At 43.2% G+C, this 144,179-nt stretch overlaps 1 protein-coding gene across 4 annotated transcripts; it reads right to left on the bottom strand.

Annotated features, from left to right (window-relative positions):
• Positions 1 to 77,425: 77,425 nt before the first annotated feature.
• On the bottom strand, positions 77,426 to 132,342 carry P4HA2 (prolyl 4-hydroxylase subunit alpha 2). Of its 4 annotated transcripts, none has more exons than XM_005297896.4 (16): positions 132,114 to 132,342; positions 131,818 to 131,874; positions 117,961 to 118,060; positions 115,468 to 115,564; positions 112,740 to 112,891; positions 110,568 to 110,705; positions 106,676 to 106,915; positions 102,989 to 103,188; positions 100,104 to 100,280; positions 93,400 to 93,470; positions 89,178 to 89,277; positions 87,241 to 87,294; positions 84,939 to 85,004; positions 80,722 to 80,790; positions 79,723 to 79,819; positions 77,426 to 78,342 (listed from the first exon to the last, which is right to left on the bottom strand). In XM_005297896.4, the coding sequence occupies exons 3-16, from the start codon at positions 118,040 to 118,042 to the stop codon at positions 78,272 to 78,274; spliced, it is 1,614 nt and encodes a 537-aa protein (XP_005297953.1). In that variant the 5' UTR covers positions 118,043 to 118,060; positions 131,818 to 131,874; positions 132,114 to 132,342; the 3' UTR covers positions 77,426 to 78,271. The 4 variants fall into 4 exon arrangements, 3 of the variants coding, with proteins under 3 accessions (XP_005297953.1, XP_005297954.1, XP_065411060.1); XM_005297897.4 differs by lacking the exon at positions 84,939 to 85,004 and adding an exon at positions 85,074 to 85,133 and having other exon boundaries at positions 132,114 to 132,252; XR_010589893.1 differs by having other exon boundaries at positions 77,816 to 78,342; positions 84,939 to 85,133; positions 132,114 to 132,252.
• Positions 132,343 to 144,179: the final 11,837 nt, after the last annotated feature.

Below are 144,179 nucleotides of genomic sequence, written 5' to 3'. Positions count from 1 at the left end.
CCAAAACCCAGGACCATTTGCTGCCATGCTTTGTGCTGCAATAATTCCAGACTACTTGCCTCTGGCTTAGCGTAGTAAAGTGTCCTACCATGGAGGACGAAATAAGGCAGCCCTCCCCAGAAACCTTCTGCAAGGGTTTCAGAGTACCTCCAGGAGAGCTTCATGGAGATGTCCTCGGAGGATTCCCGCTCCATCCCCAGACACGTTAACAGAATTTTCCATTAGCTGTACTGGCCGCAAATGCATCCCAATTGCTCAGGGAAAATTAAATATTAAACACAATTGCTTTTAACCCCTGTAGTGTCATTACAAATGTGCATTCACCAGAGGTGCCATCTCCGCCTTCAGGGTCTGGGAACAATAGGCCCTGGGATGGTATTGGCTCCAGGGTGAGGAAAAGGTCCTGGCTGCTGGGGAGAAAGGATTCTCTGCTTGCCTGCTGCGCATTCTCCTCCTCTTCCTCATCCACAAAATCCTCATCTGTGTTGCATAAGGCTGCCACCTTGAAGGTGTCCACAGAGACTGTTTGGGTACTGGTAGGGTCCCCCCCTAGAATGGCATGCAGCTGATCATAGAAGCGGCTTGTCTGGGGCTCTGTCCCAGAGCGACCATTTGCCTCCTTTGTCAGGTTTGCCTGAGCTCCTTGACTTTCACACGGCACTGCTGTGTGTCCCTGGTGTAGCCTCTATCCACCATGACCTGTGCGATTTTGGCATATATGTCAGCATTTCTTCTGCTGGATCCGAGTTTTGCCTGCACAGATTCTTCTCCCCACACTGCAATCAGATCTAGTGTCTCCCATTCACTCCATGCTGGAGCTCGTTTGCGATTCTGGAACTGCATGGTCACCAGTTCTGCTGAGCTCGCCACGCTGACCAAACAGGAATGAAATCCAAAAGTTCCCGGTGCTTTTCCTGTGTACCTGGCTAGTATATCAGTTTAAAGTGCTGTTCAGAACAGTCACATTGGAACACTCTGGGATAGCTCCTAGAGGCCAATACCATAGAATTGCACAGCACTGCGTCTACACTACCCCAAATTAGACCCAGGAAGGTCGATTTTAGCACTACTCCCCTCGTCGGGGAGGAGTACGGTGGTCGATTTTAAGGGCCCTTTAGGTCGGCAGAACGGGGTTGGTTGTGAAGACGCATTCATTATAAAATCGACCTAATGCGGCTAAATTTGACCTAACCTCGTAGTGTAGACCAGGCCTGGGACTCAGAGTGGCCCAAACGGGAGGTTAGGACTGGCTGGGCAATGAGACTGGCACTGGGATGAGAAACCTGAAGAGTAGAGACAGAGACTGGCTAGCCAAGAAGAATGGGACTGGGATGACCTTGAGGGTGGGGAAAAACAGGCAGAAAGGTCTGTGACTATGAGAGAACACTCCCCTCCAGATCCTGGAATGGAACCTCAAATTTCTGAGTCTCGCCATTCCTCTGCTGGCAGCAAATATCTGTGAAACCCACTAGAAAAGTGTGTGTCTCATCACCCTCTCATGCTGGTCTAGAGTGGATAACAACCTATTATTGCTATAAATGACTCTGTTCGCTCATGTGGCAGAAGTCTACATGATGGATCTAAAAGTTCCAGTCCCACCAATGAACCATGTCAAGATGATACCCCATGATAGAATTCGTTTTTTGAGTTTGCTTTTCTTTAAAACCTATGAAATTACACACACACAAACTATGTTAAAAGATTATTAAGACTGCAAAGTCAAGCACTCAAAAGATAGGAAATGCCAGAATTAAGACACAGCTGTGATTCATCCCAAGAGCAGGACCATCCTGTGTACTGAATGAGGCATGGGTAATGTGCAAAAATTAGCATGTGATCATGTAATTAAACACTGCATCAAATTGCCAAATTAAGGCAACTTTTTGAATGCTTGACTTTGCAACCTTAATAATGTTCTTTTACCATAGTGCTTTTGTATGTAATTATTAAATAGAATAGAGTCAGTGGTCTTCAGTTACAGTATTTGTTATCCAGACAACAAAAACCAGCATTTAAACAGGCCCATAAACAGAATACAGGCTACCATCAGGTTCGCTTCTCTAATTTAATAGGATGGTTTTAGTTACAGAATGTAACACAGAATACTGCACAATGTTGAACAGTTACTCTCTTACTAGGACAAAATCATCACCTGTAGCTTTATGGGAGTAGCTTTCTGCTCCTGGGGTTAGAAAGTTCAGTACGTGTGACACATAGTTATGTGAAAATGCAAACATACCTATTTAAGTCTAAATTTCCACTCTCTTTGTCTTTCCTAAACATAGATAGGCGTTTGCCTACAAAAATGCAGAAGCAACCAACTTTTCCTTAATTTTGGCTCATGACATGATGATAATGATTTCCCCTGTAGGCAGTGCAGTTCCCCCCCACCCCCCATCCTCCTCTCCATGGCACTAACTCATAACACCCATGAGCCCAATTTAAAAATCTAGACATGCCAATAAAGTAATGTCCATGATACAGCTGATGCACCTGGCAGCCATCACGGATTAATTGCAATCACACAGTTAAACTCTGTTTTATGTTTGTTTGTTTGTTTGTTTGTTCAGGTATCTTGATTCTGGTGGAGCCATTGTATATGATTGTTTTTATGCCTGAATATTTCTACATTCCCCAAAACATACTTAGCGAGTGGATCTGGCCGATAGACTTTGCTGATTTACACCTGCTGAGAAGCAGGCCCATTGGTTTATTTTAGCTGCGCTAATGTCTATCATATAGATTATGCCTCTTTAGTAGTCTCAAGGTACCTCAGATGCAACTCATGCCATAAAGATATGTATGAACATAATCCCTCACCCACATGTAATCTTTCCTTATTGTACGTGATTCATTGTTTCTTGAAGGCAAAATGCATGCAGAGCTCTTAGAATATCACCTACAAATATCTGGACTTAAAACAATTATTTTGTGACTGGATTTAAAACAATTATCAGGAAAGGGGGCACTGTTTATGGAGTCATTGTGTAGTATAAATAATTCCTGGGAAAAGCCTGATAACGTAATAACGTAATAACACAGAAAACATAGTATTCATTGGCATTGATCCTAGCTCATTACTGGAAACTTTCCAATAGATGGAAACAAGGCGGAATGGTAGAATGTAGAGGATGGATGGAGGAATACATATTAAAACTGTAATTCTTCAACATCTTGATTTCCAAGTAGAAATCCCCCTTTTTTCTCCCTCCACAATTTTTTTTAAGACCTCTGAGCAGACAATTATAGCTGTACCTAAAATATACATGTCCCTGTGTGGGCTATCGCTCTACAAAGGAAGATGAGAAAGGGACCATTATACAGGTCAGATATTTGGGGGGAGGGAGGGAAGGTGTACAATAGAGTAACAGAATATATCTCAGAGATAACACTGAATGAACCTTACAAGTGGGGAAGTTTGAACACATAGGGTAAAACAGGAGCCAAACTGGAGGTCAAATTTAGGTATCTAAATAGGGATTTAGGAGCCTAAGTGGCCCGATTTTCCAAAGTAGTGGCCACACAGCAGTATTGGTGGAACAACAGTCACATCAGGACATGAACCCTAATCAGGAGATGTAACGGGCTGTGCATACAATCAGCCTGGGAAACAGCCTGTTACACAGATATTGGAGGGTAAAGGCGGAGAACGGGGAAGGAGACTGTTACAGTGGCACTTGTCTGCTATAGCTATTGAATCATATCACGGTATTAATTACAAGGGCTTCTCAGGCATCCTGTTTCCCCCTATACCTCCCACAGTGTCCGGTGGCTCCAGTCTCAGTTCATCAGCTGGGCTGCTATGACTTGCTCCGGAGTTGGGAATTCCTTGCTGATATGGGTTGGGGAAATACTGAGGGCTATAAGCAAGCATCCCAGTACATACCTTTCTTGGCACAGGGAACTGCCTATAACATGGCCCACATGTTCCGGCACTTCAAACAACATTCGCACTAGACTTCGGACAAAGGACTCACTCCCCCTAAGCCAGAGAACGGGCAATTTTATTCAGTGACCAGCAATCTCTTGCCTTACCTCACTATTCACAGATTGACAGTGGTTAGTCTCCTTTAGGTCTCTTTCTCTTCCTGTTCTTCCCTTACATTCTCTTTAGCTTCCCTAATCCATGATGAGCTTTTTCTGGAGCAGCCACAGCCATCCCTGATTCCAGCTTTTCACAGGCCTCAATTAGGTTCTTGTATTATTAACCATGGTAATTAATAACATGCTCACCACAGTTTCCAATCATTCTACAACACTTCCAGAACAAGAACCTTTGCCCAGCACCCCTTTAAAGCCCTCCTCCCACTGCTTAAAGGAAAAGGAGAAAGTACATGGAGAATGGGGGACATTTCTGTATTATTTTTATGAAAATTATGTGTGACTCGGTTTACCCATTCCCTTTTGTATTGCTACCTTCTTGGTTTCAAGGAGATAACATCTTTGGAGAGACAGACCAAGGGAAGAGGGGAATGAACTGGGTGGGGGTCACATAGACATGTCTGATTTGGTACGAACGAACTATCAAGAATAATTGAATAAAATTACGTTGGAGATACAATGGAGACCAACGAGTGGACCATTAATGTTTTAACAGCTGCTGGCCAAGAGGACTTTTTGGAATATGGACGGGCAATTACCTGTCTGACCATCACCCCTCCCCTGGGTGCTACATGTGAAAACAGCATGGCTGGGACTTGAAACACAGGACACAGTTGTTAAGGGACTTGTATACAAAACTTAGTCTCCCAGCGGGAGAGGGGATTCCAATCCAGAACAGCTGGGCAGGGCCAGGGAGCCATGCTGCAGGCATGCAGCCTGCCTTTCAGGTCAGCGCAAAGAGGGCCCCTCCTAACCAAACCAAGGGAAGCTGATAGGTTAGGTGAGAGTTATGCATTTAGGCCAGTGTTTCCCGAACTTGTTCCGCCGCTTGTTTAGGGAAAGCCCCTGGCGGGCTGGGCCGGTTTGTTCACCTGCCGCGCCCGCAGGTCCGGCCGATCATGGCTCCCACTGGCCGCGGTTCACTGCTCCAGGCCAATGGGAGCTGCTGGAAGTGGCGGCCAGTACGTCCCTCAGCCTGCGCCACTTCCAGCAGCTCCCACTGGCCTGGAGCAGCGAACCACGGCCAGTGGGAGCCGCGATCGGTCCGACCTATGGACGTGGCAGGTAAACAAACCGGCCTGGCCAGCCAGGGGCTTTCCCTACACAAGTGGCATCCCACATTTGGGAAACACTGATTTAGGCTTTTTCTTTACCATTTTAATCCAATGACCCTGAACACTGTATTCCTGTTGACTATTAAATAATGTCCTGTTTTGAAAAGGCTGACTTGTGTCACTGCAAATATTTGCTGCTTGCATAATTCCCAAGAAGGTAAGTCTACAACACGGGTCGAGGCTCATTTGGACCTGCTGAAGGAGCCCTGGTGAGAAACAGAGGTGCTAAACGACCTTGACAAATGGGAGAATTGGTCTGAAAATCAACAAAATGAAGTTCAGTTCAGATAAGCACAAAGTACTTCATTTAAGAGGAAAAATCAAATGCACAACTATGAAATGGGGAATAACTGGGTGGGTGGTAGGACTGCTGAAAAAGATCTGGGGTTATAAAGGATCACAAATTAAATATGAGTCAACAATGTGATGCAGTTGTGAAGGAGGCTGGTGTCATTCTGATGTGTATTAGCAGGAGTGTCATAGGGTCCCATTCTATTCAGCACTAGTGAGGCCTGTTGGAGTTCTTGTCCAGTTCTGGGCACCACACCTTGGGAATGGTGGGTGGATGGGTTGAAGAGGGTCCAAAGGAGAGCAATGAAGGTAATGGAAAGTTTAGAAAACCTGACCCTGAGGAAATGTTAAAAGAACTGGGTATGTTTAGCCTTGAAAACAGAAGACTGCGGGCAAAGCTGATAAGTCTTCAAATATGTTAAGGGCTGTTATAAGGAGGACTATGATAAAATTATTCTCCATGTTCACTGAAGGTAGGACAGCAAGTGAGATTTAGGTTAGATATGAGGAAAATCTTTCTAACTATAAGGATAGGTAAGCTCTGGAATAAGCTTCCAAGGGAGGTCGTAGAATTCCCATTATTGGAGGTTTTTAAGAACAGACTGGACAAATCCTTGTCAGGGATGGTCTATCTTTACTTGGTCATGCTTCAATGCAGGGGGCTGGACTTGATAACTTCTTGAGGTTCCTTCCAGCCCTACGTTTGTAAGATTCTAGGAATGCAGCGACCCAGTCTTGGAGTAGCAGAATTGCATAGATCCTCCTTGGGCAAAGTGGAGGTCCAGAGCCCGCCACTAATGGTACACTCCTGGGAAAACTTCTGAAGGGTTGGAGGCATAGCAGGCCTGGCAATATCTTGATACAATGACAGAATAAATGAGAGATGCTACAAATTCTGCAACAGAAAATCTCAGGATTATTCTTTTAACGTGCCAAATTTAAAAAGAGACACTGGGCATATAGGTGCCCTGCATGTATACTGCAAAGGGTACTTTGATGGCTTACATACTGTGTCTTGTGATGGAGCATGTGAGGGACACATCATAGGCCAGAACCAGTCTGCCCTGATTTCAGCCCACCAGCCCTACAAATAATGAAGACACATTTTCAAGCAACAACTGGTTGCCTAAGAAGCCAGATGCTGCTCTCACTGGATCTAATATAGATTCTACTTAGGTCTTGTGGGTCCTTCCAGGGGTTGAGAATTCCTCTTCAGGTTGTCTGGGGTGAGGGAAAGCCATTGCTCTTGCTGACTGACTGAGCTGATCAGAGCTCATGGACCACATCCTTCAACAGCTATTTGAGAGGAATATATGTTAAGCGGTCTGTTTGCTCTCCAAAGGAAGAGAGCAGTAACTAGTCCAAAAGGCGCTTGTGAGAAGACAGAGCAGTGAGCCCTGAAACAGCAGAGTTACACTAATTTGATCTTGGGGACTGTTCAGACTGTACACTCTGCAGCTCATGACTTGGTTGATTTGGAATTGTCACATGAGCCACAACAAACACTAAAAAAAACGGAAAGCACAGAGAAACACTGTTTACTAAACTTTGATATTTGGGGAGTGTCTGTTCAGTTGCACTTCCACGGGATCAATGACATCAGCAACATCTCAAAGAACCTATGTCAGCTTATGTATTTGTATAGTACCATGCACAACGGGGCTCTGATCCTGAATGAGGTCTTTGAGTGCTACTGCAATACAAATAGTAATGAAAACCTGAGACGTTTAAGAAGCCCAAGTTACTTTGAATCTTAAGGATGTAGTTTTCAAAGTTTTATTTTTCTCATGAAAGGCTGACCTCATTTGCTTTTTATTTTCTACTACTTTAAATAAATGTACAATCATGTAATTGTAATATTGACAAGTGCCATAAAAAGCAGTCTCAGCATAGTTGTCCAATAAAACATGACAAAGACAAGTGGGGATCGGGGGAAGAAAAGCATTAGAAATTCTTACTTAAACTGCATTTTGGCATATGTGCGGCTATCACATAGTAAGTAATCTGATTACCATTAAGCCCGCAAAACAGTTGTGTTCAAAAGGAGGAAAATACTTATTCTTATCAGGTAGTGCTATCCAAAATAACGTCATCAGGAGATATACTATCATCTTCATTTAAAAGCGAGCTCACCGTGTCCTAATAATGCTAAGAAGATCTGGTCTAATCTTGAAAAAAATATTACAAAACAATCTTAGGATCTTGAATAAGTTTTAGTTTTGCCAGGAATCATGTGAGAGCCTGGAACCTTAATGACAAGGATTCAGTATCAATGATTTGCTACTGCAATTTTGAGTGGATTTGCTAATATAAGAGGAGAAATATATTTTAAAATTGTATGTTACTCTTCCTACTCCATATAGTAGTCATGCTAGAATACCCAGACCCATGGCAGTATCAGAGTCAGTATGACTCTTCTAGATGAGCCAGACGATGATATAATTGGGGAACATTTTATAAACGCATTCTTAAAGTATTCTAAAAACAGTCCATAAGGGTGGGGGGGTAAATGTGGTAATGGAATTAAATAAACAGGAAATGATCTCAATTTATTCCTCCCCTTCCAAAGATTCTGTGATACCTTGTATACTTATAAGGGTTGGTTTTATAAGCTTTTCGTTTACTTCATTATGTACAGAAGCATTAGCTCTCACCAGTTAAGGCTCTTTGTCCCAGAGCGAACATTTCTGATGAGAGCAGATCCAATTTTTGTATCTTTAGAGATTGTAGAGGGTTGAAACTCAGCAGCTAGAATTATTTCTGGTGTCGCTTTTGAAATGGCTCCTGTTGCTATTCGTTTACGATTACGTCTCTGACCTAAATGGAGGGGCTCCAAAGCAGTAATGGCCACGAGACACGTAGCCTCCTCATTGCACCACTAATCCCTGGTAGTGCTGTGTTAAAATCACCGTCTTGGCGTTCTGCCCTGTGGTTTGGTTTGGTTTAAAGGAAGGATAATCAAGGAAGGGAGAGCAAATAAGTCTTTTACATGCACAAAAATGCAATCTGAAGGTTACAATTCTAAGGAGTTAAAGGAGAAAAAAAATCACCCAAACTGGAGAAAGGTGTGGAGGGCTGAGCTCGCCATCTGCCCCCAACCACCAAAAAAATAATGGAAAAGACACAATTGGTAATGTCATCAATAAAGCTAAGCAACAGCAGCAGATAAAAGAGGCCAATTCTCCATTGCCCAAGTGCGCCTTTATGCTGCTATGGTGGGGGAGAGGGGGCCATGAAGGCAGCTGAAGAATATCCTTAATATATGGGTTTCGCCAGATGCCAGAGGGCTAGCTCGGCTATATGCCTTGTAGCCCGACGGCAGAGACATAGGGTTTGGCCGGAGTGCTGCTGAACTCCAGTTATTCTTTAACATTGTGACTGACCCTGGGGGTTGTTGCAGGTGTGTATAAATTAGCACTTCCTTGAGTGGGCTCTAACTTGCGCTGGGAGCCAGGTAGGCCATGTAATGTCCCTCGTTTATGGGGAGGCAGAAAGATGGCACAAAATCCACCATAGTCCCATCCTTCCCTTCCCTCCGCTCCTGTGCTGTGCGGTACTGAGTTTAGATCATCACGGCCAAAAAAGTTTAGCCATCCACTTCTTTGAAATTGCTTCCAAACTCTCTAAGGAGGAGAGCAAGCAACAGCGTCATGATATTGAAGAGAGACAGCTGCCAGTTACACTTACTGAAGAAGATGACATTGCACCTGGGTGTGGCCAGCTGGAGGAAGCCTCAAACCAGAAACAGCAGGCAGTGTTCAAATTTGGATTAATACAATAGCATTCAGCTAAATAGGGGTATTCCTGAAAAGTTCTCTCTTACTATGTGACTTCCTTTCTGATCTTTGCCTTTTATTACTCACCTGTTGGAACTTTTTTGTTTTCTGGACAGCATCGCTATATTTATTTTGAATGCAGGGATTTTGCAAGTTCAACACTTTCGGGGTGCAAAGTAGGGAAAATTGATGCTCAGTTCTGGTTACCCAGGATTACGTTGGCACATTCAACGTGCAGAAAGAGTGCAGCAGCCACCCTGAAAATTCCAGTTACAAGATCTCCAAGCTGGCTGCCTGGGGCTGTCATCAATTTGTGTCTCAGCTGCTCAGTGAGAGGGTAATAAATCAGGGCATAACTTAAATGTTACATATAGACTGTACAGATGTTCCCAGGCCATAACTGCCACTGCAGGCTTCTGACAGGCAATAATTCAGGGCAAAGGAACACAAGATGCCACTGACATGGTGTGCCAGAGAGCACCCAAAGCATTCAGGGAGATTGAGTGAGACAAACACATTGAGCTGAAAATACCAGAGCCCAAAAAACCCTTTTAGCTGCAAATGTTTTAAGGAATTCTGGTCATAGTTGTAACTGTTTGTATGAGACACTATTAAAATTGTCTGTTGCAAATTTTTCCTGTTTGCCAATTAATTGTGATCAGACATGGTCTTTTATAAATCTATTGATCAGCCATCATTATTGAGGAAACAATTTTATGCAAATTTCAGCCTGTGGGTTGCTAGTATAATCCACACACCTCCGGGGTGTGGTGTTCTGTCCCAGCTAGTGGCACCAAGACCACTGAGAGAGAGAAATTAAAAATAAAATAAACATGAATCTGCTCTACAGCCTTAGCTAAGAGCCAGTTGGCTTGAGGCTCATGCAATAAACTTCAGAGGTCCCAGGTTCGATCCTGCCTGACGACGACAGGGGTCTGTTGGTGTTACATTAGCATGTTTCACATTAATTGTTCAAGATGTGTGATTGGCCAGCTACATCACGTTGTTTTTTCAGCTCTCTGAGTGTTGACTGAAACTTTTTAAATGTAGAAGAATAATGAAATAGCAAATACCCATCTCAAATGAAGAGAAGAAGTATTTGCATGTGAACACATTTACTCACACAAGGGGAAATTATACCCTGCAGAGATGAGCAGCACAAAGCTTCTCTACACATTACATCCTCCAAAGAGGGCTGATGTAGACTTAACGGAGGGAAGAGAAGGATGGGACTATGGTGGGTTTTGTGCCATCTTTCTGCCTCCCCATAAACAAGGGACATTACATGGCCTACCTGGCTCCCAGCTCAAGTTAGAGCCCACTCAAGGAAGTGCTAATTTATACACAACCGCAACAACCCCCAGGGTCAGTCACAATGTTAAAGAATAACTGGAGTTCAGCAGCACTCTGGCCAAACCCTATGTCTCTGCTGTCGGGGCTACAAGGCATATAGCCGAGCTAGCCCTCTGGCATCTGGCGAAACCCATATATTAAGGATATTCTTCAGCTGCCTTCATGGCCCCCTCTTCCCCATCATAGCAGCATAAAGGTGCACTTGGGCAATGGAGAATTGGCCTCTTTTATCTGCTGATGACATTACCAATTGTGTCTTTTCCATTATTTTTTTTGGTGGTTGGGGGCAGATGGCTAGCTCAGCCCTCCACACCTTTCTCCCGTGTAGGTGATTTTTTTCTCCTTTAAATCCTTAGAATTGTAACCTTCAGATTGCATTTTTATGCATGAAAAAGACTTATTTGCTCTCCCTTGCTTGATTATCCTTCCTTTAAAACAAACAAACAAAACCAAACCAAAGGGCAGAACACCAAGAAGGTGATTTTAACACAGCACTACCAGGGATTAGTGGTGCAATGAGCAGGCTACGTGTTTCATGGCCATTACTGCTTTGAAGCCACTCCAGGTAGCCTACCAGAGACGTAATCGTAAATAAACAACAGGGGCCACTTCAGAAGTGACACCAGAAATAATAACCCCCATGTAGAACAGCAGTTCCCTTGACTGCCATGCGTACAAAATCCTGTTCTCATGAATACCAAACAAGTGATTGCAAAATTGCTTGTATTGAACAGCTGTTCAGAATTCCAATGAATGGGTCAAATTCACAGCTGTTGTAAATTAGCCTAGTTCCACTGATACCAAGGGAGCCCTATAAATTTACACCAGCTCTGGATTTAGCTCAATTTTTCTGAACACTGTTTTGCAATATTTGACTAGCTCTATAAACTTCATCCCCAAATACTTTACAATAGAAATGGCAGAGAGAGAAAGAACAGTCGGCAGAGTGAAGCTACGTGTTGGATTTTAACAAAAGATGGAGAGTCAAGGAAAAGAAAAGGTACAAAGAGGTTGTTCCAAATAAGAGAAGCTCCCTCCCCACCCCAGCCAGTCAAAGGGGCGAGATCGTGTGACAAGACCAAGAAGAGGCTGGATCTCGTTGCCTTCTATGCAGGGCCGGCTCCAGGGTTTTGGCCGCCCCAAGCAGCCAAAAAAAAAAAAAAAAAAAAGAGCCACGATCGCGATCTGCGGCGGCAATTCAGTGGGAGGTCCTTTGTTCCCAGCGGGAGTGAGGGACCGTCCGCCGAATTGCCGCCGAATACCTGGACGTGCCGCCCCTCTCCGGAGCGGCCGCCCCAAGCACCTGCCTGCCAGGCTGGTGCCTGGAGCCGGCCCTGCTTCTATGGTGTACAAAGACATTGAGTGAGTTGATGGAAGTTTTTTAGAACAAGAGGCCTCACTTACATGGGTGTAGTCCCCACTGCTGAGGCATTGACAGTCATAGGGAATAAACAGAAACGTGTGCTGAGCCATACACTAAATTGAGTCAGCTGAAAGGAACTGGACAGCTGACCATGTTTTCTTTGACACTCCTGCTGCCAGGTTGTGCAGCCTTTTTTTATAAGAGTTCAATGAGAGAAACTTCTAAGGCCAGAAACCAACCAATCCCCCTTCAATTTCTCCCACTGTTAATGATGCACAGAGCACCATAAACTACGGTGTGCCAGGATACGGATTTGGCCCAGGATGGGCATTCCAGTCTATATCTTTATCGGGTCCCTGGAGAGGAATTCCTATTGAGTGAATGGGCAGACTTTTCTTATTTTCCACGGTATTTGGGCTGTGGGAAAGCAGCAGCAGCAGCAGCACTTGTGAGTGATCCTACGCACAGGCCTTGCTATTCTGGGAACTCCCAAAAATCTCAGGGAGGAGGAATAGAGATAGACACAAAAACAGGTGGTTCAGGAGGGGAGCATGTACAAAGTGGGTTATTTCTTCGTTACATGCTCTCTAGCTGTGACAGGAAGCATATGCTTCTGACTCAGGACCTAAATATTTATATTTGAGTAACTAGAATTCAAATAAATACAGCCAACAGGAAGGGGAATTTCAGTAAAAAAAGATTAAGAAGTCCTCTTGTGCCAAGTGACTGTTCCACAATGCAGATCCCAATCCTTTTACGCGGTTTTCCCCACTTCATTATTAGCCTGACAACCACGTCCAAAAGGCCCCTTGCCAAAGGAGACCCTGTCCAGATAGGTGACCCTGAACTAATTATTGGAGCCAGAGTATGAAATAGGCAGGGAATGTCCCTGACCTGGGTGGAGAATGTTACACTTTCCTAACAGATGAGTTGATTTCAGCACACTGGACAGCTGGGATGATTTTGGTCCAATTTAAAAAACTTTTTATTATAAAAATCAGACTTAAATGTCGCATAGACCTTGCACTGGCTCTCTACACAGGCATGAATTTTACCCTATGAGAATTTAAAAAGTATTGTGACAGCATATATCGGTGACAGATATTTCTAAAATATTTTTAAAAATTCATTATACCTGGCTCTTGATCTTTACACGGATACTGTATATTAGTACTGTAAATATCTGTTACAGTGACACCGTTTTCAACTCTGCAATGATTGTGGGACTTTAGGTACCTGCAATATCATTACAGCTATATAGTTAAAATAGGAGATACCGGAGTAGTAATATTAAATTAGGCATTATAACAATTCAGTACAGTTTTCTTTTCAAAATCATTGCAAAAGTTCCCCCAGAGGCGGATTTACAGTGAAACACAGGGTGCCCTGGCATGGGGTCCCCCAGTACCAGGGGCCCCAGGCCCGGGCAGCTGCGGGGACAGCTCCTGAGACTCCTGTTGCAGGCTCCGCCCCCACTGGCAGCCAAGCTCCCCCCTCATCACCATGCCATGCGCTCAGTGTGCCATGCGCTCAGGGGAAGAGGCAGAGAGGGGGAAGAGGTGGGGGCGAAGCCTTGGGGAAGGGGGTGGAATCGTGGGAGGGCAGAGCCCCTGCACTCCTCCTACACACATCCCCAGCCCTGACTCCTGCACCCCCCACACACATCCCCAGCCCTCCCCCACACCCTATGCCCTGACTCCTGCACCCCACCCCCCATCCCCACCCACTTCCCCACCCCCATCCTAAGCACCAAATGGGAGCTCCTACACACACACCCCATTCCCACCTGCACCCCTCGCACCAAATGGGAACTGCCCCAGGGAAGCGCTCCACACCCCAACATCCTGCCCCAACCCTGAGCTCCCTCCTGTATCCTAACTCCTGGCCAGACCCTGCATCCCAACCCCCAGCCCGCTTCTGCACCCTAACTTCCTCCCAGACCCTGCACCCCCAGCCCTGAGCCCCCTCCTGCATCCTAATTCCTGGCCAGACCCTGTACCCCAACTCCCAGCCTGCTCCTGCACCCTAACTTCCTCCCAGACCCTGCATGCCCAGCCCTGAGCCCCCTCGTGCACCCTAAGTCCTAGCCAGACCCCAGACCCCAACATTTTTTTACATTTTTTTTAAAGCGCTTTTATCCAAAGTGCTTTACAATAGTTAGCTAACGGTACAAACAATATTTGGGAAGATTAAGTGGTCCGCCAAGACCCTCAGCGATTTTCAAGTGGTCTGTGGAAAAATAAGTTAGACTACAAAAACAATCAAGGTACCTCACTTTATTATCATTTACTTACTAATACTTATAGGAGGAGGAGGAAGAAAAAAAAAGAATGAAAAACGAGGGTTGGGGGGAGGGGAGATAAAGAATGTTCTTTTTCTTGGCTGAGTCCATAGGAGGGGACCCAAAAATGAAGTTAGGGGCCCCACTAACTCTAACTCCACCACTGAGTTTCCCATTGCAGGGCATCATGAAGATGTCCTCTGTGTAAACTGAGGCTAAAACTTTACATGAGGTGTGTAAACCACTTTAAAGTCCCACTGCAGCCCTATTTTGAGCAGTGCAAAGGCCTTGTGTGGGCCCTCCGCACAACACTGAATTTCTCCCAGTGTGTGTATAGCCCTAGCATTTCTCAATGACAACCACTGTTTTACTGAATCTTCCTTGCAGGAGATCTAATCTAATGCTATAGAGCGGGGCATGTGAAATAAAGCCCATCATCTGCATGACAGAGGAAGGATAAAAAGTTGAAAGATAAATTGCATTATTTTTTTCCAGTTAATTCCCAATGGTTAGGTTCTTGCTTGGTTGTTAATTTGAATTCCATATCAGACACTTAAAATTGTACTCAGCTTTATAATTAAATATAGTGATTAGAATATTTTTCATATTGCATTAAAAGTGGCTGGATTCCAGGTGGGAGTTGCTTCCTTAGACTGCATTTGTTTAATAAAGCTAGTATTAACATATTTCCAATCTGACTGGAAAATAAAATTAATTTTTTTCCTCCTCAGATTTTCCATATTCATTAGTCACTGAGGAGAACATAAGTAAACTTGAATAGATCTTTTGGATAATGATGCATAGCGAACATCCATCTGCAACTGAAATCATCCTACAGAGGTGTATAATTAGGGTGACCAGATGTCCCTTTTTAAAGGGACAGTCCCATTTTCTGGGACTTTTTCTTATATAGGTGCCTATTATCCCCACCCCCACCCTCACCCCCTGTCCCGTTTTTTCACAGTTGCTATCTGGTCACCCCATGTATAATCAATCCAAATCCTCTCCAACTTTCAACTGGAGTTGAAAGTAAGTGCAGGTATAAAGTGAGTGGCCACATGGGAAACTCCAGCTTGCCATTTTTTAATTGTCCTGGTGCAATTAGATCAATTTACAAAAAAAGAAAGGTCAACGATGACCATGTGTGAGAGATGAAAAACAGTGGTCAGAATAGTTTCATTGTTGCATGTTTATTCACAAATGAGTCACTATTTTTAAAGGCTACCCTGTCAGCACACACATTAAAAAAAACAGATTACGTGATCTTATCTCTCTCTTCTTTTTCCGCAGTGGTTGCAATCTAAGAATGTACCAGTATGTCATCAGTAGCTGTAAAAGGAAAATTCACCCAACCAAACCAGGTGGTGTCCTAAATTTTTGGCTTTGGTTTTTCCAGCTGTGAAACTCCCCACTGCCCACACTTCCTCCCCCTGCCTCCATACTACTCCAGTTCCAATGCTCACCACACCAAGGATTTGAACTTCTTTAGCCAACCCCAAGATTACAGAACAATTTGGACGTGCTCACCAATTTGAGATCATCCATGGTTCTTAAATGTCCATTGGCAAATGCAAAAAAAGATTCTTCCAAGTAAATTAAACACATAATTACATTGATAGTACATACTGTTATCCAAGTGATACATTCAAGTAGGATTAACAAAACTTTTTTTTCAATTTTATTTTTATCTTGATTTTACCTTCATCTTTAAGAACGGTAAATTCCAGTAGGAGATCATCTTCTTCATCAATTATTGGAAAAACTGATATTATGGATCTATATAGATATTTTGGCACCATAAAAAAGAGATGCCCAGGGACCTGACTAGGTATATTCTATGCTGTTTAGGTTCTTAAGTTAAAAAGAGAAGAAAATGTAAGAGGCACATACTTACAAAAAGCAAATAATAAATGAATACGTTCCTGATTTCAGGTACATGCCACATTGACTGGAAAGACATTTATCTGAGAAGTAGATATTTTGTTACTTGCTATTTATAAATAGACCATCTGAGATGTGGTTGGGTGTTGTATATACTGTTGTGATTTTTTACCCTCTACATACAAAACATTTACTGTATTGACTGATATGCTTTCACTGTCTCAAATAAATGATGCTCAGCTTGAAATTTTAGGTATCGCCCCCTACAAATACAATATTATTTATGTTAAATGCTAATGTTTCTCTCAAAACAGCCACAAACGAATAATGCACCGTGGATCAAATTCATAAGCTTTCATGGGCTACAGCCCACTTCTTGCATCCGAAGAAGTGGGCTGTAGCCCACGAAAGCTTATGCTCTAATAAATTTGTTAGTCTCTAAGGTGCCACAAGTACTCCTGTTCTTTTTGCGGATACAGACTAACACGGCTGCTACTCTGAAACCTCTCTTTAAGTGGTCTCAGTGTCACTAGATGGGACAGAACACCACACCCAAGAGGTGTGTAGGTTACACCAACACAGAGCTTGCTCACCTCCTGCATTTGGGCTCAGGATTCAGGTACGTCCTGCACAGCAGCCCAGGAAGAGAAGGAGAGAGGGGGAACTTGCCTCCCCTTCAACTGCACAGGGTCACCTTACAATCTGGCCCTCAGTATCCTCACAAGGAGATAGAGATTGTTCTGACTTCCAGGGGGAGTTCTGCTTACAATTCACTGTTAAAATAGACCGTTCTAAGAACAGCCAGACTAGACTAAATTGAAGCAGGTCCTGTACAGCAGAAACTGATCGACTAAACGATTTCAACCTTTTAAAAGGCAATTCCACCCTTAGCCGGCCCTTCAGATGAACAACATCCACAGCAGCTGTAAAGGTCTAAGAACCTGTCACGGTCACCATTTTCCTGAGTGGTATCGGAGGTCCTGTTTGTCATAAGACACTGTACAAGATGTTACAGTTTTAGTACATGGGGAAAACATTGATTTAACAGCCCTTTGTCATGGATTGTGTTGCGTTCAACACCCGCTCTTCGGTGTATTTCCACCAATGGGGCAATTATTCTTTTAAAAGGCTGATTTCTCTATTTTTATTGCTCCGTGAGTGGACACGCTTCTGGATCTGTCTTTTCTAACATTCTCAGTTTAAATGTTTTTAATTGTATTGTCCACTGTTTTGGTGATTATACCATGTTGATCACATTGTAATTGGTAATTAGTGGCTACAGTGTAGTTCAAGGAGAAACGTGCTCCTGCAATGACAGTCTGTTGAAAATATGAGGAATTGGAGACATTTAATACTGGCCACTGTCCAAGGCAAAAATCCAGTTGCAATTGCTATTTGCCTGTAACTAAGGTACACCTTCTCAACTGGACTATGATACTGCAGTCTGTAGGGGATATTGTGCCACCCTTCCGCAATAGATGGCTCTCTCTTGAGTCCATGCACCCTCAAGATAGTCAGTTAATGGTGGAAGTCGCTCAAGAACATGGTTGTTATTGGTCAATACTTGTGCCTCTAATGAGTGCCAGGAGTGGCTTGGCAGTGAGGGCCCATGAAAGGCAGTACTAGATGGAAGCCAACCTCTCAGAATTGCTATTTGCATGCAAGTAATAATAACATTGCAGTATTTGTGGCATTCCCGAAGCCAAGGACAGGCTTAATTAGGTAGAAGTATTAATTAGGAAAAAAGGTAAAATTGTAAAGATTCCAGTAGTATATGCTATGACCCTAGTTTTCTTTTCCTTGGATCTTTGTACCTTTTCTTTACCTGCTATCTCAGTTAATATTTAAAAACAAAATAAAAAATGGTTGGTTAACGGATATATAATAACAATAGGGTAAACTATATCCTTCAAAACCTATAGATGTCTTGATTTAAAAAAAAAATCTGTAGATTCAAAGTCAGATAAACAGCTAGGAGATTCCATTCTTCAGGTAATTCCTTCCCCCTCCCCTTTTCTGTTTGTGGTTAGATATTAATCATTTCCTTTAGCATCATGTATATAAGAGTACTAACAACACATCCATGTACAGTTTAAGAAGCTGAAGCACAGAACTCTCTCCACAATGCTGCCTTTATTTTGGGTTTTGCTTAGTTTTGGATCATTCTGCAGCTCAGCACCAACAACAACAACTCATCTAAGAGGACTGATTATGGAAACTCTGCAAAACGTGCACACAATTAAGGAGTCAGAGGTAACTTAGTTCTAGTGTTGTTGTTGTTGTTTAAGTCAGTTTCATTTGTCTAACTTTTATTGTAACTTTATATTTGCAGTAGCTAACTTCAGTTTTATCTGTCAGTTTCAGGCTCTTTTAGAAACACCAAACAACATAAAGGTAAGAAATTGACATTTATTTTTGGTTATAGTACCAGATTTTATGTTTGCATTATGTTTTCAAATACAGTTAAGATGTTTTTGTGATGGAGATGCTTTATGATTTAAGGGCCTGATCCTGCCACCCTTACCCACATTGATCCTTAGGCCCCTATTGTGCAAAAACTCATCCAAGTGCTTAACTTTATGCACTGTGAGAAGGTCCATTGACTTAAATGGGAGTACTCACAGTACACAGAGCTAACTACACACATACGTCTTTGCAAAATCAGGACCTCACTCTGTAAGTACTCCTATTAATTCCAATAAAACTTCTTGTAGAGTAGAGTACTATAAAAAAAAGTGGCAAAACTGGACTGCAAGGGTGAAATCATAAGGGGCCAATTTCATTTCACACCCCATTCATTTCAATGGACCAAATTCTTCTCTGTTAAACAGGTTTAGTTATTCAATTACCCCAGTGTAGCCAAAGGTGATACTAAAGGGAGCAGAGCTGAGTGGGGGAGCTTGCATAGAGCTTTCCCCAGGCCAATATTATTTTTTCTATTTTATGGGGGAAGATTATTAAAATCAGAAAAGAGATGTAGGCACCGAACTCGCACTGAAAGTCAATAGGAGTTGAACACCTCACTCCCCTTTATGCCATTGAAAAGCTCTCCTTGTAAGTACAAAATTCACATAAAATAAACTCCCATGCTACAAAGCTACTCCAACAAGTACAATTCTGAGCTGACTTCAGTGGAGTTCTGCTAGCAGACAATATGGTCGAAGACATTCCTAACAGAGGAACAAATTCTGCCTTCATCTCCCCTTGAAGACAATCAGGCCCAAATTAAAAAAAATATATATAAAAATAAATGGCCTGTGATTTTGGATGCATCCATCCTTTTGGGGTGCCCATCTTTACACATGTAGATCCCAATGGTCAGAGGTGCTCAGCACCTACAATTTCAGTTCAAGGCCATGGGAACTGTGTGTGCTCAGTACCTTTGAAAAACAGACCATTAAGTTTCTAATTGGGCACCCAATAATTGAGGGACCCAAAATTATGGGTCACTTTTGAAAATGTTGGCCTTAATTACTGTGGTATATCAGGCATTTGCATTCCAGTGATGTATCGTGAGCCACTGATAGATTTACAAAGAGCCATTTTGAAGACAAATATGTTGAAAATAATGATTATTTTTCCAGGAGAATGGATGCATACTTAAACATTTGAATACATTTATTGAATCAGTGAACTCAAGCAACTCTAGTGAAAAAAAGAAGTTACTCATCAACTTGCAATCTATCCAGACACATGTAGAAATGCTAAAGCCCAATCTGAAAGTAAGTTTTGTTGGCTTATTTATTTTATTTTTTGCTACTATGTGTTGGTTATTTGAAGTCAGAGAAATACCCGAATATACATGAAAACGTGTGCACACTAAAAGCAGAATGGATGGATGGAATAACCTACCGTTAATTTGTAGTTTTAGTTTATTCGCATCACTTCTGCAAAATACCTGGTTCGTTAAGGGCCAGATCATGCCAGTTAGCCATGGTCTATAGCAGGGGTCCTCAAAATGGGGGTCAGGACCCCTCGGGGGTCACGAGGTTATTACGTGGTGGGTTGCGAGCTGTCAGCCTCCACGCCAAACCCCGCTTTGCCTCCTGCATTAATAATGATGTTAAATATATTTTTAAAAGTGTTTTTAATTTATAAGGGGGGGGGGGTCGCACTCAGAGGATTGCTATGTGAAAGGGGTTACCAGTACAAAAGCTTGAGAATCACTGGTCTATAGTAAGGTGCAGTGCAGAGATGCACTGTCTTAGGAGGAACACTAGGGGACAGATTTCCTCCCAGAGATCCCTGTTGAGCAGAGGCTACATGATTCACGTGTGGGGTTCAGCGGACCTCCTGCTCAGGTCTCTACAACTCTTCTGAGGCATCATGAACATGAAAGGAATAAAGAGATACATCCCCCCCCACACACACTCCGCTAAACTCAGGGACTAGAATGCGGTTTAGTTCAACAAGCTGTGTATGTAGGAGACAAAAAGCTCCTTATGCTTTCTTCCCCCAACACGCACCTTCCTAAAGGCCAGCTGGAATCAGACTCTTAATCAAAGATGCAAAGATTCTTGTGGTCTTAAAGCCAAGAGGTATAGAAATATGTCAAATGAACAGATCTAGACAGACACTGGGACGGACTCCAATCTCAGCCAGGCTAGCGGAAAGCCAAGTTACTTTACTGACATCAGTGGAGTTACTCTGGGTTTACACTGGTGTAGCAGAACAGTTCAGCCTGTGATTGTTTACTGCCCCCTGTGGGATTTATATCGTCATAACTGTGTTGACCTATACAAGTGTTTAATACAGTGGATATTTTTAGTATTTTGTAAACACTGAGACCAAATAATATTGAGTAAAGGATGATTTGCAGCTTTTGTGCCTAGTAAATAATTCAAATGTTATTTTTAAAGGAACCTCACACAGCTTGTGAGCTTGCAAAGGAGCATTTTGAAGACTTCAAAAAGAAATTCAAAAATATTTTACAGTTCATAAATGAAAAATTTTCAAGTTTATATTAAAAGGAAGAATTCTGAAAAGAAAAAAAGATGAAACACCAAAGTTTCGGCCTATCAGAAGACTTGATCATATTATGTTTTTATTCTTTGATAAATATGACTACAGAAACTTGTATTTATATAAAATAATGTAACTAGCTGAAATGTTTTAAACTTGTTTAGAAAACATCCAGCTGATTTGAAACCTAATTGCTGAAGTAGGGTTGTAGTTTTGCTGTTCTTATGAACCATAAGAAGTGTTTTAATTTATTTATTCTATTTATTTATTTAGTAAATTATTTACAAATATTTAATTTTATGATCAAAATGTATTTACATATTTATTTTAGTAGATGAAAATACTGATTTCCTAAGTACTGATGAGTTAATATTGGCCACTTTGTTTATACCTTATTTATTTTATAAATGTCTATCTGTGCCTGTTATTGAGACTTATGGGTGCTTTGTATCCATAATAAAACTGTCAATTACAAAGTTAAAAGAATTGATAACTAACCACTCCAGGCTCTATTACTACTAGAGGTTAAGCAAAACTTGACCAAGCAGACCCATTTTATATTAGCTCTGATGTTGCCAAACTCTGGTTAAGGCAGATGTAGGGCCAGAAACATGGGTACTCCACTGAGAATCTCTGTATATCTGTCTTTCCCTAATCTGAAATGAATTATTGATAAGATACTTAGAAAAGATTAGATTGAGGCAGGATCCCAAGTATGTAACTGTTACTTTAAAAATTGTGTTAATTACTGCGAAATATATAGAATAGTTCTATATTTTTATGAGTCACACCTTGAGTTTTAAAAGTAAAAATTTAGTAAAATTCAAATAAAATGTAAACAAATGTTAGCCATTGGTACTATTAATGATTTATTTGTATAGAAGCAACGAGTGAATATCTGTAGACTGTTTTTCCATGACAAAGGTTTGTGAAACTTTTTTACAAAACTAATGAAATCTACCCAAAATGAAATCAATCTTCTTACACAAATATATAACTTTGTCATTGTCGTTTTTTCTGGAAGAAATGCTAGGGTGATTTTAAGAACACTCCCGTTTTGAAATTAAGTTAATAGACTGATTTAAGTGGGATCACCTAATTGTAAGGATTTGGCTATTTCAGAAGATTATATATTCAGAAATAAGTTTATTGAACAAATATCAATTGATGATACTCAATAGGGGTGAAATTCATCCTGACTAAAGAACCACCACAAGACCTACATATCACTTAAATCTTCACAATAGGGCTTAGGTGGGATTTCAGTGGGGTACCAGCCTTTGTGCTGGCCCTCTGCATAGGAGTTAATTTCAACCTAGAAGACCATACATACTGCAGAGCGACAGGAGACCATTGGTCCATCTATCCTTTTCCAACTAGTTTTATGTTCTGATTCTGGCAATGCCATTTGTCTACTGAAGAAGGCAAATATGTGCCTCCATAATTGCATCGAGTGAGTTAGATTTACTTTTTAACCACTGCAATTTATGAGGTGAGGCTCTGGAGTTTTAGGATTTTTCAAGTAATACCAAATTCAGGCAGAAATTTACTTCACTAGGATGAACTCCGATTTGGGTCAGGATGTGAGGCTGTAATGCTTCCCCGGTCACCCTTTGTCTATCGCTGTAGCAAACCCCTTTGCCCCAAACACCGTACATGGATTGTTAGGGATACTGGATCCAGCCCCTCTTCTGATCTGTTCTCCTATGATACCTGCAATGCAAATGGAGTCTCCTTGCCAGGTTGCACGGTCTGAATCTTGTCCTATATAGGTTTTATTGTTTGTTTTTAAGATATTTATTACTGAGCAAGGTGGACACTGAGGGGTTGTGTGTGTTTTCCCCTTCCCCATTACTCTATGGGGAGACTGTAGGTTAGTATGGCAGACTTCATTTCAAGCATTGGACAGACTGATTAGAATAAATGTTGCAAAACAGTTTTAACCCCCTAATTACAAATGCCCTAAAAATCTAAAATCTCCCCGGGAGATGAGACATACTTTTGCACTTACACAAATCTTTGCTCTGTTAATGCTCCAGATGCTAAATGCTCACTCCCCCCCCAGGACTGCAGAGGGGTAACTTAATCCTGATCTAGGATGAACTGCTATACATTTCCTGCAGACGTGACACTTTTTGGGTTGCAACTGGTATGTTTTTGGTGATACTTCTCTATCACCATCATGCAGCAGCTCTGACTTGCTAGTTGCTACAGACTGGGGCAACGATTCTGCAAGCCATGTTGTATATTAGCAACTTCAGTATCAAGCACAATGCAGTCTTTGCTAACAATCTCAGGCCCCGAGGGGCCTTATAAATTGGACTATATTCTACAGCCACCTGTTCTAAGCCTCCAGAAGAAGCAGCAGCCACCTCTTCAGTGACTTTTATTAGAGTTTCACTGTAAGGTCATAGTCTCAATCAAAGATCAAATCCATTTTTCTGTAGTACCCTTTCAGTACAAGAATCAGCCTTGCCATTTAATATTTTTACTTTGCTTTTGTCTCCAGTGCACCAAGCACCCTTCTGGACTCTGGTAAAACACAACTTCACCAAAATATTCCCCACACCCACTCATTCCCATTCACTAAAGTAATGAATATCTGTTGCCACAAATCTGCAGCTACCGAGGACGTCATGGTAATCATTGTGCTGCGAGTCGTGACCTCTTGAAGTCCCAAGGCAATAGCAAAGCTAGAACTCAGGGTTTCCAAATACACAGCCCTCCAGCACTTGAGGGAAAATAGACTGTTCTTTAACTGTTGGCAGTACTGGGCTTAAAAAAACAATTGTACAGCTTTCATTCTAACCAGAAGAGGGTAGTACTACACACGGTGCCTTTTTTAAATATAGTGTAAAGAATTGGCTAGAGAGATTTGTGCTCTCCAAATTCTTATTTATATCTCTCACTCACAGTCCCACCTTGTTTTACAGACAGAGGCTGATATATGTGGCAATGTTCTGAAGTTTGGCATGCATCTTTTTACTTAAAACTGGAAAACAAGATACTGTGTGAAATTAGCACTTGGTACTCTCTAGGTGGCACTCCTTTACTACTGAATACCATGGATATAATTTACTCTGGAGTGATGCACTAAGTATAGCTAGTCAAAACAAGGGAAGAGAATGTAAGAGTTCCTTCCATCCCCACGTTTTCCATCCAAGTTTTCTGACCAACTCTTATTAATAGGTTAATGAAGTTGAACAGAGACTTCAACACACAGCTACTTTTAAAATGTTAATTCCAGTCTCTCTCTCTCTTTTGGCTTTGGAGCACTTTGCATTTTTGTTCTCTTATTCAGTCTTCTCAGAGCTCCCTGTGTCAACACCAAAAAGCCTGCCTCTGTTTCAAAATGCCATTACACAAAACATCTACAATCTTACACCAAACACAAACCAAGGATTCGGCAAGACACTAAAGTTGGCTTTTGCCTCCTGTTTGTGAAACTGGACTTCTGACATCACAATATGTCTAAAGTAGCCGAACAGAACCTCCCACACTACCACTATAAACCTGGATGTGAACAGAATGAGTTACCACATACACAGCGATGTAGTACCTATTTCCAGTTCTTGAAGCACTGCTAAAGAAAGCATCCAGTGCTAAGTCTATGAAGCTGCCTTCTGAAGTTTCAGAGTATTGATAATATTTTGCTACTTCTCCAGTGCCCTCAAAACACTTGACATACATTAATGAATTAAGCCTTGTGCATCTACCATGAGGTACCTAAGTATTAAAGCTGGAAAAAGTATTTGGATCCAGATAATATTCATTGTGAAATGATCCACATTCCCATAAGTTTATTTCTTGTGTGCAAGTATTGACCTAGCAGTTTATATAAATAAGTCTCAGCCTACCTGCTGTTTGCAAACTTCTCTATCCATTATTATGGTGTGGATGGGACAAAAGTCACATGGCAATGTTCCTGTTCCCTGACTGGAGGACAAACGTTTAAAAAAACCACCAACAACAAAAACAAAAAGCCAATACTCTGGTGTTGGGGGGGAGGAGCAACGGGAGGAGGGGGGGAACGCTGAAGCTCCTTGTGAAGTGGGGGGGTGAAGGATAGGATGGGGACCTGGGGGGGTGGGATGGAAATCAGCCTGCTCCAGGCTGGGAAGGAGCATCTCAGTAGTTCCTACTGCCATTCCTATGGCAGTTCCTATGGCGCCCCCTCAGTGGCTGGCACCCTACCCAGGTGCCAGTGGCCCATGTCTTACACCACCACAGTGGCTGGCACATGTGCACATTGGTGAATCAGCAGCCTGCCCTTCCTTTCTGCCCTCTGCATAAGTCAGAGCTCATACCAAACCTGGAAAGAAGGCGAGGAGTAGGTGGGGAATAATTAACACAACAGCACCTTACGGCATATTATACCCAATGTTGACTTTTAGTGATTTCCCTTGATAGTTAGACATGATTCTTACATTTGACCCAGAGTTCCCGGAAATTTTGCTTGTTTTGTTCTATAAATTAATGGCAACATTCACTGCTACTCATTTTGTAGTAGATCCTACTTACGTTCCTCATATGAGTAGCCCTATTTAAGTCCATTGGAATATTCACTAGAATAACAGGAGAAGAAGCTGGCCCTTAAGGTATTATTGCTGGATGTCTTGTAGTTAACATCGTAGGTCCTGATCCTGCAAATACTTACACAGTAATGCAACTTTATTCACATCTGTTCCCTTTGAGATCATGAGCATGTTTGCACATGTGTAGGGGTTTGTAGGATCACATTCTTACATAGGACTTCACAAACAATTACACACTCAAGTCTACAGTTCAGGCTTGTCACGTTGTCATGAAGTTTACTAGGCCAGGGATAAAGTCTATATTCCCCACACTAACTACACTAGTCTACAATTTTTGAGAAGTCGTCTGCTTCAGAGATAAAGTGTGCTATTTATTATGTATTTTGATGTGCTGAATTCAAATATGACTAAAACAACTGATTGTTTCTAAGATATTTAAGTTTTTACATTTTATGTCTATATATATTGTGTAGATAGTAGAGTTTTAATCATAAATTGTAAACCTAGGTCCTTTCATGTGTTTATGGTTGCTTTACATGATAATATTTCACCTGTCCTGTTTATGTAACATTAAAAATCAGCAAAAGGGTTATATAAATAAAATTTATTATGAAACAAAAGGCAAAAAACTATTATGTACATAGTTTAGTCCTATTCAGTGTCTACTCGGCGCTTCTTGGCTTGTCTCTTGTATTCATTAAATGGAGCATCTCTTGTCACTGTCCAGCAATAGTCTGCAAGCATTGATGGGCTCCATTTGCCCTGATAGCGTTTCTCCATTGTTGCAATGTCCTGGTGAAATCGCTCGTCGTGCTCGTCACTCACTGCTCCGCAGTTCGGTGGAAAAAAGTCTAGATGAGAGTGCAAAAAATGTATCTTTAGTGACATGTTGCAACCAAGGCTTTTGTATGCCTTGAGGAGGTTTTCCACCAACAACCTGTAGTTGTCTGCCTTGTTGTTTCCGAGAAAATTTATTGCCACTAACTGGAAGGCTTTCCAAGCCATCTTTTCCTTGCCACGCAGTGCATGGTCAAATGCATCATCTCGAAGAAGTTCACGAATCTGAGGACCAACAAAGACACCTTCCTTTATCTTAGCTTCACTTAACCTTGAAATTTTCCACAGAGGTACTTGAAAGCTGCTTGTGTTTTGTCAATGGCCTTGACAAAGTTCTTCATCAGACCCAGCTTGATGTGTAAGGGTGGTAACAAAATCTTCCTTGATTCAACAAGTGGGGGATGCTGAACACTTTTCCTCCCAGGCTCCAATGACTGTCGGAGTGGCCAATCTTTCTTGATGTAGTGGGAATCTCTTGCAGGACTATCCCATTCGCAGAGAAAACAGCAGTACTTTGTGTATCCAGTCTGCAGACCAAGCAAGAGAGCAACAACCTTCAAATCGCCACAAAGCTGCCACTGATGTTGGTCATAGTTTATGCACCTCAAAAGTTGTTGTTTCATGTTGTCATAGGTTTCCTTCATATGGACTGCATGACCAACTGGAATTGATGGCAAAACATTGCCATTATGCAGAAAAACAGCTTTAAGACTCGTCTTCGATGAATCAATGAACAGTCTCCACTCATCTGGATCGTGAACAATGTTGAGGGCTGCCATCACACCATCGATGTTGTTGCAGGCTACAAGATCACCTTCCATGAAGAAGAATGGGACAAGATCCTTTTGACGATCACGGAACATGGAAACCCTAACATCACCTGCCAGGAGATTCCACTGCTGTAGTCTGGAGCCCAACAGCTCTTGGGTAGTTCCAAATCCCTGACAAGGTCATTCAGTTCACCTTGTGTTATGAGGTGTGGTTCAGAGGAGGAGGATGGGAGAAAATGTGGGTCCTGTGACATTGATGATTCAGGACCAGAAGTTTCATCCTCTTCCTCGTCTGACTCAAGTGAGAATGATTCTGGTGCATCAGGAACCGGCAGTCCTTCTCCGTGGGGTACTGGGCGTATAGCTGATAGAATGTTTGGATAATGCACAGTCCACTTTTTCTTCTTTGACACACCTTTCCCAACTGGAGGCACCATGCAGAAGTAACAATTGCTGGTATGATCTGTTGGCTCTCTCCAAATCATTGGCACTGCAAAAGGCATAGTTTTCCTTTTCCTGTTCAACCACTGGCGAAGATTTGTTGCACAAGTGTTGCAGCATATGTGTGGGGCCCACCTCTTGTCCTGATCTCCAATTTTGCAGCCAAAGTAAAGGTGATAGGCTTTCTTAACCATAGTGGTTCTACTGCGCTTTTGTGATGCAAAAGTCACTTCACCACAAACATAGCAGAAGTTATCTGCACTGTTCACACAAGTACAAGGCATCTCTGCTCACTTTGGCTAAACAGAAATGTGTCCCTTTGCAAAATCAAACACTAGCAAATAAGAGAGCAAGGCACTGTATGATTTCTAGAGCTGATATAGGGCAATTTGTTCAGCAGAGTGATGTAAGCTTCGTTATGATTGCATCATCCATGACTTCTAGGAATAACATGATGCAATTCATATCATGTATGACGCAATACCAGCTTCAGATTGCTTCATTCATGGTTTTGCCTAAAAAGCAAGTACTGTCCAAACCCAGTCATAGATTTATTCATAGATCCAGTCAAAGATGTATTTTAGTCATTTCTGGTTTAAATTGAGACCCCTTCCCTTTATAACTCATTTATCCTCCGCCATTCCCAAGTCAAGGGTCGTATATACTGACCCAATAACATATCTTGAAAACTAGAGCCAATCAACAATTTTAAGCATCGTTTTCGTTCTCAGTGACCCAGAATTAGTAAAGTTTGACTACATTTATTTCAGAAGCATTTTGGCTGTAGAGCAGTGTTATTTATGATAAAGAAAAAACCATGAGATTTTACGCACCTGTCACAAGAAAGTGACTTGCCCCAAAGAATTTAACCAATACAAATCTTCAAGGGTTGTCTACATAACAAAAAGTTTAATCGTGTATCCAAAAAACCCAAACAAACCACTTTTACCACATAAGGGAAATCTACTAATTAAAATACGACAGGCCAGATCTTCAGCTGGTACACACTGATGTGGTTCCATTTAAGTCAAGTGAAGCTATGTTGATTTACACCAGCCGAGGATCTTGCCCCATGTGATTGGGATATGTTTACTGGGATATGCATTTGTCCATCATTAGTGCTTGTGTAGAAAAAACATCTAATTAAAAGTTAGAAATGGATATGTATTTTTTAAATTAAAGTATTTAAATTTAAAATACTAACAGACATAATATTAACAACAAGCACATTTAAAATCAGATAAGCAGCTAATTATGCTGCTTAGGTTGTAGTTTACTTCCTATTTCAAAGATATGCGAGTCAGATTAGATAGTAATCGTAGCCTGATTTCCTATATAAGCAAGCTCAATAGCTATATATAAAGAGAGATGAGCTTGAACACAAAATAAGTTATAGTACATTACAAAAAATTCCAAGCCTACAGAGGCTGCATTTAAAATGTACAAATACATGCTCCTGATATTTCTTAATCTTGGGATACACAGTCATTTTGTTCCTCTGAAGATAACAACATCTCACACGCCACACAATGTCTCTGCAGTAGTGAAGGAAATTGTTAGTTTACTTAATGAGACCCATGAGAATACCACGGTAAGTCAATTTCAGTTTTTTTTTCTGAACAATTTCTTTTTGTGATAATTTTAAACTTGAAACTGACTGATTTCTTTCATTTTTAGGAATTTTTTACTACACCAACAAATATCAGGGTAAGCAGCTGTGGTTTATTACTATAATTATTTTTATAGTGTTTTGGTAAATGTATCCAGGGTTTGCAAGACAAGTGAAAATGCAGGGTTCCCAAAGAGATAACAGTCTAACACACTATTACAGCATTTGAGATAACAGCTAAGGCATGGGAATGGTACATGGGCGTTGTTAGTGAAGAAATCAAAGAATGATTTGGAGAAAGGGGTTTTTACTTAGTAACTTATGACATTTATTTGATGACTCTCTAAAGTACCAATGCAATAGAACATGATATTTTTCTGCAGTTAAGGACGACGTACCATATTTTCTTTCAAATGGATACTGTCACTTTGAATTTTAAGAATTTGACTAAAATCAAAACATTGCAGTTGGTGATGGACATAAATAGTATGCCCTGATTTTTAAAAAAAAAATTAAGTTCTTTTAATACATTTTTATAACGGGTTTTCTGTTCCAAAGTTGATGTGCATACCGTTTTTTTCATCCAGGCAGGAAGTGACTTATGGGAAAACAGTGAAACTGACTATATATAAGGATGGTCTCCAGAGTCCACTCAAATCAATGGAAAGACTTCAGTGGAGCTCAATCAGGCCCAAAACACTGTCAAATGCATAAAATAAACTAAAAATAAATTAATAATAAGGAAAGTGTTTTCACTGCTAAGTCTTTAGGTATAGTTACAAAACACACCTAAATTACTATTGTGCATATGAAAGTTTCAGACAAATGCTGACTTTTCAAAAGTTACAGAAGGACAACTGGGTGGGAGGAAAGGGGGTTACGTTTGTGTTAAAAATAATTTGATTATTGAAATAAGTCAGTCATATCATGTATTGAATCTCAAGAAAAAACTAGGTTGGTGTAAAATGTAATATAAACGTATATGATACAGCTACAGTTAACTTTTCTCTTGTTTATCTCAGTGTCCAACATGTTCACATAAATACGCAAATGAATTTATTCATGAACTGCACAAAATAAAGAAGGACGATAACGTATCGAGAATTGAAGTAGATATGAAACACCTGAAAGAGATTTGCCCATTTCTAGAAGTAGGTTTATTATTATTTATTTTGCTTTACTCTCATGTGTTTTCCCCCCACAGGTATCAATTTACTCATCTCTCTCTCTCTCTCTCTCTCCTTATTGCTGTGTCTATTCAGTAAATACCTTTTAAAAAGGCACTAATCCTTTTTGAAAACACATCGGGCCCAGCCCTGGGAACCTATCATTTCATGTAGTTCCCATTGACTGCAACTGATGGAATGACTGGGACCCTGACATCTTGACTAATGAGAAAGTCAGTGAAAGTTGTGCCTGATTAAGGAATGAGTGAAAATTGATGGCCATGTTGTCCATTCATAAAAAGATCTAAAGGGCAGGAAATCTGTTCAAGGTTCTCTAGCAGAGATTTCTCTCCCATTGTTATGTCAGTGAATTGATCTACATCAGGAGCACAGGTCCTGGGGGGAGGGGAGGGTGGGCAGAAAATCAGTGAGAGCCTAAGGCAAATGGAGGCCCAATGCCCCTGCATCAGCTCTGGTGGCACACCAAACCACTCCAAGGCAGGGCAGTCCCATTGGAGAAACTCCTTCCTAGGTTCCACAACCAGTGGATGCCCCAGGATAGTACCTCCACCTTAAAGGGGCAGTGTATGTGTGTGGTGGAGGGAAATGGAGTTGCCACCTCGTATGCATGCCTGCATCGCCAGAAGTCACTCTACGGCCCCCCTGCCTCTTTTTTCCCCTTCTTCGGGGCTCCTTTAACCCAACAGAGTTAAAAGGAAATTAAAACATTCCCCATCTGGGATCCAATTTATTCAGTTCTCAAGTACACACTGGCCTTCCAGGCCCCAACACCAGTTCAGTGTCTCTCTTCTCTTAGCTGGGGGGTTTCCAGCCCTTTCCCTCAGAACTGGGTCCCAGTTCACTGTCTCTGCAAGAGCCAGACCAGCTACAGCTCCCCAGGCTTCTGTGTCCTGAGCATTTTTCTTCCCACCCTGCAGCTACCTGCTGCTCTTCATAGGGAATCAACTTCTCTCATTGAGGTGGACCTCCTTTAGTAAACAAGGTTGGCTAGCCCTCCAGCCATTAAGGGGCAAGCCCCTGTGTTACAGATCTCCTCAGTTGATTGTCAACCCACACATCTCCCAGGACACTCAGCAAGCTCTTCATATGGCCCAGGAGAAGGCAGTTGAGCCCCCGCTCTATGCAGGAAGGGGTGGGGGGAGAGACTTATGGAAGGTTCCCAGCAAATTGGTCCTTTCACAAAATTACTTCTCAGCTTTTCAACCAACTATAGAGCTGTTAGAAATGTTTCAAATCTCTGTTTTTAATTCAAAATAGAAACCCAAAACCATCTTTGCAATACCTTCCCCTCTCCTATATGCTATATCTTGAGGATTTCAAGATTTGACTGTAGTGCACAGACTCATGCCTATACAGTCCACGAGTGGCATTACTCCACTCAGACTTTTAATGAGCTTGATGGTTTCATTGTAGTCCTTAGGAAAAAAAATAATGACCACAAAGAAATTGCACACCTTGGCGCAACTGGCAAAATGCACTTAAGAGAACTGCAATGCAATTAGTGGGGAGGATACAGACAGTACTCACCAACAGATCTCTTATGCCATTTTGATTGCTTGAAGGGTGATGCGGAGATTAAAAAAAATGCACCTACACTTTTTCTTACTGATTGGTTTTACTGCAATAATGAGGCCTAACTGATCTGGTGCAGAAGCAAACCCAAAAAAGACAACTGAGAGGAGATCTGTGAGACAGAAATTGTCTGCCACACTAATGGCTCTCTTCCAAAAACAATGCTGATAATGTTATACTGGTCCTCTATGGCTGGGTTAATGTCATGGTGTTCCAGAACGGGCCCTAAGGTTCCATGGTCTGTATTCTGTGAGTTAGGGAACATATACTTTGATCTGGTGGCTCACACTCTCATCTGCCAGATATTAATCATCCAGAAGCTGCAGAGGGGATGGGGTACTGTGCATGTTGTCAAGGATGATCAGAACATGGGCTCATATTACTGCTTTGTAGGATTAATGTGGAGCCATTTGCTGAGAGTGTGGGAGGAGGGAGGACAGTTATCCTGGTTTCACATGTGATACGGGTCATTTGGGCCGAGTGATATAGAATATGTAATATGGAGGGAAATTAACTATAAATTTTCTCCTAAAACAAATGTGTTTCCCCCCTTAGAAATCCCCAGTCAATCATTTGTCCTGCGAGTCAGAAGCAAGAAATTTTAATGATTTTAAAAATCATTTAAAGAATTTTGTGCGTTGGATCAACGAGCAAAACATATGCAACAAAATGGACAAAGTAGACAAATGTCTCCAAAATATTACTGTGCTGAAGAACTACTGAAATCATCACTTTGTAAGAAAAGAATCACATTTGTAGTCAGGATATTGCCAGGGAAGAGAAGAAAAAAGAAAAAAAAAAGTTATTTCTAATTGGAGTTCGCACTGAGCATTAAGCATGGAAAGGAAAAGAAGAAAACAGACATTCCATATGTAGCAATCAAAATGTTATAGAAGAAAGGAGATTTGAGGCTCAGTGTGGATGACAAATTACAGTAGTTATTGAGAATGAAATTGAGTTACGTGTAATAAAGATATACATGCCCAACCAAGATATGGTGGCTGTGATGTTTTGCAGATAAGGCGGAAAGAAAATGTAACTTTGGGCTACAGACCTAGGTGGGTGGATGAGGGGGGCCGTAATAAGAAATACGGCCCCAGTTCAGGAAAGCGTTTAAGTGCATTTTGAACTTTAAGCATACAAGTCGTCAACAGGACAATTCAGATGCTTTGCTGAACTGGGGCTGTAGTTATTAACACAGTCAGCAGTTTACTGCTGCTGTGGTTTAGTTTCTCTGCCGCCTGGTCTTGCTGTGAAGTACATTCAACCCCCATGAAGCCAATGAAGGATGAAGTCAGTGGGAGTGGAAGGGGGCTCAGCACCTCACAGGACCAAACACTGGGCGGGTGGGGAGAGTGAGGGGGAGATGGCGGTTATTTCTGTTGTAAAGGAAGGGGGTATTGGGCTGAGTTTCAGGGATGCGGCATGGCACACTGGCATGAGTCTTGGCCTGATCCATTAATCAGGGGATCTGTTATAAATCACACTGCATTGTAACCATTACTTTTAACAGAAACTTTTAAATTAAAATAGTTGACACTTCTGGAAATCAACAGTACAGTAACTCCTCACTTAATGTTGTAGTTATGTTCCCGAAAAATGCGACTTTAAGTGAAACGATGTTAAGCGAATCCAATTTCCCCATAAGAATTAATGTAAATGAGGGGGTTAGGTTCCAGGGAAATTTTTTTCACCATACAAAAGACCTCTCTCTCTCTTATATATATTACACACACAGTATAAGTTTTAAACAAACTATTTAATACTGGTACACAGCGATGATGACTGTGAAGCTTGGTTGAGGTGATGAAGTCAGAGGGTGGGATATTTCCCAGGGAATACCTTACTGCTAAATGATGAACTAGCATTTGGCTGAGCCCTCAAGGGTTAACTCATTGTTAATGTAGCCTCACTCTACAAAGCAGCAGGCATGGAGGAAGGGGAGAGAGCATCAGACAGAGACACATGCCGGGTGTGTGAGAGAGAGAGATGCGCATTTCCCCTTTAAGTAGCTGACCCCAGTCTTAAGTACACTGCCTTGTTAATTAGATCAGCTTACTGAGACGCAGCTGCTCCCTCCGCCCTGAACCCTATCTGAAACCGGTTGTGTGTGCCCCCTGCTCTATGGAAATGGGGTAAGCGGGGTGCAGGAGCAGGGGGGAGGGGGACAACCCAACATTAGGCCTCCACTTCCCTCCTCCCCCTGTACAGCAAGCAGGAGTCTCTGCGAGCAGCTCTAAGGCAGAAGGCAGGAGCAGCACATGGCAGTGGGGGGAGAGACAGCTGAATGCCGGCAATTGGTAGCCTGCTGGGCAGCTGCAGCACAGGGAACTTAGGGAAGCTGATAGGGGCTGTCGGTCCACCCTGGTTCCAAGCCCCCACCAGCTAGCTCCACCGGGCTGCTCTTCCTGCAAGCAGTGGATAAAGCAGGCGGCTGCCAAACGACGTTAGAAGGGAGCACTGCACAACTTTAAACGAGCATGTTCCCTAATTCCTCAGCAACGTAACAACGTAACAACGTTAACCGGGATGACTTTCAGTGAGGAGTTACTGTAACTTGATTCAATAAATCTTCTGGCGTGATCTTGACTACCATCTCTGTTAGTACGATCTTGCAGAAGATTGAGCTAAAGAGTTTTATAATTTTTTATTTAGGTATACAGTCCTTTCCTCACTTGGGGCCAAATCCAGCAAGATGTTGAGGGCCTTTGTCCTTAAGATACTAGGGCTGATCCTCCATGCCTTAAATCTTGTATAGTCACGCCTGTACATAGCAAATGCCAAGTAGATGTCAGACACTACCATTCTGATACAACAGCATTTTACAGCTGCTTCGCAAAGCAATGGGGAACCAGGCCACAGTATACAGTGGAACAGCTTAAAAAAACAAAAACAAAAAAACCACAGATAATTTGGCCATGAACTAGTGGTACAGAATATCTTTGGGCACTGCAACCATTATATTTACACTACGTAATTACAATAGAAAGGTAGCCATGGTAAGGTACCACAGCCTTCACAACTGGTACTGGAGCGTAGGGAGGGAACAGAAGGAGAAGCCTAATGCTGTGGTGGTGCTGCATTGCCTGCCATCCGGTTGCAGCCTCTCCTGTTCCCAATATTTCTTTGGGAGAGTCTCAGTGGCACAGGGATCAGTTGTCAGGTGATTTGGCAGCGATGGACAGAAGCACGTCTCTTCCTGAGCCACTGTAGTGAAGCGTGGTGGTTCATCTTGGTGGGAATAGAATTACTGAGGGGGTCGCTGGGTCTCCCAGTGCCACAGTGGGTTAGGAGATAGGACAAATGCCCTGTCTGATGCATTAGGCATCAATCATCTATGCCAACAGGGAAAATCCTCAGGAACGCCCAAACTCTTAGTACAACATTCAGGTTTTCCTTATTCAGACCCATCTCTTCCACTAGAGAACAGAGCAGCCCTCACGAGCATCGGTGGTGGGTATACTAGGTTGGGGAGGCTAAGCCTCCCTTAACCCAGGTGGTGGCCCCACCCATGCTCTTCCCCAAGGCCGGTGGGGGCTCAGCTTGGGCTGGTCGGGGAGTCAGGTGGGCAAGGGGAGTCGGGGCAGATGGGGCAGGTTGGTTGGTGCTCCTCTGGCTGGGGTGGGGAGGTCTCAGGGTCCAGTGGGTGAGAGGTGGGGCAAGGGCGGGGCTGGGGGACTAGCCTCGAAGTGGGGGTTCACACACTGCCCATGCTCACAATAGTGATTTTGAGTGTAGGAAAGCACTGAAAGAGACATCAGACATAGCAGTGTCTTTGCATGGTTATTATATTCAGGAGGGTCCACAGAGGATTGTCCAACAGAACAGTGGCATCTTCTGTACAACTAAGCAGCATTTGTGGCGCATGAAACCAACAATGGTGCTGGGCCTGACCCCAAAAAAATCTTCACATGAAATATCTAATTTGCTCTTCATAGAGGAGATGTTGGCTGAAGTGGTTCACCAAGCACACTTTGCCTTGAAGAATATTCACATTCTGGAATAAGTGTTATTGCTTTGACTGCTAAGTTTGGGGAAACAAAGGGCCTTCCCAGGTACTGCAGATGCTACGTTAACAGTTAAACTTAACTGGCCAACAATGCTAGCAGCTATATTTAGGGATCGATGAGGTTTCTTCCAAAGACTGATTGCTTGATACCACCTTTTCTATGTGTGTGGATGAAAGTAAAACATCCAGACAACAAAGCCTAGATTATGGCTGGTTTTCCAAAGCTGGGTTTTTGCAGGGGTTTAAGCAGCTGTGACTCCCCATTGTGGGTTTGTCTCCCATACAGAAAACATCTCGAAATACAGAGAAAGATGTGACAGTCTTGTACGGTAAAGCAAAATTTTTGGTTATTTTCAGCATAACGAAGGACTAAGACAAGAATTTAGATCTACTGTCATAAGTCATATTAACTGATCTTCTACACAATTCAGCAATCTAGCAGAAGAATACTAAGTTACAGCTAAGATCTAATCTCACTGCTGTAACCTCTGCTACTTCTAAATATAATTCACTACTCTTGAACTTACTGTATACATGAGAGCCATGAATTTACAGGACAAAAAAAGGTCCCTTGACAGTGATGACAGTAAAGAAAAATATGCAAATACTGTTACACAAAGATCCATCACAGAGATACTAGTCTAGCTCAAACTGTTTCCTTCTATATCTTAAACTATTCGTTATTCAAGCTAACAGCTGTATATCAAAGCATGCTTTTTACAGCTTATTAAAAGGTGATGATGAGGAGGAAGACACACAACATTTATCAAGAATACAAGGAGAGACTGGAAAAGCTACAGCTGCTGACATGCCCAGCAATGTGAAGCAGAATGTTCTAAAACCGTGAAGAAAGCGGACTGTTTACTCAATAAAACTCAGCGACAAAGCCTTAAGGTTGGAGTTCGGGTAATGCAACAGTAGTTAGAAGGTCCAATCCAGGCTTAAGCATATGACTCATGTGGTATGGGATCTCTGGGCAAGCCGTCAATACTCCTTGTGCCGCAGTCAACCCATTTAGAAATCGAGTAAAAGTTATGATCTTATTGAAAATTAGGCACTCAGTCTAAGCAGATGTTTTGTGAAAATACACAGTCTTGCACCACTGCTCCCAAGGAATACTCCCTGCCAACAGGAGGAACAGCCAAGATGATCACTTTCTGCAGCACACTTGTATATGTGAGAATGAAAAAGAAAAAAAAAAGTGCCTACATTTTAAAACTTGCCCTAGACTAACTGGAATTTTAGCATCTGCCCTCTGAATGGTCATTTAGCAAAGATCCAAGCCAGTGAAAGATATTTATATTGCAAATGTTGATATCATCTCAATTGTAGTGACACTGTAGTGGAGTGATATCATCCCTGCTCAGCTGGAGCCTCCTAAGTTTACACTGAGGGTGCGTCTACACTGTGACAAAAGACCTGCGGCATGGCTGCAGCGGGCTCAAGGCAGCTGACTTGGGCTGCGGGGTTAATAAATTGCAGTGTAGAGGTTCAGGCGCAAGGTGGAGTCTGAGCGTCTATACTGAAATGGTACTGCCCTGCAGCCCGAGGTCTGTGACCCAGGCTCTGAGACTCAATGCTGTGGGTTTTTTTTAATCACAATGCAGCTGCACCCAGAGTTCACTGAAGTCCATGGAGCCCAATGCAGGAACAATGGTCTACATGGCTGACTCGGGGGTGAGGGGCAAGGTGGACAATTGTACCAGAGCTCTAAGCTTGGGAGGGGGAAGGGGCACGCAACTGGGGTGAAATTGGAGGGGATGGAGTCCCAGAAAACATGTACCAGACCCCAAATTTCTCTTGATGGGCCTGGCCAGCTGCTCACATGGATGTGAATGAACAAGTGGGGCCTACACATATACAGAGAAATATATTTGCTAGTGTCCTGTAACTGAACTATTCACAGCGCATACAGTAAATGCAGTCAATTAACATCACATTGAGGTCATTTCAGCCATAGCTAAATTTCTGCCTTCTAAAAGGCATTAAAAAAAAACCATCTGCCAGGAAACAAACCACTTTTAGCACAGATACTTTTTCATTGTGGTTTTTTCACTGACAGCCACTGTTTCATGTTAGCAGCCTGTGATTTTATCTTGATCTCAGCGCTGTGCCTTAAACCTTTCAAATGCTTAGGAAGATGAATCATTGAATAGTAAGTTTAGCTTAAAGAGAAGCCAGTCAGAATGAAGAGGATTTTGTTTCCCTCACTGGCAAGTGGAGAGGGCCGTTAGGCACTCAGCTGAAGCTCTCTGCCAAGCATAAGGAACATTAACGAATAGATCATAAAAATAGATCATACTTAGCCTATTCTTTTCACAGATGTTAAAGACCAATCATAAAAATTCGAAAAAGGAATCCTACAAATAGTGGAGACATGGTCAACTTGATAAGGAGGAGTACAAAAGAACAGCACAAGTATGTAAGGACAAAGTCACAAAGTGATAGGGACGTAAAAGACAATAAGAGGTTCTTTAAATACATTAGGAGCAACGGAAAGAAGAAGAGTGTAGGTCCTCTACTTAGCAGGGAAGGAGAGCTAATAACTGATGACATCTAGAAAGCTAAGGTGCTTAATGCCAATTTTACTTCAGTCTTCACTAGAAAGGTTAATAATGACTAGATCTCAACACAACTAATATTTACAACTTGGAGGAAGGAATGGAAGGCAAAAATACAGAAAAAACAGGTTAAAGAATATTTAGATATGTTAGATGAATTCAAGTCAGAGGGGCTTTATGAAATTCATCCTAGGGTGATTAAGGAAGTACCTGAAGCAATCTTGGAGCCTTTAGCAATTATCTTTGAGAACTCCTGGGACAATGGAAGAAGTCCCAGAAAACTGGAAAAGGGCAAACATAGTACTTATCTTTAAAAAGGGGAACGAGAAGGACCCAAGGAATTACAGACCAGTCAGCTTAACTTGGAATATATGGAAAGATACTGGAGCAAATTATTAAACAATTTGTAAATACCTGGAGAATAATAGATTAAAGGAATAGTCAGCATGAATTTGTCAAGAACAAATAATGCCAAACCAACTTACTTTCCTTCTTTGATCAGATTACTGACTTAGTGGATCAGGGCATGGGTGGCGGGTGAACGGCCAGCTCAGGGAGGCTAGCCCCTGGCCAGCCCTGCTGCAGCCCAGCCTCCCTCCCCCCACTGTCAGGTCCTCTCCACCCCCGCCCGAGCTCTGGAGCGCCAGGTGAGTGGTGCAGCCCCCAGCCCCTCCCCCCTCAAGCACAGGATGGGCAGCCCCAGCAGCTGGACAGTGCGGCCCCAGCACTGGAAGCCCCCCCCACCTGAGTGCTGAGTGGTGTGGCCCCAGCCACCCCAAGTCCTGGTCGCAGGCCTGCTGCAGCCACCTTATCCCTAGCCCAGCCCCAGCCCCAGCCTGCTTCCTGGCCGGAAGACGAGCAGCCTACCTGGGCTGGGGCCAAGGGCAAGCAGAAGGGGGCCCAGGGTGGAGTGTGGGCAGGGCCACTCCGGGCTGTTTGGGGAGGCACAGCCTCGCCTAGCCTACGATTTGCACTGCCCACGGATATGGGGGAAGAAATACACATTATATACCGGGGTGGCCAAACTGGGGCTCACGAGCGACATGCGGCTCTTTTACCATTAAAGTGTGATTCGCAAGCCCCCTCTGCCACCCTATTCTCTGCCTACCAGACTGGGGGGCAGGGGGAGCTCGGGACCCAGCAGCAGCTCCAGGCACCAGTGTTCCACGCACGTGCCTGGGGAGGCAAGCCGCAGGGGGCGCCCTGCCGGTCCCTGCGAGGGCAGCAGTCAGGCTGCCTGCGGCGGCATGCCTGCGGGAGGTTCGCCAGTCCCGCAGCTTCGGCGGCAATTCGGCAGCAGGTACGCCGAAGCCGTGGGACCAGCCGACCTCCCGCAGGCAAGCCGCCGAAGGCAGCCTGCCTGCAGTGCTTGGAGCGGCAAAAAAGCTAGAGCCGCCTCTGTTGGGACCTCTGCCTTGCAATGGGGTGGTGGAGTAGGAGTTTCTGTCCAGCGGGGAGGAGGGTCTTGGGGCTTCAGCAGGAGTGGGGCTGAAGCCCGGAGCCCTGGCTCCTGGCAGGTGTGCTCCGGCTCTCAAACTTCTGAAGATTGTCATATGCAGCTAGGAGGGCCAATAAGTTTGGCCACCTCTGTTCCACATGACAGTCTCATAAACAAAGTAGGGAAACATGATGCAGATGAAATTACACATCTATCCCGATATAACGAGACCCGATATAACACGAATTTGGCTATAACACGGTAAAGCAGTGCTCCGGGAGGAGTGGGGGCTGCACACTCTGGCAGATCAAAGCAAGTTCGATATAACGTGGTTTCACCTATAATGCGGTAAGATTTTTTGGCTCCTGAGGACAGCATTGTATCGGGGTAGAGGTGTACTATAAGATCTGGTTGGCAGACCATACTCAAAGAATAGTTATCAGTGGTTTTCTGTCAATTTGGGAGGGCGTCTTATGGGGGTGCCAAAGAGGGTCAATCCTAATTTCATTAATGACTTGGATAATAGAGGATGATTATAAAATTTGCAGACAACACCAAGCTGGGAGTGGCTGCAAGCACTCTGAAGGACAGGTTTAAAATTCAAAGTGGCCTTGACAAATTAGAGAACTGGTCTGATTTTAACAAGATGAAATTCAATAAAGACAAATACTTCACCTAGGAAGGAAAAATCAAATGCACCACTACAAAATGGGGAATAACTGTCTAGGTAGGAGTACTGCTGACAATGATCTGTGGGTTACAATGGACTATAAACTCAACTAGTCATCAATATGATGCAGCTACAAAAAAGGCTAATATGGATCTGGGGTCCCTTCCAGCCCTACATTTCTAGGATTCTATAAGAAGCCTTGTCCAAAATCCTTCATTTCCTTAACTTCAAGTTTGTGGAAACTAGATTCAAGCACCAGATACACATAGTGCTTACCTGAATTGTTACTGAGTTGCATCTTGCCCTTCTATCAGCTATCTGCCCCTATTAATTTGAGACAACATTGACAGGCGTGTCACACTGCAAGTATCAAACTGAAGTATGAATTATGTAATTAATGCAAATTCTCGTAAGATTCATGGTGGACATTATATGGCCAATAAGACACAGGACTGATATAAGTGCTTGTGCATGAAATGGTGTAATTCTGATATTTAACTATGTATTTTGTCTAAGTTTGCTTTATCAAAAGTTTGAAGATTATATTAATTCCCTCTTAAACCTGACAAAGATTAAGTACATCTGGGCTGAAGAAAGGTTCAGGAGTATCTTTCCAAGCAGAAATATACATACATGCATTATCGCTACACTGAGTGACCTACAGAAATTTTAAACCAAGTTTTTAAACTGATTTCAGTTGATATGTTTTCACTTTCCTCCAATCTTGTGGTGGGTGCTGTTATAAAAAGGATCTCTTTTTCTTTTAAGTGTTCTGTATAGATCACAGCAAGCCAAGTTTATGCTAACACACACACCACCCAAAACCTCTATGTACATTAAAAACACTAGGACAGGTATAGAATTGATTATTTGTATTGGGAAAATTACAAGTGCTAGTTTGTAAAGAGGTATTATCAAAGATTATATATAGTCTGGCAGAGAGTGCTTGAACTTTGTATAAATAGCAGCGCCGCGCAATGATGAAGAGTGGCTGTATTTCCATGACCTATTGTGGAATGATTCAAAATGAATGTGTAATAGGAAAACAGAACCCCATCATCAGTCTATGCTAGCAAAATCATCAACCTACTAAAATTAAACAAATGAAAATTCCCAAACATAATCATTTATGTTCATCTTTTCTAGCTGTGAAGTTATTGACCTTAGTCAGAATGGCCCATTTTCCATGTCAGTGGTATTGCTCACGTTTCTTTCTTTAAGCCCACAATGGAAAAAATTCAGAGAGTTAAGCGACACTCAGCCTCCACTCTACTCAACTTGAGCTTGGCTAATATACTGCCTACAGTGCCTACGTGCATTTACACCACATTAATTCCAGGCACCTGCAATAAACAGATGAAAAAAGGATGGGTGAAGCTTTATTCTGATTTTCCTTGTTTGTAAGGATTCATATTAGTTCTTACACATCAATCATTACACAGATTTCTACTTTTAATTATAAATTGGTTATGTTTCTCACAGAATGCCTTTCATATTTCAGAGACTCCCACTGAAATCAGCGACATGAGCTAAGGTCAACAAGTTCAGAGGAAGAACTTGGCCCATGATATTTAATGCTTGCTGCAAACTAGTCGATGCAATTGCAGATATTTACTGTGCGGTAAGAGTGACAATTACATATCCGCAATGATGATAAAATGATGATCAATCAAGGGGAAAGATTTTTTATTGAGACTGCTTAGAACACTGCTTTGTTTGCTTTGCTTACCAGTAATTTAATTCCAGTCTATAGACATTTTGGAGAAAGGAAATCTTTGTTGAACATTACCCATCCCATCCCTTCAAGTAGGTTGTCAGAGCTCACAATACACATGTTCAAGATATCCAAGAGGTCCTCCAGCAACACCAAGAAAGACCAGATTTGACATTTCTGATATTTCTAAAGGTGTAAAAACAGAACTGAAAAAAACAAGTCAAGCAGCCAGCTGCACAGGCCGTCAGAAAATATTTCATCATAAAGCATCAACACTGGACACAATGCCTTTTTTAAATAATAAAAAAAAAGGATTCCTATGCAGGTCACTTTAAAGAAGTTAATTCTGTAAAAGAATGAAAAAAAATGCCCAGATAGTGGTGGATTTAACTTGATAATTGTTTAAGATTATTTATCTTCACAGGGAGTTTTGAGAGATTCTGGACCACAGAATTGGGCTCAAAATACACGCAGTTAGAGAATCTCAGTTTTTGCAGTATTCTAGTTATCTCTTCCCATGACCATAGAGAAGCAAGAGGAAACCCTGCAGAAACTGGGGTTACTATATCTATTCATCTAAGTTTTTAAAGTCTGATATGCAAGTCTGTTCCATCTCTACCTCCAAGAACTGGCCCACTTGCTGAAAACACAAATATCACGTGCTACACTCTGCTAAGATCTTATTCCAATTTGGAGTCTCTAATAACAATCATATTATTAATTGGTAAAGACTTAAATTCATTTAATTATCCAGGGAGAAATACCATTTATATTAAGTTTTTAATCACAGCTCCCTTCATTTTCTCACAAAGAAAAAGCAGGGTATATGTTTTAATCAGTGAATGCATTTTAAAGTTTCTTTTAAGGACACAGTATGAAAACCACCATGCAAAGTAATAAGATGAAATGAGAGAAAAAGACGATTTCCCCTCTTTGAGAGTAATAAATCATTTGAGTTATTACAGAGAATTCTTTCCTGGTATATAGCTGTGGGGTCTTGCCAAAATGCTCAGGGTCCAACTGACTACCATATTTGGCTAGGAAAGGAATTTTTCTTGGTCCCTTCTGGCCTTAAAGTCTGAGTCAATCTGGTAGCAAATCAGCAATCCCTAGAAAAAAAAAACTGTACCCAGTAACGCTTTCTAAAAGGGAAACTGATCCTCGTTCATAAGGGCTTGAGGTTTATTGGATCCCAGTTTAATTTTGGTTAGAGATAAGTCTGAACCAAACCCAATTTCTCAACACCCAACTTTGCAAACAGTGTGACTCTTGACACAGATTTTGAAGTGGTCTCTCTTCGTACAGTGGTCTGAATACCTTTAAAAGCTAGAAAAATTCAGGTCTGGATCCAGCCTCTGCAGCCAAAGCCCAATCCTAGTTCTAGCAACTTCTACAAGTCCTATGATGTGTTCTATCTCAGACAAGCTCACTCAAAGATTACTAAACTGTGGCTTTTTTTGTACTTTTAGTAGGTCCTTGTGACAGGGCCCAGATTTTCTCCCATACAAAACTCCATGACCTCTTCGGTTAGAGTCTCAAGACTGAGTGCTCTTTTAACTGCCACCAAAATTAATAGTCAAAAACACCAACAAAAATCCCCCAAATATCCCCAGCTATTTGCACAAGCATCTTCCTGTGGTCTCTCTGACCTATCTTTGCCATCATCCACCCCCTTTCCCCAGAAAAGCACACCAAATTATATCCCTCCTGTGAGTTAATAGGCGGGGTTACTTGTGAAGCTCACACAGCTTCTTCATAACTGCTGGGCCTGGATATAGCCCTGCAGTAGATACAGGAGTTAACAATTTGCAGCCCAGGTGGGTTCTTCTCCCATAGTCACAATCCCACCAGGACACGTTTACATATAACTGCACAAGCTTCTACATAATGGTCACTCTTGCCTTACTTAAATATTGCCTTTTGCAAAAAAGCACACATTAAACTAGTTAAAAAAAAAATAACTGGAACCATAGAATTCAAACTGGTTTTCATTTTTCAGAATGTTCAGCAGATTCCCTAATTAGATATAGAAACACACCTACCTCTTTACTTTGTTTTCAACCACGAGGTGTTATGGAAAACTACATCTCTTTAGTGACTTAATACTTAAAATAAATAAATAAAAATCCATGCATGCTTGCATGCCAACATGCTCTGTACTGAATGAGGTCTTCAAAAATTATACTTGAGTTCCTTAATTGAGCAGATGTAAGTGAAGTTTGACTGTGTATTAAACAGAAAATAAAACAGGAAAAGTTATGATGAACTGATGTAGACCTTCCTCAGATATAAGTTTCAGATAAAACTGTGGTCGAGAAAGGAAGCAAGAGACAACGAGCAATGTCAACAGTGGTCATCGCTTTGCTTCATCATTTCCTGTGTGGCCGAGCTTTTGTGCTGGGAAGGTTTGGTGAAACACACTGTCATTTCTGCAGGTGAACCTAGTGCTGTTGAAAAGTGAAGCATTGGTCATCTCGGAGAGTGAAGTCCTGGAGTTAGCAAAAGGCCACTGCAAGGTAGTTTTCCCCAGGATGCTCTCACTAGCGTGCCTCCACTTGGAATAGCCATCTCTAGGAGGGAAAGGGAGTTCTGTCACAGTCTCATTCACCACCTCGCCTCTCTGCTCAGGCTGCCAAATAGGTGAACTGGCATTACTTGAGTAGCCAATGGCATGTGAAAGTTGTGCAAAAAAAAAAACCCCATAGTCCTTCAAATGAAAAGGGCTTCTGGTACCTACTAACCTAGCATGGATTCAAACCAGTCACTACAAAGGCTCTGGGCCCAACTGTTAACCATCTGACTCAGACAGTTCCCCAAAATATCTCTTAAATACCAGCTGTTCCCTTTTTGCTGCATTCCAATTAAGAGGTTATACCTCTCTCTTTGCAGAAAATACCCAACACTAGCTACTCCCCATGTGCACCAAACAGCATTCATTTTAAAAGCACAATTAATGGTGCAATTAATGGTGGGTGCAAAACTGTGAGCACAATTATTTGTAGACACCAATTTACACCTTCAGAAATGATAGCAGTGAGTAAGTATTTTTTTTTTAACAAAATCAGGTTCATGACAGCATTGTTGTGTATTACCTATATTCACAAAAAGTGTCTACAGAGGCTAATATTTAAACATAAAAACTGCTTTTAAATTATGTAAAACTCATACAGCAGCAGCACTGCAAGTTGTGAGTCAGTGCTAGCACTATCAATAGATATATTCCATATCCAGGAGTACACACCTCACATCAAACGCAACGTAAAAAGTTCTGTTCAAACAGTCTCACCAGGCTTAGCTGCTCCTTATGGTTACTCCCTCAGGCCTGGTCAGCCCATAGTCTAGATCCTCTCCTCCCCTATATCCAGGTAGAGTAATCAGCCATCTGCCTTTGAATCAGTAGAACTCATTTAACATTGCCCAGCAGGATTAATAACTACTAACAGAATTGGGTGTTTCAGTGAACTACTGCCAGTCTGTTCCAATACATCAAACATAGCCAAGCTTAAGAACTCAAACTCAGCCCTGTAACAAGTCAACAGAAACAGTGGGGGTGCGGTGAGAGAGAGAGACAGGAGTCATCCCTTGAAAAATTCTGAAGATGATGGTACAACTTCCTGAATTTTTAAGACATATCTGCATTTGACTAAGTTGCATCTTGCCATTTTTGTTGTTGAAATGCTAATAAACAGGCACACAAAAACCAGGCCCCTTAACAGACTGCCATATTTCCAATTAGCTGCACCCAGAAATATCCAGCTGTGACGAAGTGGGAATGTTCTTAATGTTTTCTCTGAATACTGTGTGGGTGCCTCAGTTTCCCCTATGCATTTCTTAAGTATCTAGGTGGTGGGATAAGGGTGTGTGATTGTTGCAGAGCCTTAGAGGGCCAGTGTGATGCTGTCTGCATAGAGAATGGCCGACACCCTGTCTCCTGGCAACTGATGGCCTGGGCCCCTTCCCTGCAAAGGTGCCAACTGAAGGTGTTGGAGAACGAAGAGATCAGGTGGCCTCCTGGACCGGGAAAGAGAGAAAGGCCAGAGGAGGGGCTAGAGAGTTTAAGTTCGGAGCTGGCTGGGGAAATGGAGGGAGGCCCAGATGGGGCGCTCTGGCCTTCCTGCCCCAAGATGAACCTGACTCAAGGGTCCTGTTTCTGCACCTACAAGCTCTGTTTTAGACTGCGTTCTAATAAACCTTCTGTTTTACTGGCTGGCTGAGAGTCACATCTGACTGCGGAGTTGGGGTGCAGGGCTCTCTGGCTTCCCCAGGAACCCTGCCTGTGTGGACTCGCTGTGGGAATCGCACGGTGAGAAAAGGGGATGCTGAATGCTCCGAGGTCAGACCCAGGAAGATCGAAGCTGTGTAAGCTTCTTGCCCTCTCCTCACAGAGAGGAGGCTCCCCTAGAGTCCTGACTGTTCCATATGGAGTAGTTCCAGAGCATTGCCCGGTGACTCTGTGACACCAGCCAATGTCCAAAAAGCCAGCAACATTATAACAGACAAAAGAAATACCATAAACCAGAGCATGATATCTTCTCTCATACACAAGACTATGGAGCTCCCATACCTACCTTCTATCGTAAGCAGGTCACTCAAATCCCCGTACACAATCATTTCACCTAACGGTCCCTGCTAGAGAGAATTAGTGTGCATGCACTGTTTGGGTCAGATTTTTGGCCCCAAACAGTTTATAAAAATTTAAAACCTTGATTAAAATACCAACCAAATGTCATACATTCCGTTTCACCGTTGAACTGCACTGGTTTTTCATTGCTCTCCAGCTCCATCCGTGTGTACGTCTCTCTTCAGTTTGTAAGCGCTGCAAGGCAGGTACCTGGTACTGATGCCAGTCTGCAAAGAGTAATAGTAACTTTCTGTCTCTCTTGGCTTCTCTTCTGTCTTTTGTCAGCTTTCACGCCCCATTTCTCTCTTTCTCGCTCTGTCTTTGTGACTCTCACTTTTGTTCAGCATTTGTTTTTCAGTTTGTTTTTCTGCCATGCCACGACCCCTTGCTTCCCAATTCTCTTCCCTACTCTAGACCCGCCCCCCCCCCTTCTTGAATGTCCCACAGACCTCGCTCTCCTCCTAGGATCTCTTTTCCTTCAGCGGTTCACGCCAAGTCCCTCGCCGCTCTCCACTCTCACTGCCTCTAGAGGTAGATTTCTCCTATAGTTCTCTCCTCCACCCCACTTCTGGGTTCTCTCCATTCCCGCTGGAGATCACGCTCTCTCTCCACCCCTCTCTTTGCAGTGGCTCTTCCCTTCCCTATGAGGACCCCTCTCCCTCTTCATACTTGGGTCTCCATCTCGCTGCATTTCCCTTTGTGTGCGGGGCAGGGTGTCTCTTTTGTGCAAGGGAATCTCTTTTGCTGCCCTGCTCCCCATTGGGAATCGCTCCTTCCCTCCACAGAAGTCTCTCTACACCAGATCTCCAGTTTCTTCGTCCTCCCTGGTCCCCCTTTGGTTCCTGCTTTCAAGGTCTGTCGTCCACCCTGAGGATGGGATGCCACATGTTTTCCTCCCTAATCTCCTTTGCTGGGGGGGAGGAAGGGTCTCTGTGTTTCCCTCCCCCAACTTCTCTCTTGCTTGGTGGAGTGTCTTTGGGTTCCCCCCATCCTCTGTTGCTTCGCCACAGCACCGCCCTGCTGTTGGGAGGTCAGGAGTCACTGGCACTGCTCACTGCTGGGAGCTGGGCCAGGCCAGGGGAGTGATAAAGAGTGAAGTGGGAAGCAGCACCTCTGAAGCAAGGCGCCTGCCAAAATACATCCTGTATATGCTGGAACTGAGCACCTTTCTATGCTCTTTTCTTTGGTGGGAGGCAAGGGGGAGAGACACTAACATTTTAAAGATCTCAGCAGGTTCAGGGCTCCAGCCCCCCGGGAGATGTCCAAACTCAGGGCCCTAGGCTTCAGCCACGGGGCCCTGTAGACCCCCAAAACTGGCTCGCAGCCCCCCAGGGATTTGAAAGTATTTACTGGAGCTCTGCTCTGGACAGTTCCAGCTGAATTAAAGCCCTGGCTACAGGGAAGGGGTACAGATTTCCAAAAGGTCTCATTTTGGAGAAGTAATGTATTTCCTACAACCATCTTGCCCAGCAGATAAATTACTGCTTTTCAAAGCCATTTATGATTTTGCTCTATCAGCCCTTTGTCATGTTTGCACATTACAGCTCCCCCTTGTGACGAGATCTTGGATGAACTGGCGCTGTACAGTAAATCAATCATTTAGTTTTCAGCTGGTGTTCTCCTGCCATCTGAGAATATCTAAAATGATTCTTCCTATTGTGTAAGTCCCAGCCTTTATTTCACCATCTCCAAAAATAAAATAATGGCCACTTACGTTAAAATAATGGGCAACGTGGTAGATTTGCCAATAGCCACCACCCTATAACAATGCCTTGTTTATGCTGGAACAGATAGAAAAAAAGCAACCACAAGTCTGTTGCCATAAATCAGTATTTCAGTAACTAGGTTTTTTTAAGCTCATCAGGGCTCTTTCAAGAACTTTGCTCAAAAGATAAATTCTGTATTTTGAGAGAAGTCAGTTTCCAGGAAATAATTGCTTCCCTCCAATTACAGAATTTTTCTTTCGAACTATGCCAGATGCATGAGTGCATATAAAATTTTGGCTCACAGCTAGTCCCGATGTGTGTGATCAGAAAAAACACTTTCCATTGTGTCTTCTAATGATGTTTTTAGTTTGCAGGGGAAAATATCACATATTTCAGTGATACTTTTGCTTCAGATATGTCTTCTGCCAGCATATGAGTCACAATCTTCAGAAAGCTGTATTTTCTTCTTTGCTATAATACTTCAAGTCCATTGAAATCAGCTCTGAGAGCAACTTGGAGATGGGAACTGTTTTAGAGTAACTGGCTGGATAGTTTCCTTTTATTGCGCATGTCCCAGACACGGTAGTTGGTGGCCTGGAACCGAAGCAGAGGAGTTTCTCAAAGGGAATAGAGAATTGACAGCCACAGAATGATGTAGGAGCAGCGAGGGCTCCTGAGGACAGGCAGGGTGGGGGCTTTTGAAACATGATGTCTTGTACCTGCTACTGTAAATTGGCTCTGAGTGCACCTTTGTGACTTCTTCACCTACCTACATTTAGATGTCACTAGCCATGACTGAACAGAGACTCTTAAGCAGAGACTGCACAAATGACAACTATCATTGTCGACAGCATGACTATTCCAGACGTTTGCCAACATGGTTTTAGTCTCTCACTGCTCTTTGGCTTTGCTGGTCCAGGAAAGGTAGAGATGACCTTAAAACAAATGAAGAACCCCGGTTCAAGATTGGTTTTGGGGTGCCCAAGTTGAGACAGTTGGGCCCTGTTTGTCAGAGGTGCTGAGCACCTCCAACACCAATTGAAGTCAAGGGGAGCTCTTGGTGTGCATGCTCAGCACCTCTGAAAATCAGGACTATGACATTTCAAGTTTGCTCCCAGAATTAAGGCCACTTTTGAAAATAGCAACAGAGAGTCCTGTGGCACCTTTAAGACTAACAGATGTGTTGGAGCATAAGCTTTCGTGGGTGAATACCCCACTTCGTCAGACGCATGTAATGGAAATTTCCAGAGGCAGGTATAAATATGCAGGCAAGAATCAGTATGGAGATAACGAGGTTAGTTCAATCAGGGAGGGTGAGGTCCTCTGCTAGCAGTTGAGGTGAACACCAAGGGAGGAGAAACTGCTTCTGTAGTTGGATAGCCATTCACAGTCTTTGTTTAATCCTGATCTGATGGTATCAAATTTACAAATGAACTGAGGTTGAGGTGTTCTCCTACAGGTTTTTGTATATTGCCATTCCTGATATCTGACTTGTGTCCATTTATCCTTTTACGTAGTGACTGTCCAGTTTGGCCAATGTACATGGTTAGGTCCTGTGATGGTGTTGTTGATGTAGATTTGTGGGCAGAGTTGGCATCAAGGTTTGTTGCATGGATTGGTCCCTGATTTAGAGTTGTTATGGTGCGGTGCGTGGTTGCTGGTGAGAATATGTTTAAGGTTGGCGGGTTGTCAGACAGAGACCAACACCTACAAAATCTTCACCAAGCATTCTCAAAACTACAATACCCACACAAGGAAATAAGGAAACAAATCATCAGAGCCAGACGTGTACCCAGAAGCCTCCTGCTACAAGACAAACCCAAGAAAGAAACCAACAGAACTCCACTGGCCATCATCTACAGTCCTCAGCTTAAATCTCTCCAACGCACCATCAGTGATCTACAACCCATCCTGGACAATGATCCCTCGCTTTCACAGACCTTGAGAGGCAGGCCAGTCCTCACCCACAGACAACCTGCCAACCTTAAGCATATCTACACCAGCAACACCATCACAGGACCTAACCAGATCAGCTACAACATCACCGGTTCATTCACCTGCATGTCCACCAATGTCATATATGCCATCATGTGCCAGCACACCTCAACTGCTAGCAGAGGACCTCACCCTCCCTGATTGAACTAACCTCGTTATCTCCATACTGATTCTTGCCTGCATATTTATACCTGCCTCTGGAAATTTCCATTACATGCATCTGACGAAGTGGGGTATTCACCCACGAAAGCTTATGCTCCAACACATCTGTTAGTCTTACAGGTGCCACAGGACTCTTTGTTGCTTTTTACAGATCCAGACTAACACAGTTACCCCTCTGACTTTTGAAAATGTGTCTCAAAGTAACTTTAGTGCTTGATATAGGTGCCAGTGGAAGATGAAATGTTGGACTTAGTCATAAAGCAGGTATGGCCCTGCCAGGCAGGGCCGCCACCATAGCTGAAATTGAAAGTCAGTCTCCATAGTCATTCAATCCATAGCCTCTCTGCTGAGAAGACTCAGCAATTGGCAGTGTACCCATTTTTGGGACACATTTGCTAGCACAGATGTTTGAAAGAGGACTTTGCTTAATACACACTCTTAAAATGTTGTGGTCATTGAAAGCTGTGCAGTATATTTTTTCTCCCCCTTTTCTTTGGTCTGGTTGTTCAGTTGTGTCATTTAACTAAGTTCCTATGCCACTGCCTAGTAATTTATAATATGTCTCTTATTAAAAAGAGTGAGCACTGGCATAATAATAATAATGCAAAATTGCAACACTGAAAACAACCTGAGCTAAGTCTAAAGGAAGCGAACATGATAAGTTATGTGGCAAAAAATTCCTCAAGATTCAGACCAATCTTTGCATATATGTAAAATAGGTCAAAGCATGTGTCTTTTAATGAATCTGAAAAATTCTGATCATGCCATGTTCTAAGCCCTATCTGTTCCAAGTGATCTCTTTGGGGTGTCAGCTTTACACGTTAGTATTTTAGTTTTGCAGGGTACAGTAGGTCATTTTTTTCATTATTATAGCTTCCTTATTTTCACACAGGCAGATTCCTCACCTATTTGGTCTGTTGCAAGATATCCCAGCAACACTTCACTTTTCTTTTGTTTATTTATTTTTTTAACAAAGAGCTGAGCAGTTTCTTCCAGTGCTTATTCTTCTCATAGCATTCTTTGGGTCTGCTTTGCAGAATACTATTGCAGAATGGGCCAAATTCTACTCATTCACATTGGTGTAAATCAGGAATAACTGCATTCATTTCCATGGAGCTACTTTGGATTCATGCTGTGTATTATCACAGGATTTGGCCTAATGGGTCCAAGCTAGGGCCCGCTTTCTGAAGAGCTGATGAATCTGCTCTGTTTTAACTCTTGTTCTTGCATAGGAAACACTTATGAAAGAAAAAGCAATGAAGTTAATGAAACTTCACATAACTAGGGTAACTCACATTTCTATGCGTTTGCAGGATTGGGCCCAAAACTTATTGCAGAATTGCCAGGTGATCAAGAGTAGAAAGAGATTTCTTCTATCTAGGCATGTCAATGTACCTCCCCCCTCCCCCATGTTGCTTGGTTACAATTTTGTCAAGTTCAAAAATCATTCATGCTTCAGTTTGAGCAACCACCATTAAACATCTATATTTTGATGTTCCGAAGTGCTGAGCATTCACAGCTTCAACTGAGATCAATGGGAGCAGTGGTGCTCTACATCTCTGAAAAAATCAAGCCCAAGGTGTGTCAGGCTGGGCATCCCAAAGCAGTCCTTTTTCTGCAGGGAAGCAAAGAAATCTGCGGGGGACATAAATTCTGTGCATGCACAGTGGCGTAGAATTCACCCAGGAGTAAAATACCAGGGACTTTGCTATTGACAGAACAGTTGTTTTGGATGGAAAGCTCCACTGCCTGGTAACTTGTAGAAAGTCTTTAACTTTTTGAACTTAGTGCTGCTGCTTATGAAACTACATCAAACATTCAGTGTAACCACAGACTGAGAAACAAACATTCAGTGGCAGGGCATGGTGGCAAGTGCAGAAAGAGAGACACTCAGGCATGTGTTAGTAAGAGAGACACACAGGCCATAAACTGCTATGAACTAGTAGTTTTCAAGGTGCAATCTAAAAAAAAGGCCTTAACCATCTAGCTCATTTCCTGTTAACCAATGCCAAAAGCCCAGACATTCTATAGCATTTGACCCACATTTCAGAGCAAAATACGGCTCTTATCCCACAAAGGTTTAATTTTGCTCATGCAGGTAGTGCCGTTGAGGTCAGTGGTGCTGCTCATACGTTTAAAATGAAGCACATGCAAGCGTTTGCAGGAGCCGGGCCCAAATGAGGAAAAAAATTATATGAAATTGCCAGAAAAGGAAATCCCATAATTTTAGGAATAATTGTGCCATGCTGCGTGTCCCAGTATAGGGACTTTTTATTTTTTAATTTTGGGGCCTAATTCCTGGCAATTGGCCAGATAGAACCTGATTCTGAAAAATTCTGAGTGCTGTCAATTTCCATTGACTTGAGAGGGGGTTGGCAGAGCTCAACCCCTTGCAGGTTTGGGTCTATATTTCCACACAAGTTAAGTATATTTTTTTAAAAAGGAAGAACACTGAAATTGTTTTTTGCATGCAAAGAATGCATCTTCCAACCTTTGTCTGCTGTATCCCTGGGGATGGGACTCCAAAGAAAGGGATGAAACTGGCCCAAAGGAGGGCACTTAGGAATACCAATACTGTAATGAGAGTCCTAACACCTGAAGTTGTTAAAATAATTTGGCTGTTAAAATAGGAAATAATTTTAGTGCTGAAATAATTTTAGTGCTGAAATATTTAGTGAATCATCAGCCAGTAAAAAGACGGACCTTAAAAACTGACCCTTCATGTTAAGTGCCATATGCACTTTATTTACTAATTTTGTTTATTAAACAGGTAAACAGTGCTGTTGACATAAAAATACACCATCAGATATACAAGACAAGACAGCAGTAGAGCAGAGGGAATGCGACTTTAAAAGGAAACAGTCAAGGTTGTCAGACTCCACCTCTTACAATTATTTCTTAATTTTGTTTGCAGAGTCCGTGTAATTATTTAAGTGGTTTTTTCCCCCTAAACACAAATGTTTAAGTGTTTCTCTTTCTAAAAATAAAAACTGTCAGCACCAGCAGCCTGGAATTCATACAGTAGCAAACCTGTATGCAGCCCTACAGCAATAAACCCATTTGTGCACAAACAATGAAGGGAAGAACAATCTGATAAGGATATTCATTTTAAGGCTTCCAAAGGGTTATGTAAAAGGATGAATTCAAAGGTTATCAAGGGTAGGAAAAAACACTGGCAGCGCTCCTTTAATATCAAGCTGTCAATGCTCACTCCAATTGGCCCAGGCAGTCTCCATTCCCTACGTGTTAAAATTTCAAACGAGCACCTTTGTGCTTTCTCCCACGCTGCCTCACACATTCGGGAGGCGCTGACAGTAAATACCCACAAAGCTACCTCATTATCCATCTTCAAATCGCTGTGTCACAGGGTACACCACTCACCACTTGGATGGCGCCTCCTCCTGGCCGTCCTGGGGAATAGCTCGCCAGGTCAATGTCCCTTTCCACGGTTGCATGCAGTCACTGTCTGCTGGTCTAGAGTATCTCTCTCGCTCCACAAGCCGCTGCTGCCTCTTCATGACTCAGCCCTCCAGTCAGATCACTATCCACGTTGTCCCCTTCTGGGATTGGAAAGTCTCTTCTCACAACCAGGCTCAGGCAGTCTTCCTATTCACTGCCTCATAGTACCCCTCCCTCACTGGTTGGCAAAGGAACCCAGGCCCACCCTCTACTCTAGGCTCTGCGACCCTCTAGCCAGCAGTCAAGTTGTGTTTTCTTGTAGACGTTACTGCCTTTCCCTGAGCCTTGTCCTACCTTCCTGGCAGCCCTGGCAGCCCAAACGCACCTCCCTTGTCCCAGGGAACGACTGTAGACTTTCCTAGCAGCCCTGTCTACTATCAATTTCCTGCCTTTATTATCCCAGCCTAGCGCCTTCCTCCTCAGAGGGGCTCCCTCATTCAAACAGGGGATTGTTTAGCCATTCCCCTCAGCTGTGTCTTGTTGGGTTCATTAGTCCCCTGCATTAACCCCTTCCGGGCAAGCGTGGGGTAAAAACCCCATCACACCCTCCTCAAAACACTTCTGAGCTGTGATGCCTACAAAAAATGTGACAATGGTTATGCTGCTGCTGTGCAGAGAGCACTGCTTGTCATACTGACCAATACTGTCTCATTGTTTCCTTGTAGTCCCTAGTCTCTCTAGAACCTTCTGTTGTCTCACATTTAGATTGTAAGCTCCTTGCATCAGGGACTGTCTTTTTATTCTGTATGTGTACACCTCCTAGTATAATGGGTCCTGATCCATGACTAGTGCTTCTGTACACTACAGTAATACAAATACAGCATCAATTAAAATAAGGTTATGGATTTAGAACTCAATCTTGCAAACAGTTACGACTCATGTGTAAGTTTTTGCAGGATCAGAGCCACCTGGGAGGGACCGTCTCTGCAGATATTTGGGGAATGCAAAACTGTCCGTGAAAAATGGGGCTCTAAAATCGCCACATTAGCCAAGGCCTGGTTCACATTACACAGCCAGAAATCCTTCATCCATATTACAGTCCTGACTTTTCTCAGTGCTGCTTCTAAAAGAAGGCAGAAAAAATACTACAAATTTTAGCTTGTGAGCAACATGAATTGTCTCCTGGGTTGTGAATGTTTTCAAATCGACATATCAGGGAAAACTAATTCCATTTTATAATGTGGTTATAGGTAAATTCCTCAGAGACTGAAACCAAAACAAACCACTTTAAACCAATACTTCTGTTCATTGCTGAGAATCAGCTACTCACTGTTTTCACACACGTTTCTTATGTGTAGAGCAATATGAAAACATTCCCATACTCCACATTGACACGATGCAATACATTGTCCCTTTTGGTGTGGTATGCTGATGTGACACAATGATCCAAAATACAAATCCACCTGGCAAACTGACAATATAGTAATTAGATTCAAGCTCGTGCATTTTAACAGCTGTATGCTGAGTACTACATCAACAGTTAATGAATTAGCAGATTTCACGCCATGTCTGGATGGGACATATTCACAATGATATCTAATGATCAGTGGATTAAGAAATCCAGCATGTGCATTGGTTTAGCATCATCCATGTCTTCACAGCTACAGATCAGTGCAATGCATTGGTCAGATATTTCATGTCGCTTGCGTTAAGTACGTGCAGACTGCTTTGGCCACAAACAGAACTGACAGTGATTGAAATGACAACTTCCAATAGATCACAGAACGCTCAGATCGTATGAGCTGTCTCCGTTAAAGGATAAAAAAGCTCACCATCTGCATCGCCTCTGGATCCATTCAATATTGCTGCTATTCCCAATGTTGAAATTCACCTGAGCTTTTAAAAATGTTTCTCATCTGCCACTTTACACGCTAACACTTATTTCCTATTTCCTGTTAGTAAAACCATGCTGGTTATCTAGCAAATCCAAGTTATCATTTACTCAGAGCAAAACAAACACATGATAAACCACAATGATATATTCTATGTAAAGCTTTTTACTCAGAAGAGCTAAAAGGCTGCTGTTTTTCATCATGAGCAATGCAATTTTAAGCAGGTAATGCTAGGACTACTTTATGAAAATGTATCTACTAGATCAGATAATGTTACAAGTCTTACCTACTCGCACTTCTCAATCAGCAAAAACTGATTATTATCTGCAATGTTTTATTAGGGATATTTTGTCTTTTTTAATTGATTTGCATGGTACACCATACATCCTCTATTTGGAGATGACTCAAAGGGATGGGAAGTTCAGTTCATCGGGGTGCAAATAGTTATTACATGACAATGCATTTTATTAAATATTTAGCCGGTTCAGGCTGTTTGAATATATTAAAGTCTATGCCAATGACAGACCTACTCATTACACATGAGTTAAAGAGATATTAATGCACTATGTAAAACTGGGAGATTTATTAATTCTGAATTTTAGTAATATACCAGATCAAACAAAAATTGTCTCAGTGTCAAATAAATTGTGTGGATACTTTCCCTACCCTGGAACCCTAGTTCACAGGAGCAGTCTCCCTGACTTCAAGGGTATTACTAATTTATTACTTTTTCTTTTCTTCAGATTTAAGTTATCTGCAAGTGTCCATCCCCCGAATTAAAATAGACGGTACTGCTGTGTCTTTGGCCCCAGCAGTTAGTCAGAATTCAGGGCCTTGCAGGGTTGTTTCCATCTGGAGGAGAAATCGATGATGCAGGTCAGGTATATCGTTGGTGTGCCAGTCCTATTTCCCTGACAACTGGAGAAACAATCAACAGCAAAGAGTTCAGAAATCCCCATGTCTGCTACTCCAGCAAGTTCAGTGCCTGAGGAGCCATGGCTCTTTGCTTCCTGTCAGGTTCACACCCATCACAACTCTGTCTCCTAGCTTTCTGCCTCCAGACTCGCAGCCTACAATCAATATCCTAGTGACGTCCCTGTGTTTGCAACCAGGGAAACCACTCAATCCGCACGGCTTAGCTCTGACCTGCCATGTGCCTATTGCCTTGGGCGGTCATCCCCATGTTCTGCAGTTGTTTGTAATACACAAAGGGGCTTGATTGCTCCTTCTGTTGAACCTGAAAGAGTACTTGGGACACCCATTCATTTAACAAGACCCAGGATTGTCTTTGGCTCCATGACTCAGGTACTGGCAGTCATTAGCAACTTTCAGTGTAACAGTACTATGCTATACTATACAGGACTGCCATACATAAGTGAGCATCTACTGAATCCCTGAGACCCTCAGCTCACCCACCACCTTCTCAGAAGCCAGAGGAAACATTTTTGGCATTGCAACATACCAGGGAAGATTAAAACAGTGACGGACCAAAGGAAGAAGCTAGTTCCAAAGGCCACCATCAGGGAGCACACCTTGCCGTCAGCTCCCTCTTGTTTACATCGACCTGGATTCAGCTCAAGCACTTCCATTGACCATGGCTGTGGTAGGAGCACCCAGGGAGAGAAGTGACCTCTCAAGCAGGAGTTCCAGACCATTTAGGGCTTTCAGCCTTCATGTACAGGCCCCAAACCCTGCTGGTATAAATTGGAGGAATGCCATTGACTTCAGTGGAGTTACACCAGTTTATACTCTTTGAGGATCTGGCCCCGGCACGTATGTCAGGATTGCTCTGATGAGTGGAGAATGCAGGGTTAAACAGTATGATTTCATTTAGAGTTTTCATCAGGGTTTTCTCCCCCTTGCAATTCTCTTATTTGCCACCATTTACTGAATCCCAATCATACTGCAAGTCAGCTTTGGAGAGGACAAAATAACTGGCCTCCAAGCAGAACCTCAGTCTACAATTATAGCGTGCAGCCCACAGATGACGACAATGTGAATTGCTGCCCAATGCCCACAGTAGCTTCAGACACTGCATTATTCCAAAATGACTTAGCTCAAACCACCAGTCAGATCCATAACAGAAATCCAGCTCAGTGGGGCTGATGTAGCTGGAGCTAGGTTCTTACGGAGTCACCATTAAAGCTAGTTGAAATTTAACAGGAAAAAATGGGATTTTCTGACTAGCTCTAATTACCACCTAAACCAGAACCCCTCATCATCAAACCAAGAGACCAAGATTTTGAAAAAAACAGGGGTCTAAAGTTAGGCTGCTAAGGACATGTTTAGGCATTTCAGTGCTGGGTACTCAGCACTTGTCCAAGTCAGGCCACTGTGCGCATCAAAAATATCTAAAATGCAGGAAATTGCACCAGCATTTCACAGGTGTCCGGGGATGGGCCATCCCCACAGCAGCTCTTTTGCAGCAGACATACACCTGAGTCCCCTCTGTCCTCAATCCTGTCTCATCATTTGCACCTGTGCCAGGTGTAAAACGTTAGCATATGAGAATGAGAGCATTTTACACCGACTTCGGTGCTCACCTTGCTCAGGGTATGTGATGATCACAAGGTGCAGAGATGCAGGGCTAGGGTGTCTATAAATGCTTTTCCTCTAATGCCATGGAGAGATGGGGATAATTTCATATCCTCTCTTGAGTCTCTGAAGTATTGGTAGGGAATTGCAGGAAACACATGGCATGCCTCCAAGTGTGGAATAGGGTTACCAACCGTTCCTTATTACAAGGGATGTCCCTTATTTTTTCCATCTCTGTACAACAAGGTCAGGAGTTGCTGAATGCTGCAAAAAGCAGCAAGAAATACCCCTGGTGAATGTAGGTGAGTACTGCTTATTATTAATAATGATGACAATAATAATAATAATAATAATAATGGAAGGAGGGCTGGGGTGGGAGTGCTAGGAAAACAGTCCCCTTTTTTAAAAATACAACATTGGCAACCCTAAATAACAGGCAAAGCAGTTCAGAGAACCTGTCCCATCACACTTTCTCTGGCGGATTTAATTCAGGCCACATGGCTGCTCTGCACAGCTATGGAAACAGAGTTGCTATGTTAACAGTCCCATTAATATCTATGTACTGGGAGCCTGCCCTCCAAACCTTACACACACTGAGTAGTGCTTATGTGCCAGAATAGATTGTAACTCTCCACTCTGCCCGGACTGAGGGATGGCATGTAGCTGCTTCATGCCAGTTGCAGTGCAGAGAATGAGTTGTAGAGTCACAATTCTTCCCCTGTTTGTGTGGAGCCATTTATCACACCTTCTTAGACACAGTGCTGTGTCCCATCTGCCCCATCCCATTTGCTCACAGGGAGAACTATCATCCAAGTAGGTTCTACTGTCCCTCTCTCTCTCTGTCCCAGGGCCCGAGTTACAATCTTAGCAGGGCCAAGTAAGACACTAAAGGGGGGCCTATTCCCCTGCATAGCCAAGCAAGGGCTATGCCAATTTAGCCCGCTGTGAGTAGCGCCACTGAATTCACTGGGACGACCCACATGAGTAAGGGCTGCAGAACCGAGCCCCACAGGAGGCCCTAGCGCATTGGAGTCTTCCCTGTACTTTTTAAAACCAGAGTTTGTACATGAGGTTGCCAATAAACAAGGTCACTGCTGGGGTAATGGGATCACTAACAGATTTTCATTGTTTACTTTGGCAACAATAGAAACTCTCTATAAGCCAGAGTCCTATGACATCATTCCCTTTGTCTGCTGATTGGAAACAGCTCACTCCCTTCTAGTCCAGAAACAGAGGAGCATGGGTGGGAAGGAGACATGGGTGGGTTCAACTCAGCTCTGCTTGTCGTGATAAAGCAACATACATTCCAGGCTGTGTTCTGCCTTCTTTTAGAAGCAGCACTGAGAAAAGTCAGGACTGTAATATGGATGAAGGATTTCTGGCTGTGTAATGTGAACCAGGCCCAGGGTGATGTGGCGATTTTAGATCCTCATTCTTCACGGACAGTTTTGCAGATATCTGCAAATATCTGCAGAGACGGTCCCTCCCAGGAACAGGCTGCATTCGGCACCCAAAGCCCTAGATCTGTTCTGCATGACAGAGCTGCCAGGCCCGCCAAAAACAGAGGGCCCAATCCAGCTCTCACTTGCACCTGTTTGACACAAGTGCAACTCCACTGAGCTCAGCCCTGTCTATCCTGATTTACATCAGTGTAACTGCAAGGAGAAGCAGAGCCCTTAGATCACTCCCCTTCCCAAATCTCATATATGTTGATTAATATTTGGTGCATAAACCTAGCCTTAGCAAAATTTCCTCTGTCAAAATAAACATGTAGAAAGGAAAAGCAAACTCAGATAGCAAATTAACCTTGTTTTAGGAGGCAATTGACTCTGGGTCAGTCTGCAATGCATTATAAACCTGGGTCTCTGGGACCCAGGCTTGTGGACTCAGGTTCCCAAGCCCGTGCTTGAGTGTCCAACACGGCACTGTAAACCTGGGTTTACAATTGCGGGACGTGGGCCGCATAGCATGCCAATGCTTCCACACTGCACTTCGCAGACCTTTTGACTTGGGACTGTGGGTTGGGCATTTTTATTCATGACCTGGAAGAAAACATGAACACATCAGTGATAAAGCTGGCAGACAACACAAAAATGGTGGGAGTGATAAATAATGAAGAAGACAGGCCACTGATTCAGAGTGATGTGGACTGCTAGGTAAACTGAGCGTATTCAAACAATATGCATTTTAGTATGGCTAAATGTAAACATCCGGGAACAAAGAACATAGGCCTTACTTACTGAAACAGGCCTTACTTACAGGATGGGGGACTCTATCCTGGGGAGCAGTGACTCAAAAGAGATTTGGGGATCGTGGTGGATAATCAGCTGAACATGAGTTCCCAATGTGACACTGTGGCCAAAAGAACTAATGAAATCATGGGATGCATAAACAAGGGAATCTCGAGTAAGAGTAGAGAGATTATTTTACTCCATATTTGGCACTGCTGGAAATCTGTGTCCAGTTCTGGTGAATTCAAGAAGGATGGTGATAAATTGGAGAGGGTTTCAGAGAGGAGCCACAAGAATGATTGAAGAATTAGAAAACATGCCTTATAATGATGGACTCAAGGCTTAGTCTATTTAGCTTAACAAAAAGAAGGTTCAGCGGTGACTTGAGTATAGTCTATAAGTACCTACTTGGGGAACAAATATTTAATAATGGGCTCTTCAGTCTAGCCAAGAAAGGCATAACATGGTTCTATGGTTGGACGTTGAAGCCAGACAAATTCAGCATGGAAATAAAGCATACATTTTAACAGTGAGAGTAATCAAGCATTGGAACAATTTCCAAGGGTCGTGGTGGATTCTCCGTCACTGACAATTTCTAAACCAAGACTGGATGTTTTTCTAAAAGATCTGCTCTAGGAATTATTTCAGGGAAGTTCTCTGGCCTGTGTGATACGGGAGCTCAGACTGATTGATCACCATGGTCCCTTCTGGCCTTGGAATCTATGAAAACCTGAGCCAGAACCCAGGTATTATGTTTAATGGCGATAATGAAAGCCCTTACATACTTGTGGCTGAGTTGGTAGTGTTTCATTTACTCCCACCCATGTAAGAAATAGGGGAAAGAGAAGGGAATCAAACCAGAAACAAGAAATACTACATTGTATGTTAATTGCACTTTGGAAGATTATTATAATGGCTTCCACTGTCAAACCACCTGAGGTTAAGACATTGTGGCATGTCCTATGGAGGAATCAGCAATGCCACATGTACAGTTGTCCATCTGGAGCACAGGCGTTTGATTCTGTACTTGCCAGCTAGGCAGCGGCTGCTCGATTCAGAAGGGAAATCACGCACAGCTGCCACACAGTCAAAGGAACAAGTAGTCCCACTGGGACTAATTATCATTCCCAATAAGCTAATGCTTGAATCAGAACTACTACGCTCAACTTCTCTTACTCTAAAGTGATGAGTCATTTTGAGATTCTCTACCCTTCTTCACATTTCTTACATGGGCAGGAAGAGAAATGGGTATGGCTGGAAATAGAAAGACCGCAGATGACTCAGCAAGTTACCCCTTAAGCCAGATAGCTGGGAAAGCATTTGCATATTCTTTAGCTCTCCCTAGCTCTGTTTCTCTCAGGTTGGCCCCTTGCACTGGTGGTGGCTGCACTTCAGAGGTGTTCATTTGCAGGAGAGCCATCTGCTGACAAAAGCTGCAGGCATAGAAAAGGTCCAGCTTCTGTCGCTGTGAGTGATGTTACTGTGAGTGTAGTCCCGGAAGGATTCGCAACTATGATGGTGGCCATGGCCATTCACTCTCCTCTGGGATTTTCTCATTTCCTTGACACTTGAGACTGAAGTGGAGCTTTGTTTCCGGCTGACAGCCAGTGAGAATGACGAGGCTCAGACCCAGCCGTGGAATGTTACACACATACATAAAAGGTTAAAAAGAAAGACCCATCTTGTGCTTTTACTGTACACAGGAGTGGAGAGGCCTGCACATAAGTTGGGGAAGTCAGTGGGGCTACTCTTATGAGGAAGGTAAGCCGGACCTGGCTCTTGGCTTGGAGAAGACTTCTCCTGGTTTTCGTTTTTAGGGCTGTCAAGCAATTAAAAGAATTAATTGTGATTAATTGCGCGACTTAAAAAATTAATTGAGATTAAGCGCAGTGTTAAACAATAAGAGCATAACATTTATTTTAATATTTTTGGATGTTTTCTACATTTTCAAATATATTGATTTCAATTATAACACAGAATACGAAGTGTACAGTGCTCACTTTATATATGGGTAAAACAGAGCAGGGGACATACAATTCTCCCCCAAGGAGTTCAGTCACAAATTTAATTAAAGCATTTAACGAGCGTCATCAGCATGGAAGCATGTCCTTTGGAATGGTGGTGGAAGCATGAAGGGGCATATGAAAGTTTAGCATATCTGGCACGTAAATACCTTGCAATGCTGGCTACAAAAGTGCCATGCAAATGCCTGTTCTCACTTTCAGGTGACATTGTAAATAAGAAGAGGGCAGCATTATCTCCTTTAAATATAAACAAACTTGTTTGTCTTAGCGATTGGCTGAACAAGAAGTAGGACTGAGTGGACTTGTAGGCTCTAAATTTTACATTGCACTCAAAAACAAAACAGTTATGTAATAAAATAAAATCTACATTTGTAAGTTGCACTTTCATGACAAAGAGATTGCACTACAGTACTTGTATGAGGTGAAGTGAAAAATACTATTTCTTTTATCATTTTTACAGTGTAAATATTTATAATCAAAAATAATATTCACTGATTTCAATTACAACACAGAATACAATATCTATGAAAATGTAGAAAAACATCCAAAATATGTAATAAATTTCAATTGGTATTCTATTGTTTAACAGTGTGATTAAAACTGCGATTAATCACGATTAATTTTTTTAATCGGGATTATTTTTTTTTAGTTAATTGCATGAGTAAACTGCAATTAATTGACAGCCCTAATTTTTTTCCATTTGCAATAACAATGTACCAAATGCTAATCCAGGTCCTCTAGTTACCTCCTCATTTCGCACTAGCAAAAGGAGCGGGAGTACCATCACCTGAAATGAGGGTTGTCGTTTCAGCACAGCACAGGAACTACAACCCTGCTTGAAAGAAATCCTTGCTACAGATTGAGGAGAAGTTGAATGGTCTAATATTTCCAGTCCACACAGGGGACAAGAAAGAAGACAACAAGCTACACGTATGAGAGTCTGAAATGATCCTTTAATAAAAGACATTCTGTTCGCACTGTGGGATAGACGAAGGAGCGTGTGAAATGCCTGGGATTACAATGAGGGCATGTCCAGGATATCTGTTTTTGATCCATGTTTTGTTTCAGAACATTTGGAAATAATATTTCTTAGCACAAACACTCTGCAGAACAATTGACATTTATTTTCTGGTTTAACAAGCAAATAACTTTAGATGGATAAGTTTTAAAACAGGGTTCTCAACCTTTTTCTTTCTGAGGCCCTTCTCCCCGCCATATTATAAAATTTCCATGGCCCACCTGTGCCACCACCGTTTTTCTGCATATAAAAGCCAGAGACACTGTTAGGGGGTAGCAGGCAGGGCAACTGCCCAGGACCCCACGCCACAGAGGGCCTTGTGAAGCTAAGTTGCTCAGGCTTCGGTTTCAGCCCCAGATGGCGGGCCTCAGGGCCCCGGGCTTCAGCCCCATGTGGTGGGGCTTCAGCTTTCTGCCCTGGGCCCCAGCAAGTCTAATGCCAGCCCTGCTCGGTGGCCCCCTGAAACTTGCTCACGGCCCCTGCACCCTTGATTGAGAACCACTGTTTTAAAAGACATATTATAGTTTGGTTGCGTGAAGAGTCTTAGCCTAGTTTACAGTGGAGTGCTGTAGGGAGAGCTCAGATACTAGGAATTTAAATTCTTCTGTGACTATTCAGGCCTTACAAGCATCAGAGGTATAATTTCTATGGAGCAAAATTACTTAAATGTTTAATTTTCATCCAGCCAGTGCTTGAAATCAAGTGGGTGTCTTCTATTCTTGATTCTCTTTCCTGACCCTAAGGGGAAATTTTAGGTGAACGATGTCAAAGGAACATACTAAATCCAGGACAACTTGTTAAAGCTGGAGAATTCTTGGGAACCAATTTGTGCTGAAGCTCTAGGACAGAGGTAGGCAAACTACGCCCCACGGGCCACATCCGGCCCACAGGACCCTCCTGCCTGGCCCCTGAGCTCTTGGTCCGGGAGGTTAGCCCCTGGCCCCTCCCCTGCTGTTCCCCTCCCCTGCAGCCTCAGCTCACCCCGCCGCCAGCGCAATGCTCTGGGTGGCGGGGCTGTGAGTTCCTGGGGCAGCGCAGCTGCAGAGCAGCTCTGACCAGTCTCTGTGCTGTGCGGTGCATGGCTGTAGCGCCGCCAGTCACCGGTGCTCCAGGCAATGTGGTAAGGGGGCAGGGAGCGGAGGGTGGGGTGGATAGAGGGCAGGGGAGTTCGGGAGGTGGTCACTGGGTGGGGGTGTGGATAGGGGTCGGGGCAGTCAGAGGGCGGGGAACAGGGGGGGTTGAATGGGGGCAGGGATCTGGGGGGCAGTCAGGAAGGAAGTGGGGGTTGGATGGGGCAGCAGGGGGCAGTTAGGGGCGGGGGTTTTGGGGGCAGTCAGGGGACAGGGAAAAGGGGTGGTTGGATGGGGCAGGGATCCGGCGGGGAGGCAGTCAGGAAGGAGGGGGGAGTTGGATGGGGCGGCGGGGGGCAGTTAGGGGCGGGGGTTCAGGGGGCAGTCAGGGGACAGGGAGCGGGGGTGTGTGTGAATGGGGTAGTGGTCCCAGGGGACTGTCAGGGACGAAGGGGGGGGTGGATGGGACAGGAGTTCCGGGGGGTGGGCCATCAAGGGGCGAGAAATGGGGGAGGCGGATAGGGGGTGGGGGCTGGGCCATGCCCACCTCCCCTAACTGGCCCTGCATACAATTTTGGAAACCCGATGTGGCCCTCCGGTCAAAAGTTTGCCTACCCCTGCTCTAGGAACTATTTAAATTACAACAAAACAAAACAAAACAAACCCATGCTTTCTCATGCGACAATAAAGACTTGCTCCGTGACAATTCCATATGCAAAATGGTACCACCTGGGCAGTTTATTAGACTTAGACTTAATCACTTTGTTGAAAGTATTGAACGTGCAGTGTACACAACGGCCCAGATTCTAGTCTCACTCTGCACCAGGTGTAACTCCACTGACTGTGATGCAGTAACTTCGGATTGGTATTGATGTAAGCGAGCTCAGAATCAGACCTAAAGTAGTCAGAATAGAGGTTGTTAGGTATAACATACATTAAGCCAGTTTTAATAAGGCTAAAGCTCAGAGCATTGCACCCCGTTGTAGTCCTATAAGCAGCCCAGAAGGCACGCACAGTTCAAAACCTGTATACAAAGCTTCAAGGCAAGCATCGTATCTTCAGATACTTGGAAGTGTCCAGTGGCGCTCATATAGTCGTCGTCAAAATTCACAAACTCAATGTCCCTTCTGTAGTGAATTTTACTCATTTTCCGTATGCAGCGTGTAAACGCATATTTGGCTGCAGTGCTGAAGGCTTCCCAGCTATAAACATGTTCAAAATGCATGTCAAATTTCGGGTAATCCTACAAATTAAAACAACAAGCATTATGTAATCCAAGAGCTGTCAGCCAGCTATGAGAAGTATAGCTATATAAGAAGTCTATAGCCAATATGCAAGACATATGCTGACTAGTATTTCATATTTATATTACTGTAGCAACCAGAGGCCCCAGTCAAGATTAGGGCCACATTGTGCCAGATGATATATCAAACACAGACAAAGGGCTTGTCTACATTACTGGCTGGATCAACGGGCAGCGATCGATCCAACGGGGGTTAATTTATCGCGTCTAGTCTAGACACGATAAATCGACCGCCGAACGCTCTCCTGTCGACTCCGATACTACACCTGGGCGAGAGGAGCAGGCGGAGTCGACAGGAGAGCGTCAGATGTCGATTTACCACAATGAAGACACCGCGGTAAGTAGATCTAAGTACGTCGCCTTCAGCTATGTTATTCATGTAGCTGAAGTTGCGTAATGTAGATTGATCCCCCCCCCCACCCAGTGTAGACCAGGCCAAAGATATAGTTTCTGCCCTGAAGAGTTTACCATTTCAGAGAGAGAGATCCTGAGCCCCCATTCCATCTAAGGCAATGCAAACGACCTGGAAAGCTGGGGTTCCCTTGCTGTAGGGGAATTCTCGTGGTGTGATGCTGGCATAGCTGGCTCCACATACACCTCTACCCCGATATAAAGTGGTCCTCGGGAGGCAAAAAATCTTACCGCGTTATAGGTGAAATCACATTATATCGAACTTGCTTTGATCCACCGGAGTGCGCAGCCCCACCCCACTGGAACGCGGCTGTACCGCGTTATATCCGCATTCGTGTTATATCGGGGTAGAGGTGTACCTGCTCCTCCTGGTTTAAGGGGGATGGTGGAAGCAGGTTGGGGCACAAGGGGAGCCAGGGAAGGTGGGACCAGAGCACAGCATGTAATTGTCGCTGAGCCTGCTCTAATTTGCGCTGGAGGCTGGTTTGAGTCCCGTAGAACCGTCTTTGCCTGCCCCCCTCCAGCTGAGGATTTAGACCTAAAGACAGAGTGACATGAAGAGATGGGCAGAAAGTCTTAGTCATGTAGTCCAATGCATTGATTTGGGTTACTGCAGATAGTGGGCAGTAAACATATGGTTGATTGTATTCTGAAGATTTACATCTGTTGTACGTGCATAGTGTGTTTTTTCTTGTAGGTTTCCTTCCTCCATCCAAATGGGCAGAATGGTGCATTAAATGTTCAAATGTTTCCTATCTTGTCTTCTTCCCCCGCAAAAGCAACCAAACAGCCAAAATATCTCTTCACAGGCCAGCTGCTGACCAGGGTATGGGCTTTTCAGATCTTTTGAGTTGGAGTAGATTTCACACATGAACACTTGTGGGAAGAGCATGTGCTACCTTGGCTGTTTCCCCAATGAGACTACTTTATTCATGCCAGAAAAACCAGTCACCGTTGGTATCTAGGATAAAGCCCAGGACTTAGTTTCTTAGGACAGTCAACACTAACGTGGCCATCCCACAGTCTGTTCACCTGTAGGTTACAAATTCTGTTCCATAGGAGGAATACAAGCTACCCCTGAGGAAAACGACTGTGGGGTTAAGTGACTAAGGGCTGGTCTACATTGGGGGGGGGGGGTCGATCTAAGTTTTGCAACTTCAGCTACAAGAATAGCATAGCTGAAGTCGACGGATCTTAGATCGAATTAAAATTACTTACTTTGCATTGCGCTGCGGCTCCCCCGTCGACTTTGCTTCCGCCTCTCACCGAGCTGGTGCTCAGCAGCCGATGGGAGAGCGATCGGGGATCGATTTATCGCGTCTACACTACATGCGAGAAATCGATCCCCGATAGATAGATCGCTATCCGCCAATCCTGGGTAGTGTAGATGTACACTAAGGCACCTCTGAAAGTGGCATTTAGAAGCCAACTTAACTTAAGTGCTTTCAAACGTTTTACCTGGCACCTTGGCATGAAAAGAACTGGAGTGGGGGTGAGAGGCAGGCACACACTGAGATTTCATATGCCAAGACAAATATTCATACCAAAAAATATCTGAAAAGGCCCAACTCTCACCATTGTTAGACACCGATTTTACCCAAATCAATGCAGCTGAAGTAGATAACAACTGACAGACCTTTTTTTAATGCTAGGCCTCTCTCCTTGATAGAAAACCACAGTTAAGCATCTGTGACCCAGGAACCTCTTAGTGCCAACTGGCAGGGGGCACAGTGGGGGTCTATAGGGGTTACGGCCATCTCCGGCATCTGACACGTGCATTCCAGTTCAAAGAGTGTCATGTGAAGTCTCAAATAAAAGCTGGTGTCACCCTGGTTATTAGCATTGTGGCGAAAGGCCGGCACGGATGTTGTGTAAAGACTTATGTACATATACCGAAAATGATGAGGTCTGTGTTTAGAGACTGGTCACTTGCAAAGGGGAAATCAGGTTTCCTGTCAGACAAGAAATGTTTATCTAACTAGCTGTTTACATATAAATTAAATATTGTGTAGGCTGAACTGAATGTGTGGATTTCAGACTGAAACTAATAAAGAAAAACAGGAAGGGAGGGAAGAGAATCTTATCTGGAGGTCCCCATCAAAGACTTGCTCTACTGTACTTAGTGGACAAAGGATACGCACCTTCACCCTTCAGGGAGGAAGCAAAAGGACAGTGATTTTGCTTCATGACAAAGGGGTCTCAACCAGGCTTGGCTGGAAAAAATGCTGGAGAGAAATTCGGGTGAGAGAGACTTCTGCAGTCAGGAAGTTAACTTGTTAGTTAAATGTAATCTCTAGAAAGCATGTTAGGATTTTGCTTTATATGTAACCATTTGTTTCCAATACTCTTATTCACTATCACTAGAATCTCTGTTCTTTGATGATATATTTGTAGTGAAAACAAGAATAAGTTTAAGTACTGTGGTGTTCAGCAACGTGCTGGTCCCCAGCCATATCGTACAAGCTGGTGTGTCCTGTTCCTTGGGGAATAGCAGGCCTGGTGATTCTATGAGCGTTCAGTGAGAAAAGGGCTGGACGCTGCAGGGAATGCTGGAGTTGGTGTGTGCCTAGCACTACCTGTACGGAAAGAGCGAGGCCTGCGGAGGCCTGAAAGGCAGTGCTTGTGCTGCCACAGACTGGTGGTTTCTGGGAGCTGATCCACAGCACAGACAAGATTACTTCCTGCTAAGGGCAGGTGGTGGTGAGGTGCCTTACAAGAACCTTCACAGTTATCCCCACAAATTATCTGTGAGGTAACTATCACAGAGCAATTTGACTTACTTGCATGGCCTCTTTTCCATCTATCAAGGTTAGATCTTTCAGCAGCCACATACAATCGATTTTGTACTGGATGCTTGTCTTCTCCTCTACAGTGATCAAATAAGTGATTTTCACATCTTTTTCTCTGGTAACTGGGACAGGAAATAACAACAAATTACATTAAATGTAGAACAAAGAAAAGTACAGGTATTTAATTTAGCGAACATGGGGAATCTGGATTTTTAGGTGATTTCCCCTTTCAACTAGAGGGATGCGTCGGCTGCATAGTGGTTAATGAAATGTGTCTCCACACACTACAGTCAAGCCAGGGTTTAACAAACCAGGTATCTGAACTTGCTTTCCATTACTGGCATGGAAGGAAAGGGTGTGGTTCTTCTTCTGCCTACACACTGTAAGATAAGAGGATGCCTTTCCGGGGTAGAGATAGTCCACATGGCATCAGCATCTATCATGCACAGGAGCTGGCTGTTCAAACACAGTGAGAAAACTTCCTCGCTGATATAATAACAGCTCCTGTGCAATCTGAAAGCATTTTTACAAAGCTCCCCAAAGTCCTTTACGTGCACCCTCTGGCCCTATATGTATGGAGCCAGACAGACACTTGCCCAGCCCAGGGTCAGTGTGGAGTCACACCACCCCATGTTAAGTGCCAGGAAGGATTGGGCTTCCTTCCAGAGCACCCAGGCACTCAAGCAGTGGCATAGCTTGCACATTCCCTTGGAGGATGCAGCATGTACCCTCTGACTAGCTAGTTCTGGCATAGAGTAGAGAAGAGGGGCAGACAATCCCCCCCCCCCACACACACACACACACCTCTTCCTTTGAGTTGCCTAGTAGCCTGGGGTTTCAAGGATGGAGTGGTCCCTATGCTCTGCTGAGTGCAAGGACTACAGTGTGCCTGGCTTCTGCATGAGGTCACCTGAGCAACAGTCAGCCATAATCCTACCCTGTAGGAAACACTTCACCCCTGAAATATAGCCACATCTGGGGCAGGAGGAGACAACCCTATGGGAACCGGTGCACAGCCAGGGACTGCTGGTTACAGGTGAAGGGCAACTCCTACTGTTACAAAGAATGCCATGGGAACACTGAATTACATCCAGAACAGACGTGACTTAGGTCTTTTAAAGTATCAGCTCCATCCTTCCCAACAAAAGTAATGGAACTCAGTTGAATGATGCTACTAACTGTGGCTTCCAGTACCAGCCTTTTGGTGTTCAACCATCTCTCTTCTTCCTGTCCGCCAGCTTCTCATATGCTGGGCTATTGGGATGCTAGAAAACAAGTTCAGCTAAGTGATGAAGTGAAGGTTATGAGAGGAGTAAGGCAGGTCAGTCACCAAAAGACTGACACCATCCACAGTTCTAGTGGATTTTAAGCAATTAAACACATTCAATTAATGCTGCCTGGTATTAACAAAAACAACAACCCGGCCATAAATTGTTGTTTATATCTGCTGTTGGAAACATCAAGCTTATTAAACTGTCACAAGATCATAACCTGCTATATAGTCATGTTAATGCAAACCATACCAAGCCTATTTTTACATGCTTGAGATGTTTGGGTATGAATATGGCGCTTGATCCACCTCCCTTCAGTGGTGTAACTTCCATCATCGTTAACAGGAGCTGGACAGGAGCTGGAAGTATGCAGCAAGAATGACACTCTTCTAAGTGGGGAAAACTGTGACTAACGTGCATAATTGGGCCCTTCCTAATGAATAGATGAGCACTGTTTGTGGATAGAGATAAATACTGTGTACATCACTATAACATCTGTCAATGTGCTGGGACTGTCGGCATCACAGGAAGATCACACTGAATGACAGAGGGAAAAAAGCTATTCAGTTATATCACTGAAACCAGACCCTCCCTGGGACAGGCATAGTCCATAAATGCCTTTGTAGAGCTAGATAAAAGGCAAGTATCCAAGGCTGCCTTAGAGGGAACTGGTTTGCTTTTCTCAGATCCTTTAGTATAATTTTGCTTTTTGCATTTTTATGCATGTTTTTTATATCATCTTGCAGAACATATTGCTGTTTTATATTGATAAAATAAAAACATTTACTTGTGGGATGGAGCTATTCTGCAGGCTTGTAGGGAAAACCTCTCTTTGTTCAAAGTACACAGGCCATAATAAACTGGAAAATGATTTTATACCACGCTACATTTGCAATATGTCACTAGTGCTCACAACAGACAAGTCTGACTTGTATTGTATTAGCATGGATTGGGATTTAGCAACCAGTAATTGGTAACATTAGCCCAATTAGAAATAGGCTGTGCCTCAAATTTATACATCTTTAAAACAATTATTGTGTGATAATTCATGTGCATTACATATCAGTGTGTTTTATTAATCATGAATATAAAATAGCTGAGGAAAGAACATCTTTAGGATTGAATTACTGCTTTAATTTCACCTTTTATGTATTCAAAAAACAACCCACCCCATCCAAAAAGCCCACCCCCTAGCATCAAATACTGCATTTTTCAATTAAAGTCAAAACCTGGCTGACATTGAAGATAGTTGGGAGCTTTAAGTAAATGCACATAGATTTCATTGAATTCTGTTCTGTGTCACTAAACTTTTGGTTTTTTCCCCTCCTCCCATTATCTTCTAGCAAATCTTCACTCTCTTTGGGTAGATGAATACACGAGATACAACCTTTAACACTAACTTTTTTCGTTATCTTCTAAGGGTGGAGTATGTTTGCCTGGAACATTGCCAATAGTGAGGTTATTGAGAACCCTGAAAATAATTAGTTATGTTTGAAAAAACCAGGGAGCAGAATGGTGGATGCAGAGAGCTTTGATATTGTTACTCTAAATCAGGTTTGAGTAGTGGATAGGGAATTAATTTTAAATGCATTTTTAAAAATAAAAAACCACTTTCATAAGAATTGCCATCAGAGTCTTCTCATTATGAAGAATTTATCAGTAGCAATATGGAGAGTCAAAAGGTATTTGCCAACTTAAACATAATGCTTTTCGTATTCACTCCAGAATGAAAATATATTCTTGAAGAGGCGAAGCAAGTAATTGGAATTGTGTGGCTCAGATCCCAAATATTCTCCATGAAGTGTCACCAGGTTTGTGATATCAATTCCATTGCAAAATTATATCATTATTAATCATTGATAGAACACTGCAAATCTCCATAGTGCTTCTACAGAGTAAGAGAGACACAATAGAGAATACTGTCATTTCCAACTAAATGTGCAATGAATTTCAAGGGGAAATGACATCTATTAAAAAGCAGTTAAGTGTCAAATGTATTACTTTAATATTGTTAACAGCTTCTTGTCAAATATTCTTTACATTTCTAGACAAACTTGGCGCTAAAAAAAACCTCTCTTATTTAAACCTGATGTACTAACGTCCCCAAATTACAATAATTATGGTAAATTGAAAATGTAAAAAAAAAAAAAAATCCCATTCAGATTACTAGATAAAAATAGCTGCTCTTATGTGTTACACCCTGTGAAATACAGAAGCATGAGCAGCGTGTTTATGAGACAGAATTCTATCAGGTTAAAATTGTGTGTAAAATTGCGTTACATACCTGTAACGCACAGATAGGATTGCTCCTCTCTCTGCATAGTGGAAGGCATTGATAATTCCAAGACATGCACAAGTTTCTCTCTTTTAGGTCTGAAAACAATGTCCTGGAGGCTCATTTTTAGGCTTGCTGACATAGTTAGTCTATCTTCTATAAAGCCAGGGAGCAGAATGGTGGATGCAATCAGACAAGCTATGCACACATCTCAAAGTGTACTGGACACCCAGGAGTTTGAAACATTGTTTTGCAGAAAAGCCCAGACTCTCCAGACCTAATAGAGCAATACTTTACAAATCAGATTAGCTATAAGAGAATACTGTACACAGTATAATGAAGGGCCATGCCCCGAGGGTTCAAACACTTTCATACACACTCATTCCACCTCTCTCTCTGCAGGAGAGGCTGGAGGCTAGGTGAGCGTATCCGTTATGTATTATACGCATTTACCTGGAAAAACAGGAGCAAGTGAACAGATGTCAGTTTGGTGTGTGAATTACCCATGTGTCTATCACAGCCCTCTTGGTTGAGATGGTGTGACTTGCAGTTTTTGACTAGAATTCTGATCTGGTTTGTTGGAGCCTATATACATACCATGGTGATGGTCATTCTAGAAATATATAGCTACAATAGATAGATTCTTCTCCCACACCCTGAAATTTAAATGAGTTAAAACCTTAGGTTTTGGCCCATCTCTGTTTTATCCAAATCTTTGTGGGTTTGCTATATGCTGCGCACATTGTCATAAAATAAAGCACATAATTTCTTGTGTTTTTGTTGTGCATAAGAGATTTTGCCAACATAGCTACAGCTCATCAGCAGAGTTTTCTGAAGAAACAGCCAGAAACCACAAGAACTCTTAGCAACTCTTGTGGACAAGAGCTGTGAAAGATTACAGAAAAACTACCAAATTGTAGTAAATAGTTCTGTGTAAAGGACACCGCAGATTAAAGGGGATTGCCCTCAGGATCAGATAAACAGGGGTTCTGTTCCTGACTGCTACTGGACTCACTATGTGGGCCTGGGCAAGGCATATAGCCATTCTATGCCTCAGTTTCCATCTATAAAATTGGGACACCACTTACCCAGCTTTAAGAAACATTCCGATTTTCAAATGGAGAGTGTAGCGTATTGCATTTATTACCATAGGTTTTGTGAAAGTGCTTATGATTTCACATTACTTACTGCAGCTGTTTGTAGGAGAAAGAGATTTAGTCACAAATAATTATTCAATGAACAACCCTTCACATCCACATCGTTCACAATGAACGATTCTATTAGTTTATGTAACCTTCCAGCCGTCTCTTCAAGGGTGTAGTTGCCTCTCATGGTGAAATTAAAACTTATGAGTACTTTATAGAATCAGGCCTAAGCATGTGCCAGACTTTAAGCACGTAATTCCATTGAATTCAATGGAAATATTTACATGCTAAAATGGAGGCACGTGCTGAAGCTTATTGCTGAATCAGAGCCCACACTATCCTACCATCGTACCAGGGATGGTGATGTCCATTATACCTGCCATATGAAATCCAATACGCTGTAAATTGCTCTTTCCCTAAGAACACAATCTAGTAGGTGTAGTGCTTCCAGCCCTCAAGAGGATGTTGACAGATAATTGTTTTAAATATTAGTTCATTCAACAGTTACTTTACAAATGTACAATGGAGAAGAAATCAATGTTCATCTTATGATAACATTATGGGTGCAATTAGACATTGCGAGTTAACTGAATTTTCTGTCTCTGAGGTCTGTTCTGAATGTCAATGCCATTACCATTAACCCAATATATTCTTTAAGCAGTAATGTAGGTTTTTACGGTTCACTCTAAGGAGTTCACTTGAAATCACGAATACTCTAAAACATTCACCCTCATACCAGTACTGGCCAGAAGAACTCCCATTGAAGTCAACACCCCGGCACATCTGCACAAGAGTCAGCCACAATCTGCCTCGGTATTTCTTAATTTTTTCCTCAAAACATTTCTTCTCAATACTGCTAAATCTTTTGTGCTATTAACTTCCCATAATTAATCATCTCCTACCTTTTGAAGTCATTGTAAAGCACCTAAATACAGATATTAGGCCCCAATTTCTACTGCCTTATCCTTTGTGTAGTCTTATCCTCTAGCCCTTGCCCCTTTATGAAACCATCGTGATTTGGAAGCACTTTACACTCCCTTCACATGTGTTAAGTGACCAACACAAGATGCAAGGCAGTTGGGAATCGGTTCCTTGTGTGTCTGGTACACAGGGCCGGCTCCAGGTTTTTTGCCGCCCCAAGCAAAAAAATTTTGGCTGCCCCCCGTCCCAGCCCTGGGCTCCTCGCCGCACCCCCCTGCCGCCCCAGTCCTGGGCTCTTCTCCACCACCCGCACCCCCCTGCCTCCCTAGCCCTGGGCTCTCACCCCCTCAACTGCACTCCCCTGCCGCCCCAGCCCTGGTCTCTCCCCCACAAACACACACACACCCTGCTGCCCCAGCTCTGGGTTCCCCCTATTCCCCTACCATTGCCCCCCACACACATCTCCTGCCGCCCCAGCCCTGGGCTCACCCGCCCCCCCACCCACCTGCACCCTCCTTCCGCCACAGCCCTGGGTCACTGGTAACTCGCTCCCAGGGCAGGTCATTCAGCAGGAATTTTAGATGTGCACAGAACACAGACAGGATTGGTTCCCATATGGTTACAGAACTGCAGTAAAGTGGAACAATTTTCAGCTTGTGTGATTGGAGGATATCTGGATGCACATTATAAGGCTGTCCTACATAAATGAGGAAAAGTTGAGGTGCCTTTATTTTTCTTTTGTTCCACTCTTTCTTTCTATGGGGAATTTGCCAATGCAATATCACTGTCTTCCTTTTAAACAAACCAACAAAAAAAAAAGGCAATGGCTGTTGAAAATAGCAATTCCAGTCCTAATAACCACTGGGAAGCATTTCTTGCTTAATTTTATCCTACTTTTTCTACAGCAAGTTACAGTGGATCAGTATACTTGATTTGGGAGAAATGAAGTAACAGCTGCCCAAACGGAGCTTGAGCACTCCTGAAATTTGAGGTGTTCAAATCTGGAAGGCAGGTGCTGGGAGGGGGCAGGGGTGGGGGGCCTGTGGCTCCGCAGGGGAGCACGGCAGCATGTATGCAGTAGCGTGTCTGGCGCTGCGCGAAGCCAGACATGCTGGTCTGAGTGGCACGGTAAGGGGGCTGGGGGGTTGGAGAAGGGGTAGGACGTTCCAGGGGGCGGGGACAGTCAAGGGACAGGGAGCAAGGGGGGTTGGATGGGGCAGAGGTTCGGGGGGGGCAGTCAGGGGACAGGCAGCAGTTGGATAGGCATGAGAGTCCCAGGGGTTTGTGAGGGGACAGATAGGGGGTGGGGTCCTGGGAGGTAGTTGGGGGGGGTCTCAGGAGGGGGCATTTGGGGACATGGACCATTGGGGCTTAGATAGGGGGTGGGGTCCTGGGGGGTAGTTGGGGCAGGGGTCCCGGGAGGGGGCAATCAGGGGACAGAGAGCAGGAAGGGTTGGATGGGTTGAGGTTTCTGTGGGGGGCAATCGGAGGGAGTGGATGGGGGCAGGGTGGGGCTACCCTCCCTCCCAGTGGAGTGTCCTATTTTTTGAATGTTAAAATATGGAATCCCTACTCACAGCGCAGCTCTCCATTCATAGCAGGCTGCAACATGAGGTCTCAACTTCCTCACTCCCTCCCCCTTTCCTGTTGGTAGTGGCCAAGGGAATGCTGGGAAATGTAGTTCTTTCCCTGCTCCAGGGCTGGCTCTATAGGCAGGGAGCTAACCAAGGAACTACAGCTCCCAGGGCCCCCTGTTGGTTCTCAGCTCCCATGCTGGATCCCTGCTGCCCCTGCAAATGGGCTGCCCCAAGCACATGCTTGCTTTGCTGGTGCCTAGAGCCGCCCCTGCTGGTACAGAAGAAAATGATAATAATGACCTGAGCACAAGAACACATGCCCCAATCTATCCAGATGCTTAAGCACGTGCTTAAACTTTGCTAGTGAGTTGTCCCGTGGACTTCAAGCTAAGCATTTGCTTAAGTGCTTTATTAGATCAGGGGCTTCCTGTAGCAAAAAGGCACAGTACTATGCAATGGAAATGTCTACTTTCAGGATGAAAAAGTCACAAAAATTCAAAGGCTTCACACAAAAATAATGAAAATGTTTAAAATCGTAACTAGAGACTGTCATCAATCTACCTATGTATTTTTCAAAGATTTTAGGTCTCCCATATACAATTATTTCCTAAAGATAATGGAAGCATAGGAGTTTATTGTGTTGTACGGTTTTTTGTATTTCTTATTTTAAAAATGAAAGTGACAAGTCTATGTTAACTGGAGTAAGCTCGGGCCCAAATCCGGAGGTTCTTACTCAAGCAACGCATCCGCTGACGTCAATTCAGACAAAGGCAAAATCCAGGCCAAGTCACACCATGATAAGCATGTTGTCAGATTTCAATACAGTTACGCCAATTGACACGATGGGCTCAGTCTGGTTTCACTAGGAGGTGTGGGGGCTCAGCACCTTGTGTGATCGAGTTCTGAAGTTCTAGTCCAAATCTGATCATAAACATTTCTAAATGAAGCAAATGGCCCAGACTCACAGATAAGCTATGATACAGCATTAAACACGAGCTCACAGTAGAGGACATCTTTTTTTTTTTTTTTTTTTTTTTTTTTGAAACAGCATGTATTTGTTAAAACTTGCAATCCATAGAAATACAATAAATTTAACATGTACACAAAACTTTGGTTCAATGAAATATTTAACATCTAAAACATCTGAGGAATGAAAGGCACAAGACCAGGCGCTCAAATGCAGTAAATCACCAAAAGTGCTGTTTGCACTGCTATGACAGAAGAAAGAAACTGGGAGGGTGTGGTGAGAAGGTGAAACTGGGGGAGGGATGGGGAAAATAACAGTTACCAAGTACTGCCAAGTCATTAGAGCCTTTTGCTTCTTTCACTTATAGATGTGACATTCTTTTTAAAAAGTGCCAGAGCTCTTTCATAATAGAAGATGGATCATTTCTTAGAAATGAACTGAAAGAGAAAGAGAAGGAAAGGGACAAAAGGAAGAGCTGGTAGCAGGCTGGATTTCAGTCAACCTCTGTTGATCCACAAGGTCTTAAGAACTCATTCCCTCTTTCGTGGAACCATTTGTTTGAAACTGTGGAACAAAGAGATAAATTAGTTAGAACTGTACATGGAGCCTGCATGTAACCTTCAAAGTTTGGTTTCTAGGGATGAAATTTTGTTTGGATTAACAAAATAAGGTGGTTGAACTGGATGGTTGTGTTCCTCCTTCTCCCACACAAGAGCTAAAGAGACTCAGGGGAGGGGGTGCAAGGTACCTTTCCAATTCCGGGGCCAGTCTTAACTTACAGCAATGGTGGCAACATTCCCCTTTGCATTATTCTGCCAATTTGGGATCACCCCGCAGGGTGGGGTGCTCTGGTAATTCTCCTTCTGCAATGCCCTTTATGCTGGAGTGGGAGAATGGGTGGTGTAGACCTCTGTGCAGCCTGGTGTATTCCCATAAATATTCTCAGCTAATGAATCCACCTTCTATATTCTAGAACAAAGCAGCCGGATAGAGAATTGAGGATGTCGACTTTTGTTCACAGGCTGTGGAGGTGAACATCTGAGGCCCAAAGGTAAAATTCACTTTCCATTGGCCAGATAACGTCAGAATCTATTTACTTCCAGAACCTGTTGTAAAACTGTCTATTTTGAATAGGTGATGATGAAAAAGATATTCCAGTGCAAGGTTAGAATTAGCTGGGGGACACACACATGCCAACTGCTTTACTTAGGGTGATCTGAAAGTAACCAGTTCCTAAGTACACTGCAAAAAAAGCTCTTCTCTTTGGGTTCCATTTGATCTTCTCTTAATTGCGTTATTTCTCGTAAGTGCTCTGGAAGTGTCAGTGCAGTAGAAGTTGTTCAGATACTATTTAGTCAAAACTACATTGTCACTTTCCAGGCCACCAGTTCAGCTAACGAGTCCACCTTCTATATTCCAGGCAGAGTATGTCATCTGGGGATATGACCACAAAGGGACCTCTGTAATTACTTAGGTCCCTATCCTGCAAACACTTATACATGTGTTTAACTTTTAAGCAGGTAAGTAGTCACACCGACCTCAGTGGGACTACTTGCACATTTAAAGTTAAGTCCATCTATATGTTTTTGTAGGATCAGTGCCTTGAACCCCAATCATCCTTGATTTTCACGGCATCTGGATCTAGAGATGTACCATATTGAATCAGCAGCCTTATAAGTGTTCTCAACATGAAAAAAAAGGACATTCACAACATTGACCAGAGAATGCAATAACTGGGTGTCATGTGTGATTTTTATTTGATGCAACACTGGTGGAGTGATGTCTATTTATGACTCAAAATGGCAAAAGTGAAAATGGCAATGCCAAAACTACAGAATCCTTTTTGAAGGAAGTTCAAATAATATTCTCTTTTCACTAATAAATTCCCCTTTCAATCACGTTGCAATTTTTGTTACTAAAGGCAAGTAGAGGACAATGACTTACCCCATTTGCACCCTACTAATACTGGGCAAGCTGCATGCCTTGTTCGATAATCACCCTCGCCACTTCTGAAAAGATTGTACCAAAACACTGCTGTCCCCTGAAAACGGAAGTCTGGATTAAACAAAGTTCAACGCAACTATTCAGAATGTGTATATGTGAGAGTGGGTATGAGAGAGAGAGAGAAAGTAAAAACACCAAGTACCTGGCTCTTAGTAACTTCACGCTTGTGGCTTACTGCTGACAGTATATCAAAATTAAATAATTTAAACTCCAAGCATTCATTTATCTCACCTTTCTCTTTTGAGCTTCACATCTGTTAAATAAAAAGCCTCCCATTCCATCCCTGCCATAGTGCACTCTGGGTTTATGGGACTGTCTATATCTTTATTTAAATTGATCCAAGGTTTCCCTGTTTTATTCCTATGACTGGATGTCAGGAGCTACAACTCTGCATAGGAGAGCCACAGCTGCTGTGCTAATTCACTTGGGCAGCTCAAGTCTTAGCTCAAACGCATGCATATAAATTGTTTGGGACTCTTTTTCAGTCAGAGGGACAGGGACCAGGGAGTCCCGAAAGGAGAAAACCTAAGTACTGCCACGCTAAAGAGGAAGCTCAAGATGACGTTGCTTTTTGTTCTTATTTAAGATAAAGAAAAACCCTAAGGAATGGGCAGATGATGTGTTTAATATCTAGTATGGGTGTACTGTGTCTGGAGCAGGGAGAAATCTTACCTCCATGCAATTCCTTTCCTATTAAAAGCTGCCCTTTGTAGAAATTGTTCAGATTGTGTACAGATTGACATTCTACAGCCACCCAGAACCAGGTTTCATTGCTTTCTATAATGGCAATATGTAGGCCCATAATCTAGTGCAGCCCTAAGTAAGTCACTACTATCACTCGTACCACATAAATGTATGAAAGCAACAATGTTTTCACTAACTTTTGTGTGCATGTGGGGAAAGAGGAGAGGGAGTATACACAAATAAAGCAATTGTTACCTTTTGGGGCCAAATTGCAGCCCCAAAATCTGGGAAAACTGTAGCACCTCCAGCTTCTACATCACTCATCTGGGAAAATAAGTTAACGAAGTCACCATAACACAAACATTTTATGATGCAATGTCAGAGCATGCAAATCACAACCACTGAACCGTTATAAAAGTCCCCAAAGCACCAGTGGTAACACAAAGTTATAACTCATATACTGTATAAACAGACAATTAATGACATGGAAGATGCTGAATTTGAAGTGTGAACAGAACACACAAAACTTGTGTGACAATCAGGGTCCAGACACCCCAAAGGGAGAAGAGGGAGTCTGAACCCCAAAGAATGAGCAGTTGTTGTATACGTTATTGTGTATAAAAATATGCCAATTAAGGCTGATGGGCATTATGAGATATGTATACAGGCTATGGTTATGAATCTATGTATTCATGTATGTACAGTAATATGCTCCTGACTATGGATATGATTTTGTTACAGTAAAATTAAGCAAAATTCACAGAACAGTCTTGGTAGAAAGGACAAAGTCAGCGTATGGTCACGGCAGAGCTGAAGCCAAAGTCTGGGGCTGACAGCCTGAGCCCCACCATCTGGGGCTGAAGCTGAAGCCGAAGCTAAAGCCAAAAGTCATGGAGATGTGTTAAAATCACAGAATCAGTGACCTCCCTGACCAAATCATATCATTGCTCATGACTAGTACTACAATTTCATGTATACCTCCCAAGCTAGTTGTTTACACAAAACTAACTTCAAGTACCCATCCATTGTCCAGCCAGGCAAAGATAAGTTAATGGGAAAACACTGAAACAACTTGAAATTGAAAAGAAAACTCCCTGTCTTGCCAAACTGAAAAAGGAGGGAATTTCCCTCACCATAAATGAACACAGTCTGAGGACAGATCTACACTTAAAACGCTACAGCTTGCGCCACGGTAGCATTTTAATGAAGATACTCTATCCCAATGGGAGAGAGCTCTCCTGTCGGCATAGTTAATCCACCTCCCCGAGAAGCGGTAGCTATGTTGGTGGGAGAGGTTCTCCAACATGGTGCCATCTACATAGGGGTTAGGGATATAACTACGTTGCTCAGGACTGTGGCTTTTTCACATCCCTCAGCAATGTAGTTCTCCCGGTCCCGGTATAGGTCTGTAGTGTAGACCAGATCTGAGAGAAAGAATCCCTACCCCCGCAAACCGTTAAAAGGAAAAGGGTTTGAAGTGAAAGGATCCAGAACTGAGGGACAGTCTTGAAGTCATGGGGCTGTTTGTGAACACTGGATTCCCCCCTTAGAGGTAGGGGGCATGCTAGGAAACTGAGCAAAGGCAATAGGCAGTTGTATTAGAAAAGGGATTTTTATCTGATGTATAAATGTAAAGACCTGAGGCTGGGTCTTTATGTTTATTTTCTGTGTAACTTGTATGTATTTGTCTTCCTTACTATTTCATCTTTGAATCTGTGTTTTTTCTATTAAATAAACCTTTTATTTTTACCCCCAAACAGGTTGTGCAAACTGTGTGGAGTGTGTCCCCCAAAGTTAGCTGGTAACGGGGGAACAGGTTTCACTCCTTCAGGGGTGACGAACCACAGGGGAAGAGACTTAGCCCTGGTCTATACTGGGGGGAGGAGGGGTCGACCTAAGATACGCAACTTCAGCTACGCGAATAGCTATTCGCGTAGCTGAAGTTGCGTATCTTAGGTCGACCTACTTGGCCGTGAGGACGGCAGCGAGTCGACCACTGCCGCTCCCCTGTCGACTCCGCTTCCACCTCTCGCGAGCTGGAGTTCCAGAGTTGATGGGGAGTGTGTTTGGGGATTGATTTATCCGCATCTAGACAAGATGTGATAAATCTATCCCCGATAGAGCGATCTCTACCCGCCGATCCAGTGAGTAGTGAAGACCTGCCCTTAGTGTCTGGTAGTTAAGAACTTGGAGTGGATGGATTTGGGGACTCAGAATGGGAAGGGTTGCTGAGAGTAAGTAGGCTGGTGGTAAGCAGGGTGAGACCTTTAAGCATGCTGTTGGTGTCAGGGCTTTGAGCTACAGCAGCACAGCAGTAAGGCACCTGAAGTTATAATGCATGAAAGTGAGAGAACACCTTACTGGTCTGGGAGATCCTCAGAACGTCTCAGCTTGGTCCATTCTTTAAGGCTCTCAAAGCAACCAAAGATTTTTGTTCACTTCACATGTATATGTTATATAGAGAGATAAGGTGGGTGAGGTAGTATCTTTTATTGGACCAACTGCTGTTGGTGAGAGAGACAAGTTTTCGAGCCACACAGAGCTCTTCCTCAGGTCTGGGAAAGGTACTGTGAGCATCACAGTTAAACCCAAGGTGGAACAGATAGTTTAGCATAAGTTGAACAGCACAAGAGTGGCCTGTTAACACCTCTGCAATCATAGGACAAAAAGAGGGCATTAGTGCGTTTCAGGTTGTTGTAATAAGCCATAAACTCAGTGTCTCTGTTCAGTCCATCTGTTCAGGCTCATCTTTTGAAAGGTTGTGCAGGTTTCCTTTGTGGACGAAGACTGATAGGTCAGAAATGTCTCTATGTATTTCCACTGATTTCAATGGGGGCTTTAGATCAGGCCCCCGATGAAGAGGTATAAAACTGGGTTTGACTTCAAAGAGAGCAGAATCAACAGCCAAACCACTACTGCCATCAATGGGAGCAGGATTGGATCTTGTGTTTTGTAAATATTACCGCCCCAAATACCATCACACTTTCTCATTTTGATTTGATTTGGTCATTACGATACTTTGGTGTCCAACTTGGTACCTACAATAAAAGGGCACAGGATGCCATTGGCATTAAGGGCCAATTCCCTCTCTCCCCAATCTAGAAAGCATAGTGCATGCAGCTTGGCAAATTAAAAACCTACATTTCAGCAACAAAATCTTTTATAATAGGCACCTTGGACATACTGACATGCTGTACATGTCATATACTAAGGGAAATTTGCTGTTGTACAGGTAGTACTGACAATGTATTTCATTATTATTATTTTTAATCTCAGTCAAGGCTGTTCAGAAAATGTGAAAAGCCCAATATGAGCTACGGCCACTGAAATTTCATCCTAACTAACAGACCCATTTGGGACCACTGTTTCAGACAACTGTTTCATTGTTTCAGTCAAGTTGTTTCTGGTTGTTTTTATAAGCTGCACTAGACATTTGAAATACCAACTCATTCAAAACATTTTGCAAATGGGGTGACACCTACCCTGCATCACCCACAAACTATATTATCATAGAATCATAGAATCATAGATTATTAGGGTTGGAAGGGACCTCTGGAGATCATCTAGTCCAACCCCCTGCTCAAAGCAGGATCAATCCCCAACTGGCCCCCTCAAGGATTGAACTCACAACCCTGGGTTTAGCAGGCCAAAGCTCAAACCACTGAGCTATCCCTCCCTCCCCCTGTTCATTATAGAACAGGACTGAAGACCCAAACTATTGAGATAGTTATCAGATAACCTCTATGTCACTGTCAGAATAAAACAGCCAGGCAAACATAGCCAGGGTAATATACAGCTTGGAATCTGCTTGCAGAACGCTCATTAATTTCAGTGGGGATGATTCAGGGAAATCTAGTGTATATGGCCCTTAGGTTCCATGCTGGAAATGCCCCATGCTAACATTACTTTATTTTCAGTACTTGCATTTATAGCAGAGTTTCTTAACTGAAGTAGCGTTTTGTTAGTCATGTCTCCATTTGCAAAGGTAATAACTACACTACAGTATACTAGCTTTGAGCGGAGAGTTACAAAGAGGAAACTGCCAGAAAATCCACAACATCAAGTGCTATCAGACACCGGTGAAAAAGATGGAAGTCCCCTTGACAAACATCTGATGGCTAGGATGCTGAGTGAAAGGTTATGTTTGAAATCACTCAGCCTCTTTCAAAGTTTCACTTTGAAACTTCGGAGTCAAATTCTCCTCTCGCACCCGTGCAAATCCAGTGAAGTCAATGGATTTGTTCCAGTGTAAACAAGAGAAACATTTAGTCTCTATTCAAATTATGTTTTCCACATTGGGGTTAAACGATACTGAACAGTGATAGCAACAGATGGCGTGAGAACAAGGAAATACCCATTTTCAGATGCTATAGCTTTTTAGTGAGTCTGTACTACAGCTTGTGCAACTGGTTATTTGTAAAAGTGATGCTTCGGAAAGCATCACTCGACACGTACAGGATTATCATACTTACATAGTTTAAAAAAGTGGCCACACGATTTCCAGTCCCTAAACGCTTGAAAGCATCAGGTTCATCTTTCTATAAAATTAAATGAGAATCAACTGCAAACTTCAAGAGCACAAACAACAAGGACGCAGAGGTACTTACATAGTTAAGAAACGTTGCTAGCCTATTTCCTTCCGTTTTGAGTGTGCTGTCAAAGGGTCGCTGTAATAGATAACAACTTTAACCCAAGTTCCAAACAGGCTCACACTAATGTTACATGCGTGTAACTCTCTGCAGAAACAATTCCAGTAGTTTGACACAAAATGTGGACACTTTATATGGAGTCGCATATAAAGGCATTACGTCTTGCAGCCAAACTACGTTTTGCAAAAGCATGCAATGTGCACGTTGAGAAAGTATACGTAGAATTGAATCAATGCAGTTCTTCAGCAATCAGAAGCGTCTGAATGGAAATATTAGGGCATAGAGCACAAACATTCTGCAAATAAATATAACCCTTATGAAATTTTCAGTGTGAATGGCAGCTGTATTGGTATGACTGGGCCTGATCCAAAGCCTACTGAAGTCAATGGAAAGATCCCCATTCACTTCGGCGGGCTTTGTATCAGACCCCTGCTTCTCCTAAATGTCTGATGCAGCAGCAACAGTACAGGTCTAACCAACTGTTCCCATATATAAGATACTCTGCTCCGGGAAAAGGAGCAGAGTATTTTTAGCTAACTGTGACAGGTTGTAATAGCAATAATGACACCAGCCAGACACTGCCAACTGTCTGGGATTAATGAATGGAACAAGAATCCCAATTTATCATTAATCCCCAGAAAATGCTTGGAGGCCTCACTCATTATTGTTTAGGATCACATACTGAAGTCAGTTTAGGAGTGGCATCCATCACCTCCCATCGCACGATACAAGTGACAATGTATTTTAACGTCTCAAGTGCCAAAAGCAATAAGGAACTTCAGCCAGGAGATGTTAAGATGCATTGTTTCGAAGGAACAACAAGAAAGTCCTGAAGATTAGACAGGTAATGGAGGAAATCAGGATTAAAAAAAAAAAGCCACTCAAAAATATAAATTATTTCAAATCAATTTTGGATGCAAGAATACATGTCTGTCCTGAAATGGGTTCACAAAAGGCACTGTGATTTAAAACATACACAACCAAATTGAAACCAACAATGTTTAAAATTTGGACCATCACAGGCTTCCAGCATTTCTGCCAAATGCAGCCTATGTGAAGATTTTGGAGTTTTGGTTCCTAAAACCAGGTCTGAAAGTTTTGAGTGATGGACATTAGTGCTTAAAGTGGGACATACTTTTATATTAAAAAATAATAAAAATCACTGTACAAAGTTCTGTGAGGAAACAAAGAGCTGCAAACTTGCGTGGAGATTGCAAAATATGGAAATCTGCAATGCACGTAGGGCGGAGAGGACCAGTCCAAACCCATACTGAGTCTAATTGTTGCCTTGCCTTAACTTTGGCAGCAATTACTAGCTAAATTCCAAGTGCAGCTCCTTCCTAAGTGCCTAATCCAAGAGTAAAGATTATGCTGTCCAATTTGATGGATAATTTGCGTTCTTTATTGAGATTCTATCAACCTCCTTTAGTTCAAAGTCTTTAGAGAGAATATAAATGTATTTATTTGCATCAAGAGATTACACAGACTCCAAGTTAACAGGAAAGTGATGTTCAGTAAAGCTAACAAGCCAAAACTTGTTTATGAGCAGTAAAAGTTTGGTATTGAACATGAGCCGTCAGGGTTAAAGTTTTGTTTTAATGCTGACGAAGGCCCCGATCCTGTATTCAGAAACATTACTGTGGAACTATGTGCTCATAAAATTAGTGGGATTCTGATGGGTGCAGGGAGTCCATGCTAGTGGGTCCAAATACAGGACCAAAATCTGAATTCGGATTTAACCATAACACACTAACAAAACATTGGTTTAAACCAAGCAGTTATAAATGGAATACATCCAAAAAGGACAGTGACCCATAGCTCCCCAGTAGGGTTGGCATGGTCATTGACTGTGTTTAGGTGGCACTTGTGGACTCCTACTGTCTCTTTCTGCCTGGTACTCGGAGACCCAATCCTGCAAGTTTCCAAATACCTCCTGCAAGCTGTTAAATATCCAAGCGAACAGGAACAGAGGTCACTGGCCACCTTGCACGGTCAGGCCCTAGGTTAATATTAAAATCATTTTTCATGAAAACAAACATTATGCCATCTCTCAAAATGAACCTTATTTTAAAGTACTATTTGCATTTAGCATTAATGTAGAATGAGTATGACACTGTGATCTTACCCTTGAGAAATCAAAATGTGGTTCATACTGTCCTCCCATTCCATAATTAGCAACCTAGGTTGTGAGGGGAAACAAACACATTTAATTGCACATTAGATAGTTGGGAGGACAAATATTTTCTTCTTGAAGGCAAAGATCCAAACCATATCCACATGTAGAGGACGTGGCTCTTGACAGGACTGCACTGCACTCTTATGTTGTCACATGTTACGTTTAATCCACCCTTTTTCTATCCCAAAATAAACATATGAATACATAAATAAATACAAAGTAAGAGGGAAAAAAATTTATTACATTGAAGGGATATCTAATTAATTGAATGTGGTCACTATAACCGTCTTCTCTTGCTGGATAATTCAGAAACTATTTTAAAATATTAAGCAGAAACTATTTTTAACAAAAAATAAAGCTGGAAGTGCTGGTCCTTTGGCAATGTTCTGTTAGAATGTTTGACTATTATAGCAAGAGGCTAACAAATGAAAGAATAGAAACAATGATTTTTCACATGCTTGTCCACCACCTCTTTCCACTTCAATATAACACATATACTGGCCAGGGTGTATTATGTGCTCCTCTATGTGCCTGATCCACAGAGGTTGTGAGTCTGTTAAAGCTCCATCTAGAGAGCCTGGCTTTAGAAGGTGCATGGCCAGTTTCATTCATGGACCTGTAGAGGGACAGGGAGTATCAAAGGTGGATTTAAACCGCCCTTTGCCTCCTGACATGATTTAGTGCAGCCTCAGGGCTGTTCTATACTCTACCCAGCTGCCACAGCCGCTAAGCGGCTATCTGGCACCTGAGAATAGCCAGAGAGCAGCAGTGCTCCAGCCATGTTCTGACACGCCTCCAAAACTGCAGTCTACAAGGGGGAGGTAGAGCTGTTCTGGCAGCTCTGTGCCACTTATGGAACCCCTTACTGCAGGACCATTCCCTAGGCACAAGATGCAGACAATTCACATTCCCTCTGTATCATCAGAATAGTACAAAAGGGCTGGAGCAGGGCTCACAGTCTTCATAGCCTTCTCTAGAGGGTCCTAAAGGCAACAGCAATAAGGACGTTATTTTCCTCCCAACCAGGAATCTTCACTTAAAGACTTTTTCTTTTGGCCAAATCTTGGATCCCTGCCCAAAGCCCAAGTACAGAGAACTCTTTAAATCAGTGGTTCACAAACTAGGGGAGCAGCTTGTTCAGGGTAAGCCCCTGGCAGGCCGTGCCAGTTTGTTTACCTGCCACATCCGCAGGTTCGGCTGATCGCAGCTCCCAGTGGCTGCGGTTTGCCGTTCTCGGCCAGTGGGAGCTGCAGGAAGCGGTGCGGGCCGAGGGACGGGTCTGGAGTGGCGAACCGCAGCCACTGGGAGCTGCGAACCGCAGCCACTGGGAGCTGCGATTGGCCGAACCTGCGGACATGGCAGGTAAACAAACCGGCCCGACCCGCCAGGGCCTTACTCTGAACAAGCTGCGCCCCTAGTTTGGGAACCACTGCTTTCAATGGACCTACATCGCTGCTGAACTAAGAAAAAGAATCCTCCCCTTGGGGTGGGGCTGCTGCACCTCCCTCTGAATGGCAGTACTGGCTAATGGATTACCAGTGATGCAGATTCTCTGGCTCCACGTCTTATTCCTTGGCTGCCCTCTGTCCTTCCACGTTTGCTACCCACAGGGAGAACAAACTGCCCCATTGCACGGCTCTGTAGCAGGAAGTGGAATGCCTACACTGACACTCTCATGGGGTCCCTGCCCACCTACACCATGGGAATGTGCTCTGCATTGCTTAGGCCTTCTGATAGCTGTTGAGTGAGATGGTTGGGAAAATATCCCCTTCCTATACTCACTTCCACGTAAGGCCAAATCCTGACCCACCCGACTGGCTGGCGCGCGTGGAAGCTGCTTACAGAACATTGCGATGTTAACCCAGGTAAGAAATATCAGAACCAACCTGCAATAGTTCAGCTGTTTTTACTGTTAATCCCGTGATATGCTGCATTCGGTGATTCACTCTGGCAACAACAGGGTCATCGTGTTCCTCCAACCATGAACTGGGTACAGAGGCGAGGGGAAAAGAGCAAAAAATAAATGAGAAATCCAATGTTAGACTCACAACAGCCCTACTTCATTATTTTACCTCACCCACCTTGTCTTTCTAATATCCTGGGACCAACGCGGCTCCCACTACACTGCATACTCCTTCACTCTGCCAGACACAGCTTTACCACATGTGACTCTATACCAGAACCTTTGGTGGTTTCTGCAAGGTTTTGCCACCTGCGAAGTACTTCAAATTTAGTTTCGTTCACAGACAGCAGAAGCAGGTGTGAAAGCTTTGGTTTTGGTTTTTGCACAGATATAGTAAAACTTTTACTAATAAAAACTGCAAAAAGTGGGTGCTCTTTCTCGAAACTAGAAGGTGAGAATACAGTAAAGAGCTTCCAGGCCTAACAAAGGGCCATCAACATTCTTATTCACACACGTAAGCCAAAACTTTCTCATTTTCTCTGAGTTTAGTTCCCCAATTTGAGACATTTTAGGCTTCATTGTCTGAGGTGCTGGCCACTTGCTGACACTATTTATTTGTTGAAAAGTGTGACAGAGCATATATGCAAAGAACAGTCAAAGGCAGTAACTTCTGAAAAGCTGGAGCAACGCCAGCTTATGTGGCTTAAGCAAATCAGCGGCAAAAGTGCTCCCTTATATAAAATCTTGATAGGTGAAAAAGCTGAGCAATTTGCAGCTTTTCAAGAGCTAGAGTGATTTCAAAGATTCTGATAGGTTTTTATGGTGCATCCAGAACCACCGTGGCAGTTATGGAGTTAGCTGTAATGAGGAACTAGCTACAGATCTTGTGATCATCTAAAAAAAACAACAACCCACAAACTTGGGAGAATGCAGTTTTGCAGGCTTGTGATGCTGACGAAGTTGGTTTGTTTTGAAAAATGTTACTCTCATATACACTGAAGAGACTGCAACCACGGGGTACAGACGGTAAAGACAAGCACATGTATTTTTTGGGCCAGTGCAACCCATCACCATCAGCTGAAGCTGTACTGACCTGGCTGCTATGCAAACCTTTGTTGGGTTAAGCACATAAACATGTCTGCTGTTCCTGAAATGTGCAGTTATTCTGCCAACTGCTAGATAACAGGAACCCATTCTACTCACTAGTTTAAAAAAAAAAAAAAAATGTGCCTTCCGTTAAAACCTGTCCTGCAACCACAGACTGCCCTGTCCATCAGATATCCCTACCCAAGATAACACAAGATGGAGACATCACCGTGATTCCCTCCTCCCCTTATCAAATCACTATATTCTGTTTTTAGCATGACTCAGTTTGTGATCTCGGCCTTTAAGCAAAACTTCCAGGGAACATTTCCACCTTGAGATTTAGCACTGGAAATCTAGGTGCATGTTTCTGGTTGTCTAGGTGCAAAATCTGACTGATTTTTGGATTTCAAAAAAGACTTTCCCTCAGAAGATGCTGTGTGACAGTGTTGCAGGATGCTGGATACTCTCTATATAGGTCTGATTTTCCTGAACAAGAAAAATGAAAACACAGCCAGCAAAGGAGGTGGAAAACATCATGCAAGGAAGTAGGGTAGAGGTAATAATCAGAAGACTAGGAGGTTGAAAATGTGCATGCTGCAGTTGAAATGTAGCACAACCAGCCTTTAAGCCTGAGGAAACCCACAGTCCTGGCCCTCCTGATATTGGGGGAAGGGAACGGGAAATAACAAACGTCCTTTTCCTTGAGAAGATGAATTTAACATGTGAACTGATGCAGTAGAGAGAAGCAACTGGACTCGCTGGACCTGACATAAAGCCCACTGAAGTCAATGGAAATCTTGCCTTGAAATGCTGGAAGATTTTCCTGCCCTTCCCCATCATGTTTACAATCTACTGGCTTACTCCGGCAGCAACCAGCCTTAGTGTAGCACAGATTAGTGCCTAGCACTCATCCAGAATCTGAGCAAATGATCTGCAGGAACTTGACGAGGGAGGGACAGGAGATAAGACTGATTAACCTTAAAAAGGAAATATAATATGCATAGGTGTGCACACAGGGTGTGCCCAGGCACACCCTAATGCAGGGGTGGGGAAATGGCCCCACTCTCCCGGTGCAGCAAGCCGCGGGGTCCGCGCTCCCAGGCCGGAGTGCCCGGCCGAGCACAGCAAGTCGTCGGCCTCTCCCGCTCCCCTGGAGCCATGCCGTCGCGCGCGCAGCACTCCAGGTGCTGGGGCTGCGTGCTCCCGCGGGGCAGTGTTTGGCTCTGCGTGGAGGCAGATACGCTCCCCACTCATCCGGAGCCATGCCGCCACGTGTGCAGCATTCTGAGGGGCGTGGCAGCCCACTCCCACTGGGCAGCACGTCTGGCTCTGCGCAGAGCCAAACATGCTGCTAGGAGCCTCATGTTAAGGGGTCTGGGGCTGGCGGGGGGTTGGATAAAGGGTGGGGGCAGTCAGGGAACAGGGAGGATTGGATAGGGGGGTGGGATCCCGGTGGGGGGAGGTTAAGGACGGGGGGGGTCTCTGGAGGGGGCAGTCAGGGAGCGGGGGGGGGGAGGGGTTGGATGGGGCATGGGAGTCCTGGGGTCTGTCAGGGGGCAGGGGTGGATAGGGGTCAGGGCAGTCAGGGGACAGGGAGCAAGGAGGGTCCTGGGGGAGCAGCTAGGGTGGGGGGGGGTCTCTGGAGGGGGTGGTCAGGGGACAAGGAGCTGGGGGGCAGGGTTGGATGAGTCAGCAGTTCTGGGCAGGGGGCCTGTCAGGAGGCACGGGTGTGGAGAGGGGGCCCAAAAATCATGACTGTCCCTATAAAATCAGGACATCTGGTCACCCTAAGTGTAGACCCTCAAACTTGATACAGTAGAGTGAAGGCAATGGAGGGATTTAAAAGGGTGTTGACGTGGTTACATTGTATAGTCTCCAAACCTCTCTATTCACCATTAGAAGTTTTTCTAAAAAGATATGCTCTCGTTCAGGGGTTCTCAAACTTCATTGCACCGCGACCCCCTTCTGACAATAAAAATTACTACACGACCCCAGAAGTGGGGACCGAAGCCTGAGCCTGCCCAAGCCCCTCTGCCCTAGGTGGGGGGCAAAGCCAAAGCCCCAATGCCCTGGGCGGGAAGGGGGGTTAAAGCCCAAGCGCTTCAGACCCAGGCAGGGGACCTATAACTTGAGCCCTGCCATCCAGGTTTGAAGTCCTTGGGCTTTGGCTTCAGCCCTGGGCGGTGGAGCTCGGGCTTTGCCTTCGGCTTCGGCCCTGGGCCCCAGCAAGTCTAAGCCAGCCCTGGTGACCCCATTAAAATGGGGTCACGATCCACAGTTTGAGAACGGCTGCTCTAGTTCAACTACAGGTATTGGACTTAAAGAAGTAATTAATTCAGGGAAGTTCTATAGCCTGGCTTATGCAAAAGATCAGACCAGACGACCACATGGACCCTTTTGATCTTAAAAATATATTAATCTATGAAAGTTTAACCTTTCTAGAGGCATAACTGTTATAACAATTTTCAACGTCAGCAAGGTGTTGTGAGACTTTATGTGCAAAGTATTATAATACTGCTCGATATTCCAAACTGTATATTTTGAGTTTTGTTTGAAAACCATTTGGTACAAGTCTTCTTGTCGCCAAAAGGAAAGGGACAAAAATATTTGTGTTTTTAGATCAGTAAAGCTGGACAGATGCTCCACACACAAAAATCCTGCATATTAAATTTCTATTATATTATTCTAAATTGTACATTAACATAAGGATTCATAAATCCTTAAGTTCAGAATTAAAGTAAAGTATCTTTAGAGTTAATATTAGTGTTATTGCTATTTAAAGTAATAGAGATTCTTGTCTATATGAGTCTCGTAAAGCACCTAAGGCACCAGAATTTGCACACATTCAACCTCCAGAATACAAAAACAAAAAGCATTAATTAAAGGCCATAAAACTCACTGCCTAATCTTAGATGTAGTATAAAACACAGTACATGCAATTAAAGCGATCTAATCAGATAGATAGCATTCTTCATTCTACATTGTCAATTAAAGCAGGCAGACAAGGGAAGAATGTTAAGAAGAGCATGTGGACTAGTGACAGCTACAGCACTGTCTTCAGGTTGAGTGGAGTTCGAAAACAAAACAGTAGGATGCAAGCTCTCTCACAGTCATCTTACCTTTTTGATACCCTGTAGTTGGCCACTGTGAGGACACCTGTTTTGGGGTCACGTACTGTGGCTCGTGCCAACTGTGTCAAAAGAAATGCCAGGGACAAAATTATCAAAGAATAAATAGTTAAAAAAAAAAAAAAAACTGTTTCAAAATTCTACCAATTGTCTATTTCCCTCCCCAACTGCCAGACTCCGAATTCCTGGATTAGATATATTTCTGGGTGAAATTCTTAGCTCCAATCTGGAGCTTATTCTGATTTCACACTAGAACAGTCTATGATGCAAAGTGTATGGGATAGAGCGGTCATCCTCCTGATTAGAATCTGGCTAAGGGGCTGCATAAACCATGGTATCCGTTAAAGCTATAATTTGACGTTGCTTGACGAATAGGTTTGGAAAGTCCTGTTGTCTGGAGTATGGCTTGGGTCAGTATCAGCAAGAAGAAAGAACAGAAAATTAATGACCCATGAAGTTTGCATCCTTACTGACAGAGAAGAAAGAAAGTTAACTCTTGGATATTCTATGGATTCAGCCAGACTATTTGAAAGGTGGGCTGGGATAAATCACAAGAATTGCATTCAGTATTCTCAAGGAGCAGGCGAGAAAAACAATGACTTTGTTATGAAGTAGGTTAGGCATTACAGTGCAGGCAGCTGAGGAATTCACAAGATCCGGCTCACTGACATCACAAGGGAGCATGCTCATCAGAGCAAGAAAGTCCTCAACCTGTGTACTTGATAGATATTGCCTCGCTGGAAGTGCACAGGCTCATTTCCAGCTCTTATTTCTCTTAGTGTTGGGTTTACTAGGCACGAGTGCTGGGAACAAGAGTTCCCAGCTGGGGATGTATCTGCTGTTGGATCAGGTGAGAATGTTCCGCACTATGGCCTAGCAGAATGAACACTGAACTCCTGAGTTCTAACCACAGCTCTAACATGGTCTTATTGTGTGACCTTGGGCAAGTCACTTCACTTCACTGTGCCTCAGTTTCTACATCTGTAAGATGCATAATTTTTGCCTACACTACAGGGATGCTGTTGGGATGAACAAGTTACATCACTTTGAAGGTGAAGAGTGCCAAACCCACTTACTTACATGTCACCCTCCCATTCAATCACAATCTTTCTACACGTTTGTATCTTTTTCCAATCCATAATCACATTTTCCTTCATATTTCCCCAAATGCGTCATTCTCCTGTTTCCCTTCCAATCTGCTTGTTAGGTTTCTTGTCTCTACCCGCAGTTCTTGGCACAATTTTCCCCATAATTCTGACTAATTTGGTATTTTGTTCCAGAATCCTGCTCCATAATTCACAGCAGGGAAGTCAGGCTGACAATGTTTTTCTTTATTTGGACAATGAAGTGTTGCTTTCTGTAATATAATTTAGCTTGCCAAACTCCTCATTACCCTCCATTTCCTTTGGGTTCCCCATATGGTTTCTTTCTATGGTCACCAGTTGACCTGAACAAGAAGAGAAGCTAAAATATGCCTGGCTACAAACTTATTAATTGGTATCTCATTTGTGTGGTGCTAGAATACTCCATTTCTCTGTAAAAGCTTGTCTTCTTGACTTTAAACTGTTTATTCAGCTCACGGTAGACCTGACAACAACATATAATTAGTAATAGCGGATTAAAAACAAAACAAAAACACCCCAGATTTCATTCCTAAACCAATACACAAACAATGCGTGCAATATATGATTTCTGGGCTTTATAGCATCTTTATTAAAATTCTGCTCTACTATAAATTTCATTCTTTCCTACTTAACAGCACAACAGCTTTTCTTTTCATGCAGAAGTCTCAGTTCACTTTCAGTTTTCTCTCTCTCCAGCCCCACCCCAGGCTGCTTCTTCAGTATTTCAACGGCACAGCTTTTCCTAGAACCCAGCCTGACTGTGCATTATAAATCTGAGTTCAGTAAGGCTCTATACCAGGGGTGTCAAACTCAATTGCACAGGGGGCCAAAACTCAAAACTCGCGGGCCGAACAGTATAACCATTTATTTAACAGACTAAATATTTATGTTTTTTAACCATTAATATGAACCAAAATACAGGATATCATTCCAAAATAAATACATTTCAACTTAAAATATTTTGCTCTTCATAAAAAAATATCCTGTCAATACAATACATTCAAAATCTGTACATGCTGGAATATTAAAAAATCTGAAAATATAAATAAAAAATTGAATTTAAAGCAAAAGTATAATCATAACAAATCATAACATTCCATTTTCTTGTCCTATTTAGTCAGAGCCTGATACTTGGAGTCTTTTCTTTGCAACAAGTTCGTTTATGTTTGGGGTTAGGTTCTGTGTTGTGAAGATTCTCAGGATCGATTGCAGGTGTTCATCAGTGAGGCGACTCCTGTGTGACGTTTTGTTAATTTTCATCACAGAGAACAGCTGCTCGCACAGATATGTGCTGCCAAACATGGACAGGATTCGAGCCGCATGTTGGCGGAGCTGCGGCATCGCTTCAGGAATGAAGCGAGTGAACTGTGCTGGCCCCGCAGTGTCGTACTTTGCCTTCAGTGTCCCGTTACATTGCAGTTCTATCAGCTCCATCTGCATTTCTACAGGTGCGGTTTCCACATCGACTGCAAATGGGTTGCGAAGCAGCTCAAAGTTACTTTTCTGTGCCTCAAAGTCACTGAAGCGCCGTGCGAACTCAGTGCGCAGCGCGCTGAGTTTTTCAGCAAAGGTGGCATTTGGGAAAACTGTGGCACTTTCTTGGTTCCGTATTACTTGGCAACAGGGAAAGTGAGACAAGTTGCATTGGTGCATTTGTGTCTCCCATAAGCGCAGCTTCACTTGAAATGCCTTCACTGCATCATGCATATCGGTTATTATGTGCTCCCGTCCCTGGAGTTGAAGGTTTAAAGCGCTAAGATGCGACGTTATGTCAGCCAGGAACGCCAACTCACATTTCCACTTTTCATCCCGCAGAACTGTGCAGTCTTTCCCCTTACTGTCCATGAACTGGCAGATTTCCTCTCGCAGCTCAAAGTGTCTTTTGAGAACTTTTCCCCGACTTAGCCACCGGACCTCCGTATGATATGGCATATCGTCAAACTCGCTATCTATTTCCCGCAGAAAAGACTGGAATTGGCGGTGATTTAAACCGTGGGCTCTGATAAAGTTGACGGTTTGTGTTACAGTGTTCATCACATGATCCATTTTTAGGACTTTAGCACTCAGCGATTCCTGGTGTATGATGCAGTGATACACTGTCAACTCACCGGCACAGTTCTCCTCCCGCATCTTTGAGCGCATCCTTCCCACCAGTCCATTTTTTTCACCACACATAGCAGGTGCGCCATCTGTTGTAAGTCCAACGAGTTTTTCCCACGGCAGTTTCATGTCGGTTACACTTTGAAATACATTTCCAAAGATGTCTTCTCCTTTCGTTGTCCCGTGCATCGATTTAATGTCCAGTATTTCCTCTGTTACGCACAAATTGGAATCCACACCACGGATAAATATCGCCAGCTGTGCAGTGTCAGTCGCATCAGTAGTTTCATCCACGGCAAGGGAGTATGCAACAAAATCTTTTGCTCTTTCAATCAACTGTGTTTTCAAATCAGTCGCCATCTCACAAACCCGATTAGCAACAGTGTTTCTGCTGAGGCTTACATTTGCAAACGCTCGCGTTTTATCTGGACAAAGGACGTCGCACACTTTCATCATACAATTCTTTACGAATTCCCCCTCGGTAAACGGCCATCCTGATTTGGCGATCTCTTCGGCCACAATGAAACTTGCTTTCACAGCAGCTTCACTTTGTGATTTTGCTTTGGTGAAAAACGTCTGCTGGGATGTCAAATACTTCTTCAACTCCTCTACCTTTTGTAGCTTCTGTCCTGCGCTCAGGTTTTTGAATTTGTTCTCATGTTTCGTCTCGTAGTGCCGTCTTAGGTTATACTCCTTCATTACAGCGATATTACTCCCGCAAAGGAGACACACTGGTTTACCTGCAATTTCAGTAAACATATACTCATTCTCCCACCGGCTTTGAAAGCCTCGGTTTTCAGAATCAATTTTTCTCTTGGCCATTGTTGGGGTCTAGCTTTGATTTGATATTAGCGTTGTATACATCAACAGACCGCGAACTTGAACCGCGGCTTGCCGTTGGCGGCAATTGCACTGCATCATGGGATTTGTAGTGTGTGTTATTGGGGCGTCATATCACAGGGCCATTAAAAACAGATATATAAAACGATTTCGCGGGCCGGATATAATTGTATGGCGGGCCGGATGTGGCCCGCGGGCCTTGAGTTTGACACATGTGCTCTATACATTCCTCTCTATGATGCAACTTTGTCTAATCTGGTACATCTGTATTATGAAGAAGCCATTATGAAAATTTAAGATTACATTCTATATGCTTCCATGCTACACCTGTCCCAGTGCAATCCTGGCCTGTACAATTAACAGTTTTATTGATGCTTCCAGTGGTTCACAGCTGATCGTTAGGAACAGATTCATTTAGTTTAGAAGGCAATTTTAACATTTGACTAAAAAATGACTGTATTTTGCAAATTGAGCGTGAAAAACACCTCGTCACTCTGAACAGCTATCCCGTCTCAAACACGCATGTTGCTTTTCTTCAAAGACAAAGTCTTGGAACATTTAAACCTGCAGATAATGTTTGGAACTGGGAGGAGAGATTTCTTGAGGAGATATTCTAGAATATTAGGGATAACATGGGAGCTCCCAACCTTTCCAAATCCAAGACAGTAACACACTACCTCACAGAGCTCTGCCTGTAAAACTGTAATGATTACTGAATAAAGTTTCCTGGCTGAAATTACAATAATTTTATTTAGGAATTATCCCATCATAATGTTATATTTTCCACCCTTCTGGGCATAACACCATGGGTTTCAAAGTAAGTCCAGCAGTTAGGTTTGAGACAGATGCTGAAAAATTAAGTTTGTGAACAACTATGCGGGAATATTTATAAACTCATCTAATATGATTACATTTACATACACACACTGGGCCTGATCCTGACCTCACATATACTGGTGAGGAATGGGGAGTAGTTTCACTGAAGTTAATGGAGCTACACTGATGTAAAATTGGTGAGAGAGACCTAGAAGTGATTTCATAAATGAAATCCTGAACAGCGCAAACACTAAATTAAGTCAATTGTTAATTATTGTCTTATTATATTTATAGCCCATTTGCTTTGCCAGACTAGAAAAAACTTCCAGTGGTAGAGGCTAGTTTGAATTTTTGTTTTATCTGAAGCTTTTGAAGTCTCAAGGACAGTTTTACAGCATGTCATCATGGTGAAGCATCAGGAAAAAAATGTAAGTTAATGGAGGTGCGAGTCTTCAAAGAGAAATAACATTTTCTGCCACGGCACTTGGCTGATACACACAGAAATCTAGCTTCAGAAACTTACTAAATATAATTCATGTTCCTAAAAGGTATCGATTTCTCACTCCATTTCCAATTATATCTTAAAATATTTCATTCAGAAATACATGCAGAAAGGTTATCCTGACTGGTATTTTAATTGCATAGTTTACAGCAATAGCTAGAAGAAACGATTAACATGAATAATTCATTATATAACAATCAATATAAATGCTTTTAATTTTAGTGTCTTGCCAGACTTTGCAAAGCAGAATGAATCAAGCTTAACATCTATAATTGGTCTTGAACTGCCATTATTTTCCCTTTTGCAGTTTAGCAAGTAAAGAAAGACAATTGCAGCACCGGAAGGCTAAAGAAACGTTAGGTTCATATTAGCTGTACAACACAGTATATCATCGTTTATGATATATGGTGTCACTACAACTTAAAAGTGTCTGGGTAAAAAGGCACCACACCAAGACTTGAGCCCATAATCAACGCTGGCACTGCATTTGATATGCACCTAAGGGCAGAGAAGGGGGTGCTGAAGAACCAAGCCCTCTTCTTCCCAGCTGTCCAGGTAGAAGTTAGAGATCCTAAAGCACCTTTGGAAATGAAGGAGGTCAAGCCCTCACCTTGACCAATACTCCTCTTTCATAACAGGTTCCAGCATTCAGGACTGTAAGCTGTTGTTGAACACACAAAAGCATGCTCTATGTGTTATATTTTATGCAATGCAATAATTCTGTACCAATAACTTCAGAAGAACACTGCAGCTCCATTCATCAATGGAAACAGCCTAGATCAGACTGAGATCCTGGTTAACATACTTTGTTTTAGGGTGGAAAACATTGCTTTTACAACCAAAAAACTACGGTAATCATCAAATAAACCCAATAAAATATACCTCCAAAGAAACAAAAGAGGAAGCGTTTAACAACCGAAGCAACGTTATCATATATGTTTGATATGCCCTAGAGTAAAATCTTCAAAAGCATCGTATTCAAAAAGTGATTTAGGAGCCTAAGTCTCCATTGAAAATTAATGGGACTTAGGCTCTTTATGAGTCACTTTTGAAAACGAAAGTTTGGCCCCGCAACACTGATCAAAGCAACGCCTAAAAACCTTTACAAATCTGGGCCTTAGGCTCCTAAATCACTTAGGCTGGTTTTGGAAGTTTTACCCCTAAGTTCATCGCACATAGTTTAGCTGCACTGTATAGTCCAGGATGTGAAATTAGACATTTTGAATCCACTTGCTCAGTTTTCCTTGCTAGAGATAAAGTGCTGAAACAGCAAGCACTGGTGAGACGGAAACAGTAGAAGAGGGGACACCTACTTTTGGTTTAGCCAGCTCCTTAATTTTCTCTATTTCTTCATCAGACATGACATCATAGTATCGGACGATATGGGGGCTGTCCCATTCATCTTCTTCCTTAAAGGGAGCTATGAGCAGATGGGGATTTCTGTTTCCATTGTGGTACCTGCAGAACAGCCTCTTCTGTCGCCGAGGTGTCTGAAATATAAGTCCCCAAACACACACACACACACACATATTTGTTTTCTTTAAATGTTTAAGACCAAAACCAAAGTGTCCTCTATACTGTGTTACCGAAGATATTGGGAAACTGAAGGTCCACACTATCTGGCTTAGAAAATGTAAAGGCCCAGATTGTTATTTTACAATCTTCTGTGAGTAAAGAGTAGCGAATAGTCTTTTCTCCCCTATGTTACCAAGTAACAGCTGTGACATTCTACCCTCTATAAATCATAATAAATTACAGGTTATGGAAACCAAATGACAAAGCAAGTAGCCAACTGGCTAGAATTCTGTATTTTATATGTAAGGCTTTGCAGCAAGACTGCTGAAACAAAGAAAAGAAAAGTTTCAGAGTAGCAGCCGTGTTAGTCTGTATCCGCAAAAAGAACAGGAGTACTTGTGGCACCTTAGAGACTAACACATTTATTTGAGCATAAGCTTTCGTGGGCTACAGCCCACTTCATCGGATGCATAGAATGGAACATACAGTAGGAGATATATATACATACAGAGAACATGAAAAGGTGGGAGTTACCTTACCAAATCTAAGAGGCTAATTAAATAAGATGAGTTGTTATCAGCAGGAGAAAAAAAAACTTTTGTAGTGATAATCAAGATAGCCCATTTCAGACTGTTTGACAAGAAGGTGGGAGGATACTTAACTTGGGAAAACAGATTCAATGTGTGTAATGGCTCAGCCATTCCCAGTCTCTATTTAAGCCTAAGTTGATGGTATCTAGTTTGCATATTAATTCAAGTTCAGCAGTTTCCCGTTGAAGTCTGGTTTTGAAGCTTTTCTGTTGCAAAATTGCCACCTTTAAGTCTGTTACTGAGTGACCAGAGAGGTTGAAGTGTTCTCCTACTGGTCTTCAAATGTTATGATTCCTGATGTCAGATTTGTGTCCATTTATTCTTTTGCGTTAGAGACTGTCCGGTTTGGCCAATGTACATGGCAGAGGGGCATTGCTGGCACATGATGGCATATATCACATTGGTAGATGCGCGGGTGAACGAACCCCTGATGGCGTGGCTGATGTGATTAGGTCCTATGATGGTGTCATTTGAATAGATATGTGGATAGAATTGGCATTGGGCTTTGTTGCAAGGATAGGTTCCTGGGTTCGTGTTTTTGTTCTGTGGTGTGTGGTTGCTGGTGAGTATTTGCTTCAGGTTGGGGGGTTGTCTGTAAGCAAGGACAGGTCTGTTTCCCAAGATTTGTGAGAGTGAGGGATCATCTTTCAGGATAGGTTGTAGATCTTTGATGATGCGCTGGAGAGATTTTAGTTGGGGGCTGAAGGTGACGGCTAGTGGTGTTCTGTTATTAACCTCTCCAGCGCATCATCAAAAGCCCACGAAAGCTTATGCTCAAATAAATTTGTTAGTCTCTAAGATGCCACAAGTACTCCTGTTCTTTTTAAAGAAAAGAAAAGTCTAGAAGACCCCAAAGCAGTGTCCAACCTAGGAATTACAGCCACGTTGGAAGACAGGTATCAGAGACTACTCCTCTTCTGCCCTCTATAATGGCGACTAAAATGGTTGCCCCATAAAGACAACTGATTTCAACAATAGTTAAAGCATGATAGACCCTTGATAGAAAAAAGCTTCTAGCACACCCAGCTACAATGAGTGTTCAGAATGGCTGACCGGACACACTGGAAGGACAATCGTTTGCAACACCCTGTGAATGAGCAGTGGAGAGCACTTTTTTCTATGTAGGTTTATATTATGACTTCCGAACGCTTAGTTGTTAAACAGCTGGAAGTTCCAGTGTAGACTTAATTAAGAAACACTCTCTCAACTCTTCCAAGTGCAATATCTAAATGACTCCGCATTAGGAAGAACCTAAGCCCTGCATCAGTGAGCCTACTTATACATACAGAAACCCAGCTCAGTCAGAAAGGGCTGTTGCTACCTAAGGGGGACAAGAAACCACAGCCGACAGGCTTCCTATGTACAGCAGAAGCAGAGTCATCAAAACTATGTTCCTTTCACCATCTACCGGCAGAGAAAAGTAAACATCTGGGCTAGTCTATGGGAGAATGATGGGGATAGGGAAAGAGGAGAATTTTTTAAAAATTGATACTATGCAGATTGCTTAAATAATAGTAATTTAAAAAAGAATAATGACTTCCATTTACTCAGGGGCCGACACGAGATGGAACAGCTAGTAAGTTAATGGATTCTGTTTCTATATAAAGGCCACCATTAACAGGTCAACATTCACCAGCAGATACCACTTAGGGATAATCACAGAGTTCCCACTATTCTGAATCCCAAATGCAGAGTTAGAGAAACTCCAATAATATCATAAAAAGATTCCAGTGAGTCACCTAAATTCTACCACAACCACTGTGGTTGATTCAATTTACCTACTGCATCTTTCCCCTCACAGGCAGACATTTTCTATTCCTTTATTGATTTCCCCCCAGAATATTTCTGAATAGAAAGGGATGATTTTTGAAAACAGACCCCTTGCTGATGGCACAGTTACATACTTGCTGGGGCAGTGGCATCTGGCAGGGAGCATGTGTCCTGGAAAGTAGCTTTGGAAGGGAACACTACAAATCAAACTGCAAACTTTATTATAAGCCATAGGAACTACCAGAACACAGCCCTTGGCGGTCTATACAGCAACATGTACTGTAGGAAGAACGTCCCAAGTCAGCACTTTGTACTTCTCTCACCATTTTCACACCTTCGCCTCTGCAGAGAGCCTCATAGGTATCACGCTCTGGCAGGTAGTCAGCAGGTCTCTCATAAACCCCACCTTGTATTGCTGATTCTCTTATAGTTGACGTCTTATTTAATAGCTTTGCCACTCTCTCTTTCTCCAGCAACTTCTCAAAATATCGCAGGTTGCTGCCTGCCCTCTCGTGAGCAGAATCTTGGTTGGGGGGAATGAAAAGAAAAAAAAAATGGAATTCATTCATCCTAACTCAGTAACCTAGTCAGAGAAAGCCTTGAGCCCATCAACACTGCACCAGCAATCCTGCCCGTGCCAGCCTCCCCCAGATATAGATTGTTTTAGACCAGAGGCACAAAGATACACAATGGGCTCCCCTCTCTGAAATCCATGAGAACTGAAAGCCAGATCGGCTGTATAAATCGGAGGGAGAGCTCAAGGTGTTTCTTCACCTTTTTTGTCCTCTTGCAGAGGTGGCTGTAATCCTTTTAATTTTATTTGTATGGTTTTTATATAAAATATAAACACAACAAAAACAAAATATATGTAAGTATACACACAAGATGGAAGTAGCATATAAATAAAATAATTCATCGTTCTTTACTTGCAGAACCTGAAGAACCACCCCCCTGCAAAACCCTGAACCCATAAGAAGTCATTCAAGGCATCAATTATTAAAGTAACTAAATAGACAAATAAGTGAGAATATGACCTATAAATATCAGGGACTAATATCAACTAAACTGCAAAAGGATGCAAAAGTTTCACATGTGACAAAGCCACCTCATATTTTTTTCCCAACCATTTCTATTAAACAGACTAATTTTTTCCATTAATGCAATAGTAGAGAGCTCACTAAGCCAGTCTGTGTATGAGGGAGGAATTGCAGATTACCATTTTCTTAAAATAACTCTTTTGCCCATTAGTTACTGTAATCCATTTCTTAATGTTAACTGGCAATACCAACTCATCCAGCACCCCTAAAATGCACAAGCTTGGAGCAGGAAAGATAGTGACATTAAAGTTTTTGAGAGAGCACTGAACGTGGTGTTGCAGACCACATGCATTGTTTGACAGGTATAGGATATATGAAAGGTTGGCATGTGGCTGTTTGAATCTCCAATATGTGCTGTACATTGCAATCCAGCTTTAAACTAACGTTCTGGAGTCCAGTTGTACCTGTTTAATATCTTGTTCTGGACGAATCACAAGGAAGAAGAACCTGAAGTATCTTTCACGTTAAGCCAGATATCCTCCTAGGTTTCTGTTGAAATGGTAAGGCTAAATTCTTTTTCCCATTTCAATTTGAGACTGAGATTAAGAAGGTACTGCAAAGTATTAAGCCACCTAAAAGTGATTCCTACAAAGTGACTTTTGCTTACATATTTCTGAACATGTTCTTCTAGAGGTGAGAGAGTTGAAACAGACTAATTGTCCCCTATCCTGACGTGAATCCTTGCGCACAGCCACTGAAAGAAGGAACTGTGAGAATTGGCTGTTATCCTGTTGGAGAACACGGTCCCCACCAGCACCCACACAGGCACTGCAAGTTTCAAAGGGTATGTCTACACTTACCGGAGGGTCCGGCGGCAGGCAATCGATGTTCTGGGATCGATTTATCGCGTCTGGTTAAGACGCGATAAATCGATCCCGGTTCGATCCCGGAAGTGCTCGCCGTCGACGCCGGTACTCCAGCTCGGCGAGAGGAGTACGCGGCATCGACGGGGGAGCCTCCCTGCCGCGTCTGGACCCGCGGTAAGTTCGGACTAAGGTACTTCGAATTCAGCTACGTTATTAACGTAGCTGAATTTGCGTACCTTAGTCCGAAGTGGGGGCTTAGTGGGGACCAGGCCAAAGAGAATGGGAATGTCTGGGGTAAGGTCCGAGCCCTGACCTTCACTCCCACTTTGCTCCAGCCAGGCCAAGTTGGCAATATGCTGCATCCTCTCCACAGACAACAGAGTTCCCTCTGAGGTGGCTGCATGCTGAAGGTACGAGGAGGAGATCTGGCTGAGTTAGTCCAGTTACTGCACAGCCCCTTTCCCCTGCCCCTCCCATGCTCCATGTGCAAGGCACAATCTTGCCTTCAGTGAAGGCTAAAGATGGATCAGAGCTGCAAAGTTCAAATCTGGACAAGAATATCTCCAGAAGTTTGCGGATGGTCAACAATGGGGTTTTGGTAAGAGACAATCTCTAGCAAAAATTTCAGGACTGTGCCATGTAGTAGGTTTATTAAAGGAGTTATCTTGCAATACTAACAGCATTAGACCTCTTGAATCTTGTGAGGATTTAGGTTAAATCAATTTTGATGTGTCTACAGGCATCATCAATAGATTTTAACTGTCTGAACCAAGAAAGAAATAATTCCCTGGTCCTCATTAATAGCTTAAGGCAGTTTTGAGACAGACACGAAGAACAATTCCCCCTCTGCCCAGTTTTTATTTTATAATGTAAATAATTCTGAGCTTTCCTGGGAGCACTTATTTATAGAGTTCTGCTTGGATACAAACATGGTCTGCAGATGCGGATATCCACGGTTGCAGATATTCGTGGATATCAAGCGGATATCCAAAATTTGCAGGGCTCTAGATATAAAATTTGGATCTGCATCTGCAGATATCCGTACATTTGTAGGGCTCTACTTATTTAACCACACTGGATAGCATCAAAGAGTGCAAGTAAGTATTGGCCAAGCCTCCTTATACTGATAACACCACTGAGCCTCTCTGAGCAGCCACTGCCAAATCTGTCCCATTGTGTGATGGGGATAAGGACGATTTATTTGTGCTTTGCAGACGTTGCCCAAGCCCTGGCACAGAAAGTGGTATTTATATTTAACAGTAATACACATTCACATTTATATAGGGATTTAGATCCCCAAGATCTTTCCAAACTTAAGCTGGGGATTGGGGGGGGGGGTGTAAGTAAAGATCACTTTACCCCTATTGTGGTGCAGCCAACATTGGGGTAAAAGACAGCAACTGTTTACCAGTGTATAGCCACATAACACAGCTGATTAGGGCATGACCTGGAGAAGAATACATATCTTGCATTTCAGATTGACTAGGTCACACAACCAGGTACAATCATTCCTTCCCATATGACTTAACCTGTAGCTCACTCTCTTACTAAGAAGGAAGAAATGAAAGTTGATCTGCTATGAGCTAAAGACAGTGGTTTTTAAAAGCCTAATTAACCAAGTTCATTTAAGAATTTGAAAAATCCAGTCCCTTGAAAACCTGTGGGCAAAAGCCTTTTCTTTTGGCATAAAGAAGCATTAAAAACAATGAAGGAACCTCGTAACGAAGCAGAGAATTTGGTAAGATTTAGTAGAGAAAACAGCATCCTGAGAGAGTCAGTTGAATATGGAGAGAAAGGCCTCAGACAATACAAAGTTCCACCACTAACAACAAAAAGCCTCTTTCCATGAGGGTCAGTACACACAATTGATGCTGCACCACGTCAGACGTGTGTTTGCTTTTGGGGTCAGCTTTGAGTGAACTGAAGAGGGCTTTCTATACAAACAGGCTGTAGTACCCAATATTAATGTTATTGTGTGTCACAGGGTAGGACATTTCTCCGTAAATCTTATTGTGCTGACTGGAGCATGGGTGTTCTTGGCACTGCCACCTACGGTACATCCCATTCCTCCCTGGCTTTAGAAAAATGAATCATTTGTACTTCTCACCGAGAGAAATCAGGCGCCTGGTGAGCTCCACGGCCCTGTGTAAGTCACCGAGCTGGAAGACAGCATAGCTGAGATAGTCCAGGATCTCCACTTTGGTGATGGTTGCATCTTCCCCTTCATCGTGCTGCTTCAATGTCTGCTGCATCCACAGCACCGTATGATAGTAATCTCCTTCATTGTAAGCAGTCTTCCCCATGCCAAAGCAGTCGTCCACTGTCAAAGACGACCTGTATTTTGTTCCTAAATGTATCAATAAAACAAACTATAAGTGCTCTTTGCAAATCATGAGTGAAAATATTTTTGGCTGGGCGATATTTATAAATACTGATCTCGTTTGAAAAGGTTTTTAAAAGGGGGACACCCTGCCAAGATTTCAGATCCTCTACCACTCTCCAAAATCCATTTACCTTAAAGAGTTAAGAGCCATATCCTGACATAGTTCCATGTGATTATTTCCAGTGGAAGTCAAGGGGAGTTTTGTATAAAAATAGAATTGTGAGCTCTAGCCTACATTCCATCTATGATACTTACCTGACTCCCAAATAGCATATCTGAGCACCTCATAATCATTAATGTGTTTCTCCTCACCACACCCCTGTAAGGTAGGGAAGTGCTATTATTCCCATTTCACAGATGGGGAACTGCAGCACAGAGAGACTATGAGCTTGTCTACACTTACCAGGGGTTCAACACGCAGCGATCGATGCATCAGTGGTCAATTTAGCAGGTCTAGTGAAGACCCGCTAAATCAACCGCCGTTTGCTCTCCCATCGACTCCTGTACTCCACCTGAACAAGAAACGAAAGGGGAGTCGATGGCAGAGTGTCTCCAGTTGACATTGCGTAGTGTGGACCCCGCGGTAAGTAGATCCAAGAACGTTATTCACGTAGCTGAAGTTGCATAACTTAGATCGATCGCCCCCCCCCCCCCCCGTAGTGTAGACAAGACCTAAGGGTACTACTACACAGCAAGCAGCAGTAAGACTCAGAGCTGAGAGACTTGGGTTGGTCTAAAAAGCACTAAAAACAGCTGTGTAGATGTTTGGGCCTTGGCTGGAGCTTGGGCTCTGAACCCCAGGATGAGGGGTGGGCTCCAGGGTCTGCGCTCCAGCCCCAGTTGTAATGTCTACACGTTTATTTTTAGCGCCACAGCACAAGCCTGCAGACCTGGGCTCTGAGACTTGCTGTCGTGGGTTTTAAAACACAGTGTAGACATACCCTAGGTCAGTGGTTCTCAAACTAGGGCCACGGGCTTTCCCTGAACAAGCGGCGGCCCTACTTTGAGAACCACTGCCCTAGGTGACCTGCTCGTTGTCACACAGAAAGTCTGTAGCAGAGCACGGAATTTAACCCAGGTTTCCCAAGTCCCAGCCTAACACCCTGCCCACCAAGCCATCCTTCCTCTCATTGTGAGCTCTCCGGGGTATGGGCTATCTCTGTGTATTTGCTTGCACAGCGACTACAATATCAATGAGAACCTAACCCCTGTTTCTGGTCCTTACCTACTACAATAATAATTATGGCATGATGGGGCTCTAATTACTGTAATTAGCATTTTCTTTTGAAAGTAAAGCAAGCGTTTGTGCCCGCACAAATCTATTTCTACTAGTCACTGAAGACATTAGTTAAAAGACATAACACACAAGCCATCTTGTCTGACCTACGTATGCGCAAATCTGACACCACGAGAAGGGTCGCTCACATTCTCAGCCCCACATGTGTGTAGTCGGCACAAGAAGGCATATTTATGCTACTGCTGTAATATACTATGCTCTCAAAATGAGATGGAAAAGATTACTTGGTTTTGGTGGAGATGCCTGCTCTGGGAATGCATACAGAAACTAGGGAGAGTAGCTACACTTGCACTCCTAGGCTTAGTGAAAATAATTTCTTTGCAAAATGTTATGGATGTGACTGGATGGCGGCCTAAGGCTTTCATGGCAACAAAATTCATGACCTTCCACCAGGATTTCTCAATCACTTTCACAGTATGGATCTTATCTTAATTGTGAGAGTGTCATCTCCTCCCACTGCCAAGCAGATAACATCCCTATGGCAGCAGCTGCTTACAGGGAAAGGTAATATTAGGAAGTTATATAGGATAATTTTAGCTGCTCTTAATTTAACAGCTGGATGCAAGAAGGAGCAAGTGCTCAGACATTTAGGAAACCTCCATTTTGAACTGTGTGATGGCCTTAAAGGCCCTCTCCGTTTCTCTCTCAGCAAGCCCTTTAAGTTCCACCAGTCCAGCTTCAGCAGGGCTGACCATAGAAGTCTTTCAAAAAACAGAGCTCTCAAACAAAAGAGCCTTGACAGCAAAAGTCCTTCCACCCTGTGTCTCCTGGGTAGTGGGGTTCCATTCCCCTTGCACTGCCTGGAAAGGAGATGCTGGGTCATCCCTTGTCCTCCTGGGACTCAACAGTGCACTGGCAAACAGACTGCCTCTATTTCTTCCCTCTGCCCAGGGACCCTTTTGTTTCTGCCCAGGGTGTCAGGTTGCCAGTTTGGTGACCGACTGAGGGGACGAGGGGGGAGCCTACGCTCACCGTATACCCCAAGACTCCCAGTCCTGGGTCTATAAAGAAACGGTAACCTAGTTTTGCCCCAGATACTAACTACTCCTTCTCAGGGCCATTTCCTGTCTCCCAATACCTGTTCTCTACCATTTCCAGGCTCTTGTTTGCTTCAGAATTCCTGGAATGGGGTAGCCCGGTCTTAAAGGGCTAGTACTCACAAACTTGTCTTTTTTTTGTTTTTTTTAAATAGAATATCAGGGTTGGAGGGGACCTCAGAAGGTCATCTAGTCCAACCCACTGCTCAAAGCAGGCTCAATCCCCAGACAGATTTTTGCCCCAATCCCTAAGTGACCCCCTCAAGGATTGAACTCACAACCCTGGGTTTAGCAGGCCAATGCTCAAACCACTGAGCTATCCCTCCCCCAAATGCACGTGTCTGTGTTCACAGATGTTAAGGCCAGCTACATATTAAGGTCTGCAGCGGATCAGACCCAATTTCAACTTGCAACCAGTAGTACACAATGCACGACACTTTCCATTGCTCTTCTAAGCTTCTGTGTATAATTTTCACTTCTGTCTCCAGGGTCCCCAGAAAACTTAAACTTGGGACATCTGACACTGTGCAGAAGGAGACATACCTTAAAACACTCTGCTAACTATCTGATGTGTTAATATAGAAATTATATTAGATGAAAGGAGGGATTATCAATAGTGCTCAGAATTGGCCAGACTGTGCTCCCACTGCAGTCAACAGCAAAAGTCACAGCAGAGCAGAGCTAGGCTAATGCTGCGCACAACTGAAAAAGGTTAGAATTAATAACTAAAGATCTTTAAAAAGTGGAAAGGCAGTAAGAAGCCCTGATTCCCAAAGTTTTCATTATATTCTCAGAGCCTGACACTCAATGACTGACTGATAATAATAAGAACTATAAACAGAAGAGATAGGAGACTGTTTAGCCATTTTCTGGAGGGATTCCTGTCATGTCTGCTGATGAGCTGCTCAATGAAAACTCCATTTAAACCACTTTATTATTTGTTTAGTTTGTTCAGAATGTGCTAACTGGTGCAGAATTTTATTCCATTGGAGACAAATACAACACAAAGTTTCATAACACTAACCATCCTTTTCTGAATAGGGGACAAGCTAATGAGGAAAATTTTCAAGAGCAGTAAATAACTTAAGAGCCTAAATCCCACTGACTTTCAATGAGATTCAGGCTTGCAAGTGCTTCTAAGGGATGTTTGAAAAGGGACTTCTCAGTTGCTTTTGAAATTTTTGCCCAGTCTCCTGGAACGCTGCCATCATGAACATGTCAATAAAATCATTTCTTTAATACAAGCTGAATCTTCAAGCAGAGGAGACTGCTGTACCATTACCTGGTAGTTTTCCCTTAGACATGGTCTCAGGGTCCAGTCTGTATGTGTCCTGTAGACGCATTAGAGCCTTAGCAGCGCCTGTCTCATCTTCCTCAGTTGGGAAGAACTGGCGTTGAACTGTGAGGTTTGCGATAAAACCTTTAAAAGAAGTTAAAAGAAGAAACAGTTAATATGATTCCACAACTCAATTGCATATAATCAATACCAGACTGGTCCAGGATTGGGAACATGTGTTTTGTTTTGCAACACATCCTCAATGGGAATCAAACAGTGGAGATTTAAACATAAACAATCCTCTTGTATGACTCTTCAGTTATATGCATATCTTGGTTTAAAGGTAAAGCTTATGAGCTCAAATCAGAGGCATTAACAGAAGATGCTCAGTTCTTGTGTGATCCGCCATTAACAAAGTAGGGCGATGGATATTATACCCTCAACCTAATAATTTTCATTTTCCCTTCATGCCTTTTCCTAACACCCCTCCCGCTCCCACAATATCCTCCCTCATGTCTTCTTTGGCAACACTCCACCAAGGCAGACGTAGGATCTCAACATTCTCTGCTGAACCTTTGCAGGCCTCCAAACTTTGTGAACTTCAAGCATGTGCCAATCCATAGGAGCTCTGTGAGATGTGAAGACCTCAGATGACCCAAGAGAGGCTCCCAGACCTTCCCAGATCCCATTGATGACATTTCAAAGGGGCTGTTTGGGGAGAGACTGAGTACTTATCTCACTTTAGTTTGGTACGTGGGCTGAGGTTCAGGCCTGATTATGTATTTTCAAACTGCTTCAACCCATCTCTAACAAAGAGTGAAAATGTCAGAAAGTAAAGAAACTTAGGTCAAGTTAAGTGTTCATTTGGGGTCATCTTAATAGCAAAAAATGAAACAGAGAAGGCTGGACCAACATCATACAAGGTGATAAGAGCAGAGCCACAGTGCATTCATTTTAAAGGGATGCTCTCAATAGTCTCTCTGTTCTTCTTTCAACACAGTAACTAACAAAACAGGTTGCATAAAGGAAGAACTTCAAGTGCATTATGCAAAATAATTTAAGTGTTGAGCTATCCAAAATTATATGAAAGGTTGTAAAAAAAAATATAAAAAAAAAAATAAGGGAAGAAAACGAAAGTTCTGACTTCTATTTTAAGTGTTATGTCAATCACAATAGTATTGATTTTACAAAATATTAGAGAGAAATCTTCCAGAACAAAATTAAAGACAGGGGTAAGTGCTCAGTGGAATCAGTGATCTAGTCGTTAGAAAAGTTCACAATTTTATTTCTTCCAAGACAGCTATAAAACTCTTGGCTGAACAGACAGACTTCAAAGCATCTAAACTTTTAGCATAAGCAGAATGGAAAGAGAAAACATGCAGTGGAGTTCAAAGACAAATATTTCCTCCTTTTCTTCTTTCACTTTCAGAACGTTCAATAAAAATAAACTGACATTAAAAATGTTTAAGTTTAAGGAAGCAAGATTAAGACAGGCTCTCTGTGAAGAATATGCAGTAAGAGGCAGGGTTAGCTAAGGAAAGTTTTAGAAGGATAAACTCATGAATAATAGAGGAATATATAGACATTAACTCTATAATGTTTGCCAGCTGTTTATGTTGGAGCAGATCAGAAGCCCCTGGAGATCCAGTCTGGGCAGCAGAGTTTGATTCTTAAGTCTTTCTATCTTCTGATCCAAAGGCCAAGACAGGCCAAAGACTAGAGGCACTATTGCTGGGGAGGGAAAAAAGAATAAAAACAGATTGGGAAGACTGAGTGGAATAAGATCTCTCTTATAAAGCCAAAGTCTCAAGACAAAAAACACTTTAAATAAAAATTGTCCTAATAGTTGGACCTTTTGGTATATCATATTCTTCTTCCCTCTGCTTGATGTTCTAAAACAGCATGAAGGGCTTCTGCCATAATCAAACTAATGGCACTGCTTCTGGGACAGATCAGGGTATTGACCAAAGGAAAATGTCTAATGGTAGCCGGGGAGTGGTGAATGGTAGCCAGTAAACAAGAAGTTATTTCTTAGTTTATAAGTTTCACACAACTCAGGCAACAGTATTTGAAATCACGACAATTAAGTTTGCAGATTTCCAGTATATGAGCAAGGGAAGGAAAAAGCAGACTTGCAGCAAAGTTACAGAAACTATTTTCTTCCCTTTAACACCTTACCACTTGTTGAGTCCTGAAGAACTAGATTCTCTAATTCCAGCCAATCAGTGTTTAAACGCTTCACCAATTTATATGCATTTACTGGGTGTGCAAGATAACCTTCTGGGTCGGAAGCTGATTTCATGGTCAGTGCATCCATTTTTTCAGCCCAGCTGGAAAAAGAATAGCATGTCTCAATCCGAGATCATTTTATGAATGCATGTCTTCCTTATTATCATCACATCTAAAAACAAATTGCTCCTTCTGCTATATATAGCCAGCTGTCTTTGCTATATATAGCCAGCCACTTACAGAGTTAAAAGTAAGGGTCAATCATGGCACAATTGATTTTTTTTAACTGAAATAAAATATAAATATTTCCTACCTTTAAGGCCACCGAGCACAAATCTTATTTGCATTAATGTCTCAGCCAACAATTTATATCATGTTGAATTTTGAAAAAGATACATAGTGCAAGATGAATTACACTGTAATTCTTAAAAGGTCGCTCTCATTTATATCTCACTAACACCACAAAATCTGTTTGCTTTTCCAAAAGCTGTTTAGGCTCTTATGGGAGTCATCCGTGCACACCGATGGGAAGACAGACCTCTTAATTTTTCAAGTTATTAGGATTCTTTTCTTCTAATAGGTTAATGAACATAGTTCCATCATACGCTCATGCAGAAATAAGTTGGCAAATTCAAAAATGATAGTGATGAGTCCTAATATTCTTTTGAGTGTCATAGATGAACTCTTATTTTAGTCCCATATATGGTACTTCACTAATGATACAGTCATGCCCTCATCCCTCTCTTTATTTGATCTCTTAGCTGAACCATTGCACATGTACCAGAGCTTCACATTTCTCTCTCCAATATGCAGTGGGAACTGAGCAGGCTACCGAGGCAAAACTAACAAGTGGACAATAAAAGAGCTTTGCTCGAAGCAAGATCCTTGAGCACAGTCTATAAGCTTCCACTTGCAAGCTTGCAGTTTCATAATCACTGGGTCATGAATGTAATAATGGTTCCAACTGAAGTAGGGATAATTTAGTATAAACTTTTGCAATTATCCCCAAGTTGCTCATGTATTTTCTGTGTCTTATAATGTTCCAGCTCAAAATGGAATCCAAAGCTACTAATTCTTCAGAGATACTTTAAAGAGATCCTGTCAGATTAAAACCCACGTACTCGTCAAAGCAGATTACTTTACCCCGGCTCCTAGTAACATTCTTTAGATTTTTCATATTCTTTCAATTTTAGTAATTTAATTTTCTCTATTTACGTTGTTTGGGGTTTTTTTGCTGTACAAAAAAAGGTGGGCCAAATTTTCATACTCTTAATCAGGTTGAGTAGTATCTTACTTCATAAACAGCCCCAGTGAAACCAATGAGACCAACTGAATAGTAAAGTAACACTTTAAGTGAGTAAAGGTGGCAGAATCTGGCCCTTATTTTATCAGAATATGGCAGTTTCATTTTTGCCTATAATTAGTATCTAATGCGCTCTGGTTTCTTGTTCTCATATATTAGTAGAATGCTGCAACATTTAGGGTGCAAACACTGTGGTTTTTTTTTTTTAATTAACTATTTCTATTGAAATGAAATTTCAGCTGAAATTTTAAAACATACACAAAAGACATTTCTGCTGACATTCATGCAAAAGCTGTTGTAACAAAAACCTACATCTGAAATCTAAACGGACCTGACCATCTCCCTTTAAAGGAAAATATATTGACTGGATTTCAAAACGTGTAAGGGATGTAGGTTACTTTTCCCCTAATGGCCAGATTTTCAAGAGAGCTCAATAGCCATTGGAGCACTTAAATGAAGTGGCAAGATTTTCATAAATTCTCAGCACCCAGAAGTTCCCATTGAGAATAAGCTCCGAGCACTTTAGAAAATCTGGCTCCAATTATAGGTGAATAGCACTTCTAAAATCTAGCCTTGAAAAAATGGCTTTAAATCTTGTACAGAACTATCTGAGTGTTGTTCCTCTATCTGTGATGCTGTAATCCCTATTCACAAAACACATGCCAACACTCAATGCTCTGGGTGAACTTAACTTTTTTCTTTTTTAAATAGATGAATAGTAACAAATTCATACAATCTGCTTTCAAGGACATTTAAACAGGGATGATCGGCAGGAACATCTCAGCTGTCATGTACAAGGAGACAAGTGGCTTCTGAGGCAGCCAGGGCCCAGAATATATAAGAATTTATAGATCAGAAGCCACCTTGATCTGCATTGGAAGTAAATATAAGGTCAGTGCAGCATGGAACACATGGGGTGCAAAGTGCTCATTGTGGGCCTGCTAAACAGCAGCCTGCCATGTTCTGCCTTAAGGTTACTGCTTCTGAGTGGTCTACAAGGGTAGCTCAACCATAACACGTTGACACAGTCCAGCTGAGAGGGGCATAGATAACTAGGGCAAAGTCTTCTTGCAAGAGGAAAAGTTCCAACATCTCAACTCATGGCAAATGCACTCCTGGCCATTGCCAGTACTTGAGAGTATAACAAAGGTCCAAAAGAACACCTAAAGCGGGGAGCTCTCTTACCCCTGCTTTTGCTGGAATAAGCCTCAGCCTGCTTGCTCTTATTTATCCCTCTGCCTTGGTCAGGCACTGGGGAAAGCAGGGGCAGTACTATCCAGGCCAGCAAAAGAGAGATGGAGAAAAGACGATATTGTACAGTCAACATATAAAATATGGAGAAGTGCAGATTTGTTATGCAATCCTTCCCCTTACCTTTTAATCTTAGAGAGTTTAGATTCTTCTGCTTGAATATATTCCTTTAAAGACTGCACCAGATCTTTCTCTGCATAAATCAGGTCTGTCATCTGACCTACAATGGAAGGAGAAACTTTATTACACAAGTAAAACAAAGGACTACCCTTTCCCACGGGCACAGAGGGGAAACATCCCAGACATTCTACAGCTAGTAGAACTGCTTGAAGAATCAACATATTGCAGGCTCAAGCAATTTACTACCTTGAGGCTAAAACGAGAAAAGCCTAGAGACTGGGACACAGAACTCCTGTTAAAACCAGGTGTCCAAATCCTCTAGGTGGCTTTGAAAATGTCAGCCTTAGTGTCTTCTGGAGGAACTTTGCTGTGACCCCTCCATTGCCTTTGAATGATTTTAATATTAGTTACTTGCACCTGTGTGCAGTCAAAAGAGATTTGGCATAATTACAGCTAGAAGCAACACAGTTAGTGATCAAAATAATTGCCATGGTATCTGCTCTGCATGTGGACACAGATTAGGTCCTAGTGCGAGTTTATTAGTCAATGCCACATGCACTAGTTAGAACTGCAGTTCCTTGGTATGTGGCTTGCAAATGGTAACTGTGGAAACAACAAATATAAAAGACTTACAGTCTGACGCTCTCAGTCTAACCGACGTGCAGACAGTCTCCTAATGGAGACTGCTAGTATACAAATCTTACTTCATTTTGCGTTTTACACATGAGAAGCCCTTGATTTTTTGGCAACCAAAGCTGAACACACACATAGATGATTTGATTGGACTGACAAACATAGCTGCAGATTTCTTTTCAGCATTACTAAGTAATTATGACTGATGCATAATTAAGCAGCAGTCCTAGGTAAAATCCAGAAATGAGTTCTGTTCAGCCTGGGTCAGACTGGCAAATGGGGCAAGGAGAAGGTCATTCACAACAACTGCATATCAAAAGTTAGCTTTAACTGCCAAGAAAAAAAAAAAAGACTACCAAACAATCAGTTTCTATCTATTTTCATCGCTGATATTTAAATGCAGCTTAGAGCAATCTGTTTTGTATGAGACTCAATAGGTTTTCTTCTGACTGAGGAATTTTACAAAATAAAGCAGAAGTCTAATCAAGGCATGATGTCAATCCAGTGTAACTCCAGTGATTTAAATGGGGCATAAATCTTTTTGAAGCCATTAAAATCACAATTGAATATTGAGCACTATTCACAGTACAGCATTATAGATACAGAAGCATAAGTCCCACTGAAAGTTAATAGGACCTTGTCCTTCTCAATCTCTGAGGTGCTTTTGAACAATCTACCTGCATAAGCAACAGTGATCGGAGGTCTGTATACTGAGACAGTGCTATTAAACAGAAGAAACTAATGAAGCCTGGGCTAGAATCATTAGTCTGATTGTTTTCAAAGTTTCCAGCTATTCTATGTGACATTTTTGATTAATTTATTGTACAATTTATAGGCGGACTTGAAAAGACTTGTTTTAAAGTAGGGGGCCGCGGGGGGGGGGGGGGGGGGGTTCACATGATTTTATTTTTGCCCTCTTTTTGCACCCAGCATGTGCAGAAACTGACATCTGTTGCAGAACAGCTTAAAGTAATTCTCATTGCAGAATGTTGTTTGTTTGTTTTTTAAAATCAGGTCACACTGAAGAGAGGGAAGCAGAAACAATTCAGCCATAGTATACGAATTCCACTTTAATCATACAAGTAAAATACATTCTGTAACTTTTCATCTGTGTGCAGTTCAAATGAGGGAATACAGATTTACTAGAAGCAATTATCAATCCTGTCTGTGGTTCATCTTCATCTGTCCATAAATGGAACTTTTCAAAAACAATCTATTTAAGTTGGGCAATGTGTAGGCCCAGTCATTGTGTCCAAGGTCAGAGAGAAACAGTCATAATGATATTGGCAAGAAATGCTAGTGAATTTACCCTGACGCTTTGTTACATGTTGTTAAATTTCATGTGAAGTAGTGTGAAAAGGATACAAGTCATCACTCTTTGTGTATTCAAAACTACCATATTAGGCTCCCAAATTCTAAGAAGTTCTTACATGTAAAAAGATTTTTTTTTTTTTATTAAAAAGGTTTCCTAGCTACTCAGTGATTTAGCATTAAACCTTCCGGGGTAAGGTTTAAGTGCCATCCTCAAGCCAGAATAGGTACGCAATGCCAATTAACAGCAAAGAATGAGTCATCTTTTCCCTTTGCATGGTTTATTCAAAACTGAGGCCCTGTCTGTAGGAGAGAAATCTGCACCAGTTTGCTCATCACTGGTGAGGCTTAAAGGGAGTAAGTGGCCCCGGCACAAAACCTGCTCTACACTATTGCATTAGGCTTGCAATGGTGTAACATTCTCTAATGTAAACTCTGTCTGATGGGGTTACAGTTTGAGGCTTACCAAAAGAGAACCTTCTTTGTGTGCACTAACGAATTTTATACACTGTGCTCCAACATCAGGTTATTTTGTAGCGACTCTTTCCTTACCGATAGAGGTGAAAAATTCAGCTTGTGTGTGCCATGTGCAGCTAATGCAGGTCAAGAGCAGTGATAGTATCCAGGACTTCATCTTCAATTAGGCTGGGATCTGCAGGATATTAGGAGAGGGAAAAAATCAATACCCTGTGTACAAATAACTCTCAGATACCCTAATGAGGATGAGTCAAAAATCCCTAATTATAATAGAAACAGGATCTAGGTGAGCGGTGGGCAACCTGCGGCCTGTCAGGGTAATCCACTGGTGGGCCGTGAGAACATATTTACATTGACCATCCACAGGCACAGCCGCCCGCAGCTCCCAATGGCCATGGTTCACCGTTCCCAGCCAATGGGAGCTGCGGGAAGTGGTGGCCAGCACATCTCTGAGGCCCGTGCCGCTTCCCACAGCTCCCATTCCTTAAAAATCCCTTCCTCAAATGTAGAGGCTCTGTTATTCAAAAATACAGCCAACAGGATGATAGCTGCCACCCCCCTCATGATCACTGCTGGCAACTCTACACTAGCACTGTTCTGCACTGCCCCATGCAAGGCCTGGTTTGGTCTATATAGTGACAGAGATAAGGCAGGACACAGAAGAGATGCACCTGTCTGAAGGGAAATGAGATCAAGTGTCACACAGATTCCAGACCTGGAGGAAGTTTTTATTTTTTTAAACAAGAACAGGATTAAAAGGGTGGGGGGTTAGCAATAGGAGAGGTGCATTTCAAGGAGAATGGTATCCTGGGAAGAAGTGTCGCTCTCACCTCTATTCCAGTGCACGGGGACTCAAGACTGCAAAAGCATCATTAATAAAAAAAAAAAAAAGTACTAGTGAAGTATTTAAAATCAGAATGTTTTATTTTTATGCACCTGAAGCTAATTTTAGCTCGGATGAAAGCAAAAGCAAATTTTTTGACTTCAGTGATGTAGTCTAATGGCCTCTGCATGAGATTAAGGATCTGATATTTCTCCCACTAAAGTAAATAGTAAAACTCCCTTTGATTTCAGTGTATGATTTTGAGCATTGGCTTTGCCTTTGATTCACTGGTGAACTTCTTAACCTCTGCATGTCTGTTTTTCCCACTCACGTAAAGCATGCACCTCGCAGGCTTGTGGAGAGAATTAGTTCTGCCCCTCTTCACCTACCCCTCTACTACGAGCCTGTCTCCTTGCTCCAGCCGCATGGCCGCTTTCCAGCCTCTCCCCACCCAACAATCAGGAGCTCCCATGCAGAGTTGGGTTGAGGGCTAGTAGGGGGGGGAAGGCTGGCTGCATAGGGTGTGCCACCACTTAACGTTGGAAAACAGGGCAGAACTCACTGCAGGCAAAAGCCCAACCTTCCCTTACGGTCTTCCAGGGAGTGCATGACAAAGGATATGGGAGGGGACCAGGACGCAACCAAAGCAGGCCGAAAGGCCAATGGCAGCGGGCAAGTGAGTTAGGAGGACCGAATACCCTGCAGGAGGGCACTCTAGGAGCTGCAGTTAAATTGGTATTGAATCCCGGCCACTGAACACCGTGGAAGTCTGTACTATATGTGCAAGCTGGAGGTCATCCTGCAGGAAGGTCTTTCTGGGAACTGACTGTTGTCAGAGTGTTGCTGATGCCTATCCCAGACAGCATGCTCATTGCAAAGACTCTGAGGCTCAACAAACCTCAACATTACCTTAAAAAAGGGGGTTACTTTAGACTCATCATAAGCTATGGACTATCCTGTTTGCAACTGTTCCTTTTTGGGCCCCATCTGATATGAAATAATTTGCAAATACAACCTGCTTTGAAAATACAATACCCCTTCAACGATATAGAAAAACAATGACTAAGACAAAGAGTCACTTAAGTTTGCACACTTACTGCAAAAACCCAGGACAAAGTGCCACTGCACTGCTCTCAGGCTAAGAAACGAGCAAACAGCAAAGTACGATGATTCAATGCCAAATGGTTGAGTTAATACCACAGTAATACCATGCAGAGAACCAATTAAATGCCAGCTCCGTTTTCTGCTGTTTATATTATTATATTCATAAACTATTGTTCAGTTTTTAAAACAAACCTCCCTCCATCCCCTTTGCAAATCCATTGGAAGAATCTGAAATATTTACTGCAATACGTATATCAGGTGCATACATGTGCAAGTGTGAGAACATCGTCTCAATTGCGTCATGCTGAATATTTTTTCAATGCCATGTGTTTTAGAGTGGTTATGTTTCAGACACATGTTTTACTGCAAAGCTAATATACAGGTAATCTGAGCACTAAGCAAAGCTGAATGAGTAGTGCCATGAAGAGGTCTGCCAATACTAAGGCCACAATAAGTGAAATAGCAGAACAGAAGAGTGAGTCAAAAGCACTCAGAACATACATGCACTTGGATATATTAAACCCTGGCTGTCCAGCTGCATAGCTTGTTCTTGTTTCCCAGAGCGTTTTTCTGGATTCATCACACACAGTTTGGCCAAGTGACTATGAACGAATTTTCCACTTAAAACAGCATAACCCTCCATTCCCTACTCCCAACATTCTCTTGTTGTTCAGGACATCTGCCAAGAACAATAAAATTTACCAAATCTAGCAGCTTTGCCATCACAGGCAGAGAAAGAATCAGTAAACAGGAACACTCAATAAACACAGAAATCAATTCTTGCTTGAACAAGAGGAAGATACCTGTCTGTAGGGGGTTAAATATTGTTTACAGGCATTCTTTGCACAGCTGCTACATCTCAAACACCAGAGCCAACACCTCCTCACTGCAGCCTGAAAACAATTCTTGCAAATACGTTTTTGGAGAGAAGACTGTACACCCACACACATTACAGCTCAAACATCTTAGGGATTCAGAAACCCTGTAACCGAGACCAAGACACTTGGAAATAAAACTAACCTGTTCGTTCAAGCCGAGAGAGAAACACAAAGCTCTGGTTTTCAATAAATGCTTAGAATTCAGCAATAAGGAGAAAGCTATTTAGGGCAACTATTTCCCATATACACCCTTTCTCTTAGGCTGGCTTTGTATCAAAATTATCTTTGAAAGCAGAAAATGTCACATTCGTTGAGGCAACATTTAGGATTTCCTTTTATTTGCTTAAACCTTCTAACCTTCATCTGTAACAGACTTGGGAAAGACTTCAAAAGCATGCTCTTATTGGCCCCAGTTCATCCACAGGCCTGTGCAAAGCCCAGTGCAATAAGAAGAGGAGAGGCATCTTGTATCTCCTCTGTGCTGGGGCTACTGAATAACAGTTTGATCCTGGGTGCGGTTTAGGGCAATTGTACACAAGCTGCCATGGGTCTTGTGGCAGCTGGGGAAATGGCCAAGCTGTCATGGCAAGTGTTGCTGGCAGAGGGACTCTGGGAGGCATGTTCACCCAACAACTGATGCCTATTCCCCTACCTCATTTGAGGTACGGTTCTTATCTCACACTGGTGAGAATCAGAAGTAACTCCATTGAAGTCAATGGAGCTGCACCACCGTAACACCAGTGTAAGGGCAATCAGAGTCAGGCCTTAGTATCTTGAATTTTTCCTTCCACCCCAAACACCCCTGGATAACTGCACTCAACAGTCAAACCTAAAGGATGTTGCGCAAACACTTGGCTTCTCTGTAACTGCTAAATCTCAGTGAATCACTGCTTCTGCTGAGAAGAATGCTCTGTTATACTTCTGAAACTGCTGGCAGAAAGAAAGAGGCTTTCATATACAGTCAGGAGTAGGAAGGCCACAGAGGAGGCAGGAATAGAATTCTCTACCCAAGTTACAGAATTGAATTCTCCCCATAATGTTACTTTGAAATGCTACTGAAATTAGGGATGTAAATATCATTTAAAAAGTTAACCATTTAAATTATTAAAATTATATCGTTTAACTGATTAGCTGATTAAAGGGAGAGGGGCTAGCGCTACTCCAGCCGGCGTGACCCGGGGCTGCTCCAACCAGCGCAGCGGGGGCTGGGGTTGACTGGCCCGGGGCAGCTGGGGGTTAACGGTTAGGGTGGGTTAATGGTAAGACTAATGCTTACCAGTTAACCGGTTAACTGTTTCATATTTTACATCCCTAATTGAAATGTGGATCTGACCTGCAAAGGGCACGTCACTTTGGTGTCCAGGAGGGCTATGCACACCGAATTCTTCCTGACTTTCAGGGCCAATAACCACAAGCGGCTCAATCCAACTCCCATTCATCCTAATGGAAGGACTCCCATTGCTCAGCTGGGCTCAAGAAAATCACATGGCTGCTAAGTATTCTGCTCCTTTGGGTCCTGTGCCTGCCTGCAACTCAAACGTACTCTCCCCCCTTCTCAGGCAGTAGAACCAGACAGGGAAGCCACAACTCAATCACCAGAGACCCTCGCCCTCGTAAGGAAGCAGCAGCTCAGAGCACAAATATCCCTCGCTCTCCCTTGGAGCACTGCAAGACTTTCAGCTACCGAGTTAAAACAGTTTAAGTAGCTTTAGGATGAATTTCACAAGTGCATTTGAAGTAAGACACACAGGAGAAAGTTAATAAAAAAAAATGATTTTTTCCCCTTGATACATCAGCAATCTTTCATTTCGTTGTTACAATGATTCATCTTCAGATGGTTTGCATTATACTCTGTATTTACTTTACTTTTTGAAACCGCATTATAAAACAAGCTGCAACGGGATCCTTATGGTGCCGCTAGTATCCTGGACTTTCAAATTAATTATCTTTTGGCTGATGATTCAGGCTCCTTGGTGTCAATTTTCTCTTTCCAGTCAGAGAGAATGTCGTGCACAGATGAACAAGACGTAAGTCGGAGAAAATCTCCCCCTTCACTGAGAAGTTAGCACCATCTTAGTGCTTAGCCAAATGTTAATTCCTTCAACCAGCCTCAGAATTTACGTGGCTTTCACATGGAGGCCAACCAATTTATCAGATTACATGAAGATATATTGAAATTGGGTTATAATGAGGTCAGTTTATGTAAAATTTAAAATCAGAATCTCACTTCATGCCACAAACCAAAAGGTAACACCAGAATAACTTCTGCGGTTTGAAATGCTCCCCATAGTCTCACAGGCCAGAAGATTCTTTGACTCTTAATGTGAGCAGAGTGTAGAAAGTAATACACCCGGCATATATCAAGTGTTGCTCCCTGACGCTGTTCATGAGCAAGACTCTTTAAAAAGACTATACATTTTCTCATCTTATCTGCTGAAACCTATAGAAACACAAATGTCCACATGCACTCCATATAGGTCCTCCCTTTATATACATTTAAAACACATTTGGTTTTACCTGTGGCTCAATTTTTAGCACCAATTTTGGGCACCCAGAACTGCACAACCTGAAATTATTGGGAGTAGGTGTGTGAAGCCATTCTGAAAACCAGGCCCCAGAACTTTATTCCTTCGTGGCAGAAAACTTTTTTCAGATACCTCCTTTGTCTCAGGAACATGACTGTCCTACTTAAATCATGGTACAAGAACCAGGAGGTGGGCCTTCGATAATTCAAAAGCCAGCTACCAACAGATTTGGGAGGCCAGGGTTCAACTCCCTGCTCCACCATAGACTTCCTGTGTGACTTTGGGCAAGTCACTTAATCTCTGTGCCTCAGTTTGCCATCTGTGAAATAGAGATAATAGCACTTCCCTTCCTCACAGAGAGTTGGGAAGATACATACTGAAGATTGTGAGGCTCTCAGATAGTATGGCAATGGAGGCGGTCTAAGTACCTAAAATAGATAGAAGAGCCAGACAGATGTGGGCAAGAGAGTACTACATAACAAATCTATGGCCAATAAGGAACTTTACAACTGTCAGGAACTGTGCATCAACACCACTCATCAGGAATAGAACTCAGATTCTCCTGCTTCAAAAAGCACAGATGTCTAGAAGAGAATCTGTGTTAGCTCTTAGCAGTACAGGGCCTAAGTCACAGAGTTGAGTAGTTCCAATTGTATCCAGCAGAGGGCTACAGTGCATATACATCCCAACTAAGTAACAGCACATTCTTGGTTAAAGTAGTTTTCATAATAAAATCACATCATTTACACAACATATGATCTATTCATTTCTTCCACATTTATTTTAGAGCACAGATTTTTTCTGTAATGATATAAAATTAACTATGCTACAAAAGAGACTGCAGTTCTCTTGCTGTTAGTTAGGTCCCAATCTTGCACTCCCAGCGTACGCAATGTACAAAGGCAGAGGGCACTGCAAGATAGATTGTTTCTTGTTATATGGTATCCTAAGCATGGCTTTGGAGCTGTGCTCTGGCTCCGCTCCAGCTCCAAGCAAAAACCAGCAGCTCCACTGCTCTGGAGCTCCGTGCTCTGCTCCAAAGCCCTGATCCTAAGTCCCATTAATACCCCGGATCAGCGAGCAGCGATCCATCTATCGGGGATCGATTTATCGCATGTAGTGTAGACATGATAAATCGATCCCCGATAGCTCTCCCGTCGACTGCTGAACTCCACGGGGGAGCCGCGGACATCGATCCAGTGCCGCGAGGACACGAAGTAAGTAATTTTAATTTGATCTAAGATACGTCGACTTCAGCTACGCTATTCTCGTAGCTGAAGTTGCGTATCTTAGATCGATCCCTCCCCCTCCCCGCCCCCAAGTGTAGACCAGGCCTTACTTTACTCACCCAACTGCAGTAAGCCAGCACTGAACAGCAAGTAAAGGTTGAAGTTTGGGCTCTATTCTGTACTTACTCAACAGACTTGAAATTTACCTCAAAACCAAAGCCAAAATAAATGTTACTTCCAACGTGTATCTAAATTTAAACTATCATGGTGCACTCTAACCAGCCTGACAAACAAAGAACTAACTGTTTCAAAGGCATACATGGCTACAGACTGCCTGCTGGTATTTACTTCAGAGGCGTGGCCCAAATACAAAGCCATGAAGAGAGGTCAACACTTGTACAAATAGCAATTTAAGGTTGAACTGTTGTCTGAGCCAACTCTGCACACTTTCCCCACATGCCATTTCTGCATTCGATGCATCAGCATTCTCACTTACAGGAGCAGAAAGGGCAAACAGTGAAGTACTAAATTAGGGTTACCATCCATCCGTATTTCCCCGGACATGTCCGGCTTTTGAGTCTCTAAATAGCTGTCCGGGAGGAATTGGTAACAAGCTTAAAACGTCCGGGTTTTTTTTCTCCCTCGCCTCCCTCCCTCCCTTCCATGCAGAGTGCGGCTGCTGATTGGGCGGCTGGGCCGATTAAGCCACTCCCATTGGCCTCCAGCAGCCAGTGGCCTCCCCTGCTCCCCCCTCCCTCTGTCTGCAGCCCTGTGTAACACACAAACCGACCCACCGGGCAGCGTGTTTTGCCTACACGTGGAGCCAGAATGGTAAGGGGAGTCCGGGGGGGAGAGGGGCAGTCAGGGAGGGAGGGAGTGTTGGATGGGTCCCCGGCCTCCACCTGCCACCCCTCCTCCATGCGTTTCCCCCCCCCCCATGGACCTCCCCCCCTGCCTGCCTCTCCCTTGCCTGCTTATACTGCCAGAGCCAGCAGCAACTGCTGTCTGCTGCCCCCGGGTCCTAGCGTTCCCCATCCACTAATGGGAAGACAGGCTGCCCTTACCCTGCCCTTCCACCCTAGCCCTGAGCCTCTCCAACGCCCCAAACCCGTCAGCCCGAGCCCTCATCCCCCCACACCCTAATCCTCTGCTCCATCCCTGAGCCTCCTCCTGCATCATGAACCCCTCATCCCCAGCCCCAGCCAGAGCCCTCATCCCCCCACACCCTAATCCTCTGCTCCATCCCTGAGCCCCCTACTGCATCATGAACCCCTCATCCTCAGACCCACAGCCCTCACCCCTGCATCCCCTCCTATCCCCAAACTCCCTCCCAAACCCCCTCCCCCCTTCCCACACACCCCCTCCTGCCCTCAAACTCCCTCCCAAAGCCTGCACCCCCTCCCTTTGCACCGCCTCCCACCCCCAAACTCCATCCCAGAGCCTGCACCCCTCACCGCCTCCTGCACACCCACCCCCTGTCCCAGCCCGGAGCCTGCACCCAGCACCCAAACTCCATCCCAGAGCCTGCACCCCTCCTGCACCCTAATCCCCAGCCCAGACCCTGCACCCCAGACCTCCTCCCCCAACCCAACCCCCCTCTCAGAGCCTTAGGCAGGTGTGGGGGAGAGGGGGTTCTGGGCACCACCAAAATTTCTACAACCCTGCCACCCATGCGAGTGGATAAGGGTCGGGGCAGTCAGGGGACAAGAAGCGGGGGGGGGGGGGGGTTGGGATTCTGAAGGGGGCAGTCAGGGGGTGGGAAATGGGAGGGAGTGGATGGGGGTGGGGCAGGGGCGGGGCTAGGGCAGGGCTTCCTCTCCCCAGTGTCCTCTTTTTTGATTGTGGAAATATTGTAACCCTAACTAAACCCACCACGTAATTTCATTTTTCCTCCATCAACAGACAATAGACTTTCTCTGCTTCGAAAGCAGATGCCATCAAATGCCAACCTGCTGTCAATCTGGGTGGATTCGGCTACAAGACTAATGATTTTTAAACGGATAATACAGACAAAATATAAATGTCCCACACACAGCCAAATGCCAAGGGCTGTGCTGAATCGTAGTTAGGATTTTAGGATGTTGGGAGGTGAGTATACTATGCTTAGAAAGCTCAAAAAGCAAAGCCATCACAAAATACTCCACTTAGCAGGATTTTAATGAGGTCAGCTGAAAAGCATTTGCAAACTAGAGCAAATCATATTAAGCATCTTCTTTAAGTTACAACTTTGCTATCATATGCACTAATTGCCAATAGATTAGATAGCACTAAAGCCCTCATTATTATTATGATCTCTATCCAGGGGGTGGTCCCTAAGGCTATAAGGTGAGCCTAGGACAAATTCATTACTGCTGTAATTCAGATGTACTCAAGAGACCTACACTTGCCTGGGCCAACTGTAAATTTGCCCACAGCAATGGAAATGGAGTCTGGATTTATCACACCGCAGTGCAGAACTCTAACCACCAGACTGTATTTTAGAACCCTCTATTGAGGCAGTTTATAACATGAGATCATTCAGCTGCATGCAGGCAGCTCTCGTTAACAAAAATGGGGTCTTGTTGGCTCTTGATGTCATCTGCCTCTGCACTGATGATCCTTCCCCCACCCAACCCCTAGATAACCATTTTCTGGCTGACACGTCCTTTGCATCGAAGGCATCACACTCGTCTCCACATGCCTGCATCACCAGCTTCCTTGCCAAAGCCTCTAATGTGCATCTGCAAATAATTAAAAACTACATGCCCAACAACCAATAAAGTAACTTGCTTGCCTTTGTTTTTCAAAACAGACCGAAGAAAAATGCTGCTTGTTTGCATGCACTGATATTGACAGTGTCTTTATTCAAATTTGCATGGGCTTCCTTCAGTGTAAAACAGATCTTGTGATATCCCTAGTTATGTAACCTTAAGAAATAGCACCATCTGGATTAACTTCTGATCGCTCCTTTAAATCATAGGTGAAAAAATATTTAATTCTTGGCAGTAAAAAAAAAAGAGAGAGAGAGAGAGAGAGAAGTCACACCAATCTTAGGAGCAGGAGTCCTGCCCATCATTTCCCCTTTGATAACAGCAAGCTCATCTCATATTCAACACAATCATCTGTAGAGTGTTAAATGCCCCCAAACAAGCTGTACCATAAGTGGAGAGGTTGTTGACCAAACTACATGTTGTTAACCCCTGTTGCAGCTTGCCAAGTCTTTTCAATCCTGAAGTGTAACTGAGTTCCTGCACATAGCCCATAATTTTAATGGATCAAAATCTCTCAGATAAAGTTACAAATTCTCTGGGAACGTTCAAAATAAAAGCTCATTTGAAACTGCATTAAGTGTTCAGTAAAGGTTAATTTAAAACATATCAGGAAGCATTTATTTTTCTTTCTACGTTATCAGGAGGACAAAGCAAAATAAAGAAACAGACACCTTTAGGACAGCACAGAGTCTGAGTCTATTCCGGCATGGCAGCATCCTACTTCCCCACAAATATACAATCCTATACACAGAAGCAGTCACAGAAAATAAAACCTATCTACATGTTTATATTTTACTCCTTAGAAATCTGCCATCACGAACAGTGTGGCAAATATAAATGTACCAGTTGTCTTATGTAAACAAGTCTAGAAATGGAAAATTCTTTGGACTAATAGCCCATATGTTATCCTTGACTATTAACTCCTTTAATATTTGTGGGAAATAAAGGCCCAAATTTTCAATGATGCATGAATTTGAGTCAGGGCTGCAGCAAAATAAAGTTAAAGAAGTTAAGGAGTAAGCAAAAGGCCAGACCTTCATCCATTAAACTTCAGTGCTATGCTGATTTACAGCAATCCAGGACCTCTGCTTGTCAAGTACTAGCTATGGCCAGCAGTCACTGTGTACACAAGAGGGATTGTTTCCTGGGTTGCACAATGTCACACAGCTGCAGGAATTAGTGCCTGTGGGGTCCTTTTCAGCTTACTTCTATCCTCCCAGTGCATCTATAAAGTGAAGCTATCAGGAGTTTTATTATGGGAAACACTTTGCGTCAAAGTCTATTTGGAGTACTGAACCTTCAGGTCTGATAATGTGGGGGATTAACTGACAACGATATGAAACCCAAGTAAAAGGTGTCCTGAACTGACGGACTCGCCACTGCATACAGAAATCCAAATATTCAGGCTATCTGATTTGCCTCTTACTGATACCATTGCTCACAGCAGCAGCTGGGGGAGCACATCATTGTTTCTAGGCCTGGACGGCAGACAGCTTTTCATCTTCCACTGCTCAAACATTTTCTACACACTATTCCAAACAGAAGATAGCCTACTACTGCAACCAGAGTTAGCAGAGTTACTCCTTTAACTCACGTTGCAGAGATCTTTGCCGTGGTTCAGTGTTCAGAATGGGTGTGATACTCCTCTCTGCCCTCCCCCTTTGGAATGTGGGGGTATTTGGGTGGACAGTTCCCCCTATGGCCAGATGCTGAGCTGGCAACTAACTTCCATTTGAAGGGTGACACCTTCCATTTGGAGGGTGCACTCTAAACCATCTCAGCACCCGCAGTTATACAATTTAGGTGTAGACCCTCCTAGCACATTTCAATAATACAGGACTACAAGTAAACTATTCCAGGGGCTCCCTCCACCCAATTACTAACATATATAATAAACATTTTTCAGCTGCTGGATTATCTTTATCGACTCCTACCAGAGTGCTCTCAAACGCTCTTAGGCCTGGGAAACGAATGGGCCTCACAGCCCCGGAGGTTGATAAAGGAGGACCATTTCAGAGCAGGTTCCAAAACTGAGGGGCCCTCACAGAGAAGGCTCTGCCAACTGCCCCTGCTTTCTTACACAAGTGGAGTTCCAGCTCAGGAACTTCCATTCATCTCTCACTCTGGCAGCACAGCATGGGGAGCACGGAGGCTTACAGACAAGAGAGTGAGCTGGACCCTTGGGCTGGCTTCCAAACCAGGGAGAAAGAGAAGTGAAGAAGAAACTAATGGTAGATGTCACAAACAGGAGGGCTCAGAAGGGATAGAAAAGGAGAGTGAAAGAGAGAGAGAACAGAGCAGGGAGAGGTAAGGAGAAGAGAATAAAACCATTGAAGGCAAAAATAAATAGGGAGAGGACAAATCTGATGTCTTGTCTACACACACAATTTGAACCAGTTTAACTTAAACAGATTTAGTTAAAGCAAGTGCAAACCCCTGTATGGACACTTATTTTTGTTCAAGCCAGATTTATTTCTATTTAACTTATAACTAGGAACTGGTTTAGGCGAAACTAAAATAAGAGTGCCCACACAGGGGCTTGCACCAGTTTAACTAAGCTAGTGCACGCTTGTATGTGGACATCACCCAAGAAAGAAAGGACGTCTCGGATTGGCACTGCCTGCCACTTTGTGTCAATGATACTTGTGCAAAGTGCTACTCTTCTGATCTGGAAATGTCTCCCACTGTTTTTGCATAGGTGTAAGCGGTGACACAGAGTGTCAAGCATGGGAGAATCAGGCCCCGCACTTTATGGTGGTGGGGGTGTTTTATAGGACATTTGTTTTGAATGATATTTTGAATCTGTGATTTAATAGTAGTTTGTCTGTTTCTAGCTAACCTGAAAATCATCCTGGCTTAGGGCATACGGGGGTGACAGACTTTAAAGACCAGAAGGTACTATTATGACCATCCTATTTAACACTGCTCAGACATTAACCCACCAGTTCCTTAGTGAGACGAACAGCTGGTAGATGAACTAGAGTATACCTTTCAGAAAGACAGGCAGTCATGATTTAAAGACTCCAAGTGATGGAGAATTTACCACATCCTTTATGAAGCTGTTCCAATGATTAATAACTCACTGGAAAAATATGTAATTTTTTGAAAATTCCAGACATTGCTTCATGCTATCCCTTCATGTTATCACCTTCGCTAGACTGAATGTCAGACAACAGGACTCTTCAACACACTAAGGGATTTACAGGTCACCCTAATTTTTTTTTTTTACAGAAAGTTGGCAGCAATGCAGCTGGCTCCCCATCTTTTTTCTTTGGACACCTGTTTCTACCCCATCCATAAGAAATCCTTCAAGGAAGCAACTGCAGGCCACTGCCCCCTGGGCCCAGACATGAGACTGGCTCCAAACTGCCTGCTGTAGGACAGGCTCTGGAAAATTCCATCCATCAACCCCAGAGAAAACTCCTAAGGCATAAGGACGGGGATGGAGAATAATACACAAATGTGATCACAGAATCATAGAACTGGAAAGGACTTCAAGAGGTCATCTAGTCCAGTCCCCTGCACTTGTAGCAGTATTATCTTGACCATTCCTAAATCATGCCATTATGAAATGTATATATACAAAGTGCAACCTCATCTGGAATATGGCATGCAGTAGTGGGCACCCCATCTCAAAAAGGTATTACAGAGAGAAGGGATGCAAGTAAAAGCAATAATAACTCTTCTATGAAGAGAAATTGAAGAGATTTGGATGGTTACCTTTTAGAAAGACAATGGGACATGATCTAAGTATACAAAATAATGAATGGTCTAGAGAAGGAAGACTGGGACCTCTTGTTCATCTATCTGCTACCTCACAAGAGCCAGGGGACTGCCAATGAAATTAAAAGGTATCAATTTGGAATTTGCTAAGAGGAAATCCTTCTTCACTTAACCCATAATTAGACTGTGGAATTCACTGCCACAGGACGTCACCGAAGCCATGAACTTACTAACAATCAAAGAGGGCCTAGACAGTTACAAGGATAACAAGAATAGCCAGAGATAAACAAAATTTAGGAAGGAATACAAAACTGCAGGCTTCAAGGCTTAACCTCAATCTCTAATTATTAGGGGCTACTTCTTTTGAAGCATCGGGTTCTGGCCACTGTCAGAGACAGGATAATGGACTAGACGGACCCTGGTCTAAGCCGGTGTGATAATTCCTATGTCCCAACACGCCTCAAGCGCAGTGCAGACGTGCTGACTGCTCGCTGGTGTGTCAGTCCCATCCACAGGAGCTGGCACAAGTCTCCTTTCCTGAATTTTCCCTAGGAGGAGGAAAGGAACCAGGCCTAATGGGGGAAGGCGGGGGGGGGGGGGGGGGGTTCAGACTGGGGAGTACAAGGATACAAGGAGACACTTCTCGTCTACCCTCCTCACCCTGACACCTCCATGGGGCAGGTACCCTGAGAGGGGTCTCTAGTTTTCAACTCCCACCCCAGCCTGCCCCTGGGGGTCCTGCCCAGGGAGTTCCACTCTCCCCCCCACACACACACATCCCCCTTCCTAGGCAAGGGTCAACACCCAGCGAGCTGGGCGACAGGGCCAGGGGTCTCCACCCTTCAAGTCCTCCACCCCTCTTGGTCTCCCCACTCCCTCCCACGGTGCGAACGGATTTACCTGCTGGAGGCTGCTAGCGGGGGTGTCTCCTCTCGGGTCACTGCGCGGCCAATGCCCCTACAAACACAAAGCAGAGAGGACTTTGCACGGGGCAGCCCCGTCCCCGGGCGAGGCCGGATTCCCCCCGCGGCTCCCTGGGGGCTCCCCCCTTGCGCCGCTTTCCCACCGGATCTCGCCGGTGGCTCCACGTTCCTCCTGCTACGCCCGGAGGGCGGCCGGCCCCGCACCCCGAAAGTTAGCAACAGCCCCGGCCTCCCCTTCTGCCTGGAGCCCGGTGCCCAGCGCCCCCGGCTCACCAGCCACACGCCGCCCGCGCCCTGCCTTCCAGAACAGCCGCGGCACCTCCGGCGGCAGCCCCCGCTCCGCCTCCTGCCCAGGCACTGGCTGCTCCCCTCCTCTCCCTGCACAGCCTCCAGACGGGACCGTAATGCTTGGAATAGCTGCAGCCCCGCAACCGCGAGGAGACGCGAGCCGGCTGGTGGGGGCCGGCGGGGGAGGAGTTCTTGTCCTACCTTCAGGGGACATGGAGAACAATTGCTCACCATGGTCTTAGTAACACCCTTTAACATATTTGAAGGCTATTATCAGGTCCCCCTTCCCTTTTCTTTTCACAAAACTGGGTTTTCTCTTCCAAACTTCAAGTATCAGAGGGGTAGCCGTGTTAGTCTGAATCTGAAAAAAGCAACAGAGGGTCCTGTGGCACCTTAAAGACTAACAGAAGTATTGGGAGCATAAGCTTTCGTGGGTAAGAACCTCACTTCTTGCATCTGAAGTCTTGCATCTGAAGAAGTGAGGTTCTTACCCACGAAAGCTTATGCTCCCAATACTTCTGTTAGTCTTAAAGGTGCCACAGGACCCTCTGTTCCTCTTCCAAACTTGGTTTGTTTTTTTTAACCTTTCCTCATAGATCATATTTTCTGATCAGTTTATCTTTTTTGTTGCTCTGCTTTGGTCTTTCTCCAATTTGTCCACATCTGAGTTGTTATCTTGGCCTTATTGTGACAGACATTGCAACCCCATGCACTATCTTTGAGGACCATTATATTAAAATTTATGAATGATTTATCATAGACTTTAAGGTCAGAAGGGACCATTATGAGCATCTAGTCTGACCTCCTGCACAATGCAGGCCACAGAATCTCACCCACCCACTCCTGTAACAAACCTGTGTCTGAGCCATTGAAGTCCTCAAATCATGGTTTAAAGACTTCAAGATGCAGAGAATCTTCTAGCTAATGACCCATGCCCCCAGGGCCGGCTTTAGGCCGATTCCCCCGATTCCCTGGAATCAGGCCCCACGGGTAAGAGGGCCCCACGCCTTAGGCTCACCTGGTGGCGGTCTGCTCCGGTGGCATTTCGGCTGCGGGGGGGGGGGGGGGGCGCTCCAGGGTCTTCGGCAGCATTTTGGCGGGGGGGGGCGCACTGGGGTCTTCGGCGGCATTTCGGCGGCGGGGGGTCCTTCAGTGCCGCGGAAAATGCGGAGCGGACCCCCTGTCGCCAAAGTGCCACCGAATACCCGGACCGCAGAATCGGGCCCCGCAGGTCCTAAAGCCGGCCCTGCATGCCCCACGCTGCAGAGGAAGGCGAAAAACCCCCAGGGCCTCTGCCAATCTGCCGTGGAGGAAAATTCCTTCCCGACCCCAAATATGGCGATCAGCTAAACCCTGAGCATGTGGGCAAGACTCACCAGCCAGACACCCAGGAAAGAATTCTCTGTAGTAACTCAGATCCCACCCCATCTAACATCCCATCACAAGCCATTGGGCATATTTACCGCTAATAGTCAAAGATCAATTAATTGCCAAAATTAGGCTATCCCATTATACCATCCCCTCCATAAACTTATCAAGCTTAGTCTTGAAGCCAGATATGTCTTTTGCCCCCACTACTCCCCTTGGAAGGCTGTTCCAGAACTTCACTCCTCTGATGGTTAGAAACCTTCGTCTAATTTCAAGTCTAAACTTCTTGATGGACAGTTTATATCCATTTGTTCTTGTGTCCACATTGGTACTGAGCTTAAATAATTCCTCTCCCTCCCTGGTATTTATCCCTCTGATATATTTATAGAGGCAATTGTATCTCCCCTCAGCCTTCTTTTGGTTAGGCTAAACAAGCCAAGCTCTTTGAGTCTCCTTTCATAAGACAGGTTTTCCATTCCTCAGATCATCCTAGTAGCCCTTCTCTGAACGTATGTATGTATGATTGTGTTCTGCTTCTGGGGAAGAGTGACTACAGCTGTTCCAGGAATTAAAAACTGTGTGTATAGGGGATGATTAAGGCAAGTCAAAGAAACTGTAAACCACCCTGAAGAGGTACCACTACTTGGGGTGGTTCACATAGACTGGTTCAAACTAGGTGTTACAGAGACCAACAGACAAAAAAAGGGATTTTGGTATGAAATACTGAGTTTAAGCAGACTGATGGTGGTTTTCCTTTTGATTCAGCAAACTGGCAGAACTGCAGATCTGAGGAGGATCCCAACTCTTGCTGAAGAGCTGGAAAGCCCGACACCTACCAGAGCCCTATGTTGGTGTTAGAAGTGACCTCTGGTAAGCTTTTAGCAAGCATGAGGGAACTTTTTTTAAAAATGTTTTCTCTATAATGCTTTTGCCCTATGAATAAGTGTGCTTCGAAATAGCTGTGTGGTAATGTGTAACTGCTGATAATATACTGTTCATAGTCTTCAGAGAGAAAGCAATGCACAGGAGCTGACCTATAACTGGCTTGCAGGGGATATTCCATTGTAAGGCAGGGGGCTATGCAGCCTTAAAACACCCAATCAGAAAGAAGTGGGACAAGGGTCCCTACCCAGAGACAAGTCTCGCAAGACCTGACTGAGCACTCTGGGAGTAAACTTCAGAGGGGAAATACAAGTGCAGTTCCCCTGAAAGCGTGACAATGATATTTTATTTCATTTTTTCTAAAGGCCCTAATTCAGCAGAGTATTAAACATGTGCTTAACTCCAAGCACTTGAGCAGTTACATTGATTTCAATGGGACTACTCACATGCTTATAATTAAGCCTATGGTTAAGAGTTTGATGGATTGGGGCCTTAATGTCTGAATATATTATAATAATAATTAAGAATTGGAGAGTCACACTATTAAACTTTGTAATGTTAATAGAAAAAAAATGGGTCAGGTGTGAAGCTTTGATCCAAGTTCCTGAACTTCAGATCCAAACCCAAGCCCTCTTCACAAGAGTATTGGGATTTGGAGTTCCGAACTGGCCCATCATAAAAGTAAACCTGAGCAGTGAAGTTGAAATCTGGACCTAGATCTGATCTTCCTCATGTTTGTGAATGGTTTGGATTCTGTGTCCTAGTTTTGGATCCACCTCTAGTTAAAAGTGAACTGTAAAGAGAAAATGGAATTGTAGGCAAGCATGAGATTTCTGGTACTTGTGATGCCCAAGAGAGCCAATGTCTCCGTGTAAACCCAGAAGAGAGAGCAGATTCAAATGGAGAAGGGAAAATAATTTTATAAGGTAAATTAGATCTGATTCCTGACATAATTATTGGGTGCTGCTATTATCACAAAAGCTCTAAAAGATCATATCAAAGGATTTGGCTTGCAAATATCTCTGTTCTTCAAATTGATCTAATACACCAGTACAATCCAGAGCTTCCCTAGCAAGACTGCTGCCAGGGGTATAATTGCTGTGGTGGTTTTTGTTGTAGGAACAATGTCCAGTGGGAACTAGACTGAACTCATCAGTACATTTCAGAATGCTCACTACATAGCTGGGTAGGTGGTCTCCAGCCACCTACACCCCACTCAGCCTAGACCCAGCACGACCACAACCTTCAAATGTGTTTACCCAGAGCCAGTTTGGCCCTCTTTAGTTTGGGGTTTCCCCTCGCTCATGCCCCCTGCATCCTCACAGTCTATTCACTTTGGACGTAAAGCCATGGTTAGCCAGCATTTAAGCCATTACTTTCTCTAAGAGCTGAGCTGTCCATCAAAACACGTCACAGAGATAACTCTGTTGCTAACTCCACAGACAGAAGTATTTTTGGATCGCCTCTGTTAAGCTTTTGCCTGGAAGCTTAACAGAAGAAATATTAAAACCATCCAATAATACATAATATTATCCTAATATCATTATCATGGTATTTATCATAAAACAATACCATAGGTGACTGAAGGCTAAAGAGATGGGGGGGAATGCTGGTCCCATTCAAGTCAATAGCAAAACTCCTACTGATTTCAATGGAACCAGGATTACACCAGTTTATAATTTACATCCATAAAGTGTCTCCTGTGCAAAATGTATTTCTGTGTTTAACTGCATGTCTATGGCTCTTCTCTTGTTTCTTGTGAATGGAAGGGGAAAAAAAAATCACACACACACACACATCTGAGAAGATCATCAGAAACTGAAGCCAAAAAGAAAAGCATGCCCAACATAATCTTTGTGCAGTTCAGAGGCTCAGACAAAAACCTGGCCAGATTCTTTACAACAAATACTGTAGCTAAAAGATTGTACTGTACTGCACTGCATCTGGGAAGACGATGTCTGTTGAGGTGACAGCTAATTAATATTAATCCTTTAGGGTCTTGTAGGTGGATTTACAAGGGGGAGATTTGGCCATGCTACAGGGAATATGATTCATTTCTCGATGAATGGAATAACTGGGAAATTTCCAGAGGTGAGGGTGGGTGCTAATGGAGCATTAAAAATTAATCTCCTGCTCTAAGCACACAGCCAGCCTGGATGCTCTGGCTGTAGCTTTGTGCTCAGCCACTGGTGTTTTTCAGAAGCCCGACATCACTGGAGGCTATGGCACCCAGCGGCTATTGTAGCCCCTTCTTGCCAAATGCCAGCATCCCTCTGCTGCTCTGATCCTTGAGTGCTCCTCAGGAAGCCGTGCAGAGTCTATCTGATGACCACTGAGCAATAGGAAGAACTCACAGACACCCAGGAAACATAAGACATCAAATGAAAAGTGTTCTTGGCTGGGTAAGGCCAAACCTTCATTTCATCCTCATTCCAGCTGTGGTGAGGCACAAGAGGAAATGTTTTCACCCCTCAGCTCACAGAGAGCCGAGAAGCGATGCACCCTGGATAAGAACCTACTGCAGCATACACACACCCTTACATGAAATATTACCTATAAAACCAGAAGGGCCCATCAGGAAAGTTCATTTTCCTGGGCAGGCCTGAGGACTGAAAACCACTCTGGCCCAGGGAATACGGTAACCCCCAGTACAGGAGGTTCAGCTCTGTGATCTGTAAATGGGGGAACACAGGGGATGCTGCTGTCTGTGTCACAGGCAGCGGGTGAGAACACTCCGCTCTAGTTACAGAGGCACAGGAAAGCACCACAACGAGCAGGGAGGCCACTTGCAGGGAGCTCTGCTCAACACTCCCACTACAACTGCAAATACCATTGTAGGGTCAATGCACATCATGTCTATGCAGTCTGTGCTTCCTATTTCTGTCAGCTCCAGGAGCCCTCAGAGTCACATGTATCCCATTAGGTATTCCTGTCATGGAAGGGAAGTGGGCTCTTTCCTTGAGGTCCTACATTATTGTTAACAGCTTGTTTCAGTCCATGTCCAGAGAGATATATTGAGCCCTCTCTGCTGTGCTGAGGAAGCCCTCAAGGCAATAGGAGGCAGTAGATTGGCTTATTCAAATACCGTCCCCTTTGGTCCTCTGAAAGGACACAGCAGCTAATATAACCATGGCAGTAGGGACTTTGCCTGACACAATTCCTGTCAGACAGGTCCCTTTTCAGCTCCTCACAGAGATGAGTGATGGATTCCAGGCCAAGCCTCTGCCTTTGGATTTCCTGTACCCCTGTGAGATCAAGGAAGTTCCTGCTTGGTTCCTAGATCCTGTTTGGATGGTGTGTCTTCTCCATCTCTGAACAAGGGCCAGACTTTCTCTCCGGCTCCTCTGATGCCTCATTGTATACCACTCTACGGTCTGTCATTGTGCTGCAGCAAGTGGCTGCATAGCTCCTCTATGAATTGCCAAACCCAAGATGCATGCTACTCCCCACATCCCTCCCACCTACACTTACCCCAGGACCTTGTTTGGCTGTGCCCTGTCTCACAAGCCTCTTAACAACTACTTGGTCTTTACTACATCTCCTGGGTGTTTGCATTATTAGTAAATTAATCCAGAGTCATGTTCTCAGATGTGGTGTGCAGCACAACCATTGATTGGCTAATGCCTGAATGGCTTAATTTGTGCCTCCTTAATTGGTCATATATCTGCTATGACCACAATATGTTAAGCCAGGAGCAGCTGGCTGAGCAGGGGGTGGGGGTGAGGAATGAATCTCTGAGTGTTTTTAAAACAATGATTGATCATATATCCCACTAATCACATCAAGGCTCTGCCCTCTTGGAGCATCTGGGCTACTCTGAGAACTTGGCTGGAAGTAAACAGGTGCTCTGAAAATCACTCGGCCATGCACGGAGCCCATGTGGGAGCAGGCAAAAAGCCACTTGGGCCTACACAGGCTTTGGAAAATTTTGGCTTCAGGGCCCAATCCTGCAAGGTTCTGAGCCAATCGGTGTTGAAGGTGCTGAGTCCCTCACAGGAGGTGTTCAGCATCTCACAAGATTGGGCCCTCTGAAGACACTAAAAAAAGCCAAGTGCAATAAAGTAAAATGGAAGGAGGGATTGCATTAGTTAAATTCTGAAGCTGACTAGTGGAATAAGAAGGTAGCTGACAATGATCAGATGGGAAAGGTCTAGTAACTTCTGCTGCCTCTGGGACAGGTTTAAGAAACTAAATATGGGATTAATAGGAAAAACAGTAAAACAAGCCAAGAGAAAAATTTGGATGGCTCATATTCCTATTTACTGTAATTATGGTACAAGGAGGTTCCTGCAGCTCTCTGAACCGTGCCCAACTGCACGTTTACAAGGCCAGCTAAACTCCTGGAAATGTAGAAACCTCCAGAAATTGCCAGTGTAGTTTATTTAAAGTGTCTAAATGCACCCTTCCAGACACAGGGCTGTCTGCCTGCTCTATATGAGAGGAAAGAGCTATTCTTTCTCCATGCTTATAAGTTATTTAAAGGATTATTTCATGTATTTTAAATATGGTTTTGAAATCTGATAACTCCTACAGGCTGATCTTTTCTAAAGCAGAGCTTTACAGGATCCTTTTGTAAATGTTATGGCCTGTTGTGACCCAGTAAATAGGAAACAAAAATGACCCAGAGTTACACAGGCTGTGCGATAGCACCTCCCCGCCCAGGATCAGTGTATTTAGACCCACAATATCTCTGTAAGGTAGGAGAGTAGTGTAACCCCCATTTTATAGATGGGGAAACTGAGGCACAGAGCCGTGAAGTGATTTTTGACAGGCCACATGGGAAATCTGTGGCAGAGCCAAGAACAGAACACAGCGTTCTTAACTCCCATCACGTGTCACAGACCATCCTTCCTCCCTGTTTGAACCATATCTCAACACAGATCTCATGCATGACTGTGCAGTTAATATAAGACATGCCCTATGTGTCATTCGTCACAGACTCCAAAATAAATCAACTCCAGAAATAGGTAAGACCTGTGAGTCTGATTATTCCTTTTAGGTGCAGGGAATGATATAGTTAAGAGATGTGGCTAGATGGCATTACGAGAGCCTTTTAAAAAACTGTGTTTTATTTACATTGCCAACTGATGAAGGAAAAGAAACCCCAAGCCTTGGCAGATACATTTTGAACCAGACTTGTCTCAGGAGATAAATGGGGAACTCTTCTCTCCAACATGAAGGGAAATGTGCAATCATTGGTACTGTATATGGACAACATTCTTTAAGGCTGGAATCCAGAGGCACTTTTGTATTCAAGGGACTGTACTATCGGTTTTTTTCATACTAATGGGACTATCACAATTAAGCAACACTGCTGGGATCTGTTATGTTACCGCTGACTAGCCACAGCTCTGACTATTAAGTCTACATTCCTATTCATAACGCATCATCCTATGCTGCTCTGCCAAGTCCATTTTTTGTGTGTAAGATATTTCACAGCAGCCTCAAATGGAAAACCAGCCAAACAGAAATGTGCTCAGTTTAAAGGCTCCAATTCCTGATTCTGAGCCCTTTCTAAATCCAGCAGATTGTGGATAGCACATCTGTACTGACAGAGAAAGGTTCACACTATCACCTCTGGACCAGCCCTGGATGAATGAAGAAAGCTACAGTGACAGTTTGCTCATGCAAGTTTGCTTTCTCCAGCAGCACAGTATTTAACCCTTCAGCTTTTTCTTGAGCACACCTATGTCTTTTCATTTTTGCTTCAGCTCATTTACAATCCTTGAGCAGAATTCCAGCCAGCGATACCCTAGACTAACTTTCGCTTTTAATATTCCACCCCCCCCCCCCCAAATCAGTACCTGCCACTGGTAGATATCTTTTCAGCATCCCCATTTCAGTATTTTGGATACAAAACCAGGGATCATTCTTCGAAAGCAATCCAAGTTTTAAAGTGTGAACCTTGATCCATCACCTGACCAGTTCTACCGGCAGCACAGAAAAATGAGGAAGCAGATTCCTTTGGAGACTTATTAACTTTTAGAATTCCAAGAGCACTTTCTGGTTTGTCACTGGATTTAAAGAATATTTGTCTGAGTTAGACAGTAGTTTTTAATTCTTTACTGGGTAGTAGAAGACTGTGTGCACTGTATACTCAGCATAAATAAACAGTGAATGGCTGGGCGAATTTATACAGGGATCTATTAAGTAAGGTAGTGAATGCATTTCAGTTGAGCTGCTAGAAGGGGACTTATTTTATATGGCCATATCTGAATTTAATATCTAAATTTATACTTGCCTTTACACTATGTACTTGTTGGGATTATTTCCAGGGAAATATTTTTTCTTGGTCTGCCTGTCATGGGATATACGAGCCAAATTCATTCCTGGTGTAATAAAGTGGAAGTAACAGCTTCCAAGTCTAAGTCTGTCCCATCTTATAATAACTGGTTATGCAAGATGTGGTGAAAACAAATCAATCAACTTCTCCTTTTCAAAGCAAACTGAAAAAATTTAAAGCGGAGTGGAGGTGGATTCCATTCCTTAATTACGCAGCAGAACATCCTCAAGAAGAGAGAAAGAGACAGGCACACTTTTTAATCTGAAATGGCAAGAAGTTTTGTTCAATATTTTGAAAAGAGTAAAGAATTTATTAGTTTTATATGACACAGGAACAGAGGATTATTTATCAGTGCTATGGTTGTTTCCTAACATACATGCTGGGGATTATGATATGGGATATGCTATTTCATTTCTCAGGCTCTGGGCTTTGTTAAATGATGTTCTGAGTTTTATTTCAGCTCTTTTTGGAAGATATAGAGCTGATGCATTATGACAAAAGAAAAACTAAACATTCACAATTAATGCACTTAAGGAATATGTGTGTTAGTAGCGCTGCACAACATTTTTCTGATTTATGATAAAATTTCGGAGTAAAAACAAATTGAGAAAAACAGGGACAACATTTATGTAAAAATTGCCCCATTTTTGACCACCAAAAGAGCTGGTTGAAATAAATAAGGAAATAAATCACTTTTTAATACTTCACATTTTTAAAAACCTTCAAAAGTTGTGAAGATTTCCCCCTCCCCCCCCCCGCCCCCCCCCCCCCCCCCAATCAGTTCAGTCTGGTTTGTATTAGATGAATGGCTAGGACTTCAGTAAAACTACATTATGGAAAAGCTGGGGCAAACTGTCATAACCTTATTGACATCAATGAAGCTATACTGAATTACACTAGCAGAGGATCTTGATTATACATTTAGCTGTACAGTAAGTGTCCCCGTTGAGTTCAGTGTGCTTGGCTCAGACTCTAATACTTTGGTCTGGCATGTTAGCCTTATAAAAGTGTTGAGGATCCATAAATTCAATTAATTGTTCTGGACAAAGCCAATGTTCACTTTCAGCTTCTTTGTGAATGTAGCAAGTGGTGCAGTGTTAGTAACAGCGCTAGAGTTTTCCCCTTTATTGCTCAGGTTGCCAAAGAATGCCAAGATCCAAAGGTAGCCTGTGGAATACGGCCATGGCTGCTTAGTTCAAGACAGAAAACTTCATGTTGGGACCTGTAGCGTCTACAGCTGCACCTCCATGCTGCTGTTGAGGTGGTTGCAACAGCACTCTCCTCCATTTTAGGAAAATTAGATGCAGCCTGGCAAGTTCCCAAGGTGGCATTTGCCTGGGCAAAGTTTGGCTGCTCCTCTGTTATGACAATGCTGCCTGTTTATTATATAGTATCAAAAATTCCTTGGCATGGAGGCCCCTCAAGGTAGGCTTTGCCTGTCCTGTTCTGAATCAAGGTCAGCACAAATGGGACCCGATGCTGTGAGCTGGCTCTCCACATGACCACTGGGCACGCCAATGTCACCAGCCTCAGAAAGGCATCTAGCTGCATTTCCTTCCATGCGGCATACAAGCAGTACAAGCGACACAGCGTTGTGCCTATACTTTCCCCACACTCTCTGCCCTGGCTTCTGGTCAGCACAACCAACCAACCCACCCTTCCTCTGTCCTCATGAGAGTAGCCTCCCCCCTTTTTAAGGTGTAGAATTAAATAGGTTTCATAATTAGCTCCTCATTGGTATTGCCTCCCTGAACGGCCTCTGAACCCCAGCTGTGAATGAACCCCTAAGTCTCCAGGCTGCTGGCTGGCTCAGCAGTGCCTCCTTCTTGTGGAAGGGATTCAGGATGCTCCTCCAGTGGATATATATCAAATACCCCCATCCGCCCTGTCAGTGCACTTTGACTGGAAGAAAACTGCATATTAGTATTTTCCAGCCCCCATGAACCATTCCCCCCCACTCCTCTCACCAAACAATGGGGGCAAGCCCTGTAATTAATTTTTAAAACAGAGGTCATAATTAAAGTGCTCTTTCTTCTGATACCAATAATGGTCTTTGCGTAACATTAGTATAGCATTTTGTATCTCAAATTGCTGCTTCTCAACCTGAGCTGTAAAGTTTAGGTCCAGATCCAAAATATCCTAAAGTTCAAGGTGTGTTTGGCTCCAGGGTTTTGGCGTGGCCCTTTTTAGAAAGAGGGGTCAGGGTCAGGTTAGACATGTCACCTAGTCTGGTGTGATTGGAGAGAGGTTTAGAGTAAGGTCCATCACCGCTTTATTCCTCCCGCCATCTTCAGAGGTAATGAATGGTAGTTAGATATACAGTATAATGGGGATGGGGAAAGTAAATTCTGGCCAGAACAGTGTAAACTCCTACTTTTAATAGGAATGCTATGTAATGGTTACTGTCCATGCTGAGCAGACAGGTCTTTGCTTGTTAAGGTCCCATACAAAAGACACTCTTCTCCTCGCAATAAATTGCATTCATCTTAGTTTATCTGACACAGAAGATGTTAGATCTGAATATTCTAGTATTGCCAGCTGGGTGTTTAAACCCCTATGCCATCCTCTCCACTAGAGAGGCTTAAGCCAGCTCCCATAGAAATCCCATGGAAAATTGGGATGTAATAGTTTGCATCATAGCCACAAGAGGGTGTACTGAGATCATCTAATGTTTGGTGTGATGACAAGTTCATCCTTAATAGGCCATTTAAAGTACTCACTTCTGTTCATTGGAGAAGAGGAGCACAAGTAGGGTGACCAGATGTCCCAATTTTATAGGGACAGTCCCTATTTTTGGGGTCTTTTTCTTATATAGGCTCCTATTACCCCCTATCCCCTGTACCAATTTTTCACATTTGCTGTCTGGTCACCTTAAGCACAAGAGATGTTGTCTTATGATTACATAGCAATGAATGATGGTGCAGTACCCGCTGTTGAAAATGATCTCACAAATCAGCTGTAACAGGCATGTCACAAGCTCCACTGAAAGCCCGCATCTCTTTCAAAACATAGACACACTTTCAGCGAGGCCCTGTGCAAGTGAAAATGCTGTATGCTGCTAAATACACATTGGTAGCATGCTCTCTCTTTTTAAATGTTTATTAGAACTCTCTCTCTGTCAGACAGTGCTTGGAGTTGAGATTTCACAAAACTTCATGCAGGAAATCCCAACTTCAGTACTATAAAGGGGGATGGTTTTGGTTTACTGGCCCGCTGACTGCACATCGTATTTGTTCAGTTTACAGATAAAAAGATGGCTTTTCTAAATGTCAACAGTGCACACTCTGTCTAGGATCTGAAAATCAATTTGGATTTTTATTTTATTTTTTTGTCTCGGGCATTACTTCCAGTAAAAAAAAAAGACTAACTAGAACTTAGTTAACAGTTCTATTCAGAACACAGGAGCTGGAAATGAATCTATCTTCCTCTCCAATAGCTGTGTTGGCTCAGCACAACTAGTTGGGGTGAAATTATTATTGTCAGTATAGAGAAGAGACAGGGAGCAGAACTATTGAGTA

This window comes from Chrysemys picta, chromosome 8 (genome assembly GCF_011386835.1).
Source record: "Chrysemys picta bellii isolate R12L10 chromosome 8, ASM1138683v2, whole genome shotgun sequence".
Taxonomy (NCBI): Eukaryota; Metazoa; Chordata; order Testudines; family Emydidae; genus Chrysemys; species Chrysemys picta.
The sequence above is the reverse complement of the archived record's forward strand: the minus strand, read 5'-3'. Positions and strand labels throughout refer to the sequence as shown.

Excerpts from the sequence above, each read along its gene's own strand:
- P4HA2 (XM_005297896.4), bottom strand. The coding sequence starts at position 118,042 with ATGAAGTCCTGGATACTATCACTGCTCTTGACCTGCATTAGCTGCACA. Across the intron at positions 110,706-112,739 it reads TCTTCAGGACTCAACAAGTG|GTTTTATCGCAAACCTCACA; the intron begins GTAAGGTGTTAA and ends CTTCTTTTAAAG. Across the intron at positions 80,791-84,938 it reads TGGCCACTTTTTTAAACTAT|ATGAGTGATGTAGAAGCTGG; the intron begins GTAAGTATGATA and ends TTATTTTCCCAG.